General features: G+C 37.7%; 1 protein-coding gene and 1 pseudogene across 8 annotated transcripts; both read right to left on the reverse strand.

Moving 5' to 3' along the window:
• Window positions 1-8,981: 8,981 nt before the first annotated feature.
• LOC101337184 (amine oxidase [flavin-containing] A pseudogene) lies at window positions 8,982-22,125 on the reverse strand (annotated as a pseudogene).
• A 5,137-nt stretch (window positions 22,126-27,262) lies between these two features.
• Window positions 27,263-119,667, reverse strand: IBTK (inhibitor of Bruton tyrosine kinase). 8 transcript variants are annotated; one of them, XM_019929358.3, is made up of 28 exons: window positions 119,379-119,652; window positions 109,723-110,409; window positions 104,848-104,944; window positions 103,601-103,725; window positions 99,975-100,085; window positions 98,453-98,623; window positions 96,575-96,692; window positions 96,305-96,485; window positions 93,976-94,099; window positions 91,421-91,598; window positions 88,477-88,654; window positions 86,669-87,268; window positions 85,638-85,724; window positions 84,724-84,806; window positions 84,607-84,644; window positions 84,080-84,176; window positions 75,829-75,930; window positions 73,534-73,651; window positions 70,315-70,375; window positions 63,097-63,218; window positions 61,019-61,131; window positions 57,150-57,253; window positions 55,586-55,749; window positions 54,418-54,510; window positions 53,727-53,870; window positions 40,599-40,748; window positions 29,324-29,456; window positions 27,263-28,542 (listed from the first exon to the last, which is right to left on the reverse strand). In XM_019929358.3, the coding sequence occupies exons 2-28, from the start codon at window positions 110,041-110,043 to the stop codon at window positions 28,411-28,413; spliced, it is 3,945 nt and encodes a 1,314-aa protein (XP_019784917.1). In that variant the 5' UTR covers window positions 110,044-110,409; window positions 119,379-119,652; the 3' UTR covers window positions 27,263-28,410. The 8 variants fall into 8 exon arrangements, with proteins under 8 accessions (XP_019784917.1, XP_019784916.1, XP_019784915.1 ...); XM_019929357.3 differs by having other exon boundaries at window positions 57,150-57,298; window positions 88,477-88,651; window positions 119,379-119,650; XM_019929356.3 differs by having other exon boundaries at window positions 57,150-57,298; window positions 119,379-119,648.
• Window positions 119,668-144,179: the final 24,512 nt, after the last annotated feature.

The following is a 144,179-nucleotide window of genomic DNA, read 5'->3' on the forward strand; positions in this document are numbered from 1 at the left end:
GAGCACCTGAACCAGACACAAGCCACTTCTGCATCTTCTCGTTGGTGCTTCAGTGGAAGCAGGAATCATTATGAGCTTCTTTAAAATTAAGAGAGACACCCGAATGTTCACAGATCTCCAGAGAATAGGAATATCCCTGTAGGTATACTGGACAAACTCTTATTTTTCTGATTAAACGAGTTAAATTCCAACTGGAAAAACTTTTGTCAGACATTAGAAAGGGCATGCAAGGAGAAATTTTTTAAAAAAAAACCTTTTTAATGGATTCACTTTGCCGTACACCTGAAACTAACACAACATTGTAAATCAACTCTACCCTCCCCCCAAATTTTTTTAATTTAAAAATTTAAAAACTAAAAGATTTTTTCTGCTCTGAAATGTCACATGAAGAAAATAAAACTGGAAGAAGGGAGCAGAAGGGGACCATTAGGAAATGGGAGTGACCGCCACAGAGCCATGTTTGTTTTGAATAGTTCTTGAAACAGATGTTGACTTTGCAGCCTGCATTTGATTCACACATGCCTCCCGATAAAAGCCAAGAGAGCAAAATGACCAGGTCCAACACTGTCACCACCATGAAGGAATATGCAAATTATGGTCTTAAAATAAGGCTGGGAGAGGCCTGGGCAGCTTCACCCACAGGAAGGCCGTTTCTTTGCTCTGTTCTTCTTGTTTGAGTACGCTCAGCGCCCGTGAAGCGAGCCTGGAGTTGCTACCAAGTGCAGTGTAGTGACTCATGACATTTAACAAATGAGGAAGGGCCTCTCCAGAGATGAGCCACTGGGCTGAGACTGGGCAGAAAATAGCCTGAAATGAGTCACACCATGTAAGACGGTACAAAAGATGATTCACCGGGTCCCAAGGAAAATAAAGAGGAGGGGATGCTTGTGTACCCAGGGAAACTCGGTCCCGGCGGGCCGAGTTTATTGGTCTGCATCACACGGAGCCTGTCACCGGTCCTTGGGCTGCTGCTGGGGGCGTGCTGGGCCGCAACAGCCAGTAGCGCCTCCTGGGGTGGTGGCACCGCAGGGGCGGCTGCTCTTCCGTCTGAGATCTTTGAGGCCGGGGCATGCATCTGCACTCAGTGTGCTGAACAGGGTGATGTGAAATGATTTATCCGGAAGGTTGCACCGCTGGCATCAGAGAAAACATTTGGAATCATTTTCGATGTGTGTTACCTAGAGGCAGCATTCTCTCCCCAGTGCTGGGTTTAAACCATTCCTGTCATTTCGGACTCTCTATTGAAACCTGTTTCTCATAGAATGTCTCTGTCTTGGAAATAGCATGCGACCCCCCTATAAAATGGAAGGGAATTTGAAGCATATAAGTCACCCGTTCTTCTGTCTACCTCTCTCTCCACACACACACACACACGCACCCCTCTCTCTTTTAAGGAAAAAACATTTTTCAGGACAGAATAAGGAATGCATGGAAGCAAGAGGGATGTGCTTCCCAGGACGGGGAGGGTCTGGTGGCTGGAGCCTGCCAACAGCTCACAGGCAAGCGGCGCTGCCTGACTCATGCAAAAGCCCCAGGGACATCACCGGTTTCCTCAGTCACCCTTTAGGAGAAGAGAGACAGCAAACATGATATTATAAACGTTCCCACAAAATCATAGCCTTACTGGGTCCAAGGGAACCCAGGCTTACCCTGCTGTTCACCATGCTGGAGCGTAAATCAGCTGACGAGCCCTGCATAGCTAAAGACCTCACAGAAACCGTGACACACACACACACACACACACACACACACACACACACGAGATGCAAGATCCAATGGGAAGGTTTACAGTCTGATAGAGTGTCCTATTCTATGCTCGAATATTACAGCAAGTTTTGAAAGCTCCCAGTATTTTCTGATGCAATTTAAAAGCAAAGTCAATATGTGAATATTAATACCCTTATCTCAGCTGTAGATCCATGACTGTTTCAAGAAATTAGAAACCAAGTTTAAGCAGAACTCGGGAAGAGTTCCAGTGTGGAGTCTCCTTGCTGTTGGTAGATAGGGGCCCTGCTCACATCCCTGACGATGACAGCCCACAGTCACGGGAACACCACATCTTGCCCTCTGCCCACATGTCCTGGTTTCTCATGGTGATGAAGCTACTGTTCACCCTAGCTCTTCACTGCGCCTGGGGGGAGTTAGCTGAGGAACCGGATGCTATCGCAAGGGGGCCGGGAAAGATGCCTAGGATTCTGCGCAGTTTGTAGCAGTGCTCGTAGACGTCCGTAAGCACAGGACAGGCTTAGCGAGCTTTATCTTGTCTGAGTATCCTCCTCCCCCCACCCCACCCCCAGCTCCATGTGGCTCAGAAAGAGCGTGTGACTAAGTGCAGGCGTCTACGCCCATCTCCTAAGGAGCAGCCCAGCAGGGTTCGAGCAGCCCTTATCACACTGGCTCAGTGAGAAGTGGGCAGAGTGGCTGTTCTCTGCTCAAGGCAACAGCCTCTCTGAATACTTCCTTAGAGAGTCCAAACACTCCAGGCTGCTGGGTCTCTTGAGTTTCCAGGGTTTTCTATCAAAGCCTTTTGCAAAACTGCTGTTACCACTGTGCATTGAGATCTCGGTGTTCAGTGAATGTGGCTGGAAGCTTCCACTTGACATTTTAAGGGATGTGACATAAAGCCACTAGGGAAGCAAGTGGTTCTTTGTAGGAAGTTCTAGATCCCTACATCACCTGAAGTGATCTTCAGGTGTCAGTCTCCTTCTTAAGCCACATCATCAATGCTTCCGGCCTTAATTAAGGCAAGGAAACCACCTGCAGTCCTCACGCTGCAGCTAAGAGCTTTAGCCTTCCTGGGGTTCTGCCGTGTTTTTCACCCATATTAAGTGTTGCTGAAACACCTAATCCCCTCACATGTGTCTCAGCGAGGGACTTGCCATCAAGAGGATGTTTTCTGAAAAGTCAAGCCATCATTGACGATCCAGTGTGTATGAGCGTGCACTGGTGAATGCAGATTACGGTTCTGTATCGCTTACCATACCTGCAGTACTTTGTGATGACTGGCCTGCACATTCACCACAAGATCAATTGCAGAGTCATCTGTGGGAATGTCACCGCCTCGAGAGCGACAAAGATGACATCGCTATATTATCCAGCCAAAATGTTCAACATTGGCTCTAGCCTACAGATTGGACTGCTGATTATAAATAACTTCTGGGTGGAGTTAGGCCAAAGCGAAAGTTACTGTGTCGAAGGTTGTGTGAATGAAGGCAGTCCAATCCCTGCTTGGTCACTAAAATCTTTACTCAATGCTCAGAACAAAGTTTGATTCCCTGCTGATGTTCAGAACATACACAAAATCCATATTTTCTCTTCGATTAAAACATGCATTGATTCGCAGAGCCTGGCAATACGTAGTCACGGAAATGTTTTTGTAAAGTATCACAAGATGATTCGTAGGCAAGAGTCGTGAAGCCAAGACTCAAGAGTCAGATATAAAATGAGGCCCAATTCTTTGGCATATATTTTTCCTAATAAAAAATATCTGCCGAGCTCTCCTTTTGCCATAAGAAATAGTTTGGGTTCTTCAGAAAGCTAGTTTACAATACGGGCTATCTCCTGAGGGTTTCCAGTACCCCTGGTCAAGGCTGTGCTTTCTACAGAGGAATCAGGGTAACCTAACAGATGTGTGTGAAGGGGACTCTGAGCTATGCCCTGGGACTTCCCTGGTGGTCCAGTGGTTAAGACTCTGAGCTTCCAGTGCAGGGGGCAGGGATTCGGTCCCTAGTCAGGGAACTAAGATCCCACATGCCATGCAGTGTGCAAGATTAGCTATGCCCTAGGGCCTGGGCCAGGAATAGCCTATTTTAGAATAGAAAATAAAAGCGAATTCCCACTTTGAGAGCTCAAAGAGCTTTGCGATTTTAAAAAACTAACTTTGATGGCAACTCACTGAGCTAGGGGACAAGTGTTAACCAGATTCTTGTTGGAATATTGCAGTTCTAGGCAGGGGAGGGTATGGTAGGCCAGCCAACAGATTGCAGCACAATCAAACAACTGGGCTTAAACCTCTTTGCACTAATTTCTGGTCTGTGTGCCACCAGCCTGGCTTCCTGCTGAAGCGTCACTTCATGCTTTTATGCAATACACTTATCCAATATGTAAAACTAAATTCAGAATCATCTTCCTGTGCGTGTAAAAAACTTCTGCTCATTGAAATCCTGGCCTTCATAGCCACTACTGTCATTGTTAAAATACAGCCAGGGTGATGTTTGGTACCACTTGGAGTTATGTTCTAATGGAAAAGTCTATATAAAATACATGCCAAATTTAAAAGTCATAAGGGCAGCTGAACAAGTGCATTTATCGCTAGAATGATTGTTCACAAATGTTCCGTCTAACTAAGAGCGTGTGTTTCAATAGCATCCTACACTAAACCCAAGATTTGGAAGTACTGCTTATTCAGCAGCCAATGAAAACAGGCCTCTCATCTGTGTGGAAACACTGACTATCAAACTGATTTTTTTAACGTCCTCTATGTAAAAGCCAGACTATCACTAGAGAGCACATTAGGTCCTAAGAAAGCATTTGGACTGTGTACCCAGTAGCTGACATTTCTAACATTCAAGTAGGGGACTGAGTCACGGCTGTGTGTGGGCAGGAGTGTGGAGCTGGGGCAACTGCAGGGCCATGGAGGTGGCCTGTACGAGATGTTCTTCCCGGGGATGTGGTGGAAAGGCAGGGACGCTGAGTAAGAAAACATCCAGCATTCATTCCTGTGACCATTTACAATTGTTTTTTTAAATAAATTTATTTTTTTAATTTATTTATTTTTGGCTGCATTGGGTCTTTGTTGCTGCGCACGGGCTCTCTCCAGTTGCGGCGAGCAGGGGCTGCTCTTCGTTGCGGTGTGCGGGCTTCTCACTGCGGTGGCTTCTCATTGCGGAGCACGGGCTCTAGGCGCGTGGGCTTCAGTAGTTGTGGCACGCGGGCTCAGTAGTTGCAAAGCATGGGCTTAGTTGTTCCACAGCATGTGGGATCTTCCTGGACCAGGACTCGAACCCATGTCCCCTGCATTGGCAGGTGGATTCTCAACCAGTGCGCCACCAGGGAAGCCCCACATGACCATTTACAATTAATGAGAACACACACTCAACCTATTGGCCTAGCCCCATCTCCTGGGGGACAGGGATGGAAGGAAAGAGCAGGTAACACTATGGTTTACTATCTTGGAAAGTGAACAAGAGACCTACTTGGTCAGGGAAATTTTTAAGTCCAGATACTTAAATGTATTGACATAGCTTGCTTGCTTATTTATTTATTTATTTATTTATTTATTTATTTATTTATTTGGCGGTACGCGGGCCTCTCACTGTTGTGGCCCCTCCCATTGCGGAGCACAGGCTCCGGATGCGCAGGCTCAGTGGCCATGGCTCACGGGCCCAGCTGCTCTGCGGCATGTGGGATCTTCCCGGACCGGGGCACGAACCCATGTCCCCTGCATTGGCAGGTGGACTCTCAACCACTGCACCACCAGGGAAGCCCTGACTTAGCTTTTTGGGGGGATTGCGCTGTGATTATTTTAAAAGCTCTTTCTTGTTCAAAGAAGCATTGACAGTGTCCATGAAGCACATCGACACTCAAAACCCTCCCTCTGTCCAAAGAAACAGAATGACTTCAGGTCACCATATGTGGTTTGATTCTGCCTAAGTGTAACCTTAATCTTGATAAAGCAGTATCTCAGTTCTATAAAAAGAAGTACAGTGCTTTGCAGTCATTTCCAGATTGGAAACATGTTTAAGAAAGGCAGTGGTAAAGGAAAGGAGGTGGAGCCTAGGATTCCTTGGAAGAGAAAGTGCCCTAATTCTCTTTGTGCTTTGACCCTCCCTTGATTTCTGTCTTTATTGTCTGGCGCCTCCCCACGAGGGGTCTGTCCGAGATCCAGGGCTCTTTCGACCATCTGTGCACTTTACCTGCCTCTGGACCCCACGCTGCAGGACTTGGTGATGAGTCACACAGACAGCACAGGACCCACTGGCTCAGATTCCCTCTGCCACCAGAGCTCCTGGGGTCTGCCGAATGTCAGGCTACCCATTCCCTTCTCCAATTTGGCCTCATTTTCAGGATGGGATCTCTGTCTACATTTTCCTTTAATTTTTGTCAGTTAATTACCCATTCTAGTAGACTCTTCACCGTCAAAGACAGACACTACATCCTGAGCCCGAGTTAATGGAGTTGGCGCCATGACGGTCTCACCAAACCATGTCTGGGGCCTGCCCCGTCCTCTTGGGCAGATCATCCAGGGTCACAGCTCTTGTTTGTTGGCTCCAAGAGCCCGGGTCCTCAGTCTCTGTGCTACTATTTACTCACTTAGCTGTAGGACTGTGTAACTTGTCTCCAAGATGGTAGCAATAATCGCTCTCATCCCACATGCACTTTTCTTTTAACTTTTGTATTTTGAAATATAGATTCACAAGAAGTTGCAAAAATGACAGAGTCCCATGTAGCCTTCAACCAACTTCCCCAAATTATGATATCAGAAGTATAGCTATAGTATGACGTCACAATTATAGGACAGTATATAGTGATGCAGTGCAATATCAAAACCAGGAAGTCGACACTGGTATATTACCGTTAATTGGACTGTAGACCTTACTCAGTTTCCATCATTTTTTAACCTGTATTGATGTGTGTGTGTGGGTATGTATAGTTCTATACCATTTCATACCACCTATAGATTCACATCATGATCACCACAATCAAGACACAGAACCGTTCCATCACCAGAAAAGAACTCCTTTGCGCTGCCTCTTCGTATCTGTGGCCCTCTCTCCTAACCACCCCCTTCCCCCCGCCAAGTCTCTGTCCTCTGCCAACCACTAATCTGTTCTCCATCTCTATACTTTTATCACTTCGAGAATTTTTTAAAATATTTATTTGTTTCTTTTTGGCTGCATTTGGGTCTTAGTTTTTTATGAAGATTAAATGAGATAACGTATATGAAAATACTCAGTTTAATAAGTAGTGACTCAATTATGGGATCAAATTATGAATCATAAACCAATGCAAAATTTACATTTTAATATAAAACAGTTCCGATTTTTCCTATTGCTTCACAGTTGTCTTTGGTGACATACTACCCAGTTTTCTGGGCTTGTTATTGTACATTCTGCCAAAGAATGAACAGTGGCTGCATTTGTGATCTCTGCTTCTCCAATTAATGCTGTTTTGATAAGTCAGCATTTTTACTGCTTATAATAAGCTATGTTCTTTACATGAATTAGCAATCTCTAATATTCCCATTAGGTAGGAATTATTCTTCTTAATGTATAGGTTAGAACCCAGGGCTCAGAGAGGTAAAATGACTTGCTAGTTTGTCTAATTCCAGAGCTTCTATATCTAACTTTGATGCCAGTGTGATTCAGATATTCTCCATAGAACTCCAGTCCCTAGGGATATTGCTAAAAGAAAAGAAAAGAGTTCATTGATTAAATGAATTTAATATACATTTTAAAATAAAGCATGTTATAAAAGTTCCTTCTTGAGAGTTTTCAATGCATATTAGCAAATTAAAGGTTCTGAGAAGTCCTGTGGTCTTTAACCCAGCATTTCCCAAATTAAATTAGCCACTGGGCTTTTTAGAAATATATAGAACTATCAACAGCCCTCAGAATTAGCATTCCACAGAAAACATTTTAGGGAACTCTGCACTGAGCACACATTTCTGCCCTATTTTTAAATGTTTGATATTTCTGTAAACTGCCTAATCCTGTTGTGATACCAAACTGCTTCAGCCTCACAAGAACTCTACAAATAGTTCATTTACATAGTGTTATAGCATCTTACTGATGAAAGTAATAATCCTATGGCAAACTTAGTGAAATTATATATATATTATATATATATATATATATTATATATATATGTCTTTGGTTTCTACCCTAGAAGAATAGCAAGTTTACACCAACAACTCTGAGGGCAAATGATGTTAAAGAGAAAATAAACCTCTTTTCTAAGAAGTCTGCTTTTCATCTTGAATGGTGTACAGTTCCCAAAAGTTTAAGGTAAGGTCATTTGGAGGGCTCTATTTAACTAATGCAACATAAATGTATAATATACAACCAAAGAGCAAATTTATTTTCTTTCTTTAAATTATTTATTTATTTGGCTGCGTTGGGTCTTAGTTGTGGCACGCAGGATCTTCGTTGTGGCACATGGGCTCTAGAGCGCACAGGCTCTCTAGTTGTGGCACTCGGACTCCAGAGCGTGCGGGCTCAGTAGTTGCGGCACACGGGCTCTCTAGTTGTGGCACGTGGGCTCTAGAGCATGCAGGCTTAGTTGCCCCACGGCCTGTGGGATCTTAGTTCCCTGACCAGGGATCGAACCCGCGTCCCTGTCCCCTGCATTGGAAGGCGGATTCTTAACCACTTGACCACCAGGGAAGTCCCAAATTTACTTTCTTTAAATCTCAGCCACTACCTTTAATTATAGTACTTATTTCCAATATCTCTTCTTATAGGTTCTTAGAACATACTACATTATATTACTTCCTGCCACTCATCACTCAAACATCAGTCCCTAGGCAGGAGGGCTACATACTATTCCCTGTCCTTGAATTCTACTCTCTATTTAAACAAATGCTTGGTAATGGATGTGATGTTGATGGTTTTAGATACGTAGTTATGGGCTTACATCTAATATGAAACCATACTAAATGGCTCTTTGCCTCTAAAAGTTTTCCATTTCTAATGACACAAAATGAGTCAAATACACTATTCTATTTTATGGTAACAGAATCCGAGTAATGAGCAAACCCAGGCTGGTCACTGCTATGTTATTCTTAGAAAGTAAAGGAAAATTCATCTTTTCACTCCAGCTTAATGTTATTTCCATTTCACTGGGATTGAAAATAAAAGGAATACTAGGATTACAAAACTTGAGTGTTTTTCTATTTTTTTTTATGAGCACGTCAGCTTTAATTTCTTGAAGTTAAGAAATTGATCACAAGGTGATTTTCTAGCAATCAACACAAGCTGGTCTACAGACAAGACACAAGACGGAGCTTGATCTTACGGAAATTAAGGAGGTGATACAGAGATTAAACTGAGGGGTTAAATCAGTGCACTTAAAGATGATCCGATGACACAGCCTTCCGATTTGTCAACATTTGGCTTCTGATGATGCTGGGAAAGAGTAAGCAGAAAGCATGAAGCCGAAACTTCAGGATCAGGTCGGCAGCCTGAATTTGTACACCACAAACCACAGGGCAGTTATCGATGTGGAAAATCCGACGATCTTCAGCAGGCCTGTCACGGAAGGCCGGTTCCTCTCCCAGAAGGTGTGCGTGATTTCTACAGCTGGAACATCCTCTGATTCAGGTTCTTGGACCCATATGTCTCTCTTTGCCGCCTTCCCCAAAGCATTCAAGACCTCTCCAGCTGCCCGTTCTCCAGCCTCTACTGCTCCTTGCATGTGACCGCTCCACTGTGTGGCAGTCTTCGTGCCAGCAACGTAAATCCTGCCTACGGGCTGGCGAATCACCCTTCCGTACTGAGTCATATCCCAGGGGGGAGGTGGGCAGTGTGGCAGCCCCCGGAGTACCCCTCCTCACACCAGTTCTTCTCCTCATAGCGCACCGTTGTAAAGCTTCTTGGGATCCTAGCGCTTTGGCATACAGCTCACAGATTCTCCTCTTCCTTAGTTCTTTATGGACCTCAGGAAGGCGGTCAGCTTTTCGAGCAAGGATGAAACCCATGAGGGTGGGCAGCGATCCATCTGGCTTGGTGTCATCCAGCGTTATTGAAATCGGAGCTTCCTCATCTTCGATGATCATACAGCCGCAGTAATCCTTTTTCTTCCAAAAGGCCTCCTTGTAATACGTCATGCACTTAATGATAGCCCCCACTGGAAGACGCTGGATTAACTGGTTTCTCTCTGAAGGAAGCTCTGCTCTGACGTGTATCTTGGCAGTGAAAGTTGGAGGGATGGCACTAATTACGTATCGGCACTCATAAAGTTGATGATCCAGCATCTCCATCATGATGTTGTCACCTGACTGGTCCACATAGGTGACAGGACACCCCAGCTTCACTCTGTCCCCGAGGAGGTGCATTATCCGCTTGCTTGGCTGACCAGATCCACCTGCAGACTTCCGTTCCTGGCCCCGTTGGTAATGGAGGATATCTGAGTGGTGCCTCCACACTGCTTCACATACCACGAGAACCACAGGGCAGACACCTCGTGGGGTTCAGAGGTCACACTGATATTCACAAAGAAAGATGCAAACTGCCCAGCAGTCCCGTCTCCCCTCACAATCACTGTGGTTCATGCCTCATCATACCACCCTTTCACACCATCCACTCTTCCTGTAACATCCATTTTTCTATTTTTACTAATAAGTGTGATACAATTCACAACTTAAAAATTCTAAACTAGTATGCCATCTGTTGCTATGAATATGAAAGATTAGTGCCTCATTTGGAGACTCTTACTACATTAAAGCATGAAATGTGGACTCGCGAACTCCCGGTAACCTGTAAAAATCTCTAATTTTGGAACACCTTTAGGATTCACATGCTCCCTTTTTTTTTAATAGATCTTTATTGGAGTATAATTGCTTCACAATACCGTGTTAGTTTCTGTTGCACAACAAAGCAAATCAGCCATATGCATACACATGTCCCCATGTCCCCTCCCTCTGAGCCTCCCTCCCGTCCTCCCTATCCCACCCCCTAGGTCACCGCAAAGCACCGAGCCAATCTCCCTGTGCTGTGAGGCTGCTTCCCACCAGCCAACTGTTTTACATTCGGTAGTGTATACGTGTTGATGCTACTGTCACTTCACCCAGCTTCCCCCTCCCACCCTGTGTCCTCAAGTCCATTCTTACGTCTACATCTTTATTCCTGCCCTGCAACTAGGTTCATCAGTACCATTTTTTTTTTTTTTTTAGATTCCATATATATGCGTTAGCATACGGAATTTGTTTTCCTCTTTCTGACTTACTTCACTCTGTGTGACAGATTCTAGGTCCATCTACCTCCCACAGATAACTCAATTTCGTTTCTTTTTATGGCTGAGTAACATTCCATTGTATATATGTGCCACATCTTCTTCATCCATTCATCTTTTGATAGACATCTACGTTGGTTCCATGTCCTATCTATTGTAAATAGTGCTGCAGTGAACATTGTGGTGCATGTCTCTTTTTGAATTATGGTTTTCTCAGGGTGTATGCCCAGTAGTGGGATTGCTGGGTCCTATGGTAGTTCTATTTTTAGTTTTTTAAGGAACCTCCATACTGTTTGCCATAGTGGCTGTATCAATTTACATTCCCACCAATAGTATAGGAGGGTTCCTTTTCACCACACCCTTTCCAGCATTTACTTTTTCTAGCTTTTTTGATGATGGCGATTCTGACCGGTGTGAGGTGATACCTCATTGTAGCTTTGATTTGCATTTCTCTAATAATTAGTGATGTTGAGCATCTTTTCATGTGCCTGTTGGCCATGCTGTCTGTATGTCTTCCTTGGTGAAATGTCTCTGTAGGTCTTCTGCCCATTTTTAAAATGGATTGTTTGTTTTTTTGATACTGAGCTCCATGAGCTGTTTGTATATTTTGGAAATTAATCCTTTGTCTGTTGTTTCATTTGTAAATATTTCTCCCATTCTGAGGGTTGTCTTTTTGTCTCGTTTATGGTTTTCTTTGCTGTGCAAAAGCTTTTAATTAAGTCCCATTTGTTTATTTTTGGTTTTATTTCTGTTACTCTAGGAGGTGGGTCAAAAAAGATCGTCCTGTGGTTTATGTCAAAGAGTGTTTTTCCTATGTTTTCCTCTAAAAGTTTTATAGTGTCTGGTCTTACATTTAAGTCTTTAATCCATTTGGAGTTTATTTTTGCATATAGTGTTAGGTAGTGTTCTAATTTCATTCTTTTATAGCTGTCCAGATTGTCCAGATTTCCCAGCATCACTTATTGAAGAGGCTGTCTTTTCTCCATTGTATGTTCTTGCCTCCTTTGTTGTAAATTAGGTGCCCATATGTGCGTGGGTTTATCTCTGGGCATTCTGTCCTGTACCATTGATCTATATTTCTGTTTTTGTGCCAGTACCATACTGTCTTGATTACTGTAGCTTTGTGGTATAGATTGAAACCGGGGAGCCTGATTCCTCCAACTCCGTTTTCCTTTCTCAAGATTGCTTTGGCTATTCGGGGTATTTTGTGTTTCCATATGAATTGTAAGATTTTTTTATTCTAATTCTGTGAAGAATGCCATTGGTAGTTTGATAGGGGTTGCATTGAATCTGTAGATTGCTTTGGGTAGTATAGTTATTTTCAAAATACTGATTCTTCCAATCCAAGAACATGGTACATTTCTCCATCTGTTTATGTCGTCTTTGATTTCTTTCATCAGTGTCTTGTAGTTTTCTGAGTACAAGTCTTTCATCTCCTTAGGCAGGTTTATTCCTAGGTATTTTATTCTTTTTGTTGCAATGGTAAATGGGGGTGTTTGATTTTTCATTGTTGGTGTATAGGAATATTTCTGTGCATTAATTTTGTATCCTGCAACCCTACCAAATTCATCAGTTCTAGTAGTTTTCTGGTAGCATCTTTAGGATTTTCTATGTATAGTATCATTGTCATTGGCAAAAAGTGACAGTTTTACTTCTTCTTTTCCAATTTGTATTCCTTTTAGTTCTTTTTCTTCTCTGATTGCTGTGGCTAAGACTTCCAAAACTGTGTTGAATAAGAGTGGCAAGAGTAGACATCTTGTCTTGTTCCTGATCCTAGTGGAAACTCTTTCAGTTTTTCACCATTGAGTATGATGCTCACTGTGGGTTTGTCATATATGGCCTTTATTATGTTGAGGCAAGTTCCCTCTATGCCCATTTCTGGAGAGTTTTTATCATAAATGGGTGTTGAATTTTGTCAAAAGCTTTTTTTTCATCTATTGAGATGATCATATGGTTTTTCTCCCTTAATTTGTTAATATGGTGTATCACATTGATTGATTTGCATATATTGAAGAATCCTTGCATCCCTGGGATAAATCCCACTTGATCCTGGTGTATGACCCTTTTAATGTGCTGTTGGATTCTGTTTGCTAGTATTTTGTTCAGGATTTTTGCATCTATGTTCATCAGTGATATTGGTCTATAATTTTCTTTTTTTGTGATATCTTTTTCTGGTTTTGGTATCAGGGTGATGGTGCCTTTGTAGAATGAATTTGGGAATGTTTCTCCCTCTGCAATTTTTTGGAAGAGTTTGAGAAGATTCAGTGTTAGCTCTTCTCTAAATGTTTGATAGAATTTGCCTGTGAAGCCATCTGGTCCTGGACTTTTGTTGGAAGATTTTTAATTACAGTTTCAATTTAAATACTTGTGATAGGTCTGTTATTGTCTAATTCTTCCTGGTTCAGTCTTGGAAAATTGTACCTTTCCAAGAGTTTGTCCATTTCTTCGTGGTTGTCCATTTTATTGGCATATAGCTGTTTGTAGTAGTCTCTTATAATCCTTTGCATTTCTACAGTGTCAGTAGTGATTTCTCCTTTTTCATTTCTGATTTTATTGATTTGCATCCTCCCTTTTTTTCTTATGAGTCTGGCTAAGGGTTTATCAATTTTATCTTCTCAAAGAACCAGCTTTTAGTTTTATTGATCTTTGCTATTGTTTTATTCATTTCTATTTCATTTACTTCTACAGTGATCTTTATTATTTCTTTCCTTCTACTAACTTTGGGTTTTCTTTGTTGTTCTTTCTCTAGTTGCTTTAAGTGTAGGGTTAGATTGTTTATTTGAGATTTTTCTTGTTTCTTGAGATGAGATTGAATTGTTGTAAACTTCCCTCTGAGAATTGCTTTTGCTGCATCCCATAGGTTTTGGGTCGTTGTTTTTCATTGTCATTTGTTTGTATGTATTTTTTCTTTGATTTCTTCAGTGATCTCTTGGTTATTTAGTAGTGCACTGTTTAGCCTCCATGTGTTTGTGTTTCTTACAGTTTTCTTTCTGTAATTGATTTCCAATCTCATAGCAATGTGGTCAGAAAAGATGCTTGATATGACTTCAATTTTCTTAAATTTTCCAAGGCTTGATTTGTGACCCAAGATGTGATCTATCCTGGAGAACGTTTCATGTGCACTTGAGAAGAAAGTGTATTCTGCCACTTTTGGGTGGAATGTTCTATAAATATCAATTACATCTATCTGGTCTATTGTGTCATTTAAAGCTTGTGTTTCCTTATTTATTTTCTGTTTTATCTGTTCATTGGTATAAGTGGGGTGTTAAAGTCCCCTACTATTATTGTGTTACTGTCGATTTCTCCTTTCATGGTTGTTAGTATTTGCCTTATGTATTGGGGTGCTCCTATGTTGGGTGCATAAACACTTGTTATTGTTATTATATTCTTCTTGGATTGATCCTTTGATCATTATGTAGTGTCCCTCCTTATCTCTTGTAACAGTCTTTATTTTAAAGTCTATTTTATCTGATATGAGTATTGCTACTCCAGCTTTCTTTTGATTTCCATTTGCATGGAATATCTTTTTCCATCCCTTCCCTTTCAGTCTGTATGTATCCCTACATCTGAAGTGGGTCTCTTGTAGACAGCATATATATGGGTCTTGTTTTTGTATCCATTCAGCCAGTCTGTGTCTTTTGGTTGGGGCATTTAATCCATTTACATTCAAGGTTATTATTGATATGTATGTTCCTATTACCATTTTCTTAATTGTTTGGGGCTTGTTTTTGTGGGTGTTTTTCTTCTCTTGTGTTTCCCACTTAGAGAAGTTTCTTTAGCATTTGTTGTAACGCTGGTTTGGTGGTGCTGAATTCTCTTAGCTTTGTTTGTCTGAAAAGCTTTTGACTTCTCCATTGACTCTGAATGAGATCCTTGCTGGGTAGAGTAATCTTGGTTGTAGGTTTTTCTCTTTCATCACTTTAAGTATATCCTGCCACTCCCTTCTGGCCTGCAGAATTTCCACTGAAAAATCAGCTGATAAAATTATGGGGATTCCTTTGTATGTTATTTTTTGTTTTTCCCTTGCTGCTTTTAATATTTTTTCTTTGAATTTAAGTTTTATTAGTTTGATTAATATGTGTCTTGGTGTGTTTTTCCTAGGGTTTATCCTGTATGGGACTCTCTGTGCTTCCTGGACTTGGGTGACTATTTCCTTTCCTATATTAGGGAAGTTTTCCACTATAATCTCTTCAAGTATTTTCTCAGACCCTTTCTTTTGCTCTTCTTGTTCTGGGACCCCTATAATTCGAATGTTGGTGTGTTTAGTGTTGTTAGAGAGGTCTCTGAGATTGTCTTCAATTCTTTTCATTCTGTTTTCTTTATTCTTCTCCTTGGCAGTTATTTCCACCATTTTGTCTTCCAGCTCACTTATTCGTTCTTCTGCCTCTGTTATTGATTCCTTCTAGTGTATTTTTCATTTCAGTTATTGTGTTGTTCATCTGTTTGTTCTTTAGTTCTTCTAGATCTTTGTTAAGCATTTCTTGTATTTTCTCAATCCATGCTTCCATTCTATTTCCATGATTCTGGATCATCTTTACTATCATGACTGAATTTTTTTTCAGGTAGATTGCTTATTTCCTCTTCATTTATTTGGTCTTGTAGGTTTTAACCTCACTCCTTCACCTGTGACATATTTTTTTGCCGTCTCATTTTTTTTTTTTTTTTATGAGTGGGATTGTGTTCCTGTTTTACTGGTTGTTTGGCGTGAGGCGTCCAACCCTGGAGTTTGTAGGCTATTGGGTAGAGCTGGGTGCTGGTGCTGCTATGGGGACCTCCGTGACACCTCACTCCGATGAATATTCCTTGGGGTCTGAGGTTCTCTGTTAGTCCAGTGGTTTGGACTCGGAGCTCCCACTGTAGGAGCTTCCCCCCAACCCCAGGCTTGCAAATCAAGATCCCGCAAGCCATGTGGGAAGGAAAAAAAAAAAAACAAAAAACAAAGTAAAAAATAAAATTAGACTAGGAACCTAACAGACATGTTATAAAGAATGTAAAAATAAAAATAGAGATGAATCAAAAACTGGAAGGTACATCAGTACCGCAATAGTAAAAAAGAGGAGGGAAAGGAAAAAAGGGGGGGAAGGCCTTGGCTGTGGGGGGCGGGGCCTAAGCAAGGGCGAGGTCTGGGTGGTGGGCGGGGACAATGCTCAGGACCCACAGGGCTGGAAAAGGCCCTGGAGGCTGTGGGGGGGTAGGGCTTAAGCTCAAGGAACAGAAGGGGCCCAGGCATGCCCCCCACCCCAGTCTCAGAGGGCAGGGGACCTCACCTGGGAGCCCAGCAGGCTTCCTGTGCTCGAGTGGATGGGGCAAACGCCCTCCTCTCCTCTCCTGCTCCTCCTGGAGGGCCCCTCCCGCCTGCTTCTCCTGATTTCCCAGGCCTCAGGGGCACCAATCTTGTCTGGCCTCCACTTTTCCTCTCCCCTCGGTCCCCCTACATCCTACCAGTTCACTTTGGGGTTCCTCCCATCTCCTTGAGGGTCAGAGCCCCCCACTAGCGACCAGGGAGGCACCCTAGTTGTGGGGAGACACTAACTCCACGTCTTCCCACACCGCCATCTTGACTCCTCCCCACATGCTTTCTTAAAAGAGCAATTCCAAAGAAGACTCTTAGGCTCAAATCAAACACAAAATTAAAACCAGCTTTGGGTTTCCCTGGTGGCACAGTGGTTGGGAGTCCACCTGCCAATGCAGGGGACACGGGTTCGTGCCCCAGTCCGGGAGGATCCTGCATGCTGTGGAGCGGCTGGGCCTGTGAGCCATGGCCACTGGGCCTGCGCGTCCGGAGCCTGTGCTCCACAGTGGGAGAGGCCACAGTAGTGAGAAGCCCGTGTACTGCAAAAAAAAAAAATTAAAACCAGCTTTAAACGTGCTTAACTTTAGTAGAAATCAATGTGAAGCCTTCAGAAATTTTAACTGACTTTAACTTCCTGCTTTGTATTTATTTTCTTTACTGATAGTCCATATAGGAAGACCCAGCAATTAATATGATTATTAGAAGAGGGTTTATTCAGATCTGCTGTCTGCTGCTGTAACTATATGGCACATATTGGTAACTTATCAGAATCCACAGTTTACCTCTTTTCATATCATTAATACCTCATAATCGGATTCAGAAGTTTAGTATTACTTTAACAAATGTGAAATGTACTCAGGAATGGGAACAAGATTTTATATATGTAAATAATCTACATGTTTGTTACATTCCACCATAGATTTTACCTTAAAATACCTAATGCAGTTACAGTACATCAGAGTGAAGACAGATGCTTTATACTTGTACGTTTTCTGAAACTGGGGCTTACTTTATGAAGGAAACTTGGCTTAATAATTAGAACTTTCATGTTAACCAAGTTTGGGGCACTTATTTTATACAGTCTCAAATTTTAAGATTAAACACAATTTCAATCAATATTTATACTGAGCAAAAATTATGTCTGGTTCTCTCTTCTATAAAACCATCAATCTACTTACTACATTTCTGAGCTTATAGTTAACTTTACAGTCTTTATATTATTATATAAGTAACATACACTTGCAGAGCTTAGAAGTCAAACCCTGCTAAAAAGACTTGTGCCAAAAGTGGCCCCTAACCCCAGCTCAGAGGCATCACTTTCAGCTCTTCTGTTCTTTTTTAAATTGTTTACTTTTAAAACCACTTTACTGAGGTATGATTGATATGTAAAAAGCTGTACGTTTTTAATGTATACAACTCGATGAGTTTGGGAATAAGAACACGCCATGAAAGCATCACCACCGTCAAGGCTGTTGACAAATCCGTCACCTCCCAGTTTCCTCCCACCCCCTTTAACAGTAGTATTTTGCATGTGTGTGGTAACAACACATGATCTGCATGTTTTAAGTATACAGTCATACTGTTAGCTACAGGCACTGTGCTGAATAGATCTCCAGTACTTATTTTTGCAAGGTAAGTTAGTTCTGGCCCCTTACAGTCACACACACACACACACACACACACACATACACACACACACACACACACACACACACACACACACACACACACACACACACACACACACACACACACACACACACACACACACACACACTATCACTGTAGGGAAAGTGAGACCGTGCTTTGTGGGCTGCAACATGGCAGTGATCAGTAGAACAGGTGATGAGCCAGTGAGATGCTGGCCTGGGGTCAGCCTGATAATGAGATGGCTTGGGCCATGAGCAAGCAGCATGCTTAAGTTGATCACAAGCCAGTTTCATCAGTTGACCTACAATACCTGAAACTCCCCAAAGTGGATGACCAAATCTACTCTGAGTTCTGGGGAAATTTTGAGCAGCTCAGGATAGATGTATTGGACCCAGAAGAGCTCAAATCAGAACCAGCTGAAAAAGGAAAATAGTTAAAGAACAAGGGCTTTATGTAGTTATAATAAACTAATAAAAGTGGAGGCCATTCTACTAGAAGTTTCATAGGACCCACACTCATTCTGTCTTCCTACACTGTGGTGCAGTCTTAGAGATACGTCCTGATTTGATCAAAAGTGAACTGTGTGTTTGCTTCTTGCTTTTCTTGTTATTTAGAGGTGATTTTTCAAGAGAAAGTTGAAGATGTCTTTTCTCTATCTTAAAAGTAGAAATCCTAGTGCACGCTAAATTGTGCTCCCAAAGTCTATGTAAGTAAAAAAAAAAACAAAGTTACATCACCTTTTTTTCATCATCTCATGTGCAGATGAAGGGATTGAAGATTCCCTTAATATTTTTAGCCGAATCTTAAAAGGTACAAAATATTTGCCATCTATTTCAAATGCCATCTATTTTAAAAGGAGCATATTTGTAGGATTTTATTTTTTAGGAGCTCCAAATACACACTAAATTAAGCTCCATAGCTAAACAAAAATTTTAAGCATTTGGAAAATTATGTGCATTATAAATTCATATTCACAACCACCTAACAATGTATCTAGTTCGTTTTCTATGCAAATTATTCCAAACTTAGTTATACCAGGTGTGGAATCTAAAAAGACTATATGCACATAATTAAGTGTATAAAAGATAGGTGAAGGGAGACTATAAAACAGAATACCTGATTACTTGAGAAGTCACAGTCTGTCTTCAATATTTGAAATTGAGTTTGGCCCTATAATTTTTCCCACACAGTCTTAACTTGGGCCATTTAATTTTTATTTTCAAACAAAGAATGGTGCTAGAAATTTTTTTATTGAGGTATAACTGACATAAACATTAGTTTCAGGTGTACCACAGAATGGTTCAGTATTCACATATACTGTGAAATGATCACCATAAACCTAGTTAACATCTGTCACTATACACAGTCACAAAAATTCTGTTTAACAGTGCTGTACATAACACCCCATGACTTATAACACTTATAACAGGAAGTTATACTTATTTTATAACAGGAAGCTAGTACCTTTTGAATCCCTTCAGCCATTTTGCTCACCCCTCACCTCCCACCTCTGGCAACCACCAATCTGCTCTCTGTCTCTATGAGCTTGGTTTTTTTCTTGTTGTTTTCTGTTTTTCCTAGATTACACATAGTAAGATCATACAGTACTTGTCTTTCCTGTCTGACTTACTTCACTTAGTATAATGCCCTCAAGTCCATCCATGATGTTGCAAATAGCAAGACTTCCTTCTTTTTATGGAATAATATTCCACTGTGTGTGTATGTGTGTGTGTGTGTATCACATCTTCTTTATCCATTAATCCATCAGTGGACACTTAGGTTGTTTCCATATCTTCACTATTGTAAATAATGCTGCAATGAGCACGGGGCTGCATATATCTTTTTAAAAGAGATAGTATTTTCATTTTCTTCAGATAAATACCCAGAAGTGGAGTTGCTGGATCATACAGTAGTTCTATTTTTAATTTTTTGAGGAACCTCCATACTGTTTTCCATAGTGGCTGCACCAATTTCACTTATACCAACAGTGCACAAGGGTTCCTGTCTCCACATTCTCACCAAAACGTGTTATTTCTTGTTTATTTGATAATAGCCATTCTAACAGGTGTGTGATATCTCATTATGGTCTTGATTTGCATTTCCCTGATGATTAGTGATGTTGAGCATCTTTTCATGGCCATCTCTGTGTAGTCTTTGGAAAAATGTCTCTTCAGGTCCTCTGCCCATTTTTTAATCAATTTTTGTTGTTTTTTTGTTTTTTGCTACTGAGTTGTATGAGTTCTTTTTACGTTTTGGATTATTCCCTTATCAGAAATATAAGTTGGAAATATTTTCTCCAATCTAGTAGGTTGCCTTTCCATTTTGTTGACGGTTTACTTTGCTGTGCAGCTTTTTAGTTTGATGTAGTCCCACTTGTTTTTGCTTTTGTTGCCTTTGCTCTTGGTGACAAATCCAAAAAGCCATCGCCAAAACCGATGTCAAGGAGCTTACCCCCTTTTTTCCCCCCTAGTTTTATGGTTTCAGGTATTTCACTCAAATCTAATCCATTTTAATTTTTTATATGATGTAAGATAGTAGTCGTTTCATTCTTTTCCCTGCAGCTGTCCAGTTTTCCCAACACTGTTTATTGAAGACACTATCCCTTCCCCATTGTATAATCTTGGCTCCTTTGTCATAAATTGGCCATATATTTGTGGGTTTCTGTTCTGTTCCATTGATCTACGTGTCTATTTTTATGCCAATACCATTCTGTTTTAATTACTATAGGCTTAAAATCAGGAAGTGTGATGCCTCCAGCTTTGTTCTTTCTCAGTATTTCTTTGGCTATTTGAGTTCTTTGTGGTTCCATACAAATTTTAGGTCTGTTCTGTTTTTGTGAAAAATGCCATGGGAATTTTGATAGGAATTGCATTGAATCCATAGATTGCTTCGAGTAATGTGAACATTTTAACAATATTAATTCTTCCTATCCATGTGCACAGAATATCTTCCCATTTATTTGTGTCTTCTTCAGTTTCTTTCATCAGTATTTTATAGTTTTAATAGGTCTTTCACCTCCTTGGTTATATTTATCCCAAAGTATTTTATTCCTTTTGATGCAATTATAAAAGGGATTTCCTTAATTCCTCTTTCTCATAGTTCTTTATTAAGGTATAGATTCACAACAGATTTTTACATGTTGATTTGTATACTGCAACTTTACTGAATTCATTTATTCTAAGTTTTTTGGTGGAGTCTTTAGGGTTTTCTGTAAATAATGTGTTACCTGCAAATAGTGAAGTTTTACTTTTTTCCTTTGCAATTTGGATGCCTTTTATATATTTATTTAGCCTAATTGCTCTAGGGCTTCCAATACTATGCTGAATAAAAGTGGTGAGAGTTGGCATTCTTGTTTTGTTCCTGATCTTGGAGGAAAAGCTCTTAGCTTTCAACCACTGAGTATGATGTTGGCTCTGAGCTTGTCATATGTGGCCTTTATTCCCTCTAAACCCACTTTGTTAAGAGTCATCACAAATGAATGTTGGATTTTGTCGAATGCTTTTTCTCCATCTATTGAGATGATATGATTTCTATCCTTCATTTTCATTTGCAGATATTGAATCACCCTTGCATTCCTGAAGTTAAATTCCACTTCATCATGGTGTATTAGCCTTTTAATGTATTGCTGAGTTCACTTTGATAATATTTTGTTGAGGATTTTTTGTTCATCAGGGATATTGGCCTGTAGTTTCTCTTTTTCTCTGGCATCTTTGCCTGGTTTTAGTATCAGAGTAACGTGGCATGCGTCAGAATCACCTGGAGGCCTTGCTAAAACTCTGATTGTGGGGATCCACTCTACACATTTTGGATTCCATAGAACTGGAGTGGAGCCCTGTAATTTGTATTTCTCTCAAGTTCCCAGTGATGTTGGTTGCTAATGTGGAGACCAAACTGAGAACCACTGATCAATGATTATCCTCAGTTTCTTCCCTGCAGTTTAGGAGAAACATGTAGTACTTCTCTCCTTTCCCACAAGTTTCACTTTGCACTCTTGATTCCATCTTCATCCCCATTCTGCAATTATTTACTCTATTCCCAGCACCTCCAATCTCTTTCTCTATGCATCGACTTCTCACCTTCTGCTTTCTTGATGCATAGACTTCCATTTTTAAAACACAAAACAAGTGACCCATCTATCATTTCTGTGTCTCGTGCATCTACCTGTTCACTGCCAAGTTTCTAAATGGAATATCTTTGAATCAAAACCTCTGCATTCTCTTACTTTTCTCCATTACTCGGATGATCTCTAATCAATTAGAGTCCTAGCAGGAAACAGCACTCTCAACTTGGGTAAATTACTGAAGGACTCTTTATAATGTGGGCAGGATATAGGGAAACTACAATGAATACTGCAGTAACCTGAGCTAGAAATAATGGGAGATCTTTTGCCATTCCTAGAACTGAATGGGTGAAGGGAAACAGAATCTGGAGAGAAGAGTGCTGTGTGGAGAGTGAGCTACCTGATAGGAGCCTGTGAGATGTGTGGCCCATAGCAACACCATGGAGGTAAAGGGCAGGAAAAAAAAAAAGCTTTATCTTTCCTCCCGTCAATATGCCAGTATTCTGCTAGTGTTCCAAACCGGCTAATGTAACCAGAAGCCAGAGGTTGCCTGACCCTGGCTGGTAAATAAGCTGACTGGTAAAGTCCTAGAGTTCAACTCCACAAGACATAGTAGAGGGGAGAAGAACAGAGAATGGATCTGAGGTGCAAACAGAATATATCCAGCACAGTCCACTCCTTTGCTTCTTCAGCATCTATTCTTGTCCTTTATTTAGGCAACAAATTTATGTCTGCAACATAGTAAACAGAGTCCCGTAAGCTACCGTTTCATAAGAGGTTGATGTCAATTCAGTCATACTCTTCTCATGAATACAATGGAACTTTCATATGTTAGATGATAAGACATGTCTCAAATTTAAAGGACTGAAACAGTAAAAAATAAGTATTCCAAATTTAACAAAATTAAATTAGAAATCAACAACAAAAGGATATTGGGGGAAATTCACAAATATTTTGAAATTAAACAATATACTTTTTAGATAATCCATGGTTCAAAGAAGAAATCAAGAGGAAATTAGAAAGTATTTTGAACTGAATGAAAATGAAAACACAACATATACAAATTTATGTAATGCAGCTAAAGCAGTGCTTACCAGCAAATGTACAGCTTTAAATGCCTATGTTTTGGAAAGAAGAAAGACCTTAAATCAATAATCTAAGCTTAAACAGCTAGAAAAAGAACAGCAAATTAAAGCTAAAGCAAGCAGGAAAAAAGGAAATAATAGGGCTTCCCTGATGGCGCAGTGGTTGAGAGTCCGCCTGCCGATGCAGGGGACATGGGTTCGTGCCTCAATCCGGGAGGATCCCACATGCCGCGGAGTGGCTGGGCCCGTGAGCCATGGCCGCTGAGCCTGCGTGTCCGGAGCCTGTGCTCCACAACAGGAGAGGCCACAACAGTGAGAGGCCCTCGTACCGCAAAAAAAAAAAAAAAAAAAAAAAAAAAGGAAATAATAAAGATCAGGGTTGAAACAAGGGAGATGCAGGCAAACTAGGGAAAGATCAGAAGGATCCACAACGTTGGTTCTTTGAACAGAATAAAATTGATATGATCAAAGAAAAAAAGAGAAATGGACTACCAAAATCAAGAATGAAAGGGGGGACCTCACCACCAACTCTGCACGAATTAAAAGGATTAGAAGTAAATGCTATGAACAACTTTATGCCAACAAACTAGACAATTTAGAAGAACTGGAAAAATTCCTAGACACACAAATTACTGAAACTGACTCAAGAAGACAGAAAATCTCAATAGACTTACATATAACATGTAAAGAGAAAGAAACTGAATTAATAATTTAAAACCGTTCCACAAAGAAAAGTCCATAACCAGATGGCTTCACTGGTTCATTCTATCAAATATTTAAATAATACCAATCATTTATCAACATCCAGAACACAGAGGAAAAGGGACTACTTCTTAAATCACTCCATAAGGCCATTATTAAACTAATTCTAAAGCTAGAAAAAGAGAGCAAAAGAAAAACCACAGACCAATATCATGAATTATAGAAACAGAAATCCTCCATGAAATACCAGCGAATCAAATCCAGCACCTCTTTCCAAGAGGCTGTTAATGGTCCATAGCTTGACTTACTGGTAAATCACTGAAGTAAACCTTTTTGTCTTGTGTTACGGTTCAAGATTTTGAAGATTTAAACACAAGAAAGAAAAAAGTGCCGAGCCTATGCCTTCAAACTATAAGTAAAAGTAAAAGACAAACAGAAAAACAAAAATAATGGCAGAATTTGACAAGTTCCCTAAAAGATATAAAGTGTTGAGAGGAAATGGGAACATAATTGATCCATGTATACTAATACTTTATTTTGGTTTACTTCTGAGGAGGTATGAGAAGGAAAAAACAAAGTTTATAAGGAAAATAAAATTGGGGCTGCCTTTATCATGGATGGGTAGAATTTCAATAGGTGAAGAGAAAGAAAGATTTAGGTAGAGATCTACATGAGCAAAGCTTGAAGCCTATTTGGGAGACACATCAGGTCAGGTTTGGCTCCACCACTATGTGTATAGATTAAAAAAAAAGAAATCACTGGAAGCCCAAGCTGAGGAAATATGAACTTAAAGTGTAGAGGGAGTAACTTAAGTTTTCAGAGCAGGAAGATATGCTTTGGGGGTATTAGTTTGAGAGTTGAAGAATTTAATGTCTTGGACCAGGAAACAGAGAATGGGGTGGCAGTTAAGGGACTCAGCAATTAAGGGACTTAAGCAGTTAAGTAGACCACTTTCTCGACCTTTCAGGAGTTGGTGAGGTCAAAACTATTTTCATAACATGTTACCTGCCTTTTGCAATCTCAGTCTTTCAAGTTTCCAGACACTATGACATTTGTTTTCACAACAGACTAAATGTGGAAACAGATATGAGAATGTAGGAGTCCTCTATTAAACCAGACAGTAAAGGCCTAAACCTGAAATACTGAGTTACATATTTTCATATATATAAAAATATAAAACAAGCTCACTCTTCTAATTTTGTTTTGTAAAACAGTTACATTTTCATTAAAAATTTTGTTAGTATGTGTTGGCTTATTTTTAAACGAACTAAATTTTAAAGTTTATTCTAATCTGCAGTACATTATATATGATAGATATGTAATGAATATAAACAAAAGCTCTTTGGGGTCCTCAATAATTTTAATCAGTATAAAGGGATCCTGACACCAAAAAGTTTGAGAACTTTCAGAAAAACTTCAGGACCTAAAACAGTAGTAGTAATGTGAATGAAATGAAAAAAATTAGATAAAAGATATTGCAGAGACAGAACTGACAGGAGTTGGACAATAAATGTGGGGACAAAATGGGGAAAGAGACAAAGAAACCAAAAGTTTAACCTTAATGACTTAGGAGAATGACAGACTAAGAGATAAGGAAATAAAAAGATCAGAGAGTTTGGAAAAGGCAAGAATTCAGTTTTGACACAAATAGCCAAGCAGCCAAGTAGAGACATACAAGGAAATGAAATATATATAGGGTCTAAAATATAGTTTGATGGTCATGTGTATAGGAAAGACCAGGTTGTTTTGGCATCTTACACGACTGAACATCACCTCAAGCAAAAAAGATATACATCAACATTACCATGAATATCTTGGATCACTTGTCCCCAGTTCCCTGGTGGGAGGCTGCTGCAGTTTCTTCTGAAAATAGTTCTTAAATTGATAATTCTGGAAGCTTCTGGGTTATATGTATTTTTACTAAGTGCTTTTTAGTATTTTCTTAGTCTTGGCTAAATGCTACAGACAATTAGTAATTTCTAAGAGGCAGTCTGGTGTAGTTGTAGGTGGACCAGACTGAAAAGACAGAAGATTTCAATCTCATTAGTCACTTTCTCTGGAGTTCATGCTCTTCAATTTATATAATAAAGTGAATATACAGGGTTAATCTACAAGGTTTCTTCAGATCTAAAATTTTATGAATCAGGACTTCCCTGCTGGTGCAGTCCTGATTCATAAGAATCTGCCAGCCAATGCAGGGGACATGGGTTCAATCCCTGGTCCGGGAAAATCCCACACTCAGCAGAGCAACTAAGCCTGTGCGCCACAACTACTGAGCCTGCGCTCTAGAGCCCACAAGCCACGACTACTGAGCCCACGTGCCACAACTACTGAAGCCTGTGCTCCATAACAAGAGAAGCCACCTCAATAAGAAGCCCGTGCACCACAATGAACAGTAGCCCCTGCTTGCCACAACTAGAGAAAGCCGGCGCACAGCAATGAAGACCCAACGCAGCCAAAAAAATAAAGTTTTATGAATCAGCTATCAACCCCCTCATCATGAACTAAAAAATACAACCCAGCCTCCAAAAGAGTACAGAACCAACCAAGATATTAACTAGCAATACCTTTTTCAACTGACTATCTGTTGTTGTTCCTCTATAAAGACTGTCTACAATTTATTTTAAAAGCCACCTGTTTAGACTTTACGAGAAGTCCTGAATCCTAGTATTTTGTCAACAAATACGACTTTACCTGACTGGTCTTGATTTTGCAAATGTTACGCATATTCTGCTCTGACACCTCTACCCCCAGTCCCAATTCCCCATCCAATCAATACCTTTCTAGGCTAAGGAGTTCTATGCAATCTTAAAAACCTCTTCATCCCACTGATCCCTTAAATTGCCCATTTCTAGAGTCTTAAGACTTTCTTAAAGTCATGGGATTAAAGATGAGTTAATTATTGTAGGCAGAATAATGTTAAGGAAAAAACCCATCACTTTCCTGGGCTTTTTGGTCACAGTGTATCAGGTTGCTATCTTCACGTAGTTTATAGCAGTGCTTACCACCTTTCATTTTACTAGCAAAAGAACTTTTTTCTCCCAAACGAATACCCCACTATATAAAACAGGTCGTAAAGTGCAATTGCTCTGAATGAGGTTTGTGAAGACCTAAAACCCCAGAGACTGGTCAACCCTGGCCCCTCCTTCACATCCCACTCACCAAAGGCCCTTAGGGTGCTTCCGAGGCAGCATGGAGTACACGAAAATCATCACTTCATGGCATCTTTAAAGATGCCAAGAAGTATGGAAGAATCAAAGGTTCAAATGAAATAAATCAGTTACTTCAGAAAATCTCTTTACAGCAACATCCATAAAACATTATAAAATACATTGCTTCTCAATTTACTCAAACATACAGGTGCACTTTAGGAAAACTGCCCTTTTTTAAGTAGTTAAGGAATGGATACAGCATCAACTTCAACAAATACTGGCTACAATATATGATATTAGGAATCATTATTAATTCCTCCTATAATAGATGTCAATATAGTATAAGATATCAAACACACAGTAACAGTGACATGGATCAAGATTATTTTTTATTGCACATTTGCTTACAAGTTTGCTGCTCTGGGTGGAGCTAAAGCTCAAGTGTTGAGTTAATTTCAGCCATATTTTCATCAACCTAATTATAGCAGTGATTTGCCTGTATGTTCCCCTTGGCTTATTATTTCTCAGAAACATTAACTTTCCCAATTTGTCTAGGTGCTGAAGCACAGATTTAACTTTTTTTTTTTAATTTAACCACTCAAAAACAACCCAAACAGCATACTGTAAAGAAAACAATGTTTATGTCTATTCATATAATCCAGGCTCAGAGAATTTCTGATTATGTAACATTGTAAAGGTAACTGTAAACCAACCTTCTTCCAAACTATTCAATTCTTATATGTATAATTAAGCATTTATTTTAGAAAACTGTAACACTTTCAGAAATGGATTCTGTCACAATAAGGCCGCCTCTCCTCATCCAAAAACAATCCCCACAATGACTCCAAATCTTGTAAGAAACTATTATTTTAGACTAAGCTGCTCAGAATAGTATTCTTATTTCCTTTCCACCATACTCCACAGTTCAATGCAAAATGGAGAATGTGCTGTTGAAACCGAAATAAAATGGCATTCAAGCAGCTCAGGCTTTAAAAATCAGGCCAGAACGTTCAAAGCCTGATGAAAAAGACACAAGAATGGAGGCATAACTACTATAGCAAACGCAAAATTTTGGCCATTAATGGATCAAAAGTAATGGCTGACACTCCTACTTAAAGCTCATCAATGTCACACTAAAAAAAAACATGATATTTGGCAAAAATCTTCTAAATTATTTATCCCAAATTCTCAAATGGAAAGTTATTTTTAATGCATCACTCTTAAATTTTACACTTCAATCACTCATGTTTTCCTTTTAAGACTATTCAGAAAAATAGTTCTATTTAAATAAGTTTTTCCTCTCACACATTTTTACACAAAAGGTTACTAAAATCACAATTCTGAGGGATTTCATTTTAATCATACAAACAGTATATGCTTAAAGTTCAGTAAAGAAATTAAATCCTTTCTTATTCTATCTAGAATGATCTGTTACCAAACTTGTAAGAACTCTTTTCCCATAGCATTTATTTATAACAGTCACAACTTATGAAAATCGTATCTCAACTCCATGGTGAACTAGCATCCATGCTTATTCCACATAGGTACTGCCAGTGGTCCCTGCGGTGTCCTTTCAACAATGACAAACTCATCAGGGTTGCCAAATGCTTCATAGAAAACCAATAAATCTTGTATCGCACGCTCCTCAATCTGAAAGGAGGAAGGAAAAAAGAGAAGTTGCTTTACTCCTTCAATTATAAACTGAGCAGGATCCTATTAGCTTTCCGATTTCCTTTTGTGGAACTACCACTTTCTGTGCATACAAAACAGTGGAATAGGTATCCTGTTATCCCCTTCGAAAGGAGAAGGGTTGAGGCCTGAGTTAGAATAATCAGATACCCACCTTCCCTTGATTTTAATCTAGAGCAAGGAAAAAGAAACTGAAGATGGCTGTTGGAATCCATTCATTCCAATTGCTCATCCTGTGAGATACTTTCTGTTGTTGTATAAGTCTAGTTCTTTAAGCTCTTTAGGACAACTGTGAGTCTTGTCTGTTTCCTAAGCCTGGCTATCTGGTTTTCAGCTAAGTCTGTGGAATCTCAGTGTCTCTCAAGAAAGTTCTCTTCTCCTTAAGTTAGCCTGACTTGGTGTCTGTGGCTTACAACCTAAGAACTCTTACTGATACAGAATCCAGGTGTAGAGCTAGATAATGCCAAGTTCTCTACTGGTCACTTTCAAAAACAGTCCAAAGCATCACCAGTGCTAAAAATATTAGCTTTAGCACAATTTATTAGTTGTAAATTAATTATCCTGAATACCTTCAATTAATACTTGCTGAATGCTTCAGTTTTGTTTTACATTGCACTCACATTTTAATGTGATAAATACATGCACCTCTGCAAAGCAAACAAAGAGAATTTTCTTAAGACCTAAGAATGAAATGTAGTATAGTTCTTACCCTAAATTAAACCCAAATAAGCATGTTATTTACCTGAATCAAAGCCAAGGGTTTTTCTCGACTTCTGATAAGAGCTGCTTCCTGCTGTAGCTCTTCTTCTACAATAGATGCAAAAGTGACTGGCGCTAGCACGGAAGGAGCAGGCAATGAAGAACACAGCCAGGGACTGAAAGAACAGGAATTATGAGTTTTCATTCATCTTGCCAAATTTTGCACACAAAATCTCCTCTGAAATACTCTTTAACAGTGTTACGTTTTTTCCTTGTGACCTATAATATAAGGGGACCTGGAAGCTTTTGCATTCAACTTACAGAATGACAAAGTGACAAACAGAAACAAGGAGAACTAATATTTTCTTTGGATTGGTGCTGTAGAGAAAACTTTGGAAACACCAAAAACTGGAATGGAGCTAAGCTATATAAGTAAACAGAAAGGTAGCTCAAACTGTGGAGCAGAAAGTATTCAGATAAGACATTCTACTATTCCCAATTTCTTAATATTCTCTCTCAGTGCTAAAAAGCAGTCTAGCTTTGAGGTCCCAAAGCTAATCAATTAACCTTACTTGGGACTATCTAGAAGTGGTACCCCTATGGTTACCTATCTAGAAGTGGTACACCTATGGTTGCCCTCTGGTCCTGGGGAACCGTGAGTAGAACATCTGCAAAACAAAAACTGAAGATTAAAGCTTCTAGTACCATTAATAAAATTGCTTATTAATAGAAATACAGAGGAGGAATTGCAAGGCCCTGACTCAGAAGACAAATTAATATATGCAATCAGACTTACCTGTGAAATTGTAAGTAAAGAACAACAAAAAAATCTGTAGGTAGTTATAAAATCTTGTGTATAAAATACCATGGGGAAAGATCTTGCAAGAAATGGTCTGTTTTTCAGAAATAGAGACACAGATGTAGAAAACAGACTTACGGTTACCAAGGGGGAAACGGGGTGGCAGAGGAATAAATTGGGAGACTGGGATTGACATGTACACACTACTATATAGAAAATAGATAATTAATAAGGACCTACTGTATAGCACAGGGAACTCTACTCAGTACTCTGTAATGGCCTATATGGGAAAAGAATCTAAGAAAGAGTAGATATATGTATAACTGATTCACTTTGCTGTACACCTGAAACTAACACAACACTGTAAATCAACTATATTCCCCCCCAAAAAAATATGGTCTATTTTTTCTAATAATATTCATATAGCCAATTTACTGTAATCAAACATATGTTAGGAAATACAGACAACTTTGTGAAGAATGTTTTATATTGGTAACATTTATGAATAAGAGTGACAAATTAGCACTGAGCTTCAAAATATACAGAAACAAGATAATTAGCAGCCAAATTTTGTGACTATAATATATAGTCTAAATTTTGTAAGCAAGAAAAATACAGGGCTTCCCTGGTGGCGCAGTGGTTGAGAGTCCGCCTGCCGATGCAGGGGACACGGGTTCGTGCCCTGGTCCGGGAAGATCCCACATGCTGCGGAGCGGCTGGGCCCGTGAGCCATGGCCACTGAGCCTGCGCGTCCGGAGCCTGTGCTCCACAACGGGAGAGGCCACGGCAGTGAGAGACCCGCGTACCGCAAAAAAAAAAAAAAGAAAGAAAAATACAGTAAATACTCTGACACTCTAAGGATTATAGATAGGACAGAAAATTATTTTATTGAAGTATAGTTGATTTTCCTTTTTTTAAAATATTCTTTTCCATTATGGTTTATCATAGGACATTGAATATAGTTCCCTGGGCTATACTGTAGGAGCTTGTTGTTTATCCATTCCATATTACAATAGCTTACATCTGCTAAACCCAACCTCCCACTCCATCCTTTCCCTAACCCCCTCCCCCTTGGCAACCACCAGTCTGTTCTCTATGTCAGTGTCATAGATTTGTGTCATAATTTAGAGTCCACATATAAGTGATATCATACGGTATTTGTCTTTTGGGCTTACTTCGCTTGGTATGATAATCTCTAGGTCCATCCATGTTGTTGTAAATGGCATTATTTCATTATTTTTTATGGCTAATTGTCCATTGTTTATATATTCCACATCTTTATCCATTCATCTGTCAATGGACATTTAGGTTGCTGGCCATTGTGAACAGTAGTACTGCTATGAAACTAGAGGGTGCATGTATCTTTCTGAATTATAGTTTTGTCTGGATATATGCCCAGGAGTGGGATTGCTGGATCATATGTAATTCTATTTTTAGTTTTCTGAGGAACGTCCATACTGTTTTCCACAGTGGTTGCACCAGTTTACATTCCTACCCACAGTGTAGTAGGGTCCCTTTTTTTCCCCACATCCTCTCCAGCATTTATCTGTAGACCTTTTAATGATGGCCATTCTGACTGGTGTAGGGTGGTACCTCATTGTAGTTTTGATTTGCATATCCCTAATAATTAGTGATGTTGAGCATCTTTTCATGTACCGATTGGCCATCTGTATGTCTTTTTTGGAGAAATGTCTATTTAGGTCTTCTGCCCATTTTTGGATAGGTCGTTTTGTTGTTGAGTTGTATGAGCTGTTTGTATATTTTGGAAATTAAGCCCTGTCAGTCTCATAGTTTGCAAATATTTTTTCCCACTCTGTGGGCTGTCTTTTTTTTTTTTTTAATGGTTTCCTGTGCTATGCAAAAGCTTGTAAGTTTGATTAGGTCCCATTTGTTTATTTTTGTTTTTATTTCTATTGCCTTGGGAGACTGACCTAAGGAAACACTGGTACAATTTATGTCAGAGAATGTTTTGCCTATGTTCTCTTCTAGGAGGTTTTATTGTCATGTCTTATATTTAAGTCTTTAAACCATTTTGAGTTTATTTTTGTATATGGTGAGAGGGTGTGTTCTAACTTCATGAGTTACATGTGGCTGATAGGACAGAAACTTAAGACACAATCTGCCTTCTAAGAACTCACAAACTAGATCAGGAAACAATAAAATGACATAACACAACAGAAAAGAATTTAAGAAAACAAACTTAAAGGTCTTCTGACTGACTATAAGGACTGTAAAAACCATGGAGAAGACAATAAAAGGGCTATAGAATGAGGGGGGGTGGGGGGTAAGAAGCATTCCTGTAAGGAGAAAAATTAACAAAGGAGCTACAGAGCATGACCTAAATGTGGAATTCTATGCTTAGAAAGATACCTAGAAATTACTTAGATTAATCCAATGCCCTCTTTTCAGCAATAAGCAAATTTAGGTCTAGCTGGGTTTTAACAACAGAAAGTCAAACGGCAAGTGAACAAGCAGGGCCTAAAATACTGACTTCCTGATTCATTTATGCACATTTATTGGGTTTGTTTCAGCACTATGGTACTGAAAATCAGGCTGATTGAAACTCAGTCCCCTCCACTAAAAAAACTCCGGTAAAAGCGATTTTAAAAGGTATTTAACAGTAAAAGCGATTTTAAAAGGTATTTAAGAATGACAAAGCAATGTGAGAGTATATAATTAATATTTATACCAACATGTACCAAGTACTATGGATTCACAGGAGAAATTAACAATATGGAGGAGGGTATAAACTGTTGGCTTCACTGAGGAAATGACATTAAAGCTGAGAGGAGTGGCATTGAGATACGGTTTTGGTCATACAAATACATGGAACAGTAAAAGATTTTGTTGGCTTAAGTAAAGGTAGGTTGTTCTCTTCAATAAACGGAATGATTGGATTAAGAGATTAGGAGGGAAATAAGTTAAAATGAAATGATGTGAGTGGGCAAATTCACTGAGTATTTTCATATACATTATCTCATTTAATCTTTCTAATACTCCATGAAGAAAGCATGCATTATTTCCGTTATACTGATTAGGAAACTAATACTCAAAGAATATTCGACAATTTGCCTGACTCGCAAATTGGGGAAATGGTAAGGACAGAACTCAAATCCAGGCCTTTTTCACTCAGAATACAGTGTATTTTCTATACACTGTAGTGTAGAATACAGTCCATTAAAAATGTCTTCTCATTCTTTAAGGACTGGTTCAAATATCACCTTTCCTCTTTTCAAAGCACTTCAATTACTGTTCTAAAACTTCACACACACACGTCTGTCTTAACTGCTAGACTAGTCTCTCAAGGTACAGGACTCTGTTTCTTTCATCTTTGTATCTCAGTGTCCAGCAAAACACCTGGAACATAGGTGTTTGTAAAAAAAAAAAAAAAAAAAGTAATTAGAGAATAAATAACTGAAGCAGAAAGCCAAAGGATTTTAAATATGGGACAGAATAAAAGCAGAGTTTCTCTTAAAAAAATTCTTTATTCTTTCGAATTACTAATAACTTCTTCCTTCCAGATGTGGGTACTGAAATACAAAATGAAATGAAAATGGGTACTTATTAGGTTCTTAGTTTTAATGAAGTTCTATGACTTGAATCCTGCCGGATACCTGACCTATGACATCCAAAAAAAAATAAGAGAATCTCCAGGATGAAGTAAGGGACTCCAGCCAGAAGAAAAATGAAGCCAAGGAGATAACTAGAAAGCTGTTGGGATAAACCTGTTAGGAGATGATGAGAATCTAAACTAAAATGACTATAAAATAAATGGGAAAAGTCTATGTTCTATGCAAATCCCCTTGGTTAAATTCCTTGAAAGGTCCTTCAGTCAGTCAGGGCTGGAGATTAGAGGCCTTCTAGGACAATAAATTATAGCATAACAGATAATGATAAACTGGTGCTCAAAAATCATCCTGGTGTCTAGGGATCAGCTAAAGTGTTTTGACATGTTCAAAGAAATGCAAAAATCATGTAGAACCAGTTATTTTTTAATTGTTAAGTAAGAAGCAGCAACTATAAGCCCTATCTTTGAAAATGATGTCACTGGCAAACAGAACTGAATATAAGGACTAAAGTATCTTGTATAGGCCTTGTTAAATCAAAGCCACACAATCAGAGCTTAAGCGTAACAGCTTTATCTATGTAACATTCTATAATTCGTAAAGTACTTTCACATACGATAGGCATTACTGTTCTCGTTTCAGAAAGGTTCACAGAGGGTTGCTGTAAGCATTAGACTTAAATCTGTTTTCATAAGATGTTAGAATTCTTTCCATTAATGATTTTCCTATGGATAATCTCATTAATTTTAAATTTACTTAAACAGCTATAAGTCTGTCAAAATTTCATCTTACAATGAAGCAAAATTGCTAAATAAAACAGAGCTATGACTAAACAAATATAAAAACAGTATAAGCTTTCCAACAATAACAGCATTATTAAGCCTTAGGTATTTGCAACACAGACATCCCAATAGATAATCCATATAAAATTTAGCCTTCTGAAAATAAAACCATCATAAAAGGGCTGGCTAAAATCTTTCAAAGATTTTTGTTCAAACTGAAGAATATTAATCTTGCCAAATTTAGACTTCAAGAGAAAAACTAAATTACTTTTTGTAATTTAGAAAAACTAAATTACTTTTTGCTCCCATAGTTGAGCAAAAAGTAGTTTTGCTCCATAGTTTGCTCCATAGTTAAAAAGAATTTTGTATTATCCCACTTACAAAGATTTTATATTAAAATTAGAGTGATATAATGATTTGGTCTCACATATAGTTTTTCTTACTAATTAGAAACACAAGATCACATTTTCTGCCTAGAATTACATAAGGAGGTATTTAAGTGAAAGGAAAATGAAAGAAAACACATTAAAATGAAAAAGAATACAGAAGTAACGATAAACAGAAACTGCATTATCCTTCTTTTCACATCAATAAGTAACAACACTGCCATTCTTCTAGTTCCCTAGCCTTGGGGGGAAAAAATATCACATTTCCTATAATTAAAACAAGAATTTATTATTTGTGGAATTTCCTAGGATGAGCCCTCCATCCCTGCCACCCTGATTCCCTAAAGAATCATAAGCATTCTTGTCTTCTTGCTTTAATTCCCACCATTTCCTGTTTATACTGCCCTTTCTCCTCTCTTCTTTTAAAAATCCCATCCTATGTTCAAAAGCTAGTAGCAATGAAATAGTTCGATATTTTTCTAACACTATTCATATGGCCATAAATATAACAATCAAATATTTGCGACTGAATAGGAAAAGTGTTTATGAACGTAATACTCAAGCCTTTCCTCCTCAATGAAGTTTTTCCAGACAACTCTAGCCCACTGTCATTTTTCCTTCTCTGAACCACTCATACAGCAGCACTTAGTCATATATTGCTTTGGGACTTCTCTAACACTGTTATATTATACTGCAATTTTATTCTTGCTCTGTCAGTTAAATTCCGTGTGTGCATAGACTTACCAACTTGATTTCAAACACATTTAAGGATGCGCCTGTGTATTATACTTTTATATATACCCAAGAGGCCAGTAGAATACTGTACGTATATCTAGTGTCCCATAATTTGCTGAGTTAATATTTTACTTTATCTGTTACGTTTTATTATTTCCTTTAAAAAAAGCTCTCCTATGATAACATATTTTCTATGATAAAATTAAAAATGAAACCCAAGCTGTTTTCTTTCTCAGTGATCAGATGATAACAAACAGCTATTTAAAACATTAACTTCCACTTGCCAAACACCCAAGCTATGGAGAGCATGATATATCAGAGAGCATGATACTATCACACACTCCTTTAACTAAAATTTGCAAAGCAGTCTAAAAGCACATACCAGTTTTCACAATTAAGAGCCTGATGTTATAGCACACCCTAGCGATCAACTATGAAACCACATATCCTTAAAATTTTTAAAGTTCCACGACAAATAAAAATATCCAAAGAAAATAAATTTTAAAAAATACATTCAATATTTAAAATGTAAAAATATTACAGAAACAATCGTAACATTCATACCTTAACATTTATACATCTAAGGCATACAACATAACTCATTACATTAGAAGTAAACGGTACTTGAAACAGCTAAAATTTTGTTTCATTTATTCTTCTCATTCACCAGATGCTCACTGAGCACATGCTAGGAAACATTCTAATCGGTGATGAGCAAAGATCAATCTTCCTCGCTCTCACTGAACATACAGCTAAAAATAGAGACATTAAAATACTTGTATTTGAAAACATTAAACAAAGAATCACACCAATAGTAAGTTTACAGTAATTCCGCCCTTATCCACAGGAATACATTCCAAGTCTAGTGGATGCCTGAAACTGCGGATAGTACTGAACCCTATACGTACCATGTTTTTCCTATACATACATACCTATGATAAAGTTTCATTTATAAATTAGGCACAGTAAGAAAGTTACAACAATAATAGAACAATTATAACATATTGTAATAAAAGTTATATGAATGTGGTCTCTCGCTCTTTCAAAATATCTTGTACAAATATGCCTTTTCCATCTTAACTAGGAACTTACGCACTGTGGCCGTAACTTCTGCATTCTGAGGTATGATAGTAAAACTGGCATGAATTTCTTTTTCCTCCTTCATAATGTCATGGATAGAAGATTCACTTGTATCATAGATCTTAGCAACCTAAGGATACAGTTTTTTTCCTCTCCTTATTAGGTGGAGAACTTTCAGTTTTTTCACTTAAAGGAAGCACTTTATGGCTTCTCTTTGGCGTATCCGAATTGTCAACATCACTACTCTTGTGCTTTGGGGCCATTATTAAGTAAAGTAAAGTACAGGTTACCTGAACAAGCACTGTGATACCCTGACAATCGATCTGATAACGCAGATGGCTACTAAGTGACTAACGGGCAGGATGCTGCACAAAGGCATGATTCACGTCCCAGGTAAGATGGAGCAGGACGGCGAGAGATTTCATCACACTACTCAAGACAGCGTACAATTTAAAACTTAAAAATTGTTTATTTCTGGAATTTTCCATTTAATATTTTCAGACTACAGTTGACAACGGGTAACCAGAACCACGGAAAGGAAAACCGCAGATAAGGAGGGACTACTCTAACTGTGCTAAGTGTGATGAGTGAGAAGCGCTACGAAGACATATAACAGGAAACTGACCCAGTAAGAGAATAAGAGAAGTCAGACTTCATCAAATATGACTGAACAGAGATTGGAGGAGAGTCGACTATTCAAAGGGTAAGTAAGTGGGAAGAAGTAACTGGTATTTGAGAAACTAAGAGGAGGCCAAGGTGGCTAAAATACAGAGATCTTATTTAAAAGATAAAGCTAAAGAGGCTGGCAGGGGCTAGACTATGTGGGCCTTGAAGGCCATATAAGACGCTAGCTTTTATCCTACGAGGTTAAGATTTGCATTAAAGAAAAAAAAAAAACACCACACACACTAGCTCAGTATTATTGTAGAGAAGGAAGAAAGGCTATGGCAAGGCCAGTTAGGAGGCTTACTCAGATGGCCCAGGTGAAAGATCACAGTAGTCTGAGGGTGATGGCAGTGGAGATGAGGTTAATACATCGATCTGAGAAATACTTAAGAGATAAAACTGTCATGTCCTGTTGAAAGAATGGAAATTGCTGAAGAAGATGGACATGTCAAAGACTTGCAAATGACATTTACTGAGGAAGAGAAATCGAGAATAGGCTGGTTTTATGTTTTGTCTGTGTTTTTGTTTGATTTTGGTTTTATGATAAGGCTATGAGGAAAACATTAAGTTTGGTTTCGGACATAAAGTTGAAGGTATTTCTGAACATCCAAATAGGATGGCGACATCAAGAAGGCAGATGGAGAATTAAGTGTGAAGCTCGGATAACAGAGGTGGACAGGCAGTTTAACTTTGAGTCTTTAGGGTATAGCTGATAACATAGAAGCTCAGGAATATTAGCATAGAAAGAATATAAGTGAAATGACAAGACGACCTATAAGTGAACTTCAAGTACTACGAGTCATGTAAAAAGTCCATGGTGTTGGCAATATGGAGGTCACTGCTGAACTTATTAGCCTGAACTGTTTCAGTTTAGTAATGGGATTGGAAGCCAGAATGGATTGAGAAGTGAGCGGATGCTGACAGCTCTTTTGAGAAATCTGGCTGTGAAGGAAACAGGAAATTGGTAACAATAGGACAATTGCTAGAAAACGTGTGGGGGATAAGTGGGGGATCGATTACCCCACCCATTCCACGTGTGAGAGACCTGTGCATGTTCAAAACCAGACGGGAAAAAATCTACTTAAATAGTTGAAGCCTTCAGAAGTGGAAAGGGGTTAAGATACAAGGTACAGGTATAAATCCTAGCCTTAGATGGGAAGGATAACTCTTCTACTGTAAAACAAGAAAGGAAGATAAGATGAATACAAATAGAGGCAGATTTGTGTGTCTTGAAGTAGAAAAAATAAAGAAGTTATGTCTTTCTATTTAAAAGCATGGTCTACAGGACAACACTCATCATATAACTTATCATATAACTTAACATTTTTTCTTCTATCAGAAGACTATTCATTTTTTTTTAATATAATAGATGTAGGGTCATTACAGAGGATGATAAATAACCAATTAAAATGTTTTTCTAATTAAAATTTTGAATAGAAAAACCTCATGAGATGTGTATACATATGTAATGCTATATTTAATGAAGTAAATATATATAAAATATATATGGATAAGTGTGTGTATGTATACAAGGAGCACTCGAATGTAGTTTGGACATGGAATGCCAAGGAGCTGATTTGTTCTCATTTATAATGACTTATTAAGAAAATCCTAATTGAAATAAATACTAAACAAAATTAGAAACAGATTGAACATTGAGGCTGATAAACTTGCTCTTCATAATGCCTTGTACTCTTGTAATTAATCATTTCTGTAATAAGGTTGCTCTTCTCTTTTGGACTAAGTTCTACATGAGCAGGGGCTATGTTACAGTTCACCACTGTAACTCTAGTACCTAGTGTGATGTCTGATACAGAGCAGCTAATAAATATTTGTCAACATTAAGACAGCGTCTTACATTGCATCCAATTTGTATTTATGAGCCTATCAAAAGAGCCTTAATATCCTAAGTAAACATTATGTAAAAAGGTTTATCTATCTGTTTTGTATGTTAGGGTTCCATTTAAGATTTTTATTTTAAAATAGCATTACACTGCTAAAAAGCATTACACTGCTCAAAAGTATTTGAAAAGTTAGGAAGATAGACCAGATGACTTCTTCAGGTCCTTTGTAATCTCTCTCTGATTTTCTGTACTGTAAGTATGTGGCTCAAGAACTTTGTCTGTAAATGTACATAGAATAAAACTATGTTTAAACAGTTCATCTAAACCAGCAGTCCAAGGTTCTTGGAAGATTCTGACAGTTCCTCAGGAGCTGCTTACAGGACAGGTAGGTAAGGTGAGGTTAAATTAGTTTGATTCCCAGACCCCTCTCCTCACTTCAATCAGAGAAGTTTATATTACCTGTTTGATAAAATAATTGGACATGAGATTTGATTTTTAAAAAGCGTTTAGGGAGGAAAAAAAGAGGTTTGACAGTGAAAAATTATTATGAAAAACAAAATTATTAATCTGGTCACAACTAACATTTTTAATCATTTTGTAATTAAACAAACACTCCCTGAAACACTCTAGGGAGTATATTATTTGGGAGATGTCATATTAGCAGAAATAGGGAAAAAAACCCTCCATTTAGTTAACCAACTAACTTGAAACATACGCCAATGTTGGAAGAAAAAACTATCTGATGCCCCAAGAATGTTTGGTTCCTTTTTGAATAATAATTAAGAGAATTTACGGATCATGGTGAAACTGTGTTTAGATTTTCATGGTTCATGTAGGCATTTATAATATGAAACATCTTTGTTGAAGTCCAATGTATTTTAAAATTAGTATCAAAAATAGCAAGAGAAAAAGCTGGAAATGCCCAAGTCACTCAACAGATGCAAATAAACAGGTGGGTTCATAGCCAAACAAAGAAATATACTATTCAGCAATAAAATGGAATGAACTACTGATACACATAACAACTTGGATGAATCTCAAAATGTATGCTAAGTAAAAGATTTTTATAAAAGCACATGCTAAATGATTCTATTCATATAAAACTACAGAATATCAGTGCTAGTCTATAATAACAGAAACAGGTTAGTAGCTGCAAGGAGACAGGACAGAGAAGGACTACAGAGGGGCATGAAGAAACTTCTGAGAATGATGGATCTATGCACTGACTTCAATAGCTGGTGATGATGATTGCACGAAGGTATGCGTATGACAGACTTCGTCAAACTGTATACTTTAAATATATACAATTTACTGCAAGCCAATTATACCAAAATTATCTATCTTAAAAAAAATACGTTAATTTTGAATGTAAAAGAATGTATAAAAAAATCTACCTTTAAAGATTATTTAAGGATATAGAACCACCACAGCACATTTTAAGGTAGGAAAATGATTATTACCTTACAACTTTTGCAGCCTGGGAACTTTCAATTCCTTTAAAACAAACTTTTTTGACATTGTCTCCTGAGCTTTGGCCAGTAATAGATTTTTTTTCTTCTAGTAAGAAATCCCGGAATGACTTGGATGAAACTGAATGTAGAGAAGATGCCCTGTGAAAAAACAATAAAGATCATGTAAAAAACACTCATTTTTGCTGGAAGTGACAAGGGGATATGGAGAGAATATATACCAAAAATTTTACAATGATATAATTACAGTTTTCAATGTGATGTTGGATTCTTGCTGTCAATTGTAGACTAATCAAAACTGTGTGATAAGAAAAAACAATGGAGACCAACACTGGTGATAACCCAGATGGTGAAGTAAAAACAGCTATTATAACTATGCCTCAGGTAACAACAAAAAATATGGTCAGAATAATAAGAAAATCTGTATAGACCTATACCTCTTTAAAAAATTTTATTAATCCCACCAGCTTTTTATTGTAGAAATTAACAAAACAAAAACCTAGATTAGCCAACATTGTTGTAAAAAAGAGATACAAAACTGGAAGAAGATAAAACAAGGTACAGTAATCAAGACAGTGGGGTATTAAGGATTAACTGATCAATGGAACAGATTAGAGAACCCAGTACTAGACCCTCATGTAGACAGTCATTTTACTTTCAATAACAGAACTGCCAAAGCAACCCGGTGGGAAGAATGTTTTCTATAATAAACAAATGGTTTATAGAAGGAAAAAAAACCTTGGCCTTTACTTCACACCATACCCCAAAATTATTTCAAGATGAATTATAGAACTAACAAACATAAAAGCTAAATATCCTGGAAGAAAACAGAAGACTATCTTCATAACTCAGTGGTAAGCAAAGGGTTCTTAGGACATAAACAGCAATAACCGTCAAATCAAGAAATGATAAATTAGACTTAATTAAAAACTTCTGTTCATCAGAAGATATCGTTAAGAAAACAGAAAATATTTGTAAAACATACATCTGGCAAAGGACTTCTACCCAGACTCTAAAAAGAAATCCTAAGGACTTCCCTGGTGGTGCAGTGGTTAGGAATCCACCTACCAACACAGGGGACATGGGTTCAAGCCCTGGTCTGGGCAGATCCCACGTGCCTCGGAGCAACTAAGCCCGTGCACCACAACTACTGAGCCTGTGCTCTGGAGCCCGTGAGCCACAACTCTGAGCCTGCTCACCACAACACTGAAGCCCGTGCACACTAGAGCCCACATGCTGCAACTACTGAGCCCACACACCACAACAACTACTGAAGCCCGCATGCTCCAGGGAAGGTGTGCTGCAACTACTGAAGCCCACGCACCTAGAGGCCGTGCTCCACAACAACAGAAGCCACCGCAATGCGAAGCCCACGCACCACAACGAAGAGTAGGCCCTGCTTGCCACAACTAGATGAAGACCGAACGCAGCCAAAAAAAAAAAAAAAAAACAGGAAATCCTAGAACTAAAAAAAAGACAAATACAGAAGACAAGGCAATTTCAAAAGGCATGCAGAAAGGATCTGAATAGACACTTCACAGAGGAAGAGATGTTAATTGGTCAATAAGCACGTGAAAAAATGTGCTCATTACTCATGAGGGAAACACAAAACCGCAAGGAGAAACCACTACACGCCCACCCAAACAGGTAAAATTAATTGACAATACCAAATGTTGGCAAGGATGTGAAACAGCCAACAGTCTCAAAAATTTTGCTGGGAGGATAAAATGATACAAATGCTGTGGAAAAGATCTGGCAGTTTTTATAAAAAAGTAAACATGCATTTTCTGTAAAATCCAGCAATTCTACTCCCTAGTGTTTACCCAATACATGTCTACAAAAAGGACTAAACAAGAATGGTCAGAGCACCTTTATTCTTAAGAGCCAAAAACTGGAAAGAGTCCAGGTGTCCATCAATCAACAGGAGTAAACACAAGTATATTCATACCTTGGAATACTACTGAGTAATAAAAAGGAATAAACTATTGGTATACACAATCCAAATAAATCTGAAAAACATGCTGAGTGAAAGAAGCCAGACACAAAAGTATATTATGTTTCATTCTAATTACATAAACTTCTAGAACAAGCAAACTCAACTATAGTCAAAAAAGAAAAACCACAACAATGGTTGACACTGGGGTGAGAGGGGGGCAAAGATAAAAAAGAATTGTTTTGAAGGAAATTTTCTGGGATAATGGTAATGCTCATCAATTTTACTAAAAATGTAATATAAACAATGACCAAGTGGGCTTTATTTAATGCAAAGTTGTTCTAACAGCGTTCTAACACTCAAAAAAAAATTAACATAATTCATCACATTAACAGGATAAAGGAGAAAAGTTCTATGATCCAGTCAATGGACACATCAAAAAAATTAAATACTTAGGGATACAATTAACAAAACATGGATGGACATGATACATATATTTAAAACTATAAAAGACTGCTGAGAGATTTTAAAGAGAATCTAAAGGATACCATGTTCATTCTTAGGGGACTCAATGACCCAATATTGGTAACCTGTCAATACTCTTCAATTTATCTACAGAGTCAAAGCAACACCCAACAAAATCCCAGTAGGCATTTTTTTTTTTGACAAGCCAAATCTAAGATTTATTTAAACATGGTCAAAACTAAAAATAGAAAAAATAATTTTGAAAAAAACAAAATCAGAGAAATTATACTATCTGATTTCAACACTTATAAAAGCTATCATCAGAAGCACATACATATAGGTCAAACGGAACTGAGTAGAGTCCAGAATTAGACCCCCACACACATCATGGTCAACTGACTTTCAGCAAAAGTGCCAAGTAATAAAATGGAGCAAGAACAATCTTTTCAACAAATTGTGCTGGAACAACTAGATATCTGTATGAGACAAAAACCTTGATCTCTACCTTACCCACGTATAAAAAGAAAAATCACAAAAGCTAAACTTAGGAAACATCTAAATCAAAACAAAAAAATTTTGTAACCTTAGTCAAAGACATAAAAAGCCCTAACTTTCAATGAAAACAAACAAAAAAATGGATGCAATGGGTTTTACCAAAATTAAAAACTTCTGCTCCTACAAAGACAATGTTACTAAGAAATGAAAAACCAAAATACAGACTGGGAGATAATATCCACAAAACTTATCCAAAAACATCCTTATTTTCAGAATACAGACTCTCAGAATTCTAGATTAACAAAATAGCCCCAATAAAAGGCAAAAGATCTGAAAAGACATTTCAGAGATATGAAAATAGCCAATAAGCCCCTGAGAAAGACAAAATAAACCACACCTACTAGAAGACCTAAAATTAAAAAGATTAAATATACAAAGTGTTGGAAAGGATGTGGAATAATGGGAACTCTTACATGCTACTAGTAGGAATGTCCAATGGCATGACCATTTTGGAAAACTGTTTGGTACTTTTCCTAGGAAGTCAAACATTCACTTAACATACAAACCAGCAATTCCAATCCTAAGCATTTACTCAAGAGAAATAATATAAGATTTGTACATAAATAACTTTTTTCATAAAAATAAACTCAGTATTTCTCAACAATAAGAAAGGAAGAAATTTACTGATACATGGAACAACATGGATAAGCTCCTTTATGTTGAATGAAGGAAGCCAGACACAAAAGAGAGCATACTGTACTTAGATGCCATTTATAAGAAGTTCCAGAACAGGCAAAAACTAAGCTACAGTGATAGAAATTTCATCAATGGTAGCCGGGGGCATGGGTAGAGGGTGAGGGTTGGTTGAGAAAAGATAGTGGGATGGTGGAAATATTTTTCTTAATTGGAGTGGTGATTACACAGGTGGTACATTTGTCAAAACTCCCACTTATACACTTGAAATTACTGCATTTTACTTTATGTAAATTATACCTCGGTAAAGTTATTTCAAAAAAACAGAATACACAATGAAATCTGCACTCCTTCTGAATAAAACAATTTTTTATGGAAAGGAAGTGGAAAAAGGTCAACTCACATACCACTAGTGAGAGTGTTTAGTGGTATCTACTAGAAATGAATATATGCATATCCTACAACCCGGTAATTTTATTCCTAGTTATATAAGCAACAAAAATGCAAATATGTTCAACAAAGACGTGAACTAGAATATCTACAGCAGCACTAACCCTAACAACAGTAGAACAACAAAGCTACTAAAATGCCAGCAAGAACTGAATGAGTAAAATAAGTATATTTACACAATGGAATATTAGTACTCATCAAAATATGAATTTCATAAATATAATGTTGAGCAAAAGAAGCTAGAAACAATAATGATTCTGTGTGTGTGTGTGTGTGTGTGTGTGTGTATTAAAAAGGGGAGATTACTCTATGGAAGTAGAAGTCAGGATAGTGGACTGGGGGAGGGGACTTGCTGGTAGTGTTACTTCTTGATTTGAGTGCTGGTTGCACAAGACGTGTTCAGTTTGTGAAAATACAACAACCTACACACTTATGATAACTGCACTCCGAAGTGTATACATTATGTTTCAATAAAAAGTAATTTAAAATTTAAATCTAATTTTACATGGAGAACATAGAGGAAATAAAAATTAAGTTGATCTAAATAATCAAAAATACACAAAACTAATCACACCCAGTATAGGTGTAGTGCTTTGAGAATTAGTTGAGTGGAATGCACTTTAGAATATCTACCAGAAAACAGTATACAAATTAAAAATCACCTTTACAGATTAATTTAGCTTCCAAAGATTTCATGCTCAGATTGCTATGGTATTAGAATCTTTTTATTCAACAATGTTTTACTGCAATCCAAAATGTAAAAAGGATTTGCAGGGTAGTAGTCAGGGTCAGGCACACAGGCTCTGCGGCTGCTACTGTTGTAGGTTCAAATCTTGGCTCTGTCACATACCAGCTTTGACCTTGGGGAGATACTAACCTCTGAGCTTCAGTTTCCTCATCAGTAACATGGAGATACTGATACCATCTCCTTCCTTATAATGGCTGTTGTGAGGATCAAATGTTAACCTATGGTAAAATACTTAAACAGTACCTGATACATAGAAATGCTATGTCAAGTCTGTTACTGTCCACAATTTTCACAGCATTTAACAAAACTAACTTATTTTAAGAGAAAAAGAAGACAATGAGAACACAGAAATTCTGACATGAAGAAATATAGTCAGTTCATAGGCATAATGTCTTTCCTTCCTAAAGTCTAACTTAGAAAAACTGATTCAGAAATGTAACCTTTAGCTATGATTTTGTATACTAGAACTACACTGTAACCTTAGCATCATTTTCAGAAATCCTTAATAAGTCAAAATTATGAGTAACAACATAAGCAATTTCCTATTCTAATATTTCTTCCATTTTATTTACTCAGAAAACAAAGTGAACACAATGCTAACCAGTTAATTCCCCAAAAAGTTAAATTCATACTTTGAAGAAACCATAAAATCCAAACCCAGGTTAAATTCATAAACTATTTGGGGTTCCCCATAAAAAATTCGCAAGGTCTTCTAATAACTTATCTGAATTCACACTGCTACCAGGTTAACAGATTCACAATGTCAAGCTCAGGCAAGGCTCACTCCAGAACCCAGGAGATCACTATATTAAGATCACTATACTCAACTACTGTGTCCACATTTAAAAATCATTTACCCTATGTAAAATCTTAAATCATAGAAAGGAAATTTTCTTTACAGATTTATCAGAAACATGACCTACTAAAGTATTCACATAAAAGATATTTCTTCAAAAGGAGCTTACCTGACTTTACCACAAAATTTTCTCCAAAGCACATACATATGCAGAACACTGAAAAATTAAATACAAAGAACCACTCTCCGTTTCCTTACCAACTCCTTTCTGCTCCTGCCGAAAACACACATACCTGAAGGTTTCTACTGGCAAACAACGTATCTATGGTGGAAAGTACAGTGTCTCATCAGTCATTAGGGAACACTGCTGGCGAATACTCTGCCAAAAAAATCTGCTGAATGTCTTTTGTAAGTAATTCATGTCTCTAAATACAGAAGCTTCACAATGATCTGTGTAAGAACCACACGGTGTCAGATTCATCTTCGTGGTAATTTGGGAACTTCTAGATGTGGTAAATAATATACACACTAAAAATTTTTATTTCTTTAATGGCTACTTAGGATAACATCTCCTTAAGAATAAATATAGGTAACAATGCTTACAAGATATCTTAAACTCACATGTTCATTAACCATGCATAGTGGTTACCTATAAAATGTCTTATGAAGACTTCTTTAAATGAGTTCTGTTATTCTTTCCACTGATCATGCCATACTTTGAAACAGTGTCTGATTTCCAACGATTTTACTTTCCTAACTCAAAGGTTCTGGCTCTTTTCCATTTTAGCAGCCAGAGAAACTTAATGAAGCAGCATCTGTAGCCACATAAAAAATTAATCAAGATTTTGTTCCTCAACTAAAGCAGCCATGAAATTTTTGCTTTAATGAATAAAATTTCTAGCTCTAAAAAGTTAAATAATTGAAATTATAATTTATAGGTTAGCTCTAAATGGAATTTGGAGAATTTACATTCATACATCAAGCCAGGCCACAAAGATTGTGCATTCTTCCACTCAAGATGACTGGTGAGAAATGTATTATTTCTCCAAGTAAAATAAAGGATAATGAAAAGTGACCAACTCCCATGTACACTTGGCGTTTTCACATTAGATTTAAAAGTCAACTGGTTAGAACTTCATTGTAATGCAAAAACCAGTTATTGTGTGAACAAACTAAGTAAAATTCCTTACCACGACCAGGAGCAGACTTAGAGGGCTAATGTGTGATTTGCTAATGAACTGCGGCACATTAACCTCATTACTAAGATAAACACAGTATAAAAACACCTTCTAATAAATAAATAAAATCGCATTAGATGATTCATCAGGATGATGAAGATGTCCCTTTGAGAAGTATTTAAAAAAAGATAAATCACTACAGTAATGAATATATTCCATAAATACAATCTGTAAATCAGATTAAAATGCTAATTTCAGATTAATTTTCTACTTTTTTCAAAGCTGGGCAAAGTTTAAATTCTACCAATTTTCTATAAACCAATATTTACAAGAGATATTCTCAGGAAAACAAATCTATTACTATTTTATTTCTTTAAGCATATACCACACGTATTTACAACCTATGCGTAATGGATTAAAAATGAAGTGATATACTAAACCTGCAGCCTTCTAAGAATTCAAGAAAGAAAATTCAACAACCTAAAAATGACTATTTCCATTTATACTAAATATACATCATAATTCAAGAATACCAAACATCAACCCTTTTACATAAATATGTTCTTAAAAGTTATAACAAGGGACTTCCCTGGTGGTGCAGTGGTTAAGACTCCATGCTGCCAATGCAGGGAGCCCGGGTTCAATCCCTGGTCAGGGAACTAGATCCCACATGCATGCATGCCCACAACTAAGAGTTCGCATGCCACAACTAAGCAGCCCGCGAGCCACAACTAAGACCTGGCACAGCCAAATAAATAAATAAATAGAAATATTTTTTTAAAAAAACTTCTAACACATGTTTTCTGATCCCTGTCATTAATTTATATGCATATATTATATACATATATACTTATAATATATATGTATAATTATGTACATTTATTGACATATATATCTTACATACATATATTCTACTAACTCAGCCCACTATTTATTTAATAACTTAAGCAGTACATAAATTCAGAAGAATTTAGCAGAAATGAACTTTAAAAGATCCTTCAGATACCAAAAATTTGGTCTCATAAAGTCATAAAAGGTATAAATGATTGATTTTATGACAATTCAGATCTCTCTCACTTTCATAAAAATTCAGAATAAATTACCTATAATTGGTCAGTTAGATAAATTTCTTTGGTTCCGTAAAATACATAAGATCCATTATTCATTTGTTTGTATTTAGATTTTCCAGTCGCATTTTCATCAACTAAATATATAATAAACATCACTTATAATTCAGTCACCAAATTACTTTTCAAAGAAAAATACCCTGATTATATTTTTGGCCAAATTTTATGGCATTCTTCCTCCCACATTCCTAGAATTCTCCTTAATATGCCATAATGTATTTCTTTTGAAATTTAGACAGTCTCTTCAACGTAGGAGTCTGAGTTCATATTGCTAATAATGACTAGGGAAAAATTTTTCCGAAACCTGAAAATCAAAGTCTGAAGTTTCAGATAAATGATTACTCTAATCCTTTCCTCTAAAATCCCATGTTAAGTGAACTAGAGAATAATCAGAAAGGCATAAACCCACACAGGCAAAAGAATAAGGCATTAAGACAATGGCAGACTAAAAGTAATAATACTCTATTGGAGGACAGAACAGGGCCAGAATGAACCTTGATATAGTAGAAATAAAGAAAACCTGTCATCAAGTGGAGTGGGGGTAGAGTGTGAAGCTCGGAACCCTGAAAAGTCTCCTACATTGGAGACATCTTAAGTATCAAATCCTGAAGTAGTCATGCAGATGAAAACAGGAATACTGGCTCAAGGTTTACTTGCGGAGTGGCAGAGAATGCCAGATGCCCTCCCCATCTCCACGTGATCAGATGACTGTACTTCCTTCACCTTGGTAGCAGGAGGATTTGATTGAAAATCACCAGTATACAGAGGCAGGTAGGACTAAACTGCTGTGTTTAAAATCTATATACTAAATGATGAGATACGTGAGAATCTAGACCAAATTGTGAGAACCTCAGTCCCAGGCCGAACTGCCTCACCCTGATCAGCTTCCAGAAGGCTGGCAACCAAATACAAAAATTAAAAGGCTTCTCCTTAGAGAAACTGACAGACCAAGGAGAAAAAACAAGGAGACAATGGTGCGGGGGTCCTCTAAGGGTACCGCTGGGTCACCCTACAGTCGCACCCATCAGTCAACCTGTCCCACACAGGCACACAGATTCCAACCAGAACTTAAAACAATCCACCAAATAAAACAAAACGTAACTAAAACATACATGAAAAAAGAGTGAATACACATCAATGTAAATCAATGACTATTTTTTAACTTTTATAAATGGAGTCATATAGGGTCTTTTTTTCCTGATTGGCTTCTTTTGCTCAATATTACATTGATGAGATTCATTCACACAGTTATATTTAGTCATAATTCATTTTCATCATTGTGTAGTACTCTACTATACTAATAAACTATAATTTATCCATTTACTGCTATAGACGTTTAGGTTGTTTACAGTTTTTGGCTTTTACAAATAAGGATGATACAAACATTCTGATACGTGTTGCCTGGTGCACACGTACATATATTTCTGTTGGATATAAAAGAGTGAAAAAGTTTATAGAGTACAGGTATCTTTAACAGTTGAATATTGAACAGGATACTAATAAAAGGGCACTATCGGCAAATAAGAAAGCTCTTGGCAATTAAAGATTTTAATAGTTAAATTAAAACATTCAGTAGAAGGGTTGTAAGATAAAGTCTGGGAAATGTTCCAGAAAGTATTTAGAATAGGAAAATAATTATATGAACATTAGAAGAGCAAAAGTAAGAAAATTAGGGAAATCCAGGAAGAGCCATATCCAACTAATGTGATTTCTAGAGAAAACAGTACAGAAGAAAGTATCAAATAGAGTACAAGATGTTCCTAGAACTTAAAGACATGCTTTTCCCAATTAAAAGAGCCCATCAAGTACCCAGCATAATCTATAAAAAGAGAACCCACGTCAAGGCACATCACTCTGAAATTTTAGAATGCTAGAGATAAAGAAAAAGGGAAGCGGGGGGGACTTCCTTGGTGGTCCAATGGTTTAAGAGTCCTCCTTCCAATGCAGGGGACGCAGGTTGGATCCCTGGTTGGGTAACTAAGATTTCCACATGCCCCGGGGCAACTGAGCCCATGTGCTCTGGAGCCTGTGCCACAGCTAGAGAGCCCACGCGCCTCAAGGAGGAGCCTGCATGCTGCAACTAAGACACAATGCAGCCAAATTAATTTAAAAAAAAAAAAGAAAAGAAGAAGGGAGGAGGGGGAGAGGGAGGAAACTGGTAAACATAGCAAGAGTAAGGAATTGGAATGGCATTAGACTTCACAACAGCAATAAGAAAAAGGAACTCTACAAATGATTTCCAACTCAGAATTCTGTTCCAATCTATCAGTCAAGAATGGTGAGAATAGAAACATTTTCAAAGATATAAGAGCTCCAAAAATGTATGTCCTATACATCTTTTCTCAGAAAACCACTGGTTTTGATGTAGATTGTGCTACATCAAAACAAAGAGTAAACCAAGAAATAGAAAAACAGGATTTAGGAAACTGGGGATCAAACACCGGAGGGAAGAAAAAGAAATTCCCAGGATGACAGTTAAGAGAAGTCTCAAGATCACAGATACTAAGCAGGCCTGGAAAAGGCCTAGTTCAGACCAGAGAAGTCAAGAGTTCTAATGAAGATGCCTCCAGGGCTTCCCTGGTGGCGCAGTGGTTGAGAGTCCGCCTGCCGATGCAAGGGACACGGGTTCGTGCCCCGGTCCGGGAGGATCGCACATGCCGCGGAGAGGCTGGGCCCATGAGCCATGGCCGCTGAGCCTGCGCGTCCGGAGCCTGTGCTCCGCAACAGGAGAGGCCACAACAGTGAGAGGCCCGCATACCGCAAAAAAAAAAAAAAAGAGAGAGAGAGAGAGATGCCTTCAATAAAAAACAAAAGTAATAAATTACCTCGTATGTTTCATCATAATGGAGAGAGAGAGGTATGTTTTAGAGAGTTTTGGGGGGAAAATTAGTGATGAGTACATAGGCAGTACAGGAAAACTGACTGAATTAGTCTAGGGAAAAAATAGAATAAGTGTAAAAAAAGGAAATAAAATCATCTTCACAATATGACTCTGTTGTGAATCTTAATTAACCAGTCATAAAAAAGAAAGTTTGGGGTAGGCCAGGCAACTGCTATCTTTCATGATAAGAAGCCTTGAAGTATTACCATACTATTAAATTTTTTAAACTATGTGTTTTGATTTAAAAAATTATTTTATTGGGGCTGGAAAGAACTCCTATGTTTGAAATAGATGCTAAACCAAGAGTATTTGTCCAGTAGTTGGATTTCCTAACTTGAGTGATCATTGTTTTGTTCCTTCTTTTGTTCATTTACTTTTTGTTTTTAAATAAGGAAACTGGTTGATGGCAGGGCTAAAACTGTATTTACTAATAAGCCCAAAGCTTCCTCATGTGCTTAGCTAATTCTCTCAAATTGAGATATATTTAGTATCTTGAGAGCTAGTCAAAGAACTTTTTTTTTTTGTCTTTTCCATACTTTTGTTTAGGGAAAACATAACTCAGTATTGTAACAGGGGACGTCCCTGGTGGCGCAGTGGTTAAGAATCTGCCTGCCAAGGCAGGGGACACGGGTTCGAGCCCTGGTCCGGGAGGATCCCACATGCCGCGGAACAACTAAGCCCGTGCACCACAACTACTGAGCCTGCGCTCTAGAGCCCAAGAGGCACAACTACTGAGCCCGCACGCCACAACTACTGAAGCCCATGCACCTAGAGCCCGAGCTCCGCAACAAGAGAAGCCACTGCAATGAAAAGCCCACACACCGCAACAAAGAGTAGCCCCTGCTCACCACAACTAGAGAAAGCCCGGGCGCAGCGATGAGGACCCAACACAGCCAAAAAATTTTTTAAAGTAAATAAATAAAATAGATTTATATTAAAAAAAATATATTATAACAGCTACTCCATAAACCCTACAGAGGCAGTGATTAAATCAGTTTTGTATATATTGCCTTATCATCAGAAACTAGAACAGTGCCTTGCATGTAGAAGGTACACAACAAATACCAATGAATTAAAACATTCTACTTGGGCTTCCCTGGTGGCGCTGTGGTTAAGACTCTGCCTGCCAATGCAGGGGACACGGGGTAGAGCCCTGGTCCAGGAAGATCCCACATGCTGCTGAGCAACTAAGCCCGTGAGCCACAACTACTGAGCCTGCGCGTCTGGAGCCTGTGCTCCGCAACGGGAGAGGCCGCGACAGTGAGAGGCCCGCGCACCGCGATGAAGAGTGGCCCCTGCTTGCTGCAACTGGAGGAAGCCCTCGCACAGAAACGAAGACCCAAAACAGCCAAAGATAAATAAATTAATTAATTAAAAAAAAATTCTACTAAACCCAATCCCTCAAGTTTTACTCTCTTTTCTTTTTCACTTGGGTGTTCTCACCTCTTGTTTTCTTTTTCTGTGATCATGTTTTAGATTTACTAGTAGGTCTGATATTTAGTCCTATTGGTGGCAATCAAAATAAAATGAGTTGCCACTCTCTTCAAAACAATTTACATTTTAATGGGAAAAATATTCCCTCTTACAAATAGAAAAAAGTGGCATTAGAGTAATGAAGGGATTCCCCCAAACCAAGAGTAGTCTCTAATACCCTCTTCAATGCTTGTGAGAACAACAGGGTTCTACTGATCTTTCCTGCCCATCATACTATCCATGTGTTTTTCTTCTAAAATTGGTTTCCAATTATTATGATATTAGTTACCAAAAAAAGGGAGGATGGGAGGGGAGCAGAAGTACAACCTATTTTTCATATGTCAAAATTGCTATCTGACCTCTTTGGAGATTATTCCTATTAATGTTGCATTATGGGTAAATTCTAATTGAGAAAAGTTATATAACACAATGTTAAGTAAACAGCCCTGCTTAAAAGTGACAATGACAAGCTATGATTATAAAAATTTTAAGATATTCATGATGCATACAGGGAATATACAAAGAAATTAGGGTGCTAAAACTGTTTGCTTTTATCAAACTTCTCTATGATATACATTATTTTTTATAAAAAATGAAAAAATAAGAATATTCCCTTAAACTGCCTTAGCAATAAACATTAATTAAAATACCAAGAAGAAATTTTATCTACACATATGAAAAAAATTCAAAAATCATGATGTACTTCTCAAAACAAACAAGAAAATAAAGTATTTCCCAAGGTCCAATTTTTAACTTGAAAGCAAAGAGGGGAATGAAATATTTGAAAAGACAGGAAGGAAAAAAAAAAACCCCACCCAAAGCCAAGAAGTACCTTAAAAGCTAATGTACAAAGCTTATTTTAATAAAAATTAGAGCATACCATGCATTCGCTGGTTTGGGGGTTTTTGAAGGAGCACTTAATGCTGTTTCCATGCTATTCATTCCTGAATTATTATCTTTGGTAGTCATTGCAATCATTTTTCGTTGCTTCTGAGACAGTTTAACTCCATGAGAAATCATTTTTCTAGAAATTGTTAAATTAAACCAATCAGTTTCACCGCTTCTGAGAAAGTTTAATTCCATAAGAAATAATTTTGCTATAAATTAAACCAATTAACATTAATTTCTGCTCAACACAGGTTACTGGTAATTATATTGCTCTGTGTTTATTTGATGGGATTTTACTATTACTAGATCAAAATGACCACAAGTTTCAACAGTGGCAATATATATAATTAGTTTATACTATCAAAGATCAAGTAATAGCTACATGGGAGCCCTCCTAATACACTTGCATCACACTTGTAGCAGAAATAGATCATTTTAGAGGCAAATTTCCGGCATGTAATACTGTATTCCACAAGAGCTAGACCTATCAACCCAACTCAGTCTTCAGCATATATTTAAGAAATAATGTTATGGAGGCTAAATTACCTAGAAAAGAGCTTACAACTAACTTTAACATCAAATGCAGAAAAATAATAGGAAAGGTCCAGTAGGTCTTTCCAGTTGTTTAGGGCAGAACTATAACACAACATGGTCTTTCCTTTTCTTATGATTTTGTAACCAACCCCAAATTTGTCTTTGGTGTAGCTCCACATCTTTGTCTGCTTTCTTCTATTTGCATGATGGTTCTGAGATCCATGACAGGAGGGCTTACAGGACTAAAAGACATATAAAAGTTACTTTACAACCCATTCATTTATCCATGAAGTCCAACACCCAAACATTACTGAAACTGTAAATTGTATATAACATCATTAATGAGAGGATAATTTAGGTCTATTTTGTCAGCTGCGGCCAACTTCAAAAAGGATATTTTGAATGAAAGCTACTTTTATATATACATACATAATAATAAAATGCATCAGAAGTCATAATGTTAAGAGATACATGTTTAATAAAATAGTCTAACATTAGTGATTAGAAGATGCTTCCAGGTGTTCCCACAAATATGTTTACTTAGGAAAAAAGGTGTCTACTTTCTGAACTATCTTTAGACCATGAAGCAGCATAAACCGGGACATCATCTTTATTCCAACTGTGCAAAATACAGCACATTTCAAAATAATTACACAAATGGCCCAGATGGCAATATAATTGGTAAGTCAATTAACAGTCTTAGCCTATTATAAACCATACTAGGTAATAAAGATGAAGCATAAGCTCAATTAGCTCTTTGAAAGAATACTGTATGTTAATTATACTTATTCCTTCAGTTTTAAAAACTGACTTTTATAAGTAAAAAAAAAATATGGATAGAATATAGGTTAAGTTAAAACTACAGCATAACATTAAATGAATAGCCTCTGAAAATTAACTGTAACAACACATTTTGTGAGATCTTAAATACACTTTAATGTGCAAAAAAAAAAGATAAAGTAAGCCTACAAATGGCAAAATGGTCGTCCTGAGTGGGAGTTTTTACTAATATACACTATCCATTAAAAAAGAAAAAGAAGCTGATATCAAGTCACTGTGTGTGTGTGTGTGTTATAGAGTATTTTACTAAGTATTCCCTGATGACACTGCAAAGGCAACTAAATTCTGTCTGGGAAAAAAAGCCTATTTTAGCCGGTTAGTAATTTGTATGCACTTTAGCTGCTAATTTGTATGCATTTAGGTAATTTCCTGTATATCAGAAATTTTTTTAAATGTGCTTCATTAAAAAGTTTCACTTGACCAAAAATAAATGATATTTCTCAGACTAACAAGTACAGAACAAAATAAAAATCCTACCTGAAAGAGCCAGAAACCCAACTGGAAGAGCTTGTAATATCAATTCTGTTACTGGGAATGGGCTGTGGAGCAGATATTTTAAGTACTGGTGATTTTTCCCATGGTTTTAAATCTTCCCTAAAATGTGTAGGAGGTGTACCATTAGCATAGGATTTAATTTTCCCCTGGAGGTTAAAAAAAAAAAAAAAAAAAAAATTGAAGAGTGAGTAATAGCAGGTACCCCTAGCACAGTAGCTAACACATAGTTGGTACTCGGTAAATACTGGTTAAACTATATTAAAGAGTAAAACCTTACAAGAATAATTATCTAGTATTTTCAATTCAGTGCTTCTACAGTTTAGTATCTTGATCAATTCTCAAACCATATCAGTGGCTATAACCCAATTATTAAAAGCTTTGGGAATAATTTTTAGGGACATAAGTTTGCATATCAAGTTCTTATTTACCTGAGTATTAAACAAATGTTAATAAATATAAGTTGTTCAAATAAGATATGAAGCAGTAACTTTAAAATTAACATCCATGACTTTAAAATGAAACAAAATGAAAGTCTGGTATAAATTTCATACAATTTACTCTGAATATAATTAAAGGACTCTGAATAAAATTAAAGCCAAATAATACTGACACTTCAAAAGGGACCCTAAAACTATTGCTATTACAATAGGTCAAGGAAGTTATTGAAATGGTATTTCCACTGCCAGGATAGATTCTCTACTATTGCCAAAAATTCAGTATGCCTTCAACCTTCTTTTAAACCTCAACTGTCTTCCAGGCCAACCTAAGTGTAATATGAATTTCCCCCAAACTTCTACCTTACATAAAAAAATTTTTATGATAAAAATTTGTTTTATATCAATCCTTGAGGCCTAGAAGACTCTTAATAAAGGGTAAATTTTCTATTGTCTCACAAATTTCTAGATGTTCTAATATATTTTGTGGATGTATAGAGGTTAGAAAAAAATTACTCTATCTGGTAAGTTTGACATTCTCCTTCCCTGTAGATTAACAACTATGGAATTAAATGTTAACAGATGTCTGAAACATGGCCTCCCCCAGAGCTGACCAGCCTAGGAATTCAGCAGCTTAGTGTCAATTATGCTAGACTAGGAGAAGAACTCCATTCCAGATTGCATTGCTCCAGTTCACACCGTGGCAGAAAGACACTAAACAGATTTTGGTATTAGGCTTACTTTCAAAATCACTTTCCTTTGACAATTTTTAGCTGGTGTTAACTGACATTTCACAAAATATATTTTAAGTAATTTAGCTATGAATATATATTTCAATATGCCTATACAGTATTGCTATACTTTACATCAACATTACTTTTATTGCAGAAATACAACATCATAAAGGGCTCAAAACTGCAATTAAAATCTTTAAAACTAGAAATATTAGGCAAATTTGAGAAAACTAACACTACATATATTATGTCATTAATTGTATTTTCTTATAAACCAGCCAGAAGAATGTTTTAAAGTTAGAGTAAAAATAATGAAAAACTAAACTGTCTATAGATTAAAATGTGAAGAAAATAGTGCATTAATAAACGAAGACAAACCTCAATCTTATCTGAATGAAATCCTGTTGTGAAATCAGGAGACTGTAAATCTCTAGGACTACCCACTCCTGCATAGCTTCCTTCAGAGTCTGATGTCAACAGTTCTGGAAGAGATTCCACAGAATTGGTCTTACCAGACTTTAGTAATCCTAAAAGGTAAAAATTTTTTCATATTTAAACACATATACATAAACATATATGTATTACATTTGATGAACCAAATACAGCTAAAAGCGTCCATTTATCCAGATTTAGTAACATTTAAATTATAGTCACTGTACTAAAGTCTTAATAATTCAAGCTAACTGAAGAAAGAAATCAGTTGAAGTGAAAAACTGAAATGGAAAATTTTAAAACAACAGTTTTATTCATTTTAATTACACACCAATTAAGCAATAAACCTGAGGAAGATAGTTATTTGGTATCTGATTTAAAAAGTGACTCAGAACATTTTTTTCCCCATAAAGATAAGAGAGCAAGACAAAATTAATAAACTCTAGACCCCTCCCCTTTCCCTTTCTCATCTGTCTCTGCACCTATGCAAAGGGGGATTAGTCCTAGTCTGTGTGGGAGAAGCATTATAACCTTTCTGCCACTCATCTAAGCCAGCAGACTGGCCAGGTAGCAGAGGCTTTGCTGAAGCCTACTGTGGCCTGTTTGAGGGTTTTTCCCTTCTGCAAAATATCTGTGAATTGAGAGCTATTTTCAATTAGCTTATCACCTAAAGCATAAGTTTGTTATGAAATGCATATACCATTTGTTCTCTTAGGCAAGCTCAATACCTCAATACCTGTCTCCCTGCTACATCTGGTATCCTGGCTCATTAGCAAATCAGTCATTTCAAGTACAGAGTAAAAAAAAAAAAAAACTTTTGCTTAGGTTCATGTGTTTATTTCCACATATTTAAAATGCAGTACAATCTAAATGAAGTGGCAAAATAAATACATTATAAAACATATCTCATAAATTCAGTAAGTGTTGTTTTCTTTAAAAGTAAATCACCCTGGGCTTCCCTGGTGGCGCGCTGGTTAAGAATCCGCCTGCCAATGCAGGGGACACGAGTTCAATCCCTGGTCTGGGAAGATCCCACATGCCGCGGAGCAACTAAGCCCGTGCGCCACAACTACTGAGCCTGCGCTCTAGAGCCCGCGAGCCACAACTACTGAAGCCCAGGCGCCTAGAACCCGTGCTCCGCAACGAGAAGCCATCGCAGTGAGAAGCCAGCACACTTCAAGGAAGAGTAGCCCCCGCTCACCGCAACTAGAGAAAGCCTGCATGCAGCAATGAAGACCCAACGCAGCCAAAAATAAATAAATTATATTAATTAAAAAAAAAAGTAAATCACTCTGACAAGATACGTGCCTTTTTTGTTGTTATTGCTAAAATACAATTTGGAAGAACATTCAAACTTTTCTCCCCCACAATGTTTTAAATATTTTTAAGAGTAGCAAATTTTTATATAAGAGAGTATATTTAATACTGGGATGCTCCCAAAAGTCAATTGGAAACAAATCTAATAAAGAAGACGATTAAAGTGGCCAACAATTATCTTTGATAAAAAAATATTTTCACAGAATGACTTCTAACTTTAAGGACCAACACAAACAAACGTTAAGCCTTCATATAACTGTCCTTGATGAAATTAGCTTCATACTCAGAATTTCTCCCAGAATAGGTTACTTTGGCCCCCAGTTAAATTTAACCTTTCAATCATTTTTGGCTTTGGCCACAGAAGGGAGTAGTATAGCAGGAAGAATACCGAACAGGAATCAAGAAAATAAATTCTACCTCTGGCTGCTACGACCTGAAATCACTTCAAAGTTTTCTGAGCTTGTTTCCTCAAGTTTAAAGGAAGGGGTGTAAATTAATTCATTATTAAGGTCTCTTCCAGCTCTGAAATGCTAAGATTCTTAACACATGTGCTATCAATAACATCCTTTAAAACAAACCAAATATCTGCTTTTTCCATAAATCTTTTAGGTATTTGGAAAATCACTAGCTCCACGACTGTCTATCCATTTATTCATCCTGCCATCAATCCACCTATGCCTCCTTCTAAGTACTACGGGTAATTCATATAACACAGAGGATGCAAAATCACAGAATTTAAACCTTAGAAAGGTCCTAAAATAGGAATCAGGAGATGCAGCAAATGAGAAAGACCTATAGACCTATACTTCATCAATCAATTTAGGTATATTAGCTTTCTTTTTTAATATCTCGTGTGTTATCTAAAACGACTATTCTTCACGTTATTTATCAAACATGTCAAATACCTCATTTGTACTTTTCAAAGTTGCCTGTACAAGGCTGATTGACTGTGAAAACACTGATAGAAACTGCACCAGTTTGTCTTATGGCTATAGACACACCAACTATTTCTGAAAGCCATGCTGTGCTGCCATTCTTTTTTGGTTACACTTCAAATTTTTATCTAAAGAAACTGTTAAAATTTAGGTCATTTAATCTGGATCTAATCAGATGAATCCAGAATGTGGGGTAGTCTACAATACCACTGGCCTCAACTTCTGAAAACAAAACAAAACAAAACAGAAAGGTGTGGCGGTGCTGTTCTACTTAAGAGACTAAAAAGACATTAATAAGCAAAGACAATGTCAACCCTGATACGACATTAGATTTTTTTTTTTTCCCTTAATGTTAAAACAGAAAAGGCTATAAAAACATGTTTGGACAATTAGGGAAATATGGGCATAGACTACAGCACTACATAATATGAATTAATGTTAACTGTCTTTCAATGTGATAATGGTATTGTGGTTGTATAGGATAAGGGTTGTATCTCCCTTATGCTTAGGAGATTCATATTAACCTTGGGGGGAAAATGTCATGTCTACAGCTTAGTTCCAAGTGGATCAGGTTAAAAAAAAAAGTGTGTGTGTAGAATGTTTGTAGGATGAGGGAACAGAGCATGCAAGACAAAGCCTGCAAGAAAAAGCAAATGTGGTAAGAGGTGAACAATAGATCTGGATAATGGGTATACAGATGTTCATGGTATTTTTCTTTCGCCTTTTTAGTAACTTAAAGATTTTCAAAATTAAAAACTGGGAAAAAAAATTTTAGAAAAACTATATAACCTTACTTTCAAACAGGCTCACATAATGCCTAGGTATAAAACGTGTTGTATTTTACTACTGGATTATAACCTCCTTAACACGCATGAATGGAATCCCACGTGGCATCTCACTTGAAGCACTGATATATATGAACTGAATGCACGTGTTAATAGTATCTCTGTCATGTTTTGCCCACCTCTAACCCTCTATGCCACTAGACAGAGTGGTCTTTCTAAAAACATAAACCTTATCCAGTCACACCCTGCCTTAAAAAATCCATCAACAGCTACCTGCAGCCTTCAGATTAAAGTCCAAATTCCTTAGTTTGGCATATAACACCCTCCAAAATCTGACGCTCTCCAACCTATCTCCTATCTGCAGCTACCGGATATGGCCGAGCTATGCACAACAAACGTGCAGTCTTTCTACTGCCTCTAGGCTTGAAACACACTGCCCCATTCTCTTAGCACGTCAATCTGCCTCCTTTTCTTGGCTAAATTCTCTTCACTCTTCGAGATCCAGCTCAGGTATCACTTTCCTCTAACAGATGTGCCCCGATCTTCTCAGACTAGTTTGGGTGCCCCTTCTGTGATCACAGAGCAAATGTCAATCAGAGTACTTATCACAATACATTACCACTTTCTGTGGCCTCCCTAAGACAAGGACTATTTTCTATTTCTGTAGCCCCAGCAGATGGCATATAATAGTATTTAATACATGTTAAATGAATTAGATAAGGAACAGAGACAAGAAAGATTAGATCAGAAAATATACCGTAAAATATTTTCCACTAACCTGTAGATGGTGGACTCTGAATAATATCTGAAAGGTTATAACCTCCAGAACTATCAGACCGCTTACGTGGCTTCTTTTTTGCTTTTGTTTTTGTCTTCTTGAACACACTTTCCCTAGGAAAAAAGCAAACATAAAAGTCATTTAAAAAAATTAAAGTTACAGGGCTTCCCTTGTGGCACAGTGGTTAAGAATCCGCCTGCCAATGCATGGGACACGGGTTCGATCCCTGGTCCAGGAAGATCCCACATGCCGCAGAGCAACTAAGCGCGTGCGCCACAACTACTGAGCCTGCGCTCTAGAGCCCGCGAGCCACAACTACTGAGCCTGTGCGCCTAGAGCCCATGCTCCGCAACAAGAGAAGCCACTGCAATGAGAAGCCCGAGCACTGCAACGAAGAGTAGCCCCCACTCACTGCAACTAGAGAAAGCCCACATGCAGCAACAAAGACCCAACGCAGCCAAAAATAAATAAATTAAAATATTTTTTTTTAAAATTACAGATGAAACAGGAGAAGAACTATGCATTTTGAGCAACGGAATACAGCATTTTGGTCAAACAGAAAACACAAAAGAATATATATGTTCTAGTCCCATTTATCTAAGTGGCCCAGAGCACATTAGTTAATTCCACCAAACTTCAGTGTGATACTATCACTTGTTCTAACCCTAGCACTTCTGTGAAAATTAGAAACAAGATGGTATATAAGAAAATACTTTGAAAAGTAAAATACTGTACATGTTCACACACAAGCTATTATAATCTATGATCTGGAACTAGAAATATTTGGTGATAATTTTTAAAGTATTTCAGGGGCTGCTTAATTCCTTGAATTATTATTAATCAGGAAAGAGAAAATAACATTATCTATAAGGACTACAACAGTCTTATTTCACCTAAAAATTATAGATCTCATTACATAATTCATCCACAGTAACACAGGTCAGCTGTGAATACTATTATTTTGTGAAGGATAATGTATTTATGTCAATGTTAATCATTTTATTATAATTTTTAATGTAATAACATGTCATACATCCAAGTCAGATATTTATAAACCTCAAGTATTCCAGTGGCTACCACCAAACTCTAGAAAAGAGGTTAAAGAAGATTTCTGGAACCAAGAGCAGCTTTTCAGTGAGCTACAATTATACTCATACGTATATATACACTCACACATGTATGTAGTAAATGACTTGAACGTCCGAAGATTTTATTTTAACAGGTCATTTACCCAGCAGAAGGAAAGTAATTCTATAACCAGCTGATAAATTAGCCTAAAATGCCGACTGGAAATTCTAAGCAGGACTTATTAAATGGTCAACAGGGAGATTGTGTAGAACCTGGGATATTTTATTGAAGGACTCCCAAATGCCAGTCACTGTGGGTCATGTCTCTTGAATGAGTAGGGTTCTCTACAGAGAGGGATCTAGAAGACTGGCTGATGAACTCCCCTTGGTTCACCCTCTCCAGAAGGCAAATCTCTCGTCTTCTGCTAAGATGGAGGAGGGGCAATCAATCACTTGGTTCAGGAATACATCAATGCTCTTTGAAAAATTTTCAAAAAAAAAAAAGCTCTTTTCCAAATCCAACCACTTACACTGGTCTTCATAAACCTAGTACCTGTAATTCTTAAGCCTTTCCAGAATTCTGTTTTAGTTTTTTCTAAGTCATTACTGCTTGGCAACCACTTTCCAACTTCCAAAACTGTTAACACCTCCTGATTGCCATTTACTCCTTTCCTGTTCTCTCTGATCTAGTGCAATATGCCTTTTTTATTTCTTTACTATAATCTCAGCAGGGTTTGGAAAGGCAGTTAAGATAATTGCACTTATTCAACCCAACATATTTAACCAGAAGGCTACATTCCTTTTGTGTTTATAGTTAACTTTGTTATATCTGCAAATATTAATTATGCATTTACTTTGTATTGTATCAGGCTAAAAATGAACATAAATACCTATTTTTTATGTTAGGTTTCTCAATTTTTCTTTCCATATTAATATAAAGGTGTCAACAGTGTCCAAGATTGGGGATGAGGGAAGGAGAAAAGGAAGGGGGAAAAAAAAAACAGAGCTTACGAATAATTTTGTTCCATATTTATTTCTTCTTTCAAAAAGATATCTCCATCTTCTACATCCAAATAGCTAATATCTGGTCCATCTTGATATGGTGTAATGACTCTTCTATCCATTGCTGGAATCTATAGAAAAAAAGATGTCACTTTTTAAATACAAAATTTGTAGAGCAAAGACATCAGCTACCTTTCTGTCTCCCCTTCAGTCTACAACCAGTAAAACATCCAGAGCTCAACAAAGTTGCCTCTGCCCAACACACTAGGTCACCAGAGAATTCCACACATTTGTACATCTAAAGGTGGGGAGGCTGGAACACATACAGGAGAGAGGAAGAACAGATGAAAGAGTGGAGTCTGTGCCTGCAATCCTGGGCCTCTAACCATGGAAGCTGAGCCCACAGCTTCAGGGAACCCAGTACCAGCATGTGAGGTGGTGCACTTACAACTATGGCATCCTGAATGGAGGGGTGCTCACAACCACAGGTAGCTTGGTAGCAACGGAAGTGGGCCCTGGAACCCAGCCGCCATCGCCCACCATCAACAGTGGCGGAAGCCCACGAACCTTATACAGTATCAGATACAGTACAGGCACCTGTGCAACCCTGGCTCCCAATACCCCCATGATCCTCCTCCCCCCATGCAAAGACTGTTACTCAAGGAACTTCACAAACTGGGGAAGAGCCCAACATTCCGATGATGACAGTAGCTCTGGCAGAAGAAAGGCAGTAAGGACCTGGGAGGCACAAGAAGCAATAATGAAGGCACAGAAGCACACCTCTTACAGAGCCGGTGGAGGCTGGAAAGTGTCAACTAGCAAATATAATCAGAGCCAGCTCAGGTAAGAGAAAACAAACCTGTGTTATAGGGCCACCTACTGGAAAGCAAAAGAAAGGACTCTAACTTCTAACCTGTCATTAACTTCAAATGCACCTGCAGAGGAACAATTTAATTCAAGTACCATATACAACCACAATAACACTCGACCACAAAAAGAAAATAACAGTTCTCCAGAAACCAAACTAAGTCACAGAATATTTCAATCTAACTGATAGAGAATTCAAAATAGCTGTCATGAAGGAACTCAATAAGCTGTAAGAAGTCAGAAAGGCGGTTTAATGAGCTCAGGAATAAAATTAATGAACAGACGAAATACTTTACCAAAGAGACTGAAACTCTAAAAAAGAACCAAACAAACGCTGGAGTTGAAGAACTCAATAAATGAGATGAAGAATGAATTAGAAAGAAATGGAAATAGAGCAGATCATATGAAAGAGAGAATTAGCAAGCTCAAAGGTAGAAATCTTGAAATGATACAAGTAGAAGAAGAGAAACAGAATATTAAAAAAGTGAGGAAATTTCACAAGACCTATCCAACTCATTTAGGAAGAAAAATATTAGGGTAATGAGTAACCCAGAAGGAGAAGAGAGGGAGAAGGCAAAAGAGAGTTTATTTAAAGAAATAATATCTGAGAACATCCCAAAGCTGGAAAAGGAACTGGATACACAAGTCCATGAAATTAAAAGAATACCTAATTACCTCAATGCAGAACAACCTTCTCCAAGATGTGTAATAAATATTAAAATTGTCAAAAGTCAATGACAAAGATTTTTAAAGGCAGCCAAGAAAAAGGATGGTAGCTGGGAATTCCCTGGTAGTTCAGCGGTTAGGACTCAGTGCTTTCACTGCCAGGGCCCAGGTTTGATTCCTGGTTGGGGAACTAAGATCCTGCAAGCCACGTGGCATGGCCAAAAAGTTAAAAAAAAAAAAAGGCTGGTGGCCTACAAAGGAACCTCCACTAGGCTAGCAGCAGATGTCTCAGCAGAAACCCAACAGGCCAGGAGAGAGTGAAATGACAATCTCAGAATACTAAAAGATAAAAACCGTCAGACTAGAATACTCTATCCAGCAAAGACATCGTTCAAATATGAAGGAGAGATAAAGACTTTCTCAAACAGAAGCTGAGAGAGTTCATCAACACAAGACCTGCCTAACAAGACATGCTGAAAGCAGCACTTCTACCAGAAACAAAAAAGACAAACGGATACAAAACTTTGAGCAAGATGATAAAACAGAACCAGAAAATTGCAACTCTATGAGAGCATAAAGGTTAAAAGGAGAAAAAAAGAAAGCAGGAAAATAACTATAAGCTATTTCTGTTTGGTAGCAAACTCACATCAAAAGGGATAATGTGAGGGCTTCCCTGGTGGCGCAGTGGTTGAGAGTCTGCCTGCCGATGCAGGGGACACGGGTTCGTACCCCGGTCCAGGAAGATCCCGCATGCTGCGGAGCGGCTGGGCCCGTGAGCCATGGCTGCTGAGCCTGCGCGTCCAGAGCCTGTGCCCCGCAGCGGGAGAGGCCACAGCAGTGAGAGGCCCGCGTACCGAAAAAAAACCCAAAAAAGATTCATTTTATATATGGAATTTAAGGAAAAAAAATGTCATGAAGAACCTAGGGGTAAGACAGGAATAAACACACAGACCTACTAGAGAACGGACTTGAGGATATGGGGAGGGGGAAGGGTGAGCTGTGACAAAGCGAGAGAGAGGCATGGACATATATACACTACCAAACGTAAGGTAGATAGCTAGTGGGAAGCAGCCGCATAGCACAGGGAGATCAGCTTGGTGCTTTGTGACCGCCTGGAGGGGTGGGATAGGGAGGGTGGGAGGGAGGGAGATGCAAGAGGGAAGAGATATGGGAACGTATGTACATGTATAACTGATTCACTTTGTTATAAAGCAGAAACTAACACACCATTGTAAAGCAATTATACCCCAATAAAGATGTTTAAAAAAAAAAGTGGAAAAAAAAAGGAATAATGTGAAAAAACATAAAAGGGGATGAAAAAATTCATACAGGTAAATGAAGATAACATACTATCAGCAGAAAAGAGACTATTTTATCTGTGAGACGTTTTATACAAAGCTCGGGGCAACCGCAAAACTTTGTTACAGAGCAGAGACATGAAACATAATAAAAGAAGAAACTAAGAAACATACCAGAGAAAACCTCCAAACCAAAATAACAGACAGAAACACAGGAAAAAGAAACCACAGAGGTATCAAGCAACCAAAAAACAAAACACAAAATTTCAGGACTACATCCTCATCTGTCACTAATCCCCCTGAATGTAAATGGACTGAATTCATCAATCAAAAGACAGAGTGGCTGGATGCATTAAAACATAAGACTCAACCAAATGCTGCTCCAGGAGACACACCTCAGCTCTGAAGACAAACACAGGCTAAATGTGAAGAGATGGAAGATGATACTCTAAGCAAATGGCTGCCAAAAGAAAGCAAGTGTAGCCATCCTTATACCAGACAAATTAGACTTCAAGCCAAAAGATAACAAGAGACAAAAAATGGTCAGCATATAATTATAAAGAGGACAACTCAGCAAGAACACATAAAAGTGACTAATGTATATGTACCTAACATAAGAGCACCAAAATATATACAACAATTACTAACATTCCCAAAGCGAGAGAACTGACAGCAACAAAATAATTGTAGGGGACATTTAACACCCCACTTACATCAACAGATAGATTACCCAGACAGAAAGTCAACAAGGAAACAGTGGCCTTAACTGAAACGTTAGATCAGATATATTTAACAGATTTAAAAAGAACAATGCAGCAAAACACACATTCTTCTCAAATGCTCATGGAACATTCTCAAGGATAGGCCATAAATCGGGACACAAAAGAAGTCTCAATATAGATTTAAGAAGACTGAAATTCTATCAAACATCTTTTCCGATCACAATGGTATGAGAAACTAGAAATCAAGAACAAGAACACTAGAAAAATGACAGATATGTAAAGATGAACAATATGCTACAGAACAACAATTGGGTCACTGAAGAAATCAAAGGAGAAACAAAAAATTACCTGAAGACAAATGGAAATGAAAATACAATATACCAAAATCTATGGGAAACAGCAAAAGCAGTATTAAGAGTTTGTAGCAATAAAGGCTTACCTCAAGAAACAAGAAAAACTTACACCTAAAGGTACTAGAAAAAGAAGAACAAAGCCCGAAGTCAGTAGAAAGAAGGAAATATAAAGATCAGAGAAGACAGAAGAAAAGATGAATGAAACTAAGAATTGGTTTTTTGAAAAGACAAACTAAACTAAGAGTCAGTTCTTTGAAAAGATAAACAAAACTGACAAACCATTAGCTAGATTCACTAAGAAAAAAAAGAGAAGCCCTGATAAATAAAATAAAAAATGAAAGAGAAAAAAAAAATAGATACTTATAGAAATATAAAGGAGTATAAGAGAATACAAAAACTGGACAATCTAGAAGAAATGGACAAATTCTTAGAATCATACAACCTTCCAGGGCTGAATCATGAATAGAAAATCTGAATAGACCAATCACTAGTACAGAGATTGAAACAGTAATCAAAAAGCTCCCAAAAAACATAGGTCCAGGACCAGATTGCTTCACAGGTGAATTCTACCAATATTCAAAGAAGATTTAATAACTATACTAAAACTATTCCAAAAAACTGAAAAGGAGGGAATGCTTCCTAACTCATTTTACAAGGCCAATATCACCCTGATACCAAAACCAGACAAAGACAACACAAAGAAAGAAAATCACAGGCCAATATCTCTGATGGCTGCCAGTTGCAAAAATCCTCAACAACATATTAGCAAAACAAATTAAAAAATACATCAAAGGGATCATACAACATGATCAAGTGGGATTTATACCAGGGATGTAAGGATGGTTCAACATCCTCAAATTGATCAACATGATACAACACATCCACAAAATGAACAAAAATCATGCGATCATCTCAAAAGATGCAGAAAAAACATTTGACAACATTCAACACCCATTTATGATAAAAACTCTCAAGAGAATGGTGTAGAAGGGATGATATGTGACAAACCCACAGCTAACATACTCAATGGTTAAGTAGTAAAAGCTATCCCTCTAAGATCAGGAATAAGACAAGGATGCTCAATCTCACCACTCTTATTCAACATAGTACTGGAAGTGTTAGCCAGAGCAATTAGTCAAGAAAAAATAAATAAAAGACATCCAAATTGGAAAAGAAGACATAAAACTGTCACTATCTGCAGATGGCATGATTTTTATATACATAGAAAACCCTAAAGATTCTACCAGAAATCTGACACAAATAAATGGAAAGATGTGCCAGGGTCAAGGATTAGAAGAATTAACATTATCAAAATGTCCATATTACCTAAAGCAATCTAATTCAATACAATCCCTATCAAAATCCCAACAACATTTTTCACAGAAATAGAACAAAAAATTCTAAAATTTATATGGAACCACAAATGACCCTGAATAGTCAAAGCGATGCTGAGAAAAAAGAACAAAGCTGGAGGTATCATATTTCCTGATTTCAAACTATATTACAAAGCCACTGTAGTCAAAACGGCATGATATTGGCAGAAAAACAGATGCAAAGATTTCTAAACAGAATTGAAAGCCCAGGAATAAACACTTGCACACACGGACAATTAATTTACAACAAAGGAGCAAAGAATACACAATGGAGAAGGGACAGTCTCTTCAATAAATAGTGCTGGGAAAACTGGACAGCCACATGCCAAATAATTAAATTAGACCATTATTTCACAATATACACAAAAATTAAGTCAAAGTAGATTAAAGGCTTGAGTGTAAGACCTGAAACCATAAAACTCCTGAAAGAAAACACAGGTGGTATACTCTTTGATATCAGTCATAGCAGTATCTTTTAAAATATGCCTCCTCAGTCAATGAAAACAAAAGCAAAAATAAATGGGATTACACCAAACTAAAAAGCTTCTGCACAGCACAGGAAACCATCAATAAAACAAAAAGACAACCTACCAAATGGGAGGAGATATTTGTAAATCATATGCCCTAAAATAACTCATACAACTCAACAACAACAACAAAATTACCTGATTAAAAAACGGACAGAGGAGTTGAATACATATTTTTTCAAAGAAGACATATAGATGGCAAACAGACAGATGAAAAGATGTTCAGCATCACTAATTATCAGGGAAATGCAAATCAAAACCACACTGAGATATCACTGTACACCTGTCAGAATGGCTAGGGTCAAAATGACAAGAAATACCATGTGTTGGCAAGGATGTGGAGAAAAGAGAACCCTCATACACTGTTGGTGAGACTGTGAATTGGTGCAGTCACTACACCAATGACAGTATGGAGATTCCTAAAAAAATTAAGAATAGACTACCATAAGATACCCAGCTATCCCATTTCTGGGTACTCATCCAAAGAATACAAAAACACTTATTTGAAAAGATATATGCTCCCCTATGTTCACTGCAGCATTATTTGCAATGCCAATATATGGAAACCACCTAAGTGCCCATCAAGGGATGAATGGATAAAGAAAATGTAGTATATGTGTATGTATATAAATTCACACACACACACACACACACACACACACACACACACACACACACACACACACACACACACACACACACAATGGAATACTACTCAGCCATGAAAAAAGATGAAATCTTTTTTGCCATTTTCAACAACACAGATGGACCATGAGGATATTATGCTAAGTGAAGTAAGTCAGATGGAGAAAGACAAATACTGTATGATTTCACTCATAGATGGAACATAAAACACTAATAAACAAACAAAAACAAAATAAATTTACTGAACAAACAAAAAAAACCCCAAACACATGGATACAGAGAATAGAGTAGTAGTTACCAGAGGGAGAAGAGGAGTGGGGGAGTGAAATAGATAAAGGGGATCAACTATATGCTGACAGATGGAAGTTAAATTTTTGGTAGGGAGGAAGCTGTAGGGTATACAGAAGTAGAAACGTAACAATGTACACATGAAACTTACGTAGTGTTATAAATCAATGTTACCTCAATAAAAATAATAAAATCATTAAAATCCATATTTTTACACTGTCCTGATCTTTAGTAAATAAATAACGAAAGACCACAAAGCATTCAATAACTTTCATTTATAAAGAAATTTAAATAGATATTAATTTTATCATTAAATATCTTCAATTTTTATTATCGTGTTTCCCTGTAGAGCTTGTAAAGAAATCTTATGTCCTCATTTTTAAAAGATCCTAATGAATCAGAATTCATTAGGAAATTGGTCCATTGAGAAGTCTGACCAAATATACTGCTTTAGTTGATATTGTAATTGACAAAAACATAAACCTTACCATTTTTCGGTAAAACACAGAAAGATCCTTCAAAACACCGTCACTTAAAACATCAAGAGACCTAAATAATAAGATATAAAATTCTATCTTAACACTCAAGTTTAATACCTATTAAGACTTTCAAATATGCAGAGACATTTTATATTGTTGAGTAAGGAATATTTTTTTAAAGAATATGCCAGCTGCAACAAATTCTTTTTGGAAGTACGTATAGTTATATATTTCACATAAATAGCAAACATGTTAGACAAACATACTGAATAAAACTCAAGTAACTCTTACAAATAGGTGATAGAAAAATATTTTCTATCATAATAGCAAGTATTCAACTTTCATTTTCCACAAATATAATCTTTACTACAGAAGGAGTACTATATTGACAGAACAATGGCCTATCAGGTACCTGAATTCTATCTAGGATTATCACTGCTCCCAATTACCTACATGACCTTGAGCAACTCACTTTCCCTCTCTAGTCCTTAATATCTTCATGTGTAAAATGACATTTGGGGACTTCCCTGGTGGCGCAGTGGTAAAGAATCCGCCTGCCAATGCAGGGGACACAGGTTCGATCCCTGATCTGGGAAGACCCCACATGCCACGGAGCAACTAAGCCTGTGCGCCACAACTACTGAGCCTGCGCTCTAGAGCCTGCGAGCCAAAACTACTGAAGCCCACACAGTCTAGGGCCCACGTGCTGCAACTTCTGAGCCCACACGCCACAACTACTGAAGCCCACAAACCTAGAGCCCATGCTCTGCAATGAGAAGCCTGCACACTGCAACGAGGAGTAGCCCCTGCTCGCTGCAACTAGAGAAAGCCTGCACACAGCAACAAAGACCCAACGCAGCCCAAAATAAAAATAAATTTAAAAATTAAAAAAATAAAATGACATTTGGACTAGTTCAATTGCAGTCAAAGGAGATTTTAAGGAACTCTCAGGTTCCAAAGAGGTACTTTGAGGCATCAGTAAAATTTAAATCAAAGTTTACATTCTAAAATGTACTTCAAACTATTTTTAAAACTAATACAAAGCAACCATATTCAAATCTGTACCATACTGGTTTTCTAACATTTTGAAGACAATTAACTTGTGATGCTACATCAATTTTGATGCAGCTGTTTTCTTAACATCTCTGTGCATATTTATTTACACTTCTGGCAAACACATATTTGACTAGGAATGGTTACATTTAAACAAATCTTTGCTTTAATGCAAGTTATAATGTCTACTCATGTAAAATGATTCACCACAGCACATGTGCCTCCCTTAACAGTTCAGCTGACAAACTTGTCACAACATAATAATGGAACAATAGTAATGTGACACATCATCCTCCAATATCGTATTTTAGATAGATTTGGCTTGTTTCACACTGTGGTTGATTCTTTTCTGACAAATTAAACGAGTTAATTTGGCAATGCAAGGGGAAAAAATTACTATGATTTGAATGACTAATGTAATGTCAGCAAAAAAAATAAATGTATTCTGAAACCTCTGCCAGGTTCTGACAATGAAATACCAGAGGCATTTTGAAATGACACTGTCTAATATCCCATAATATTAATTTGCATTTGGAAAGCATTTTCCACAAAATAACAAAGCATTAAATAGCCAAAAGAATTTTCTCTAAATTGAACCCTAAATGGCAACTAAGGAATCTGTTAGTGATTCACCTTTTAAAAATGGTAGAAAACTTTTATTTCAAACATGTTTTGGAATTAGTTTCATTAAGCATCATCCTGACTTTGAAAGGTGAGTTATCAAAAAACTGTTACCATTTATAATTAATTATATGGATCAAGGTTTTCTTGATTATTTGCCAAAAAAAGTTTCACGGGTTTTCTCATCCTCATTTGAGGATATAAACAGAATCTACTTCGTAAGGATTTCATGAAAATTAAGTGAATCTGTACAACACTTTTAGAATGCCACCTGGCACATACCATTAATTATCATTATTACTATGTAACTATTATTGTAGTACTATTTTTAGTTATAACTATTAATTACTATTATTATGGCAGTGTTAGCTATTATTACAGTTAAAACAAAATACAGCATTACACTAGACATCGACTTTAAAAATGCAACTGACACCAAGAAATCTAATCTGAAATTCCCGTGCTGATCAAACCAGGGCAATCAAAAACAAACAAATAGGGCTTCCCTGGTGGCGCAATAAATGTTACAGATTTATTTTTTAGCATAAAGTCACAATTTTACTATAAAGTCAGTGGTTGAGAGTCTGCCTGCCGATGCAGGGGACACGGGTTCGTGCCCCGGTCCGGGAAGATCCCACATGCCGCGAAGCGGCTAGGCCCGTGAGCCACGGCTGCTGAGCCTGCGCGTCTGGAGCCGGTGCTCCGCAACAGGAGAGGCCACAACAGTGAGAGGCCCGCATACCACAAAAAAAAAAAAAAAAAAAAAATTCCACAGCTAAAATAGTTGAAAACAATGGGATTAAATTTCCCAAGATTCCTCTAATTCTAAAATGTCTATGACTCCTAAATCATTAGCATTTATCAAATTCTTTCCATCCAGGTAAACATCAATATAGCATGAAATATTAGCTTATAAAACAGGATACATATACTTAGCTGATTTTTTTCACGTAAAGTGTGTCATTTTTCGTAAGAAAAATTTCATTACCATGAAAGCTTCAACACACAAATCAGCTTGCCATAAACTAGACCAACTAAATTTTTTCAGGCCATCTGCTGCAGCCTAAGTTTGACCAAAGAATCAATATGTAGTATAGGAAATATCTTAAAAGAGAATAAATACAAAAACAGAAATCAACCAATAACAAACTGTTTGCATGATATGTGAAGTAATTAAGTGCTGGCTTAATTAGTATTACAGATACTTTCTAAAAGCCAAGGTAAAAACTACATAGTTACAAATTAGCCTAAACAAGCAAAGAGATATGAAAACATATACAAATATACTTGTGATAATATTGTCCCACAACCTTCCAACCAGCATGTAAGCACCACTGAGGGCAAGGATATTGTCTTTATTTGTTCCCGGTAGTATCTTAGCAATGGCTGGCATATATTAAGCATCCAAATACTGATGGAATGATTAAATCCCCTTACATTTTCACTTTTTCTACAAAGCTGGGATTTATCGTTATTCACTTTTAAATTACTAATATATTTGTTATTATATATAAATAAGTGCTTTTGCAACAGTCTGTATATATTCTAACCTACCTTGCTTCAAGTAAAGCTGCCATATTCAGTCCTATAAATTGTAAACAAGATAGTTTCAACTGTTCAGCATTATACATTGCTGCGAATTCCAGTAGCATAGCAGCATTCTTAAGGGTAACTACAAAGGAAAAGATATGCGAAATGAGATGAAAGGCATGTTACTACAGCAAATGAAATATACTTATTTCTCAAGTTGTCAGGTTTGAACATTTAGAAGAAGGAAAATTGAAAGTAGTGTCTTGCCAAAAATAAGTTATACTAGGGCAAATATACAACTCATTTTCCATCCCAATATGCCAAAGTAATTTTAAATGACTTGTTCAGAGGAACTATAAGCACACGTAAAATTTTAAGCAAAAGAAAATACAGAAGGTGCATTATAGTGTCATCTAAAAAGCAAACATGTAAGAATTGACAATCTTCTACCTAACCTTTTCAGAATATTTTTAACTTTCACTGATAAACAACATTCCTTTAGTTTATATAGCACAGAATAGTCATTCTCCTATAAAACTAACAAAGTATACTTAGGAGTAGGAGAAATTGATGAAATCATTCTACAAAATATATTTATGTTGAGTCGTCTATCAGACTTTACGTGGGTATATTTACATATATAAACACATACAAATACTATATATTTAGAAAATAAGTACATTTAAATCTTACCATATTATAGTTCATGCCAGTGCAGAATCTGGCATACTGTACAAAACATGCTAGATTTTGTTACAATCCTTGTTAACTTTATATATGAAGTGTGTTTTGCTAGAGACTGTCCCAGAATATTCTATTTACCTAGCATGTAACTTTGGCTTCCCAAACCCCTCCATTCTTTTTCTTACTTACTCTGAGTCCCAGCCAACAGAGGAACACAACTATTTTCTACACCTGGCTTCCTCCACTTCTTTGTTCTTTCTCCCTTATAACTCAGTCAAAAGTTATATGCAGACAATATGCAGACAATAATGATCGCTGCCTCACTCTTGACTAACCTAATGTTTCAACTAATGATGAACCCAAATTCTCCCATTTCACAGAAATAAAACTGGATCATACAAAAACTTTAGAGTTGTTCAAGGAGAAGATAATCCACAGAGCTCAAGAAAAGTGAGTAAATAAGACTCTAGAGCTAAGACAAACTATTAGAAGTACAAATTAGAAAAATTTGACAGGAAATCCCTTCACACTTCCTGAAGAGGCAAAGAAAAAGAACAAAGATAAGATTAGAAAGCCAAGAAACTTTTATATCAGGGTGAGGAAATTTAACCTTTATCCCAGAGTAAGCGATTAAAAATATATGAACGAGGGAAGACATTAACTCCTTCCTACAGAAAGATTAAAGAAGAAGTTAGAAAAGAGAAACAGGACTTAAAAGACTACTATGACACTACACAGAAGGGATGGATAACAGTGATCTCAACTAGTATAGTGACAGTGAGAATAAAAAGGTAGTGGAGGGCTTCCCTGGTGGCGCAGTGGTTGAGAGTCCGCCTGCCGATGCAGGGGACACGGGTTCATGCCCCAGTCTGGGAAGATCCCACATGCTGTGGAGCAGCGGGGCCCGTGAGCCATGGCCGCTGAGCATGCATGTCCGGAGCCTGTGCTCCGCAACGGGAGAGGCCACAACAGTGAGAGGCCCGCATACCGCAAAAAAAAAAAAAAAAAGTAGGGGAAATGTGATCAACACAGTTAAGATTAATCAATTTTGACAGCTGCAATTTGGGTATAAAAACAAAATAACAAAAACTAACTTTGGGTTCCAAAGTTGAGTGTTAGGATGACAGCCATGCAATTAACAGAAATAATGAACAGAAAGAGAAAAATAAGAGTTTGAGAGAAAAGAAGTTTTTGATAAATATATTAATGGGATGGTTACATAAAAATTCCAGCAAATAGCAGGGTAGCTAAGTGTAGACTTACAGACCAGGGCAAGGGTAAAAAATTTCTGCTTTCAAACTCTCATCTTTCAGATTCCAAAATAAGTTTCATGCCATCCTTATTATTCAAGCTTTTATGGCATTTCCAAAAAATTAACGTATTTCAATTCTAAGATGTTCATGTTTTCACATATTAACATCTCTAAAATAAGGATGTGTTTAATAGTTTAAATGTTTAAATGTCTTGAATTTTTAATAGTTTAAATAGTTTAAATATTTAAATAGTTTAAATGTCTTGAATTTTTAATGATACAAAAACATGTATTTTATCATAAACTACATCAGAAAGTCAATAAAATACAGTAAATCCTGGATCAACCTGAAAACACACTAAGATTCCAATTCAAAAACTCACGTTTTTCACTTAATGCCACTTCACAAATCTCTTTCAATCGAGATATGAGAAGCTGATCAGCCACCACAAGAACACTACAAACAAAATCCAAATTTTGAGATTCTAAAAAAAAAAGAAAAGAAAAAGAAGCGTCACTCTTTATTATTATTTTGTAAACATTATACCTAAGGGGAAAAAGTTCAAGTAATTAAGACACTACAAACAAGAGAATTATGATGATTATTTTCTAAATGTTGAAATGGTAAGTATGATAAACAGTAGTAACATCAAAATATTTCTGTCTTTTCAGTAGAAAGCTGTAAAATAAAACACACCCAAAATGCCCTGGTTCACACTAGGACCATAAAATGGGCAACTTGAGTAGATCTTTTTTAGTCTAAAGAACCACTAGAATGCCTGACTTGTTTAAAATCTCCCATTGCTGTTGGACAAACATTTCTCAAACTAATAGAGGGGAAAGTCAAATCTCATCCTTAAAGGTAATATACAGGTATATGTTAAATAGATACACATATGTTAAAACATATATATACATACAGGGGGTAGAGGGGGCAGGGAAGGACGAAGGGAGAGGTGAATAATGCTCTTAGGCTTCCTTATTTAAAACAAAATTGGTCACCTAAGAGTACTTTTAAAAAAAATTATAGAAGTTCCTTAATTTAACATAAACTTGATCCAGTGTACTATTAATGACCTTAAGCAACGCTAGAATCACTGCCAGAATAGTAGTATAAATAGGAAAAAAAAAAAAAACAAAACAATCCCACCACCATAGGAAGAAAAAAAATGTTTAAAAAGAAAAAAATGAGGGACTTTCCTGGTGGTCCAGTGGGTAAGACGCTGTGCTCCCAATGCAGGGGGCCCAGGTTCAATCCCCAGTGGGGGAACTAGATCCCACATGCGTGCCACAACTAAGAGTTCACACGCCACAACTAAAAGTCCACACACCGCAACTGAGAAGTCTGCATGCCGCAACTAAGAAGTCCACATGCCAACAACTAAAAGATCCTGCGTGCTGCAGCTAAGACCTGGCACAGCCAAAAATAAATAAATAAATAAATAAAAAGCAAAAAGCCCTCAAAATAGAGATGAAATATATGCATTTAAAAAAAAAAGAAAAAATGAAAGTAGAAAAAACATTCTAAAAGATGAGGGAGAGGTAAAGTCATTGCAAATGGCAGACTAAGAACTACTTCAAAAATTCTTCTCCACAAAAGCAATGAGAATATTACAAAAAATTATCAAAAATCAACTTTTTTAGAGTTCTAGAAATTAGCCAAAGGCTTGCAATAATCTAGGGAGCACTGACTCAAAGAACTTTGTGGAATCTTAAGAACAGTAAGCTTTGGGACACTAGCTGCTCCTGCTTAGATCCTCCTCTCCTCTCCTCGCCTCTCCTCCTCGCCTCTCCTCCTCAGTAGTCTTGAAAACCATCAATCCTGCAATCACAGGCAGGTACGAGAAGCTACATCCACTGGAGGAGACAGAACAGTTGTGGAGCAACATTATCAAGAAACTGTCATTATTTGACCTGTCTGGCAGTTTCCTGGAAACCCAGCTAGCAGGGGTTTATTTGACCTTAAAGCTTGCCCAGTGTGAACAGCCTCAGAAGAGGGCATTTATTCAAAACAATTAGCAACTACTTAACACTGAAGCTGCCCAAGACAATAAATAAGGGATAGCGCAAACAAGAAGCAGGTTAAAAAAACTTAAAAAGAAGAGCTAGGGAAAGAGATATTGTTGTGACTGAATGTTTATGTCCCCTGAAAATTCATATGTTGAAGGTATAATTTCCAGTGTGGTTTTATCTGGAGACAGGGCCTCTAAGGAACTAATTAAGGTTAAATGCAGTCATAAGGTAGGGCCCTGATCTGACAGGATTAGTGTCTTTCTAAGAAGAGACATCACAGATCCATCATCTCCCCCCACTAATCCCCTTCACGCGCCCACGTGCGCGTGTGTGTACTCTCTCACTCTCTCTTTCTCCACTCACACTCACACTCACACACAAGCACTGAGGAAAGGTCAAGTAAGGACATAACAAGAAGGCAGCCATGTACAAGCCAGGAAGAGAATCCTCACCAGAAACCAACCCTGCTGGACCCTGACCTGAGACGTTAGCCTCCAGAACTGTGAATAACAAATTTCAGTCTCTGTTATTCTGTTATGGCAGTATGAGCTGTGTCCATAAGGGGTTTTGAAAAGTTTTAACATATTCCTATGAACCTAGAAGGTCATACATCTGTGGAGGGCTGTGCACATGCCCAGAAAAAATTTAAGAAGGCCCAAAACTCTTACTTCTGGATGACCTTGAGACCACAAAGGCAGGAAATGAATCTAAGGCACAGTTGTAAACTGCCCAGCTAAGAACTGAAGCCAGGCCGCCATACACACAAAGAGCCCCTAGGCACAGGCTGGGAGATTTACTGGCTTAGGCAATTAAGGAAAATTCTGTCTAATTAGTAGCTGACCACTAAGCTGACCAAGCAGAGACCTCAGTGGTCATAGATGACGAAGAATACCAATTTTACAGAATTAGTTCCAATAAGTCACTTAACAAACAGCAAACACAACAATCCCTGGGAAAGGAGGAAAATCTGATTTCAAGAGTTGCTACATGATATTATTTAGATATGTCCAGTTCTCAACAAAAAATTAGAAAAAATGAAAAGAGGGATGTAAATATATGGTCTATATACAGAAAAAAAGTGGCCAAGAGAATCTGTCCCTGAGAATGCTAAGGTGCTGAGCCATTACATATTACAGACTTTAAATCAATTATTTTGAATATGTTCAAAGAACTAAAAAAATCATGCTTAAAAATCTAAAAGAAAGTATAAGAATAATATCTCATGAAATTAAGACTATCAATGAGGACAGAAACTGTACATCAATTGAGATTATCCAATCAGAGGAACAGAAAGAAAAACAAGAATGAATAAAAAATATACTGAGTATAAGAGACCTATGGAACACTATCCAGCCTAGATAGATATTTATGGGAGTCCCAGAAGGAAAAAAGAACAGACATAAAGAATATCTGAAGAAATAATGCAGAGGGGGAGAAAAGTAAAAGTGAAGAGGATTTGTATGGAATCAAAGTTCAGCTGTGAATAAAAACCAAGATAGGGAGCAACCCCAGTACCCATCAATAGACAAATGGATAAAGATGTGGGGTGTGTGTGTGTGTGTATATCTCACATACAGTGGAATATTACTCAGCCACAAAAAATGAATGAAATTCTGCCATGTGCATCAATGGACCTAGAGAGTATTGTGCTTAATGAAATAAGTCAGAGAGAGATAAATACTTCATGTTATTATATGTGGAATACTGGAATCTAAAAAAAAAATAACACAGATGTATATAACAAAAACAGATGCACAGATATAGAGAACAAAAGCAGTTGTTACCAGTGGGGAGAGGGGAGGGGGAGGGGGCAAGATAGGTTTATGGGATTAAGAGTTAGAAACTACTATGTATAAAATAAATAAGCAACAAGGATATATGTAGTGTACAGCACACAGAAATACCGACATTATTTTGTAACAACTTTAAGTGGAGTATAATCAATAAAAATATTCAGCCACTATGCTATACACCTGAAACTAATATTGTAAATCAACCAAACATCAATTTAAAAAAAAAGAAAAAGAAAAAAAGTTGTGGTTAGTTTAAAACAGACTGTTGTAATTATAAAATATTATTACATGTAAGCCTCATGGTAACCAGAAAGCAAAAACCTACAGTAGAAACACAAACCTACAGTAGAAAACCTACAGTAGAAACACAAGCATACCGCTACCAAAAAATCATTAAATTACAAAGGAAGACAGCACACACAAGAGGAAGAAGGGAACAAAGAAACTGCAAAACAGTCAGAAGACAACTGACAAAATTCCAGAAGTACATCCTTACCTACCAATAATTACTTTAAATGTAAATGGATTAAATTCTCCAGTCAAAAGCAAAGTAGTTGAATAGATTAAAAAACAAGGTACAACTATATGCTGCCTACAAAAAAATTACTTTACCTTTAAGGACACACATAGGCTGAAAGTGACAGGATGAAAACATATACTCAATGCAAATGGTAATGGGGGGGATAGGCATACTTGTATCACACAAAATAGGCTTTAAGTCAAAAACAGTCACATGAGACAAAGAGGTCAGTATATAATGACAAAGGGGTCAATACATCAATAAGATATAACAATTGTTACAGGCATACAGTTGAAGCACCTAAATATACAAAGGAAACAGTAAAAGAGCTGAAGGCAGAAATAGACATCAGTAAAACAATAGAGGACTTCAATACTCCATATTCAATAGGAATAGATAATCCACACAGAAAATCAATAAGGAAATAGCAGACCTGCCCAACAATATACGCCAAATGGCCCTAACAGACATATAGAGAACATTCCATCCAACAACAGCAAAATACACATTCTTCTCAAGCGTACGCAAAACATTCTACAAAACAGACGATATGTGAGGCCACAGAACAAGTCTAACAATTTAAGAAGACTGAAATCACACCAAGTATCTTCTCTACCAACCACAATGGTATAAAATCAGAAAAACAGGAGGAAAACTGGAAAATTCACAAATATGTAGAAATTAAACAATACAGTCCTGAACAACCAATATGTCAAAGAAGAAATCAAAGAGAAAGCAAAAAAATATCTTGAGACAAAGGAAAATGGGAAACACAACGTATCAAAACTTATAGGATTAAACAAAAGAAGTTCTAAGAAACACGTTTATACTGATAAATGCCTTAAAAAGAAAGATTGCAAAAGAACAACCTTAAGGTTTTTACACAACAAAGAACTATAAAAAGAAAAACAGAGCCCAAAGTTAGGAGAAGAAAAGAAATAATATAGATAGAGCAGGAATCAATGAACCAGACACTACTAAAACAATAGAAAGGACCAATTAAACTAAGAGTTGGTTATTTGAAAAGATAAACAAAATTAACACACCCTTAAGTAGACTAAGAAAAAAGAAGACTCAAATAAATAATTGTAAACGAAAGAGGAAACATTACCAGTGATATCGCAGAAATACAAACGATCATAAGATACTACTATGAACTATATGCTAATGAACTGGATAATCTAGAAGAAATGGGTCAGTTCCTAGAAACATACCAAAACTGAATCATGAAGAGATAGAAAATGTGAACAGACCAATAACACAGTAAGGAGATTGAATCAATAATTAGAAGTCTCCAAAATAAGTAAAGCCCAAAACTAGAAAGCTTCACAGGTGAATTCTACCAAATATTTAAAGAAACATTCACGTCAATCCTTGTTAAACTCATACCAAAAATTGAATAGGAGGGAAAACTTCCAAACTCATTTTATGAGGCCAGCATTATCCTGATACCAAAGGCAGACAAGTTCACTACAATAAAAATTACAGAATATCCCTGATTAACATACATATAAATATCCTCAATAAAATACCAGTAAACCAAATTAAACAACATATTAAAAGGATCATACACCATGATCGAGTGGGATTTACACCTGTGATGCAAGGATAGTTCAACATGTGCAAATCAATAAACACGATACACGACGTTAACAGAACATAGGCTAAAAATCATACGATCATCTCAATAGCTGCAAAAAACGAATATGACAAAATTCAACATGCATTCATAATAAAAACTCTTAAGAAATTAGGTATATAAGGAATGTACCTCAACACAATAAAGGCCATATATGACAAGCCTAAAGCTAACATCATATTCAACAGTAAAAACCTGAAAGCTTTCACCTAAGATCAGGAACAAGACAAGGATGCACACCCTCGCCATGTTTATTCAACACAGTACTGGAAGTCCTAGCCACAGCAATGAGACAAGAAACAGAAGGAATCCAAATTGAATAAGAAGAAGTAAACTGCCATTGTTTGCAGATGACATGACAGTATACATAGAAAACCCTGAAGACGCCACCAAAATACTCTTAAAAATAAAGAAAGAATAAAGTTGCAGGGTACAAAATCAATACACAAAAACCTGTTGCATTTCTATATGCTAACAATGAGCTAACAGAAAGAGAAATTAAGGAAACAATGCCATGCACAATCGCATCACAAAGAATAAAAGACTCAGGAATAAACTGAACCAAGGAGGTGAAAGATCTGCACACCAAAAGCTATGAAACACTGAGACAAGAAATTAAAGAAGGTACAAATAAATGGAAAGATATCCCATGTTCATGGACTGGAATAATTGATATTGTTAAAATGCCCATTCTACCCAAAGCAATCTACATATTCAATGAAATCCCATAAAAATTCCAATGGCATCTTTCACAGAAGTAGAAAAAGTAATCCTAAAATTCATACGGAACCATAAAGACCGTAAATAGCCAAAGCACTACTGAAAAAGTACAACAAAGCTGGAGGCATCACATTTCCTGATTTCCAAATTCTATTACAAAGCTACAGTAATCAACACTATAACGTACTGCCATTAAAACAGACATGTAGACCAATGAGACATAATACAGAGCCCAGAAATAAACCCTCATATATACAGCCAATTAATCTTTGACAAGGGTGTCAAGAATATAAAATGGGGAAAGGACAGTCACTTCACTAAAGGGTATTAGAAAAACTTAATATCCACGTGCAAAACAATGAAACTGGACCCACATCTTACACCATAACATAAAAATCAACTCAAAGTGGATTAAAGACTTGAATCTAAGACCTGAAACTATAAAACTCCTAGAAGAAAAAAGGGGAAAAGCTCCCAAACATTGGTCTTGGCAATGATTTTTTAGATGTGACACCAAACCACATGAAACAAAAAGCAAAAATAAACAAGTGGTATTACATGAAACCAAAAGCACAGCAAAGCAGTCAACAAAATAAAAAGGCAACTTTGGAATGGTAGAAAATATTTGCAAACCATAACTGATAAGAGATTAACATCCAGAATATATAAGGAACTCCTAAAAATACAATAGCAAAAAAAAAAAAAAAAAAAATTACAGACTTAGAAAACAAACTTATGGTTACCAAAGGGGAAAGGTGTGTGGAGGGATAAATTGGGAGTTTAGGATTAACATATACACACTACTATGTTTAACATAGATAACAAACAAGGACCTACATATAGCACAGGGAACTCTGCTCAATATTCTGTAATAACCTAAATGGGAAAAGAATTTGAAAAAGAATAGATACATGTATATGTATAACTGATTCACTTTGCTGTACACCTGAAACTATAGTCCAATACAAAACAAAAATTTTTTAAAAACATAAAAAAAATTTTTTTAATGGGCAAAAGACCTTAATAGACATTTGTCCAAATAAAACATACAAATGGCCAACAGGTAAATGAGAAGGTGCTCAATGTCATTATTTATCAAGGAAATGAAAATCAAAACCACAGTGAGATGTCACCTTATACCTGTTAGGAAGGCTATTATCAAAAAAAACCAAGATAACAGGTGTTGATGAAGATGGGGAGAAAAGGGAACCCTTGTGCAGTGTTGGTGGGAGTGTAAATTGGTGTAGCCACTATGGAGAACAGTATGGAGGCTCCTCAAAAAATTAAAAATAGGACTACCATATGATACAGCAATCCCACTTCTGAGTATTTAGCCAAAGGAACTGAAATCAGGATTTTGAAGATATACATGCATTTCCAAGTTCACTGCAGCATTATTCACAATAGTTAAAATATAGAAACAGCCTAAATGTCCATCGACAAATGGATAAAGAAAATGTGGTATCGACATACACAGAACACAAAAGCATACCACTCTATGACTAAAGACACCTGGTAAATAAAACATGGGTGTGTTGCCTGACAAAGTATACAAATGAACTGTCTTTATAAATTTCGGTTCAATTATTAGTCTATTTATTTTACTTCAGGTATGTTCACACAGGGGAAAAACAGGCAAGAAAGAACTTTTGTAGACTATCAAAACTCTACTCCCTGCTGTCAAGTCCTCATCTTAATCATATAAGTAGCTGGGTATGGAAATGTTAAATCTAATCTCAACCAATATTAATAAGTCTTATATATTCACATAGGTAATGAAAATTTTCTTTTCCATTCCTTTACTATTAGTAATCATCCCTATTTGCTTATTTTAAATTTAAGCCTCTGTTGATGGCTTATTTCAATTAGAGTAGAAATTAAGATTCACGTGACTTTATCATTTTTAACTATATCTTAAATATCTGAAATGTCTTAACTCTTATTAATACCTTTTATCACCACAGCTTCATCAGTATAGAGGTAGTCCAAAATAACTTTCAGTATGTCAGAATGTATTGGCATTTCCAGAGCTGCACAACTGGAAGCCTAAATAAAATAAAATAAAATAATTAAACTACAAAATACTACTACAATCTGACTGAGGTTACTGGTATGAAAAACTTTTAACAGGAATCACATCAAATGCAAAACAACATAACATTTATAAAACGCAAAGCTAAAATGAGATACATTTAATTTTTAAATGCCTTGTAACATGAAAAAGAATCAAGAAAAATTGAGAAAAAAAGGAACAAACTGGTATTCCAAATACAAGTCCAAATAATAGTGGAGAATTTAACTTAAGTAACTTTTTTGCAACAATTTTCATTTTGGAATGTTGCTATTTTCCAGCAGACTTATGCATAAATAAAGTCGAATACAAAGCAAAAACTGAGTTAAAATATTTTTTACTTTCTTTAGCATATAATTTCCCAAAAGTATAACTACCAGTCTATGTGTTCTATTTAAATCTTACCTCAATCCATGAGCTACTCAGCATACTATGAAAATATTCTGAAAGAAAAACAATTGAGTAAGAATAGTGAAACAATACCAAAACAAATAAATTAGCAACTAACAAAAGTGTACCTACCAAGTCTAGCACAAAGAACGCATTTATGACAAGGAAATTCCTTTCCATCCACTGATTTCATGGTCACATCACATAAATAAGAACTGGAAAAAAAAAAAAAGTTTAATTGAAGAGCAATTTCTTTACATATTCAGCAAATAAGAAAATCCATTATAGGATTTAACATTTGATTTTCTCCTAATTAAAGGTGGCAGAGAATATACAACTTGAGGGTATACATATAAAGTACTTCATCTCCTTCCACTTTAGGGAAGATAATAAGGCCTTACAATAAAGATAATATTTGTAAAGGGAACTCAATACAGATAAATATTCAAAGAAGTCTTGCTTTTTATTTTCCTTTTTCAATACAGGCCCGGTGTAATAAGTAACATCATAGTCAAAGGTCTTTAATTCACTTATTTGTACAACCTATTCTGTGCTAAGCACAGTCTAGATACCGCCACAGTTTTTTTTTCTCCAAGACTTTTCACCTACCAAGTACACATACCTAAAAACAAAAACTTTTAATAATAAACATATTTAGAATAGCATATCTATTACGGAAAAAGATTATACTAAAGGAAATAATCTTCATAATGCTGACGAGTCATAATTATACTGGTTTTTGGGTTAACATCATTACCTACTTATAAAAAACTACAAAATTCAGGCCAAAAAATTTTTTTAATTCCTTTCTTTATTAGAAAGTAATCAGAAAAAAATGAACTGTATCAGTGTCTTATTGAGCAGTTAATGCTTTCATCCATTTGCCTCAACAGCTCTCTAACATTTCCAGAAATAAAGAAGACTAATAAAGGTAAGAGGGTATTCACATACACATTTTGCTTCACATATGAGTAAAAAGAGCTCTATTTCCACACTTAGGTCTCAAAATCTAGGGATGAAAAGTTTATCTTCATTTCCTAACTTACCATTTTCTCTGACTTAGCTTTGGTTTATTACCAGTTTTCTTGGCAATGACATTAATTTCTTCATTCTCAAATCGGACTCCATCTAACCTATCAAGGATAAAAATTAACAACTGGTGAATATATTCCCCTACCAAAATGAACAACAAAAATCCAACAAATTGGCCCACACCTGAACATAATTATATAATCTGTATCACCTGGAAGAGTATCTCAACTAACCCCCATTCTGTGATAAAGAAATATCATACTTAATATTAAAAATATATTAAACATCAGTATGCATAAAGCCCTTCACTGTTTGCAATTAGAAAACATGATATACTACCCTCCCTTGCTCCTGCCCCACAACTAAGGTTATACTGCCCCCGGCAATATAAATACCTTAAAAACAGAGAATTCCAAAAAATCTGGTATATAATATAAGACGACAAATACTGTATTAGGCACTTCATACATGCTATATGACCAAACTACACCAACAATATTAGGTCAATATTATCCATCCCCTTTTATATACTGAGAAACTGAGGTTCAAGGAAATAAGAAATTTGCCCTACCTAGTCACAGTAGAGCTAAGAGTCATGTATAGTTCCTTATAACTCCAAAGACAGTACTCTTTCCAGAATACCACTCTGTCTGCCACTCCAGATCCCTGTTATACAAACACCATTGAGAGTTCAAACCGACTAACAGCCTTCCTATCCTTTAATGTTTTAATCCAGGGAATCCCAGAGATAGCTTTCACAGAAAATGGAGAAAGGGGTCCATGAAAAGAAAGATACAAATCCAAAAAATAAAGGGGAGGTGGAGAGAAAAGGAGATGGAGACGGAGACTGAGGGAAAGAGAAATAAGAGAAGGAAGATGAGGAGGGAATGGGGGGAAGGGAGGGGAGGAGGAGAAGCAGGTCCAAGAACAGAAGCAAGAGCAGTAGCAGCAGTAAATCAAAGCAAAAAAAACAAAAAAAACAACAAAGAATTTCTAAAAGGAGGACATATGAGGTACATGAACAGATATTAAGGAGGAGTCATACCTACTACTCAAACTATTGAAACCAAGTTTCTTTGCAACATTTTGCAACATTTTTACAGGATCATCTTCCCCAACACTTTTTACTTTTTTGAAAGATTTGTTTTTGCTTTTCTGCTTTTCACTAATTGTATGAGCTTGATTACTTTTGTAAACTTCAAATGCTGACTTCTGATTATCTTCATGGGAATTCATTTTATTCAAATGACAATTCGGAGTGCTCTGATATTCTTCTGGTTTTTTGTTTGAATTTATTCTTGGTTTGAAGCCATGAGTTAAAAAGTCACAAGTATCTGTGTATATAAATTGTAAAAGGTATTCAAACAAGTCAGGATGAACCTTCTCTACCACAAAGAGATGGCACCCTGCAGAATCTTCATCTTTCCGGTAAACATCTATAAAGTCTAAAGTAGTACCGTCTGAAAGAAACAATTTCTGGAAAAAGTCAGAACGCACTGCCAAAATATATTTATGTGCAGGGAAGATTCTATTGCCAACTTGAAATGTCACATCATGGATGTTGTCCATTTCATCCGTTTCCCTCAACAGTTTGCCAAACTCTTCGAAAAAGGATGATGAGGACACAGATGGAATTTCATAAAGGCTAGAAATGAAACAAAAAATATTTTTACTTTCCAGAAAATGAAAAAAGAAAGCATCCCTAGCCAACTCTCCTTTTAAAGTGTAATTTTTTATTTATTAAACTTAGAAAATTTTAAATTTAGCACTTCCAATAACATAAGAATATTGCTCACAGTCTTTGATACTGTATCACCCTTTAAGTATTTTCTATTCCTTTACGTATTTTTTCCCCTAAACTAAAATGACAAGAATTAAGTGTTCCTTTGAAAGCATTGTTTTCTTTCTACAAGGAAACACTAGAATATAAATTTGAACGACTGTTTCACAGAAATTTTTTAAATGATTAAAAGTATCACTAAAAACATTAAAAAAGAGTACAGTTTTCAACTTTTTCCTCTTTTATATCCTTTTATTTCACAAGTGGAGAAAACATATACAGAAACGAGTAAATACTTCAGGTCCCAGATCCCAGAATAGGTTAGAAACTTAAGGAAGTAAAGATAAATACACACACAGACATACATCAGTCCACAACCCTGGTTCTTTAGTACTGTAAACATGCAATCATACCTTCCCAATCTACATTTTGCCCTTCTAGGTAGGGTGACCAACCCCCCTGGTCAGCCTGGGACTGAGGGTGTTTCCCAGGAGAACAGACTTTCAGTGCTAAATATGGGACTGACCTGGGCAAAGCAAGAGGAATGTTAACCCTGTCTCTAGGACTTTTTCCCTCTTCAATAAGACCCTTGATATTTATCTTAACCTGTCATCTCTGTCCTAATGTGACAGAAGATTTGCACTGAGATTCACAATGCCCTCCAGATGACTCTATACTACCTCTTCCTTTGTCATTTCTCATTGTATTCAAGGGTCAGAAATTTTTATGAACTACATAACAAATATTTATAATCTGTTTCTCAGAATCTGAGAACCTACAGTACATCACAAAGTACTAAAGATATGAATAAATTTTGTGTGTATATGTACATATTATCTTCAATATTTTCAATAAATATCAGTTTACAAACTAAAAGGAACATTCAACATTTCCAACGTAACAAATTCCACCCCTGAGTTAACCTGGTAACATGACTGTATCAATATGTCTGAAGTCTCTACAAGACTTGACAACAGCTCTTCAATTAAATTTGTTCCAAGAGCTATTGAAAACAGAAAGCCCAGTGATTGTTCCTTCTAAAAAAGAAAGTTAGTACATACAAGAGTACCTACCTTGTTTTAGGATCTGATTGCAAGATTGCAAAGTTGCATCCACTTGGATCTGTGCTGACACTAACAGCTCTATGGGCAAAAGTAAGTTTCTCAAGTCGAATTCTTTCATATGCACTATTTATATCAGAGACACAAGACACATCTGGTGAGGAATTATGAAGGTTTGATAAAATCTCTGCTAAAAAGAAAAAAATAAACTTCCATTAATCAAGGCTCTGTTGAAACTTAAAATGATTTAGGAGTAAATAATAGAAAAACAATTAGGAGACTATGGAAATATCTTTTGTCTGTGTTAAGTCCTTCTGAAGAACTACATCTTCTCTCTCTTCAACATAATTTACACCCTATATATTGGTTGGCTTATATAAAGGAAATTTTGGTGGGTCAATTCTCAATTATTCATGATATTATCCTCCACATTGCAACCAAAGCTATCTAAAAGGCAAATACAATGTTATACTACCTTTTAAAATTCCTTAGCTTCCATTAAAAATTTTATTTGCTCCCTCCCTTCTTCTCCCCCTTCCTTCCATTTATTCAGCAAATATCTGAGTGACCACACTGTGCTACTGTGATAAAGTGCTTTTCAGTGTATCCCTAGTAATACAGTAGTGAACCTATAAGATAGGCATGTCCCTACCATCTTGAAGTACACAATGTAGCAGAGAAGGCAGACATTAAACAAATGATTTTTTCATTAAAAGTCAGATCAAGCCTATTTAAAAAAAATATGAAATGTGCATGCAAAGAAATGATTCTGACTGTAGTATGAAAAATGTTTAAAGTAAACAAAAATAACGAAAGAGAGATCATTTAGGAAACTAAGAGTCCAGAAAAAGAATGAACACTATAGACTGAAGTTGTAGCAATGAAACTAGAGAACGTGAAGATTTCAAAAATATTTAAAATGGAAGTGACAAAACTTGGTGACCAATGGGATGTAGAGGGTGAGTGAACATGGGGTGTGAAAGATACCCATTTACTTAGAAACACTGAAAAGCAGATGCATGAGCATGAGATCAGAATTCAGTTTTAGACCACTAAATATGACTAAGACACAATTCTGAGGACTTCCAACACTTACAAGTCAAATGTGCATTCTAGTTACTCTCTCAAAAATTCACTTTTTCAGCCTCACAGGGCTTTCCTAATCTTCCCCTGACACTCAGTTACTCTAATTTCTATGCTCTCAAAAAACTTATTATGTGCACATTAGTATTTGTCTCCATGAACTGCAAATATTTATATACATGTCTATTGCCCCTACAAACTCGTAAGTGTCTGAGAACAGGGGCCTGTCATATATTTTTGTATTATTAAAACCTAGCCCTATATCCGGCACATAGTAAATATATCTTAAATGTTTACAGACTTGTGTAATCTATAAAGAAATAAAATATGACAACTCAATAAACTATCCAAAAATCATTCCTTTGTAGCTTTATAGTTTTGAAGAATATGTTTATAACTTCCTGAGTAATTATAAATGTTCTTTATATATCTTTTAGCATATAATAATTTGATTTATTTATTCAACAGATGACTTAATGAGGGACTATTATGTGTCAGGAAATATGCTGAATGCTAAGTAATATAGAGGAACCTTTGATTCCTCTATAAGGATACACAGACCTTATATCATGGTCCTTGCCATCTTATGATCTGATAGGAGACCAGCATTAAAAAAATTAATCACAAAGATAAATACATAAAAACAAGTAAAATAAGTTGCATGATGAAAATACAAAGAGAGTATTAAAAGTAAAACAGGGTTACTAAGTTTAGATTAAGGAATCAGTGAAAACATCTCTGATGAAGTAAAAATTAAGCTGAGATGTGAAAAATTAGGAAAGGCCCTGGGACTAATCATAGCTGGACAAGACTGAATACCTGAAGGTCAGTGTGTCTGAAGAGTGGTAAGTGAGAGGGAGAGAATTCAAGAGGAGTTCAGAGATGCAGACAAGAGCCAGAGCAGGAGGCTTGTAGGCCATGTACAGGAAGTGAGGAAACCATCAGAGTTTTTAAACACAGGAATATTAGGATCAGAGCTTAAAAGCTCACTCTGGTAAGAGAATAAAAAGAAGTAAGAGTGGAAATAAGAAAACTTATTTTTTGCAGTCAGTCATGTGATGACTTGGGCTAGGGTGGGAGCAATGAGATGTAAAGAGATAAATGAATTCAAATTTTTCTGGAAGGAAAAAAAAAAATCAACAGATTACTAGTTACGGATGAAAGAAAAAAGCTGCTAACCTAAGTTAAAAACCAATGTTAAATAACCCACAAGTTTGTAAATTTATAATCAGATAATTAAGAATGAACTATATAATGTAATGAATGACTTCTATTTTCAATGGTAGCATTTAATTAAAGCTCTCCTTTATATTCATCAAGGAATGAATAAAACTTATCTCCAATTATTCAGCAACTGTTTAATAAAACCACCTGTACTTTTTAAAATTCTCAATGAACATAAAAACCTTATTCTTCCTGTAATTTTCCTCTAAGTCCTAAGATACTTTATAAAAGTTTAATTTTATATATTCAAACATGTAAAAAAACAAAAACAAAAAAACCCATAGCATAAGCCACTCAATTCTCAGTTTGGGGAGAGAAAAAAAAAAGGAGCTTGGAAGATGGTTCAAATCCATCTGGGAAGTTTTTTTTTTTTAAACTTTATATATCCCTGCCCCGAGAGCCAAGGCTAGAGACTAATGTGCCCCTGTTACTGATGGGAATGTACCATGACCTCAGGGCATACTAAAAGGTTGAAAACTCTGGATTTAAGTGAATTGAATTCCCTTTGTTTACCTGCAAACACACAACCAAAATCAAAAGAAGCGATATAGGGATAAAACCTAATAACACTTGTCAGTTAAACCTAATGATAAATACTTACAAAATTAAACGTTAGCTAAAGGTATGCCATTCACATATATGAACAAACCTTTCTTTTCAGAACTCTTTCTTTTTTCTTCAAACCATTTCCCTCTAAATCCCTCTCCATCTCTTGTGACAAAAAGAATTTCATTTCTACTTAAAGCAATATCAGAAATGAAGACTTGGCGTGGGTAGGCCCATCGACACTGCTTCAGAGAACTGTTGACTGATCTCCAGCAAAATACCTAAGATAAAACCAAATTTCAGTGGAATAGAAAGCAATATAGCATCTGAACAACCAAAAAATGAAATCAAGAGATATTATCTCTAAAAATAAAAGCTCTGATTAGTATTTTCAGTGTTCATTCTTTCAAAGTAAAAGATAAACACTACAAAAGTCAAGATGGTGTGTCTTTCAGAAAATACATCAAGCTAACATGAAGCATTAAAAATGCTTTAAAGACACTCCTCTTATGAAGTAATTTTCACTGTTACTTGTTTGGGGCAAACAGATACAATGGAAAGAAAAACAAAAATCTTAATGCTAAAACTCGGAATATTAGACTTGGTGTAGTATTTACAAGAATGTAAACCACCCTATGAAAATCCAAACTTTACTCTCAAGGGGGAGAAAAAAGAGATGTCTGCATAACTCAGGTAAAACAAAGTCTTAGAGACAAAATGAATCATAGAATTCAATGGCTTCCACGTGGTTCTGCAAACCTTAGTGTTCCTGAGAAATGGCTCAGGTTCTGCAAACCTTAGTGTTCCTGAGAAATAGCTCAGGGATGGAGAGCGATGAGGGCTTCCCAATCCAGCTCTATCCAGAGCAGTAACCCTTTTATCTGCTTCACAGATTGGTATTCCAAGTATGATTTCATTTGAGCAATTAATACTGCTGATCTTTAAAAGCTCAATCCCCTCATAATTAAGAAACCTGAAGCACAGAATGGTATCTGCCAAGGTCACTCAAAAGTTACGTACACAAAAAGTAGACTGTATTGATTAACTGATTCCGTCAGAGCTTGGTTGTCATTTTTACAGCAAAGTAATTAATTTTACAGGAAGTAAATATCCACGTGTATAAACAAGCTAGATCCTTATTAATGTAAATGAAATAAATCCCAAAGTCAAATTTTGTTTGTTTGTTTTTTTTGCAGTACACGGGCCTCTCACTGTTGTGGCCCCTCCCGTTGCGGAGCACAGGCTCCGACGCGCAGGCTCAGCGGCCATGGCTCACAGGCCCAGCCGCTCCGCGGCATGTGGGATCTTCCTGGACCGGGGCACGAACCTGTGTCCCCTGCATTGGCAGGCGGACTCTCAACCACTACGCCACCAGGGAAGCCCCCAAAGTCAAGTGTTTACATATTCAACCTTTTAAATGCAATTCCATGCCTCTGCTTCCTGCTTTTAGTACAAATTAGATCTCTAATTCTTAAATATAGTTCCCTCAAATAAAATCATCAACCACAGTAGATTTATGCTTGTAATATACCAGCAGGTGGAGCTTTATGATTAATTCTTCAATTTCTAAAATGCCAATTTGTATAGCACTTTATAAAACCTCAGAAAACACTTGCATGTTATTATTTTATAAACAAAAAGCAGAAAGCAATCTGTGTTTTTCCAGTCACAGTGTAAAATTTTTTCAGTGTTTCTAATGTATAATACATATTTTTAATTGACAATTTTATCAGAGGAATAAAAATTAGAACTCTATTTACTTAAAGGAAAAGAGGTAAGAGAGTCTTTTTTTTTTTTTTTTTTTTTTTGGCTGCACCATGCAGCATGCGGAATCTTAGTTTCCTGACCAGGGATTGAACCCGTGCCCCCTGCACTGGGAGTGTGGAGTCTTAACCCCTGGACCGCCAGGGAAGTCCCAGAGATTCTTTATATAGTGATCTAGAAATACATTACATTTTCTATATGATAGTTATGATCTCTGCATATATATTATGTGTACATTTGTTTAAAACCAAATTTGAGAGAAAATTTCCAATTATGTATTTTTAATATTGCCAGCTTAGCTTTTTATTTTTTAAGAATAGTTACATATCTCATATGTATGCAATTCAAAACCATTTTTCAGTACTCAGTGTATATATCAAATAAGCTATCAAAACCTCTTACTTCCATTTTAAGCACAATAAATGAAAATTTAAACTACAGTTTAACAAGGCAGTACTATGCAACATCAGTTAAATGTCATCATACTTTCTTTGAAATACCAGCTCCCAACTCTCAATAATTAGTACTGGACATCAAAAACAAGTAGGGAAGGCTTCCCTGGTGGTGCAGTGGTTGAGAGTCCGCCTGCCGATGCAGGGGACACGGGTTCGTGCCCCGGTCCGGGAAGATCCCACATGCTGCAGAGCGGCTAGGCCCGTGAGCCATGGCCGCTAGGCCTGCGCGTCTGGAGCCTGTGCTCTGCAAAGGGAGAGGCCACAAAGGTGAGAGGCCCGCATACCGCAAAACAAACAAACAAACAAAAAAAAACAAGTAGGGAAACAAAAGTCAACAGGAATCATCACTATCATAGCAATACAGTTTTACATTATCAGGTCTCCTACAGCTATCAACTAAGAACAAGATTACTATGCTTTTTTATAAATATATACTCACCCTTCCAGCTCCATCCATTGCAAGAATGCAGATTTTTTCACCCCCATTTTCTTTCAAATGTTCAGGATCAACTTTGTATTCCATATGCCCCCCAGATACAAGAACCTTTTTCACATTTAGTTGTCTGGGTGAAAAAAAAAATTCTAGATTAACATGTTCTCTAAAACATACAATCAATTTTAAAGAAATTACTGTTCAAACACTAATTTAGGGTGATTATTGTGAAAGGTGGAGTAAGATGATTTGACCTTTGTTATCCTTAGTTCCTCCTTTTATGAGTTTCCCCTACACAATGACCATTTCTTTCTATGGCAAGTCCTTCCCTCCCCAAAGGTCTCTACCTACCCAGATACACACATTAAATATCTAAAACCTCACTTGCTCATGTACACACATTCTCTCTAGATTAAATAACTGATAAGGCTAAAAGCTCCTAAATATATCTGCATTTTAACAGAAAAAATTTAAACCTCAAATCAAAACAAAAATCCTTAATTTCAAATATGGACAACTTTAGATATACCTACCAAAAAAATCATTAGTATTGCTAATTTAATAACTCATCCACTAGCCAATTCATTATACATTTCATTACATCTACACACGTGATGTGCCTATAGCATTGTGTGAAACCTGCCTGCTATTACTCCAATGATTATCCTCCCTTTCAGATATTTTACCCACGTTTTAAAATGTTTTTCTTTTTTTGTTTGTTTAATGTTTTTCTTCTCAAAATTACTACATTGTAACCAGCTGTAACAGAAGAATTTTCTTAGTGAAAACTTGGATGTAACTTATATTTATGTAATTTAATGTTATCAGGGCAGATTTTATAAATGTAAAGTAAAAACAAAACCTAACATTTCACAAATCATCTCATGCTCAGAAAGAAACCTACACAGTCAGTTCTAAGAAACATGTATGTTCACATTTTCATGTTTTTGTAACTGAAATATGACCTACAATTGATAACCTTCCAGTTGTTACACACAAAAGATAAGTTGTATGTATTGATGGTTGACATCTGCTCATGAGCTAACCTCATAGTTGGTATCTGTTCATGAAGTTACCATCTCATTGACATTAGCAAAAGCACATTCTGTTGAATTTCAATTCAAATCCCTGATTACTTTAAAAGTTGGATAGCTACTCTCTAGAATTCCTACACACTCCTGCTTCTACTAACTGAGCTATTGTACCTGCTCAAAGATCTATTTCTCTACTTGTATTTATTACTACAGTTATAATATAATGAAACATCATGTAAACCAATGAAATATTAGTCTGAAAAGAACACTTTCTATAAAAGCTGAATACTTTAAAAAGACACAATAAATATGACAAGCAAAAAACGGCTGTCGGGCTTCCCTGGTGGCGCAGTGGTTGAGAGTCCGCCTGCCGATGCAGGGGACACGGGTTCGTGCCCCGGTCCGGGAAGATCCCACATGCCGTGGAGCGACTGGGCCCGTGAGCCATGGCCACTGAGCCTGCGTGTCCGGAGCCTGTGCTCCGCAACGGGAGAAGCCACAACAGTGAGAGGCCCGCGTACCGCAAGAAAAAAAAACAACAAAAAACAACGGCTGTCAAATCAGATATGGATTAACCAACTATATAAAATACTGAAAATGTATAAAAAATATAGGATTTTGCCTTTAACTTACTTCACACTTGTTTTTAAGCACTTGCTCCTTAAATCATTCAAAATGAAGTAACCGGTAACACATTATAAGTATTATAAGTATGGTTTATGCACAAAAGACAGAGAACTCCAGTTGGTAGACCCATCTAAGTTTTATAATTCCCTGCTTAAACTGACTTTTTGATTAGACAGCCAATGGCTTGTTTACTGCATGTTACTAAAACAGGTAACAACTGCCTATACAGATACAAAGATAAGAAAATATACCACTTAGGTATAAATACAAGGACTGAGTAGAGGGTCCACAGAATATGATTTTTTTTTAAATAAATAAGTGTATAATATATAAAAGGCTACACGTGAACCAATGATAGTGTCACAAACCAAGAATTATGATTCATCTAGTTCTGTGCACCTGAAGCATAAAAAAAGGGAAACTTATAGGTCATATTTAACCATATGTTATCGTAATTCAGAAATACTATTTTACAACCTACAAAGAACTTTTATATATATTTACTGGATGTTGGCCAAAAGACTAAGATTATCAAAGGCAAAAACTCCTGACTTTCCCACCATTCAATTTTCTCCATTTGACATTTCAGAGAATGCATAAAGCTGATACTCAGATATTTGCTGGAAGAGCTGAATTATTATTAAAGTATGTTTCTTTCACAAAAATACACATACTTAGAAGCCATCTTCTTGCACTGATAGTCTGCAAGTAAGTAAATATCTCCCTTTGTGGTAACACAGACAGTTGCCCCATCACTAGCAGCAACCAAAGACACAGTGATATCCTTATGGTGAAGGGCAGAGACTTGACGAGGGGCAGTTACACACTTTTCTCCATTGGGATCTAGTAAATAACCTAAAAAATTACACAAATAAACAAATCACAAAATATCCGTTTTAAGAATACAATTTGTTTTTCAGATATTGTCATCATGGATTTCTTACCCAGCTGTCCACCATTTAGTCCCATGGTGTAAACAGCTTCTCTAGTCCATAGCACTGTATGAAACCTGCCTGCTGCTACTCCGGTGACTGTCCTCCCTTTAAGATATTTTGCTTGCATCTATTCAAAAGACAAACAAGACTTCAGTTTATTATGTACCTATGAACTAACAGAATTTTGCACAAGATCCAGTAGACCAGGGTAGCAAATATATGGCATATTTGCTGCCAGTACCCCCCTCAAGTGCTAATGGCATTCATCACTAATAGATCTCAGCACTAATACTGACACCCCAACTCTTCTCAGAATACAAGACATCTTGATGCAGCCACCTTAAGTCAGGAGTTTAAACATGTAAAAAAAAAAAAACTGACACAGTATAAAAACCAAATCATTAAACTTCTGTTAACAAGCAATATGCAAAACAGGCATTCTCATTCTTATTGAAAACTATGATACTTTTAAATTTGACATATCCAGAGTATCTCAACAGTGACACTACTGACAGTTTGAACCAGATCATTCTTCGTTGTGGGGATTCTGTTGTGCATCGTAGGAGGTTTAGCAGCATCCCTGGACTCTGCCCACTAGATGTCGGTAGCACTACTCCCACCCCTACACCCAGCTGTGACAACTAAAAATGTTTCTAGACATTGCCAAATGGCTCCTGGGGTACAAAACTGTCCGCACTTAATACTGGCTATGTCCATATCAACCCAGAGTTCCACGGTAGCCACACAATGAGAATAAAAATGGGAGTAAAATCTACCATTTCTAAAGTCTGCAAAATGATTAAATATCTACAAATTCCACAGTTGGTTGGGGAAAATGGGCCTAAGAAGTACCACAGATTGCAAACTACCTCTAATTATTTTGGAGAAATTCCTGTTGATTCATTAGCCATCCAGGATGGAAAAGCACTGGATTTTAAAGCTTATTACTAAAAATGTATATCTAATAATCATTTTAAATCCAGAGGATTAAACCAATGAAGAAGTCTAACACCCAAAATGCAAAATCTTATGAGTTGAAAACACATTTGCTATATGTGATGATTCTAGTAACATATTAATTTAAAGCACCAGTCCTGTCCTGCGTACTAGGTCCCTGAAGTTGAGGAAAGGCCACCCTCTGGTGGTGGTTGTACAAATGCGAAAGGGAAAACAGAACAAAAACAGTTGCTTTTAGACCTATGTTCCCTCACGTAAACTTGCCAGGTATGATTTCTGCGCAGAGACAGATCTACCATGAAGCCAATAAGCTTAAGTTTCTGGATGCCTCATTTACATGGCCCACTTTTTACTTATAAAATTTCTATTTTTTTCTTAAGAAGGGCCTCAAAATTATTTAAATTTCAAACCCAAAATATCTGGATTCCCTGATGCTTATGAACACTTACAAGTTGAATCTAAGGCAGTTTGCTGCCTAATGTCCCAAGTGCTCTTTCTCACTCCAAACAAATGTTAATCTGTACATTACTACGCTTAATTTCTCCTGTGAAAAATAAAAAATATACCACTGAAGAAACACACTGCTGAATACAAGTTAAATAAGTTGCTCTGTCAATGCCTTCCATTTTTTTGTCCATATAGGTTTTACACCAATGGTCACCTTATTATTTAAAAAAGAGAAGTTTGGGCTTCCCTGGTGGCGCAGTGGTTGAGAGTCCACCTGCCGATGCAGGGGACACGGGTTTGTGCCCCGGTCCAGGAAGACCCCACATGCCGCGGAGCGGCTGGGCCCGTGAGCCATGGCTGCTGAGCCTGCGTATCCGGAGCCTGTGCTCCACAACGGGAGAGGCCACAACAGTGAGAGGCCCGCGTACTGCAAAAAAATAAAAAATAAAATAAATAAAATAAAAATAAAAAAGAGAAGTTTACCTGTCTAGGTACATTACAACTGGAAGGTGGAGGAATGATCCCTAATTGATGAAAAATATTTAGACCAAACGTATAAACACATCCATCTTCAGTTAATACAACAGTATGATCCTTAGCAGCTGCCACTTGAGAACAATTATGACCACTCAGTCCTTCCACAAGCCTAGGGACCTACAAAATAAAATTAACTTCAGTATATCACATTAACCGTTTATATAAAGTACAAAATACAAATAGAATCTTATGATACCACATCCCAAATGATACGACTGCTATACGGCTGTACCTATCATAGGCAAACTGTACAATTCAGCAAGGGGGAGATAAGTTTAATGGACATTGCTTTATAAGTAAAATACAAAATCCCAGTGAGACATTTCAGTAAAACAATTTGATTCAATAAATGATTTTTGAGCCCTTATCATTTATCATACACCAAGTGCAAATGTGTCTGGTTTGAATAAAGGGAGCTCTTCAGCCAAAGTATTCATTGGTGTAGTGAAGAAATAAATAAGAATACAGGAATCAATGCAGCCCTTCAATGTATAACCAAACATACGATACCATATTCCTTTAAAGTCATTTGTTCTGGGTTCAAATCTTAATTCTGTCATTTACCAGCTATTTGATCTCAAACAAACCTCATCTTTTCTCATTTTCTTCATCTGAACACAAAATAATAATAGTATTTTGGATGATAAAAAATCAGCATATGGAGTAAATGAGTTAGTAAGTACAAAACACAATACTCTCTGGCTCAGAGTAAACAATTGATAAATGAGTGCTATTATTATTGTCATTGTGTATAAAATGAGGATAATAAGGCCTATAACCTCACAGTGCTGTTGTCAGGCTTAAATCAAGGCAATGATATTGCATGGAAAGCATGAACAATGCCTAGAACATAATATACCCTTGAAAAAAATGGAAGAGACTACCATAGCTCTCTCTCATTTTTAAAGACCTCTTAACTGATGAACATGCCAGCAGTCCCCTCAAAAAAAACTTACCTTAAAAGTAACCTAGTGAGGAAATAACTTTCCTGAATGTAATGATTATTAGGTTTCTTCCAATTAGCACTAAGTTTCAGTAGCATTAAGAGTCAATTTTGTGATTATACAATGAAAATATTGGCCCAATTTTCAGACCACAAATACCTTAATGAGAAGTTAAAAATGAATAAAAACTTAGACCCTGGACTACAGGAAAAGAGTTTTACAATTAGTCTGATTTTTTAAATTTCAACTATGGAAATATTTTAAAGCTTATTTATGTACTCTCCTGACTCGATGTTTGCTATACAATATAATTTTTCTTTGATGCTTTAGAATTTTGCATCATATCTAAATCCTTATTTTGAACACAATACGCTAGAAAAGTAACTGATCTTGTAAACTCTATTATCAGTCGGTATATTATTTTCTCCTAATAGTTGGTTAAAAAAATTTTTTAGTTAACTGAGGTTTCCAGTTTATACAATTTTACCAAAGTTACCTAAACTGTATAATGACATTTCAATTACCAAGCATGTCTGTTCATCTCCATGGCCTAATCGTCCTCCAGGACCATGACCACAGGTATAAACTTGCCCTTTCTGAGACAGAAACACTGAGTGAAATTTACAAAGCACCACCTACAGGAAAACAAGAGAATATTATTAAACTTCTGTGAATAAAACATCCTTTATTTTATAAAAAAGAAATAAGAGAATATTACTAATTGTTTAAGCTAGATAATGGGTACATTAGGATTCATTATACTGTTCTCTCTACTTTGTACATGTTTAAAGTTTCCTGTAATAAAAATTTATAATATATGGTGGTCTATTTTAAAACTACGTCTAAAAACACTGACATTGGGGGAAGAAAAATTTAGAAGGAATTAAGCAAGTGTTACCCACAAGAGACTAAACAAAGGAAAATGCAAATCTTAAGTATTCAACTACAAAAAGTAGTAGTCAGTTGTTTTCCAATTTCATAAAATCTCAAACAGCAAGAATTGAACAGAGTAAAATATGAAGCATAAAGATTACCAAATAGTGACTATTACTAAAGAAAATAATAGAAGTGCCTTAAGAGTATTTCTTCCAACATCACCTTATAAACAGGGAGTGGGGGGGGGGTGGTAAACAGTACATGCTTTTCATACCTCTGATTTTGTCTAATATACCTTTAATAATATTACATGGCTTTAAATAATTTTACACTAATTTTCAAGCTCTTCTCTTTTCCCCACTTCCTTCCCAGAACCCTCCTTGCCCTCTGACAAACAGTTCCATTTTCATACATTCTTACCAGAAAACAAGGTTACTATAAAAGGGTTGAACTGCATCAGCAGAAGGCAATAATAGGAAACCAAGAGCAGTTTTAAATATGCATGCACTTACATACGTAACCTGCAGGCCACACTTTGCTACTTTTCAATGCATCAGTATACTTATTTTACCTTAATACTATCTAAAAATCCTTTTTTACTTTTAAAAATAATCTGCATTTACATCTCTTATGCCACCCATAAATATTTCTAACTTAGGATATTAAAAAAAGGATTAAGAAATAAAAAATCCTAGAATTATTTTCCAGAAAGTCAGGGTCCTTTGGAAAAATAAGAAAATCATGGACTTCCCTGGTGGCGCAGGTTAAGAATCTGCCTGCCAATGCAAGGGACACGGGTTCAAGCTCTGGTCCAGGAAGATCCCACATGCCACAGAGCAACTAAGCCCGTGCACCACAACTACTGAGCCTGCACACCACAACTACTGAAGCCCGCACGCCTAGAGCCTGTGCTCCGCAACAAGAGAAGCCACCGCAATGAGAAGCCCGAGCACCGCAGTGAAGAGTAGCCCCTGTTCACAGTAACTAGAGAAAGCCCGTGCGCAGCAACGAAGACCCAAAGCAGCCAAAAAAAAAAGTTACAAGCTGAATTGCAAGCTCTGTTTACACATATCCCTAAACCACTTGGCGAGTTCTGTAAATACATGTGCCTATGATAATGCAAAAATCACTATCTTATTTATTAGCTGTACCACAAATGCCTAAAAAGTCTAAAAATAAAACCCAAAATTGTATTCAAATGTGTAATACAAAGTTACAATCTGTAAGGGAAAAATTATTTCATGAAACCACAAGTAATACATTTTGTTCAATTCTATATTCAATATTAGGATGCCATTCTATAATCTCTGACTTCTACAAAACAACCAATACCAGAGTGTAAGACCTCCAACTTTAAAACCTCTGAATTTTTTAAGGAGGTAACTGACATGCATTTTCATCTTAATTCTGAGGAATATATTATGCTAATAATAATCATCTCTGTTCCATGGCAGTTAATTCATCTGGTACTATACTACAGAATCAGCCCTTTTTCAGTGAGTAACAGGGCTCTCAATGGTGCTCAGTAAATATTCCCATTAACTTGCTTCCATTTTTCTTACTGAAATTTACACTGCTTTCCTTCCTCTCAAACCTATCCACTGTGCTTGTGTTTCAATCCTCCTTTTCGTAGTTAAAAAAAAAAAAAAAAATCCCTTACATCCTTAATTTCTTCACAAAATACTCTCATATCCTTGCCGTAACTGAAATGTAGTTTTCTCTTTGGGTATACTGTTTCATCCTTAACCCTACCAAGTGGAATATGCTCAGTTCTTCTACAGCACATATATCTTAGGATCAGAAGGTACAATCAGCCCGTTTCCTAATGTCACTATATCATGTACTAAGTCAGAAAAGGAAAACAGGTACCTTTCTAAGTGCCTCAACTCTGATCAATCATTAGTGGCTGTTGATGGGTGAATTCTGAGGACCTGTTCAAGTTCAGTTTAAAACAGAGAGGGAAGAGAAGACGGAGGGAGGGAGGGAGGGACGAAGGGAGAACAAGAGTATGCTGTGACTGATTAGCGACGTCTACCTAAGGCTCTGAACTAGGTGAGGAAGAGCAGCCAGCCCTGCTCTAACAGCTTTCCTCACCCTCACTAGAAACTCTGACCCCAGGCTTATGACTCTGGTCCATCCCAAGTCCTTTCAATATCCTAAGTTCCCTCGAGGTCTATGTAGATGGCCAGTCAGAATCCTAGCTTTCAGGACACCACTCTACTCTCTACTTCTCTAGTCACTCTTCATTCCCATGTGGGCTCCTGTTCTTGGCCTCTCAAGTTTTAATATTCTCTTGAGTTTAACTCTTCTATTTCATTTTTTTTAAACTGCTAATTGTGATACATTAATTAATGACTTTTGGTGTGAAAACCAGTGTTCTACAGAACCCTAAATATGGTGGCCATATAATATATAATCCAAATATTTGGGGGAATAAAAGGGGAATGACATTAACTATTACATCAGGAAAAAAAATCACGCAGAGATGAACTCAAAAGACATATTCTGAGGTGTAATTTTCAGGATTCAGAAACTGAGATTTATAGCTTTAAAAATTAAGTAGAGAAAGTTTAGGAATGGCAAAATCAGCACTTCAGACAGTTAAATTTAAAAACTTTGAAAGAATGTCTGGAGTACAACTGAAATGAAACTCAAGAGGAAGAAAAGCTGAGGCTACAGATAAATTACACACATACACATACACACACACACACACACACACACACACACAAAGAGAGTTACAGAGAAAGATGAGTATGCCAACAGTAGCAAAATCCACTGAAGTGGAATCATCCAGAATAATGATATAAGGCCAAAGACCAAACCTTTAGAATTATCAATTAAAATTTTACAATTACTTATATTTAAGAACTCAGGTTCACTTACCTAAAACTAATAACAAACTTCATTTGAGTATCAACAACAAATTCACTTGAGAAACAATCTGAAGAACTCTAATTAATTAAGTAGAAAGAAAAACTAGAAAATCAACAGAAGCTCTACCTTTTAAAAATTAATATCTGTATAATGCCTTCTAACTTTAAACATGCCTTACACAAACATCTCATAGTTTTATGATATTTTACATAGTCTAAATATGATTAAGACTAACAAAATCTAAAAAGAATTAGTAAAGTTCTGTTGATCAATTTCTTCATTCAAATATGTTACTGCACCTTCACCAAAGTTAACATAATCCAAATGAAAAGATAAGCTATCAAATACAAAAGTTCTTTTTAATCTCTAAAAGTGCTCAGATTGTATTTCAACATACCTGCTTGATATAAACCCCACTCCTAGAGAACAGATCCACCAACTCGGGATGATGTTTGCTATTCTGGCTTCCATGACCCAGGGTGAAATTTGTATTATCTCCCCAAGTGTAGACATCTGTAGGATCTAAAATGAAAATTAGTTTTTATACTCTTTTACATTTTAAACAAGTATCAGTGTAGTTTAATTATAGATATACTCCACTAATCAGTTTACCTCAAACATGATTCTTCACAAAAACTAATTTTATTACCATATTTAGAAAGATACTACCAACCCTCTCTTTTAAATTATGAATCTAATAATTTACTATATAACTCTAAGAATAGAAATCAGAAAATCCAATTCAGCACAGGCCTGTCCCAATGTAAGCAATCTAACACTTTACCCTTGTTTCTTTAGAAGTTTAACTGCCAAATGATTAAAATACCACCCGCCATATCCACCTAGTTTCCATGAAAATAATACATGTAATTATTTAAATGTAAAATGTTATTAAAACATTTAATATATAAATGTTCTAAATGAAGCAAACATGATATTAGTTCCTATTTCTAGAGAAACATCATCTTCCAATAGTTTGCTCTTGATAGATGCAAAATCACACTAGAGGTTGGGCCAATATCCATTAAACTGGGATAAAACCTAATCACAGCTAATTATGATATAACTCTTCATTTTTATTTTGGAAGGCTTATAAAGTTCTTGAATGGAATTATAACTGTAACTTGCAATATAGTGTCCAAGACAGAAATAAAAATGAAGAACATGTCCTTACTTAGCTTGCTCACTAGTTAAAATGCAAATTAACTAGTACCCCCATTTAGACCTCTCCTCCTTTTCAGTCAATTTCCATTACCAAAGCTCACAGGGCAAAAAAATTGGAGATAAGTGCAATGAGAAGAAGGAACATGTGGGTAGAAGAATCACTTCCTTTCCCCCTCTAGCTCAAATGCTATTACTTTCTGAATGCACATCAATGGCTTTACAGTAGTTACAATTCTAGCTGCCTTCCCTTTTTAGGCTGTATTTTTACTCTTATACACAGAAATGAACATTGAATCTGAAAAATGTAAAATAAACCAAAGTGCTCTGAAAGAAAACCAAGGTTATCAACCAACATATACCAGAGTAAAAGTTCTTTGCAGATATCCACACAAATCTCCTCAGGTATTTCTATAACAATAAAATTTCAATACAATTTTCTAAGCTGTACCTTAATGGAATATATCTGTGGAATTTTCTTACCGGTATTTCTGAATACTACGTGAGCTGGTCTATCCTTCATTACAAGATCCAAAGCTGACAAGCCTTCTTTATCTTGAATATACAGACTAACACCACGCTAAAAAAAAAAGGAAAAAATATGTGTGTGTATATACAGATATATATGTATGTATTTTTAATCATTTACCTATAATCAGTCATTTATTTATCAAAAAGTCAGATGATCAAACCCATAAATACATTAAAAATAAACATTTAATAACAATTATCTCCTATGCTCATACACATTTATTTCTCACATAAAAGAAAACTAAGAGAAATCGAATATCCAATTCTTGGGTAAATAAAGAAGAACCAGAAAACGTGACAAATAAAATAACATTTAAAATCAAAATGAAAAACAAATCAAAATGAAATAGATATGAAAGTTTTCCGTGGTAAGTCAGGTCAGTTACTGAGAAGGCCCTAACTTTTGGTCTGGGTCTATGTGTGTATGTACACACACGTGCTTTTTTTTCCGTATTTAAAGAGCCAAACTCCACATCCAGCTAAGGGCTGTAAAGATTTCTACACAATGGCAAAGAATACTTCTTACTTTTTATATATATGTTTTTTAGGATTTACTGTATATAATGTGATCACCTATGCTCCACCTTTTTGCCTTGAATTCCATTTACGTCTATTACTGACATGAAGACAATTATATTCTTTTGTTTCTACTTGTGTGATATATATTTTTATATTTTTCCACTTAAAATTTTCTACTTAAATTTTCAGAGCATTGTCTCTTACCACGTATAGTTAGATTGTATCGGAAAAAAACCCCTGAGAATGCACGTGTGTGTGTGTTTTAAAAATGAATTTAAAGTAATCTGTAGTTTTATATCTCCAGAATTCAAACATGAAACAGAACATTTTCTGTCCCATTTATTTAAGGCAGTTAGCACATCCTATCCCTAGCACCATTATTTACTGTTTTTAAAATATAACTGGAGGAGGGGAGAAATAGAGCAATGTTCAATTCATATTATTACTACATACAGTTTTTTAAACACAAAATGTACTCCTTCTCATAAATAACTTCTAATATTTGCTGATAGTTTAATATGGCATTCAACAATAATTTTAACTCGTGTGAGTGATCACTGCCTATCCATCTACACCCAGAGTTTACCTGGGCAGTTACAGGTTGAGATGAACCATGAAGTTTTTAAACTCTAACCACAACATGCTGGAATACTCTTTTTGGGTTACTTAAGAAAGAGCATCTCCTCTTACCTTGTAACAACGGATTTTAATAAATTAAAATCAAGATGGTTCCAGATGGTTATAACACTTGATTTCACAAGGGTTGTCAATGAACAAAAATACTCGTTAGTGAGCTAACAAATAAAACAAAATCCAGAAGTGATCTAAGATCTTAACAAATTTAAAAGTGTATGTTGCCTGCTACTTTCAAAGTTAGATATAATAAATCCATGTGGGAAGACCTGAGCTTGGCCTTCGTAAGGGTAAGAAGGGTACATTCCAGGGCAGAGTGCTCCAAGCTACGAATCTGACAAATAGGATCCCTGGACAGTTTACTTTATCAGTTTTATAAATCTGTCCTAAACTTTATTATATATATACCAACTGGACCCTAATAAGACTACATACAGTTACATCATCCTAAGCAGCCCCAACTGCATAAAGGACTAGCCACACTTTTTTGCCTTTACAGCTCCCTACATATGGTGGTCTCTGACACTTTCTAATATGCTCACCTTAAACTCTAAAGGTAGGAGCATCCGTGTGTAGTCTAGTCTATCCCATTTATTAAAAGATCAACTCTTTACATATCCCCAAAATAGTAGGTAAATTCATTACCTTATTAAATAGCTCCTAAGTATAACCAAAAAACAAACCAACAAACAAGCAAAGGATTCTGTCTTTTTTTTTCCCATTACAATATTCCTAGCACTTAGATCGTTGCCTAATACACATTAGGCACTAAAAAAAAAAAAAAATGTATTCCAAATACTTTACAAACAGTATTATCACTTAATCCACACAATCTCATGATTCAGTGAGTTTTTCCATTTACAAATGGGAAAAATTAAAGCAAGTTCTTCCAGGTTAGTAATATAAATAAACCACCAAAATTAAAGAAAACCGGTATAGAGGTAACAGACACAGCAGGACCCTACAAACATAAACATGCCTCCTGTCACGGAATCAAGAAGGTAATGAAAAGCTGCATAAGGTATGCTGTTTCTACTCTGGCTTTTGGCAGACAAGAAGTTTCTGCTGAGGTTTTTCATCTTTGGCAATCAGGAACTGATAGCATGGGTGTTTATTTATTGTACAATTTTAGCACCTAATTTTAAAATTTCATACCTATAAAGTTTTTATCAATTGTAATTCATTTAAAATGTGTTTTTCTGTATAGTCTCTTCTTGCTAGTCTGTAACACCTTAAATGCTATAGAGCTATCACCAGAAGTGGAACTGACATGAACACCCCATCATTGCAGCCCTTCCAATTAAAGGAGTGTTAAAAGGGGAAAGAAGTCTGTGCTAAAAAAATGCAGATGGCTTACAGCAACATGCGAATACTAAATGGATGCAAGAGGTTTCTGTGGCAATATTTTTTTCAGCGGGAAGCATTCCCGTTAAGTGTCTATCACGGATCAGAAGGACTCTGATGATGATGACAGTCAAGCCAAGAGCAAGGTGGCCCAAGGCACCATTTCCTGGCTTCTCCTAGCCAAGGTGGCGAGGATGATTGAGGATTTCTAAAGGGAAATGAAACCCAAAGGGAGGGAAGGTCCAAAATTCAGACCAGAACCTATTTCAAACGGAAGCCCCCAATCCTAACACCAGAATGGCAACCCCTAGGATGGCAGAAAATCCAAGGACACTCTCAGGCTTGAAAGGATTGGCAGTCATCCAATTTTCCAGCAGAAACTGGTGGGAAAGGGTAGAAGTAGAGCTGATAGATGCTTTAACTCTTACTAACCTAGCTCTTCCTGTAAAAGAGATTACAATAGGCAAATTAAACTGATACCCAAAGGTTTTACATATAAGAGGAATTAACAGTACTATTAATAAACTTAAGAAAAGATTTTCTTCACTGAAACTCCCTGGGGGGGAAAAAAATAAGGAAGGTACCACTATTATCCTCTTTTTATAGATGAAACTGAGGTTCAAGATTTAGTAACTCATCCAAGAGGACTCAGTAAGTAGTAAACCTAGATAGTTTAGCTCCAAAAAAGGATATTTTGCTATTAACACATACTGAAAATTATTTTGATCAGTAAATGTTACCACCTAAAGACCACTATGTAAACAATTTTTCTGAAGTCAAAAACAGACACCAGGACTTCCCTGGTGGCACAGTGGTTAAGAATCTGCCTGCCAATGCACGGGGCACGGGTTCGAGCCCTGGCCCGGGAAGATCCCACATGCCACGGGAGTAACTAGGCCCGTGCGCCACAGTTACTGAGCCTGCGCTCCTGGTCCGGGAAGATCCCACACGCCACGGAGGAACTAGGCCCGTGCGCCACAGCTACTGAGCCTGCACTCTAGAGCCTGTGAGCCACAACTACTGAGCCCACGTGCCACAACTACTGAAGCCCACACACCTAGAGCCTGTGATCCACAACGAGAAGCCACCGCAATGAGAAGCCCGTGCACCGCAATGAAGAGTAGCCCCCGCTCACCGCAACTAGAGAAAGCCCGTGCACCCAACGCAGCCAATCAATCAATCAATCAACCAATAAATAAAATTTAAAACAAAAAACAGACACCAAAGATAAAGACACTGAAGATAAGCACCCTAATGCCCTAATGTGACCACAAGTGCCTTGAGGACAGGAACTGCTTTGTTCTTCTCTGGTCCTCCACAAACATGACTAAATGCCTATACACAAGCTAATTGTTCAATTTAAAACTCATGACTTCTAACAGTTTTTAATTTGCATTCATTAGTGAAATGACATCCATCAGGGTATATACCAAAACACTTCATATTATTTGGCTAAACAGTACAACAAACCTAGATTTAATCTTAATCTACTTGATGGGAAATTTAAAATAAACTGATTCGAATTATTTTTTTTAGAGGTAGTTTTTTTTTAATAAATTTATTTTATTTATTTTATTTTTGGCTGCGCTGGGTCTTCATTGCTGCGCGCGGGCATTCTCTAGTTGCGGCGAGCGAGGGCTACTCTTCGTTGCGGTGCGCTGGCTCTAGGTGTGTGGGCTTCAGTAGTTGTGGCATGTGGGCTCTAGGCGCGCGGGCTTCAGTAGTTGTGGCGCATGGGCCTAGATGCTCCGCGGCATGTGGGATCTTCCCAGACCAGGGATTGAACTTGTGTCCCCTGCATTGGCAGGCAGATTCTTAACCACTGTGCCACCAGGGAAGCCCTGATTCTAATTATTTTTTTAAAGAACTATAAAAACTTTATCCTAGCCAAACAAGAAATAAACACACGACTCAAAATATAGTCCCTAAGTGATTTAAATAACCAGTGCCCTTTTAAAGTAGATAATAACATAGTTATACAAAAGGAAACTGTATTTCTTAAAAATACTAAAAGATATATAGTACTGAGTAAATGACAAAGTGGGATTCACTTCAAAATAACAAGTCAGTGGAGACATACATAACACAAAATTGGCCAACAGTTCATGATACATTGTAAACTTTGGTATATGTTTAAAATTTTACATCATAAAAGGTTTAAATTAAAAGGATATATGAGATTTGAATTCTAAAGATGAGTTATAATAGTAAAAGATATCAAACAACTGATAAGAACTCAAATCTCTTTTGGAAAGTAAGTGGAATATATGAAAAAGATTAAGAAAAATACATGCCAGACCAAATAGTTTTAAATAAACAAATGACACTTACCTTCAATAGAGACCAAACACAATCAATATGTCCATAAAAAACGCTTCTATGCAAAGCTGTCCATCCTGACTCCTTGTCTTTCACCAATGGATCCACTCCTTTCTCAATAAGCCAATCTAACACTCCTTTCTTTCCACAGGAGGAAACAAGGTGGAGGGCATTTCTGCCAAAGGCATCCTTGATAGTTGCAGCATTGTAACAATGACTGGAGAGAAAGGCCTTAATCTGGTTTTCACTCCCCTTTGTTACCACAGAAAGGACATCCAAAGCATGCTTCAGGGATCGACATTTTGATGTGCAGTCAGGGATGGAAGAATTCATCCTAATTGTTTTAATGCAGCTTACTTCTTCTGAACAGTCAGATGATTTTAAAAAATGAAAAAGCCAGGACACAAAGGTGCTATTCAGAAAGATTTATAGAGAATAAATGGCCTGTTTAGGATTATAATTTAAATCCTCATGGCAACAGTATAAAACTATATAGATCTGTACAATGTATTTTGGCACTTAAATCCAAAAATTATAAATAGCCCTATCAAGTTTATATCAAACACAAGTTCTTTATTTAAAAAAAAGCTTTCCACAGTTTATAAATTATTCCTGGAGTCAAGCACCATGGGGAGGAGGAGGGGAGCTCCCCCTCCACACTGTCCACTCCTTTCAAATATCCATGATTGCAAGTGGGACCTAGAAGAGAAGGAGAAAGACAGAGTAAAAACTACACAATCTATCTCTTGCTCAAGTATTTTACAGTACAATTACCTCCATATTTAAGTGCCCCTAATTCCTATTTCAAAAACAAACAAGCAAACAAATGAGCCTACCAACTTCTCACGGATAGGACAGTCACTCCTCCTTCCTGTGATATTTTCTCCCTATGGAATGTGTGGCAAGGTTAGAGCTTCACTGACAAAAGCTCGACCTCCTCTCCCAGTTCTGATAAGGGAGGTTAGTTCTGCTCGGCCACAGCCTGACTGAAAGGTGGCTCCATCCACCTCCACCCAAGTAAGTTGAGGAAGAAAGGGAAGTGGATCCACTTGGCAGCAACCCTCGGCCTGTCTGCCCGGATTCTACAAATGTTACCATACAGGTAACTGGAAGGGTCAAAGGACTCTCACATCCGTGGTATGTCTAAGTTATTTGACTTCACTCATACTTTATTTCAGAATCCAGACATTACAAGTAGACATGTTCATGTGGAGTGATTAAGTTAATGCATTTAATCAGGACCCCCAAAATGGAGGCCACCCCAGTGGCCTCACCCACAGCACAAATCTAAACCTTTCAGTCTGCACCTACAGGACACACCTGTCAAGGAAACCTAACAACAATTAATCCTCCAACTCCGCTTTAGCGAGTTCACCTCACTCTAGAAAACAGGACCTGCACGCCTTATTAGGAAATCCCCAACCTCCTAGCCAAGCGCACCCTGCTTCAGAGTTGCCTCTTCTAACATTCTGTAAGTCTCTCTTGCCCAAAATCCCTTGGAAGATTGCTTCACCGCCAGTGAGCACTGACTCCCCCCCCACCCCCCCCCCCTGCAATCCAGGCGTTGTTTTCCCTTGAACAAAGGACATCCAAGTCGTTACTAAATTGTTTTAATTTTGTCATTTGACAGGAGAGAGAGAGGGAGGAGTGGGGGAAGGGAGGAAAGGAGAGAGAGATTACTTTGTTCCTGTGTTTGAAGTGCTTTTCAAGCCCTGGAATTGTAGTCGCCTGTCCATTTCAAAGGTAACTTTTAAAAGAAATGCACTTCAAAGCCACCTTGATATTGTTTTTCAGATGGCCGCAGTTTTGCATTATCTGCTCTGTTATTGTTGCTAGTATCAATAAATTTAACTAACCATGTTAAAAAACAAACTTTCCACCGACAGAAAAAATTTTCACATACTGAGATATGGGGAAGTCATTCTGGCTTATACATGATTTGGCTTGAACTTTATGCTAACTAAAACAGCCTGTCTTATGGCCTGTCAAACACACATTGTACATCTGCTTTAACCATTAAAGAAGAGTGTAGCTCATCATCCAGTAACACAAAAGGCTAAGTTGCAACCCACTGCAGACGCCCACTGACAGTACATCCTGAGGGAAATTCAGGATGGGAAAAGCAGGATGAAGCATTCTATGCTTTGGATCTACCGGCTCCTAGGTAGGTAAGAAGACCAGATTCTTGCACCTTCCCATACACAGGAAAACACTAAAATCATTAACATGAGATATCTGTTCTTTGTGATTAGCAGTAATCTTTTACCAAGATGTATGCTTGACTACATGTATTCAAACACTACAAGTATTTAAAACATACATAAAAAATTTTAAAGACAAAAAAGGAGAAAATTTTTCCTTAATATATCACCTCTACAAATCATTAAGAGACCAACAGAATAAAAGTCAAAGAATATGACATTTCTCAAAAAAAAAGGGGTGGTGGTGGATTTAAATGGATTTTTAAAAAGAGACTCACATCATTCAAAAGAAATGTAAATTAAAACTATAATGAGACACCATTTTTATCTATCAGAATGACAAAGATCAAAAAGGTTGATATTACTATGTATTGACAAGGTTGTGAAGAAATAGAAACTCTACTCCATTGCTGGTGAGTATAAATCAGTACAGTGTTAATGGACAGCAATTCAGTAATATTTACTAAAATGTAAAATGCACATTCCTTCTGACTCAGTTTTACTCCTAAGAATCTATCCTGTAAAACTATATCCATGTGTGAAGTGGCATAAGTACAAGAACATTCATTGCATCACTGCATGGAAAAAACCTAAATAGTTAAAAGATAGTTGTGGCAGGTCCATTCAACAGAAGATTATTCATGTATCAAAAAGAATAAAGTAGCTATATATTTTCTAACATGAAATAATCTGCAAGATATATTGTGAAATGTCTCTTAAAACTAGATGTATCTGTAATGCCACGTATGAGAAAATGTACATATAAATATATGTTTATGCTTGAATATGCATGAAAGATGTTTAGAAGAATACACAAGAAAATGGTTAACAGTGGTTGCTCTAGGGAAGACCACCAATGGTTGGAGACAGATATGGAAGGCAGACTTATTTTTTACTACTACTAACCTCTTCTGAATGCTTTACCATGTATATGTATACCTATTTTAAAATAAACATCTTAAAAATATAAATAAATGCTAATATATTGATTAGGGAGGCCACAGCAAAGTCTAGAAAACTCAACCATCATACATGAGCCTCTAGCTTTCTTCCAATATGCTAACGTGTCTGCTATGCCCATTCAGATCTGGAGAAATGAAATATCATTGTCAACTACCTGAAAAGCTACTAGCCTTCAGTTTCTTCACTTCCTGTTAGAAAACTAACCACCAATATAAAATATTAGAAATTTTATATCTAGAGTGGACTACTTTACTCTAAGCATTTCTCCATCATCTTTTTATTTATAATCTCCTAATTATCTTCTTCTTTCAATATTTTTGTGCTCTGGATTTTAAATTAGTAGTCAACCCATCTATAATGCCTAGATTTTAAAGCTTTTATAGTAGAAATTCTACATAAATTCTCTTCTCCAAGGTATCAAATTAAGTTCCACAAAATACTTCTTTTCATTTTAATTTATTAAAAAAACACAGTCGGTCCTCCATATCTGCACGTTCCACAACCATGAACTGAACCAAGCTTCAACTGAAAATATTTTAAAATTCCAGAAAGTTCCAAAAAGAAAAGCTTGAATTTGCCTCATGCTGGCCAACTATTTACACAGCATTTTCAACTATAGCTGACCCTTGAACAACACAATGACCCTCTTACAGCTGGCTTTCCCTATACTAGGTTCCTGGTATTCGCGGTTCAACGTGGGCAACTTCAACCAAAGGCAGATCCTGTAGTACTGCAGTACACATTTACTGATGAAAATCCCAGTATAAGTGGACCCATGCTGTTCAAGGTTCAACCATATTTACATAGCACTGACACTGTATTTAGATAGTCTAAGTAATCTAGAGATGATTTAAAGTATACTGGAGGATATATGTAGGTTATATACAAATACTATGCCATTTTATATAAGGGACTTGAGTATCTGTAGATTTTGGTATCCGTTGGGGTCCTAGAGCCAATGCCCTGGTGATACCAAGAGACTACTGTATTTATCTGAATGACAGAGGAAAAACGGTTATAAAACTATTTAGAGCGACACAAGTGAGTTTACATATATGTATAGGAAAAATTTCTGTGCACCAGCCATAAACATTCCAAATCTGTATTTTCCACTCCCATTTCAAACCACACTAAGTCAGAAATCCTAAACCTAACTAGTTCTTAACTATTCTGATTTCCCCATCTGGAAATGATAGCACAGACGCAGATAACTCCTAGCCCTTTCTAGCTCCAGTTCTGTTTCTACTAGACTATATATAAATAAGCAAAGTGTTTGGTAGTTAGTTGACATGAAGAAAAAAGTACCAAAGCCTCAAGTAGTTTAAAATGTTTAAACTGGAAAACATGACAGATGGCAAAATAGTCACGTGTAGTTAATTTCATCCCTTTGAGGCTCTAAACTTTTGCCATCTTTGTGTTTTCAGTGTCTTCCTAATACCTGAAGGGAACTACTTATGTGAATAACTCGAACCCTACAGGATATAATTAAGATACAAGAGAAAAGAATTCCCCAATTTGTTACTATACATAATTTAAACACTTAAAAGGGAAAAAAGAATATTAAATATAAACAAAAGTGATACTATACTATAATATATAATGAGAGAGGCACAGAGTACTATGAACATAAATTAGGAAGGGACTAAGTGACTAAGAGCTAACATTTCTTAGAATCCTACATACTTGGATTCAAATATAGCAATGCCAGCTGTTACCAATTACATAACTCTACAAATTACATAATGTCTCCAAGGCTTCATTTCTTCTTCTGAAAATGGAGACAATGCCACCAACCTCAAAGGGTTACCGTAATGATAAATAAAGCTGCTTATCATGGTACCTGCTACCAAATGTACATTCAACAAATAGCAGTTCTGGGGCTTCCCTGGTGGCGCAGTGGTTGAGAGTCCGCCTGCCGATGCAGGGGACACGGGTTTGTGCCCCAGTCCAGGAAGATCCCACATGCCGCGGAGCAGCTGGGCCCGTGAGCCATGGCCACTGAGACTGTGTGTCCGGAGCCTATGCTCCGCAACGGGAAAGGCCACAACAGTGAGAGGCCCGCGTACCGCAAAAAAAAAAAAAAAAAAAAAAAAAAAAACAAATAGCAGCTTTTATTACTATCATTTCTTCAGTAACAAAAAGATAAGAAATTTTTATTCCGAAGTTCATGTTTGGGCTTCAATGTCTCTGCTACTAGTTTCCAAGCATTCTTCTCCTATGAAACCACACATACTAAGGTTACCAATGACCTCCAAACTGCCAAATACTTTTGGTAATGTTACTTGACTTCTCTGCTTTCGAGTCATGACCATGACATTCTCGTAAGGAATCTAGAAAGGAGTACTGAAAGCATAGGGAACCACTGAAGCATTTATGCATGGGATCTCTCTCCTACCACTTCTTCCAAGGGCATTTTCCCTTCCCCTGACCTTCAAATATTAGGCTTCTCTCAATGTTCCACCTTCAGTCTTCTTTTCCTCTCTAATTCATACGCACCCTGCGTAATTTCAATCTCTTCATGTTAACTTTAACCTGTGCTCATAATCCTCAAATCTGTCTCCTGCCCTCACATCTTTCCTAAATTCCTGGCCCAATTCCTAGCGTTAATCTTATTCATGCTTTCAACAAATGCTTATTGAAGGCAAAGAAAGCAAATACTTATTAAGCATGGGATATTTTACATGATGTGATATTTTACATCAAAGAGGTTAAGTAAGCCACCCAAATCACATTATCAGTAAAAGAGGAGTTAGAATTCAAACACAGATCTATCTCACAGTAAAGTCCAAGCTATTTCTACAACACTATGCTGCCTCTTCAGTGCATCTGCAGGTCACAAGGTACTGCGAAAACAAAAATATGTAGGACTTAAATATTCTAGATATTCTCGTACAGACTCATGGACAATATTTAAGTGAAAATATAGCTCATTTAACAACTGTATTGACTGAACGAGATTTATTATCTATTACGCAGTCTCCACCATCAGTGGGGCACAGTTTGGTAGAGGAGAATGATTTTTATTTAAGCAAGTACTAAAAATATATCATGATTAAAACCTATGGTAAAGATATAACAAGTGACTCATAGGAATGGGGAGTCAACAAGAGGGATAAAGGGAAGATTCCTCAAAGGAGATGAGATGAGTATGTGTTTGCCTGATAAATTCAGGGCCAGTGGGCATTTGAGGCAGAAGTAACAGTAAATATAAAAGCACTAAAATCACCTTGGTCCATTCTGAAAATTCTAAGTAATTCAGAAGACAGAAATGCATATGGCCTAATATATACAGGGATGAACTAGATTATAGACAGCCTTATGTGCCTTTCTTCAGGGATAATGAAAGTGAGCAATTCAGAAACATATTTAGGGCCTTGAGTTGACAAGATGTGGTCAACTCCTAGGCTTCTGGCTTGACTACAGGTAGAGCAGCCAAGAAGAAGAGTAAAGGGTAAATACTTCGTAAATTAGAAAAATAAAACAAACCGAAAACAAAAGGAACAAATAGAAATTAAAGGAGAAAATTTTTGCTTTATATGTGATGAATACAAAGTGTTGATGAGAAATTGAGGTGGAAGAGTGTAGCTAGCTACACAGGTGACTGTTAACCTTGCAGGCTGGTCCACCACAAAGGTGCCAGCCAGTAGAGGTTGAGCCCTCAACAATGGCTCACAATCCTATTTAACCTTGGTGAAGAGTTCAGTTATCTTCCGAAAACACAAATCTGATCATGCTATTCGCTCACATATCCAAGACCAAAATGGACCAATATCTATATTTCATGTGTTAATAGCCTTGTGATCTCAGGAAGAGGATGCCAGTTAGACTTGGCAACCACGTAGCACACACAGTTCAGACTGTGAATTCAAAACACTGAGCTAGTAACCACTAACTAAATGACCCTGGGCACATAACAGCTGCCTAAGCTTCAATTCTCTCACCTGTAAAAAGGGAATAAAAACTATTTATCTCCTGAGTTGTTCTGAAAAATAAATGAGACAATTCATGCACATGTAAGCACCCAAGAAATGTTACGAAGGAAAGGAACATAGTGATATAATATATTGATCAAAAAAACAGAATAACTATATCAAAGCCCTTTCTGCTTGGAATGTTTTTACCCAAACCTTTACAGGGCTGCCAACTTATCCATGGCTTACAAACATTACATCTACCATCTTTTGAACTTTCACATGGACAAGCGTAGTGCTGTACATAAATGAACTAATTTAATCCTCTTTCCACCCTGTATTGCCCTGTATGTATTAACTAGGAATTGGGTTCCTATTATCTAAAACCTTGGTCAAGTAGCTTAATCTTCCTAATCCTCAATTTCTTCATCTGCAAAGTGATGACAACATGCCTTGTAAAAGTGTGGACCTTGACTACACATAAAGCTCCTTAAGGCAGAGAAGAGAATGCCATACTTACTCACATTTGTCACTAAATATAATATGTATTCAACAAGTAGGCTTAAATTTTTAAAGAGCTCTCTAAAATCAAAATACCTTCCTTAAAAACTTGTATCTATATGAACTGTCACAAAGCTACAAATTATAGCGACTCATAATTGATGAATTAAAAAAATTTTTAATTCCTTCTGTAAGCCCTGAAAAGAGTTCACATAATTTTAAAACATCAAGACTTACTACTTTAGGAAATTAATAATTTAGCTTTATCAATACTGTATTTTATTTTATTCTGTTTTCTCAATTATTCTCTGGGTACAAAGGATAGAAACTTCAATATTTTATTAGTGCAAAACCCAGCTTCACAATTGAACAATTCCCCAAATTCTAGGGGGCAAGCACATCTCTGGAGGTGGCAAAGAATTACTGCCCTATTAATGATAATAAAGGGACTTCCCTGGCAGTCCAGTGGTTAAGACTCTGCACTTCCACGGCAGGGGGTGCGGGTTCGATCCCTGGTAAGGGAACTAAGATACCGCATGCCACATGGCACGGCCAAAAGACGATAAAAAAAAAGAAAGAAAGAAAATAATAAACTAACTTTGACATCATTTATAATAATTAACCAAGTAACACTGAGCTCCTTATGCAATATGGTCTATTGAACTTTATGGTTCCAAAGCATAATGTAGAATTTAGCATACTGAAAGCCCTGGACAAAAGTTGTGTTTTTTTAACATCTTTATTGGACTATAATTGCGTTACAATGCTGTGTTAGTTTCTGCTGTATAACAAAGTGAATCAGCTATATGCACACGTATGTGCATACGTATATCCCCATATGCCCTCCCTCTTGCATCTCCCTCCCACCCTCCTTATCCCATCCCTCTAGGTGGTCGCAAAGTACCGTGCTATGTGACTGCTTCCCACTAGCTATCTATTTTACATTTGGTAGTGTATATATGTCCATGTCACTCTCTCACTTCGTCCCAGCTTACCTTTCCCCCTCCCCGTGTCCTCAAGTCCATTCTCTACGTCTGCCTGGACACAGGTTTTTTAAAAATTTTTAAATGGAAAACCATTCTTTAAATTCCTTGAAGTAAACCACTTTGACTAAATATCTGTACTTTCAGCAAATATCTATACTCTAATTCTTTTTAGAAAACATCTCTTTCTGCCCTTCTCTACCCTATATCAGTTTCTAAAACCTATAAAAAAATTCAAGGAACTTAAAATAAAATGGGCAGTGAAAAGATCAAGGAGCTATGGAAGGACGTGAATTCGCACAACATGGGCATAGAAACACTACCACTCATAAAAGTCACATTCTTTTAGTACTTCTGATAAATCTCGACTTTCAAACGCCCTACTTCCAGGCATGAGAAAAAAAAAAAAAAGATGCTACATCAATCTCTGCTTCCTGAAAAATATCCTGTCCGGCTAACACCTTTTAAGTTTTACTACCTACGTTGGAAATCCAGAGTCACGGATACCCTGGGTTACTTGTTTCGCTGATGAACTAAAACTTTTTAGAAATCGGCAACATGATACAAGAACAAAAGGCCTCTATCCTGTGTCCCCCCATCCCCCCAAGAAAGAACGGGTCCCTTTTCACATAACAGGTAGATTCACACTGAACTTCATCGTTAGCCTCCCCAGACTGAACTAAAACTTCTGTGACGCCACGAATGGGGTAAGAGGCGTGGGCGCCTCGAGGAATGGCTTCAAATTCAAGGCTCCAGGGGAAGTGACACGAAACAACTATCAGAAACTGGCAGCGCAACGTCGCTTGAGGGCTTGGCAGGCTGGACCGCAAGGTAGCGCGCCGCCCGCACAGACCATTCATTAGCTCCGGGCGGCAGCGGGGAGGCGGCCGCCGGAACCCGGGCCCCGCGGCCGGCCCCGCGCCGCCTCTCGCTGAGCCCGGCAGCCTCGGCGCCGCTGAGTCCCCTCCCCGCGGCCCACCCGGGACACCGGGGCCCGCGGTCACCCGCACCCTCCGGAAGGATAACACTGTCCCGTCGCCCCACGACTCAAGGGACGCCGTTGCCTCTGCCCGTTCCGCACGGTCGGGCCGCGCCGAGCCCTCCCTCACCAGTCGCTAGATGAAAATGCTCCGGTGGTCTCCGCGGGGTGGGCACATGGTCGCGCAGGGACTCATCCTCAGTGAAGGCAGCAGAAGAAAACGAAGGGCGCCAGTAGAGGCCGGTCCCCAGGCCCGGGTCAGCTCCAGAAGCGGCTGCAGCAACAGCCGCCGCGTCTACAGACGTCTAGAGAAGGGGCAGGGAGGAAGGGCCGGCACAGGCGGGACCCAGGAATAAGGCGGGCGCTGATTGGCTGCGGCTCGTGTATGCCTGTGGAGGATTGGCTGGTGTCTGCCCAAAAGGCCTCGCGTGGCAGCGCCTAAATTATGGTCTTTCCTTGGCACCCTAAAGGAACTTGACTCCTCCGGCCTTGGGGCAGCCAGCAGTAGCCGGGGGCAGGGAAAGGCCGCGGCCGAGGACTCTAGGCCAACGGGGCGGGGGTGGGGTGGGGTCGGGGGGTGGTGGAAATGTCCCTCCACCACGGGGTCAGCAGTCGCCCAAGGAGAAACCTCCCTCTCCCCGCAACTAGAGACTTGGAATCCTGGATAAACCCGGTGGAGAGACTGAGTTCTGGGGACCTGGACGGATACCTTGGTCACCACGCAGCAGAAACCACAGGCGTAGGCATCTTGCACCTAAAGAGAGTTTCCTCCCGTCGCCCTACCAGTGGGGTCAAAGGAAAGCCCAGGGCGTCGTCTCAAAGAGACTCAGCCTCGCCTCTCCCCGGCCGCTCCCACCCCCGGTTTTTCCGGGGTCATTCCCTGGGTCAGAAGGCGTCACTGCCTTCTTAGATCACTGTGCGGGGCCAGCCGCCGACCCGGGCCAAGCCACTCACCAGGTCACGCTACTCAGTGCCTGATGCCAGGCTCGTACTACGCTTTTTACCCCTTAACTCTGCCTCCAAGGACCGTTTTAAAAATGGTCGAGTGAAAAAAATTAGGGAGGACAGCAAGTAGCCAATAATCGATACTAGGATAGCGAAAAGGAAACATCCTGCCTGGTAATGCCTGAAACAGTAGGCTCCCAGTAAATGTTTGTTCAGGGAGGGTTACTGTAACTCAGAACAAACAACACTAGGAGTCAGGAGGTGTCTGTGCAGCTCTGCCACGTGGTCAATTATGCAAGTCACTTAGTCTCCACCTATAGAACGACGGAGTTGGCAATAAGACGTCGTCTTAAGGGCTGCCCATTCAGCTTCACTCTTTCTGGAGCCTGCCTTGCGGAAGCCCAAAGCCACACAGCTCGTTAGTGAAGGGGAAAGGAGAATAGCTCTGCTGCTGCCCCTCCCAGTACAGTGTTCTGTCTCTTTGGCCCTTATTCTAAGTGCCCTACTTCCTTCTTTGACGTGTAACAAAAACTATTTTGTAATGTTAAAATTGAGTGATTTTGAAAATAAGCTGTGTACGATGACTTTTATATTCGTGCACAAAGAAGCTAGCAATGGCAAAGTCAATAATGTAAATGAATGCATTGACCTAAGGTCAAATCTTTCTATCAGTGTCTGGACAAGTTAATTTGCTTTTTTGAAGCCTCAAGTTTCCTCATTTGTAAAACAGGAGCAATAATGCATTTTATGGTTGTGAAAATGTAATTATATAGAGATATATCACACTTAGAGTGCCTAGCACATAGTAACACTTCCTAAATGGTAGATGTTACTTTTTATAAATAAATATTTCCTTAGCAGCAGAATTATTCCAATTCCATTCCAATTATTCCATTCATTTTAACAATAGCCAGTGTCAGGCACTTGTGGTAAGCCATAGGGATCCAATAGTGAACAAAACACTTATACACCCAGATAATCCCCCACATAATAATTTTCGGGACTTCCCTGGTGGCGCAGTGGTTAAGAATCCGCCTGCCAATGCAGGGAACAAGGGTTCGAGCCCTAGTCTGGGAGGATCCCGCATGCCGCGGAGCAACTAAGTCCAGGCGCCACAACTACTAAAGCCCACGCGCCTAGAGACCGCGAGCCATAACCACTGAGCCCGCGTACCACAACTACTGAAGCCCGCGCACCTAGAGCCCGTGCTCCGCAACAAGAGAAGCCACCGCAATGAAAAGCCCCCGCACCACAACGAAGAGTAGCCCCTGCTTGCCGCAACTAGAGAAAGCCTGCATGCAGCAACGAAGACCCAACGCAGCCAAAGATAAATAAAAATAAATAAATCTATAAAAAAGAAAAGAATTTGCAACTTTTACAAGAACTGCAAATAATACTATGATAAATTTAATCTAACTTCCCAAAGAAGTTGAACTAAGACTGGAAGAATGAGTAGGAGATAACCAGATGAAGTGGGAAAGAAAGAACGTTGTAAGCCAAGGGATGTGGAATTGCTCCCCATTTTCCTGGAAAATCAGGTGCCTTCAAAGACACTGGTAATTTGCAGGACAGAATATTGAAATAATTAGGAAATAGTACAAATGAAGTACAATTCAATTTCATTTGACGTATTGTAGATGTGTTTGGTGAAGGAAGAGATCAAAATTAGCCATTTATTTTTTTTATTTTTATTTTTTTTTTGTGGTACGCGGGCCTCTCACTGTTGTAGCCTCTCCCGTTGCGGAGCACAGGCTCCGGACGCGCAGGCTCAGTGGCCATGGCTCACGGGCCCAGCCGCTCCGCAGCATGTGGGATCCTCCCGGACCAGGGCACAAACCCGTGTCCCCCTGCATCGGCAGGCAGACTCTCAACCACTGCACCACCAGGGAAGCCCCCAAATTAGCCATTTAAAAAATAATTCTGTTTGTGTTTACACATAGAAGAAAGAAGAGATAGAAATATACCAATAACAATGATTATCTCTGTGTGGTGGGTTATTTTTAATTTCTATAATTTTGAATTTGTCATTTTTATTTGCACTTTTCTTGATTAATTAAAAAAAATCAAAGTTAAGATAAAATAACTGACTGGAGTTTCTAAAGTAGGCTTAAAGCAAGAAATAAATCTAAGGACGGTTTTAGAAGACTGCAGTGATTTAGAGAAGAAGTAGGGGAATAGGCCAGGCATCAGGAATGGAGTTTGAGATAAGGCCAAGATAGAGCACTGCAGAAGTGTTTAAGCCACACCATTTCCAATACACTCCCCAAATGCCATTTTTTCCAAATAAATTAATCGTTCTGTCCTTCATAATGAAAATGTATTGTGCTACCACTGAAGTTGTTTAGAGATAAGGAATGCCAGTGCTGTGCCTGCTTCAGCTGGTGACAGAAGAAAGAATATCAGAACTTGTATGTTTGCAATGGCCCAAAGCCCAGACCTGTTCAGGTTCTGCAGGAATGGTTACCAATACAGGAAGATCAGCAGTGCGGCTGGCCTACAGATGACTAGAACCTTATTGTTTGGCCTAATTATCTTTTACTTCAAACTGTCTTCCATGTGAGAACACTTGGCTGGAAGCAGCTTTCTGACACACACCTCAGTGTGACCATTAGGGAAGATAGCACTGAGCCCTCTGCCTCAAGCGCAAAATTCCCAGGTGCCCCGATGTACCCTGATATTGGCTCAGATTAGGTGAGGACTCAAGGGTATCATGATTGACAACGCTCATTAGAGTCCTGTGGTTGAAGCACAGTGACAAGTAGTTTCCCAAAAGAAGACAGGGTACACAGCAGATGAAAAGTAGACAGCTAAAGGGTGTTTCCATGCTATTAGCTCCAGGGGCTATGGTCCCAGCTGCGTTCTTCCTATGTAATGATTATCCTTCCAATTCTCACTTAGAGGAGGCCACCTCCTCACAAATCTGTGACGCCTTCCTGGATGCCCTTTCCCAACAGTTATCCCGTCTTCTCTACTAGTTCTATAGCTTATTCATATTACTGTGTCTCACTGTGTTGTTTTTAGATTTATTCATTTCACATGTGGGTGCAGTAAAAGCAAAGGTTCTGAAGGCAAACTGCCTGAGTATAAAAGTTTACTCCCATTCTTACTAGCTGTGAGACCTAAGGCACGTTATATAACCCATCTAGGCCTCACCTCTAACATGGGATTAACGGTACTTCCTTCACAAAGGCCTTGTGAAGTTTAATGATTTGATATATGTAGAGCTCTTAGTGCAGCTGTTAGCACCTAATAAAAGTTTACATCCCTGAACTCTTCTGGATGAATATATTTGCATGAGAGAGTTTTGAGGGGTGGGATTGGGAGACCCAAGGAATGACCCACAAGATGGCAGTGTTTGAATATAACTTTAGAACTATATAAGCTTGAAAGCAGAATCCACCAATAAATCTAAAAATTCTAGGCAAATACTGGAGAAATTCAAGACAAGTTCAAAGTCTACATGAGACAAGCAAAAATTGTGAGAAATCAAACCAAGAAATCTGGCAAGCTTAGCACTCTTTTTATAATCAGAACAAACTCTATCTCCCCTTTACTATGAGAATTCGTAGGGCTCTTTTCCCAGCCCATCTTACTTAGAATTGATCGTGTTCCTTCTTTATCTAACTACATGATTAAATCAGGTCGTTGTCACCACTGCTTCCTTAAGAAGAAGAAGAGGGAGTTTGATTTAAAGATTTAAGGAGAAAAGCAAGTTTGATTTAAAATGGCAGACTGGACACATACTACAACGACATACTACAGGCCACATACTACATACCACAAATCCCTAGACCTGGCGGGAAAGACATCTTTACAAATGGATTTGTGTGTGTGTGTGTGTGTGTGTGTGTGTGTGTGTGTGTGTGTGTGTGTGTTATGCGGGCATCTCACTGCTGTGGCCTCTCCCGTCACGGAGCACAGGCTCTAGACGCGCAGGCCCAGCGGCCATGGCTCATGGGCCCAGCCGCTCTGCGGCACATGGAATCCCCCAGGACCGGGGCACGAACCCATGTCCCCTGCATCAGCAGGCGGACTCTCAACCACTGCGCCACCAGGGAAGCCCTACAACTGAATTTTAAAATTCATAAATAAGAGCACTGGAAAACAAAAGTTTAGCTATTGATGGTCCAGAACTTAGGAAGATTCCCTGAAACATGGATAGGAGGCTGGATTGGACAGTAGAAAGTAGTAACCCATAAGACACCATAAGCGCACAACCTGCCAAGACTGAATCAGGAAGAAATAGAAAGTATGAACAGACCAATCACAAGCACTGAAATTGAAACTGTGATTAAAAATCTTCCAACAAACAAAAGCCCAGGACCAGATGGCTTCACAGGCGAATTCTATCAAACATTTAGAGAAGAGCTAACACCTATCCTTCTCAAACTCTTCCAAAATATAGCAGAGGGAGGAACACTCCCAAATTCATTCTACGAGGCCACCATCACCTTGATACCGAAACCAGACAAGGCTGTCACAAAGAAAGAAAACTACAGGCCAATATCACTGATGAACATAGATGCAAAAATCCTCAACAAAATACTAGCAAACAGAATCCAGCAGCACATTAAAAGGATCATACACCATAATCAAGTGGGGTTTATTCCAGTAATGCAAGGATTCTTTAATATATGCAAATCAATCAATGTGATAAACCACATTAACAAATTGAAGGAGAAAAACCATATGATCATCTCAATAGATGCAGAGAAAGCTTTTGACAAAATTCAACACCCATTTATGATAAAAACCCTCCAGAAAGTAGGCATAGAGGGAACTTTCCTCAACATAATAAAGGCCATATATGACAAGCCCACAGCCAACATCATCCTCAATGGTGAAAAACTGAAAGCATTTCCACTAAGATCAGGAACAAGACAAGGTTGCCCACTCTCACCACTCTTATTCAACATAGTTTTGGAAGTTTTAGCCACAGCAATCAGAGCAGAAAAGGAAATAAAAGGAATCCAAATCGGAAAAGAAGAAGTAAAGCTGTCACTGTTTGCAGATAACATGATACTATACATAGAGAATCCTAAAGATGCTACCAGAAAACTACTAGAGCTAATCAATGAATTTGGTAAAGTAGCAGGATACAAAATTAATGCACAGAAATCTCTGGCATTCCTATATACTAATGATGAAAAATCTGAAAGTGAAATCAAGAAAACACTCCCATTTACCATTGCAACAAAAAGAATAAAATATCTAGGAATAAACCTACCTAAGGAGACAAAAGACCTGTATGCAGAAAATTATAAGACACTGATGAAAGAAATTAAAGATGATACAAATAGATGGAGAGATATACCATGTTTTTGGATTGGAAGAATCAACATTGTGAAAATGACTCTACTACCCAAAGCAATCTACAGATTCAATGCAATCCCTATCAAACTACCAATGGCATTTTTCACAGAACTAGAACAAAAAATTTCACAATTTGTATGGAAACACAAAAGACCCCGAAAAGCCAAAGCAAGCTTGAGAACGAAAAACGGAGCTGGAGGAATCAGGCTCCCTGACTTCAGACTATACTACAAAGCTACAGTAATCAAGACAATATGGTACTGGCACAAAAACAGAAATATAGATCAATGGAACAGTATAGAAAGCCCAGAGATAAATCCACACACATATGGACACCTTATCTTTGATAAAGGTGGCAGGAATGTACAGTGGAGAAAGCACAGCCTCTTCAATAAGTGGTGCTGGGAAAACTGGACAGGTACATGTAAAAGTATGAGATTAGATCACTCCCTAACACCATACACAAAAATAAGCTCAAAATGGATTAAAAACCTAAATGTAAGGACAGAAACTATCAAACTTTTAGAGGAAAACATAGGCAGAACACTCTATGACATAAATCACAGCAAGATCCTTTCTGACCCACCTCCTAGAGAAATGGAAATAAAAACAAAAATAAACAAATGGGACCTAATGAAACCTCAAAGCTTTTGCACAGCAAAGGAAACCATAAACAAGACCAAAAGACAACCCTCAGAATGGTAGAGAATATTTGCAAATGAAGCAACTGACAAAGGATTAATCTCCAAAATTTACAAGCAGCTCATGCAGCTCAATAACAAAAAAAACAAACAACCCAATCCAAAAATGGGCAGAAGACCTAAATAGACATTTCTCCAAAGAAGATATACAGACTGCCAACAAACACATGAAAGAATGCTCAACATCATTAATCATTAGAGAAATGCAAATCAAAACTACAATGAGATATCATCTCACACCAGTCCGAATGGCCGTCATCAAAATATCTAGAAGCAATAAATGCTGGAGAGGGTGTGGAGAAAAGGGAACACTCTTGCACTGTGGTGGGAATGTGAATTGGTTCAGCCACTATGGAGAACAGTATGGAGGTTCCTTAAAAAACTACAAATAGAACTACCATATGACCCAGCAATCCCACTACTGGGCATATACCCTGAGAAAACCAAAATTCAAAAAGAGTCATGTACCAAAATGTTCATTGCAGCTCTATTTACAATAGCCCAGAGATGGAAACAACCTAAGTGCCCATCATCGGATGAATGGATAAAGAAGATGTGGCACATATATACAATGGAATATTACTCAGCCATAAAAAGAAACGAAATTGAGCTATTTGTAATGAGGTGGATAGACCTAGAGTCTGTCATACAGAGTGAAGTAAGTCAGAAAGAAAAAGACAAATACCGTATGCTAACACATATATATGGATTTTAAGGGAAAAAAATTTCATGAAGAACCTACGGGTAAGACAAGAATAAAGACACAGACCTACTGGAGAACGGACTTGAGGATATGGGGAGGGGGAAGGGTGAGCTGTGACAGGGCCAGAGAGAGTCATGGACATATATACACTAACAAACATAAGGTAGATAGGTAGTGGGAAGCAGCCGCATGGCACAGGGAGATCGGCTTGGTGCTCTGTGACCGCCTGGAGGGGTGGGATAGGGAGGGTGGGAGGGAGGGAGACACAAGAGGGAAGAGATATGGGAACATATGTATATGTATAACTGATTCACTTTGTTATAAAGCAGAAACTAACACACCATTGTAAAGCAATTATACCCCAATAAAGATGTTAAAAAAAAAAAGATACCATAAGCATATCTTATGGATGGCTATTATAATAGCAGAAAAATAGACTTTGAGACAAAAAGTATTACCAGAGCTAAAGAGGGATATTTAATAATGATCAGAGGATCAATTTCTCTGGAAGAAATATGTGTGTGTACCTAACCATGAATGTGGATGTGCCTGATAACAGAACTTCAAAATATATGAAGCAAAAACTGACAGAACTAAAAGAATAGCTCCATAATTATAATCTCAGCGATAAAGACAACAATTGAACAAAAAAATCAGGAGATCCATAGATAATTTGAACAAGATTGTCAACCTCTGTAATGGTTGTGACCGCTACGATGGTTAACTTTATGTGTCAGCTTGACTGGGCCATGAGGTGCCAAGATATTTGGTCAAGTATTATTGTAGCTGTGTCTGTGAAGGTGTTTCTGGATGAGAATAACATCTGAAGTGGTAAACTGAGTAAAGCCGGTTGCCCTCCCTAATGTGGGTGGGCCTCGTCCAAACCTTTCATGGCCTGAACAGAAGAAAAAGGGTGAAGAAAGATGGAGCTCCTCCTTCCTGGCTGCCTTAGAGCCGGGATATCCATTTTTCCCTTCCTTCGGATTTGAACTGAAACATCAGCTCTTCCTGTATCTCTGGCCTTCAGACTGGGACTGGAACTACACCATTGGCTCTCCTCGGTCTCCAGCTTGCCTGCCAATTGCAGATGTTGTGACTTGTCAGCCTCAGTGATCACTTGACCCAATTCCATATACATAATCTGTTCTGTTGGTTCTGTTTCTCTAGAGAACACTGACTAATACAGCTTCCTTGATGTTTAGCTGTTCTCACATTCAATGACTGCAGAATACATATTCTTTTCAAGTGAACATGGTCCATTCAGCAAAATAGACCATATACTAGATCTTCAAAGAAGCCTTAATAGAGTTAAAACACTTGGAATCTAAAGAAAGTTGAATAGTATTTCATACTGAATAAAAAAAAAATACAACATAACATTTGTATGATGCAGCTAAAGTAGTGCGCACATACAGAAATTTATAGCTTTCAATATTATGTTAGTAAAGAAGAGCGATCAAAAATCAGTCACCTAAGGTTCCACATTAAGAAGCTAGAAAAAGAAAAGTGAATTCAAAGTGTGCAGAAGGAAGACAATAACGATAAGAGCAGAATTCAATTAAACCGAAGAGAAAAAAAATAGAGAAAATTAGCAAAACTGGAAGTTGTTCTTTGAAAAGATCAACAAAATTGATAAGCTCCTTGTCAGTTGTTAAGAAGAAATAAAAATTGAGAACTGTCAAGAATTTCAAGGGTTTGAGATCGTACCCTACTTGGAAAGCTAACCAGGTTAGCCTGCCACAGTTTCATGGCTGCTGGCGGACTAAATGAGATTCCTGGGCCAGAGATAGGACTTTATTGCTCATGGCACAGCAAGCAGAATGAGCTTTATGTTTGCATCACTTCCTTTAGGCCCCCAAATCCCTCAGGAATAATATAGATGTTGCCCAAGTAGACGTTGCAAATGTAGTGAGTTGGCATCCCAGCTAAGGAATTCCAAGCTTAGGGAAACTTAATATTTTAAAATATACTGCAAGCAAACCTGCCTGTTTTTTGCCCCTGAAGTAGAAATTATCTTTATTATACTGGACAGTAAATAAACCCGTCCTCTAGTCTGGAGGAAGCCACTATCACTATTTACCAAGGCTATTTGCTATACCAACAATATCCTTGAGAAGGTAAGTGCTCTCCTCACAAGATGTGCAGAAACATGAAGACATGTAAGCAGATAGGGTTGGGGGTGGGGGGGTTCCCTGGAGAAAGAGAACCGGGCATGGCTTTCTTGACACAGAGAAGCCATTCTGGACCTAAGCCATTTTGTGATCTAAGCCTGCACAATGCTTATCCCTAACAGATCTCAGTAATTGAGATTTTAAGGGAACAAAAGAATGCAGGAACAAACAACTGTTATCAGGCAAGACAAGTGAAAATAACGAAGATAATAAATCAGCTGTAAAGACTCCCAGTTTTGTTACAGTGATAAAGGTTAGCCTGAGGCACATTCTTGAGCTCTTTTGCAGAATTCAAACTCCCCCCACCCCCACCCCCACCCCCACGCTCAACCACCAGGTCAACTGGAACTAAAGGAATGAAGAGGTTGATGTTGACATTTTCTGATCCTTGTGACTTCAATCAACTAAAGCTTGGACTCTGTTAATATTTGCCCCAATTCTATGTTGAATTCTCCTCTGCTCAAGCCCCTTCATGAATATGAATACACTGCCCCACCCCCTTCATTGAATATGCATGTACCCTTAGCAATTTTGCTGTTTAGGGAGACAGTGCTTTGGGAAAGATCCCTGGTATTCTCCTTACTTGCTGCAAGCAATAAATCCTTCTTTCTCCCGTTCTTTGGCTTGGTTGTGTCTTTTGACTCAATAGCCACCAAGAGGCAAACCTAGTTTTCAGGTACCAGAAACCCATGGGTAATAGTCTCTCAATAAGAATCCCAATTACCAGTTCAGGAATGAAAGAGCAGTCGTCACTACAGATCCTACAGATGTTAGAAGGAAAAAATAAGAGACATCAGAAACAACATTACGTTAAAAAATCAGAAGAGTGGTTTGCCTTTGAGGAGTTGGGGATAGGGTATGAGAAAACTTTCTGAGGTGGTAGAAACGCTTTGTATCTTGACAGGGGTGTGGGTTACAAAGGTGCACGCATTGTCAAAACTCAACAAATATACACTTAAAATTTGTGAATTTCATTGTTTAAATTTTACTTCAAAAGAAAAAAAACACAGTAAACAATATGAACTTTAGCAATGATTTTTATGCTGAAACATTGAGGTGTAAATTGACACCTGCAATTTCCTATGTAATGCATCAAGAAATACAATTTGTATAAAAAGATGAATAGATGGTAGATATGTGATAAAACAAGTATATTAAAAATGTTTACTGTATAATCTTGGTGGATATATAGTTGTTCACAATGAAATTCTTCCAAATTTGTGGTATGTTTAAAATTTTCAAAATAAAAAGTTGGAGGAAAACAGACTTAAAAATTATATAAATCAATTACAATGTATGGACTTTATTTGGATCATAATTTGGACACATAAGCTGTTAAAAAGAATGATGAGACACTAGGGGAAATGTGAATGCTGGCTGGTTACTTGTTAATTGTTTTCATGCCTGTGTAGGAGATGCTGTCAGTTCCCAGGTCCCATGGTCACACACCATGCTACCCAGAATTCAGCTGTCAGCATCTGCATCTCTTTGCTGAGGGCTTTCTCTGCCTGCTGAAACCTTTGCCTGCCCTTGGGTGTCTGCAAATGCTGAGGAGTTAATGCCTGCCAGAGCAGCTTTCTGCCAATGTCTAACTTACAACCTTCCCTTTGTCTCACTTCCCCCTCTTCCCTCTTGGGTCCCCCTCTCAAATAGACTATTTGCATTCAAGTCTTTGTTTTGTTATTAGTTTCTGGAGGCACCCAAAGTATGACATTGGGATAATGGCATTTTAGTTATATTTTTTTTAATTCTTCATTTTTGGAGATATATATTGAAATATTCACAGATAAAATTATATTTTGGGGATCTGTTTCAAAATCAAGTGTTTGTAGGGAGAGCAGGTGGAGTTATGGATGAAAGAAATGGCAGAATCATGATACTGCTGAAGCTCAGTGATGGACGTGGGTGTTCATTATACACTTCTGTCTACCTTGTATATGTTAGAAATTGTACTAAATGACCAGTAGGGGCTAATGATGATAAAGGGAGGTCTGTTAAGAACCTTGGGCACAAACTCTGGCCTGGGCTCTATCAAGCAGACCCACCTGAGAAAGACATTGGTTTAAAAGTTGATCAGAGAACCTGCACATGAATATTCAGAGCAAATTTATTTGTAATACTTCCAAACTAGAAACAACCAGAATGCCTTTCAGTGGGTGAACACTTAAACAAGCTATGGGATATCTGTACCTTGGAACACTACTTGACAATGAAAAGTAACTAACTTTTCATTGTCAACTAACACAATAGTTACATCTGAAGATCTGAATAGTTAGATCTGAAGAGTTAGGATCTGAAGGGTAACATGCTAAGTGAAAAAAAGCCAATCTTAAAAGATCATTTATGACCGCATTTACATGACATTCTTGAAATGATAAAAGCATAGAGACAGAGACAGATGAATGGTTGCAGGGGTTAAGGACAATACACAGTAGGTACAGTAGCACAAACGAGATTTTTACAGTGATGGGCCAGTTTTGTATCTTGTTTTTGGTAGTGGGAATCTACATATCTGCGTAGATTTGTACACTCAAACTCACTCACACACATACACATAAATGAATTCATGTAAAAGGGACAAAATCCGAATAAGGTCTGTGGATGGTACCAATGTCAATCTCCTTGTTTTGCTTGTGTTGTAGTTATATAAAATGTAACTATTGGGGGAAACTGGGTGAAGTGTATAAGGGACCTCTCTGAACTACTTTTGCAGCTTCCTGGAAATCTATAATTATTGCAAGATAAAAAAGGTTTTCTAAAAAGTAAAGAAATGGAAATGAAGTTTTAAAAAAAGGGCATCCAGATTTCAAAGGTAGTTAGGGTGAAGGCCCTAGGACTTAAGTTCCATATCCAGTGTTGACAGTGCAAAAGAACAAGCTTCCATTCCTCTATCCAGAAGCAGAAGGGATACAGTCTTCACTGGAAAACCCAGTAGCCTAGTTAGTACAGGCGCCGTAGCGTGTAAACCTGATTATAAGGCCCTCTCAGAAACTGTAAGGTGCCCAACATCTTAATACATTCCTTTTCTGCTTAACTAGACAATGCAGGCTCTGTTTTTTGCAGCTTTGAATGCTGGCTGGTTTTTATTCTGATGGTTTCAACTGCATATCTTAATTTTCTGAGGGATTTGAAGGGGTGATAAAGCTAAAGTGTATCTCTACACACTGAAGCCACTGAGAAATTGATATCATGCTAGAAAGTAATAAGGATATGCAATATTCCTCAAGAATTTCTTTGTTTTGACCCTGATTAGAGCTGCTTGGTTACCTCTAGAAGCAGAGAGAACTGGAGCTTAGGCTGCCCTGCAACGATTGGTGGCCCTCCCTTTCTGAGGTTTTTTGTTATTCTGAAATCCCTAAGAAGCCAGAATTCTTGCCTGTACTTCTGTGTCCAGAAAATAGATTTTTCTTCTGTAGCTTACTCATGATACGCAGCACCGCCCTCCCTAAACCCCCTGAGTGGCTCATCCTGGTTTCCAGATGAAAGGAAGACTATGCCTGGGAAACCTTCCTGCTTTTCAGTAGAGCTTAAGTGAGGGCTCTGAAAGGGGGATGCTGAACACAGCTGTACCATTGCCCTATACGGTAAGCAGATCGGGAGTGGAAAAGAGGACAGGCAAAGGCCCACGGAAGCAAGAGAACAGACTGAAACATGTAGTTCAGAAAAAAGGAATAAGACTTAGAGAAATTAGCTTGGCCTACGTCAAAGAAGGAAGAAGAGAGCCAGCATCTTTAAGGACCTCATTATTTCCCCTGTTACCTTTATGACTGCTTTGCATTCGATGTGTATGTGGTTTTGGATCCTTGCTGGTGTTGGTCGTTTCACCTAATTTACAAATTAGGTACAGATTTTTTTTTTGCTGTATGCGGGCCTCTCACTGTTGTGGCCTCTCCCGTCGCGGAGCACAGGCTCCGGACGCGCAGGCTCAGCGGCCATGGCTCATGGGCCCAGCCACTCCGCGGCATGTGGGATCTTCCCGGACCGGGGCACGAACCCACGTCCCCTGCATCGGCAGGCGAACTCTCAACCATTGCGCCACCAGGGAAGCCCAGGTACAGCTTTTAATGTGAAGAGATTCATTTACAAAGTTTACAAGAGCAGAACCAATGGACAACTGCATTTGAATGGAAGTTTTCTTTGGTCCCAAAACAGAAAAGGCCATTTTTATTATACATTTGTTTCTTGATCCCAGTTTTAGGTTTGGGGGTAAAATGTAGCTGAATAAGCACTTCCTAAAAATTTACTTAATTGCCCAATAGACCTGCCCCCAAATGGAGGTGACAAGAGAGGATCAACAGAGGTACGCGTTGTGATGTGTATAGCAGTTTCTTCTTCACAGTTTTGTTCCTTCTATATCTTCTAAAACTTCCACCATTAGATATTTAGATTTTTGACAAAAACCAAAACCAAAACAAAACAAAAAACAGGGAAGTTGGGGGTAGCTTTGGGTCAGCCAAGGTCCACCATTAATTATCAGTATCATTGCCTACTTTTCGTCGGTGCTTTCCAGTTTGGAAGTTACTTTAACACCCTTTGTTTCCGATTATGATTTTGCTTCTTAGCAACAATGTTGAGAAAGAAGTAGGGGCTTACATGATAATCAAAAGGTTTAAAATTTTAAAAAGGTGATGCCCAAAGGGGTTAAGTAGATTTCTCAAGGTCACAGAGCTAGTAAAAGGATCCCTCATCACTCAGATCAGAAGCAGAGTAAGCCTGCTGCCCTCTCTCATGCTAACAGATTAAATGAGAGAAAAGAGCCCTGGGGAATTTCCTCTAATCACCCCACATTAGCTGAATAGCACAGATTACCTTCTACTTCTTCTCAAATCCCACTGCATTTACCATCTGTAAAATTCACCTGAGCTCTTCCTCATACTTTGCCTTGTCTTTCTTTTACGAGTTGAATCAGTGAATGGGTGAATGGTGTACGCGGATGCTTTAACCCCTTCGTTATATAGTACAAGTATTAGAAACAGGAACCTAGACTTCTGTATTCTCACAAAATTTAGCACAGTGCAATGCTTATAAATAATTTTTATTTGAATTTAACTAAATTAGATAATAGCATGGAAAATACGGACTTTGGCCCTGAGAAGATAAAATAGAGAAAAGGAAAATTTTAATAAAGGTATACCAGGTACTTTTGTGCCTATGGAGTCTATTACCACCATTTAAATCATTCTTTGGCTAAGATACTTAATTCCCTGACCTTCTTAGTGCACACGCCCACCTCAATTCAATCATAACACTGGATCAACCTACACGTACCCCGTCAGTCTTCTTCACCCCTTACCTTGGCTAGCCTAGAAACAAGATAACAAGCAACAGAAAGAGGAACACACACTTGCTTAAAGAATGAAAGGTATTTGGACTGAAAAGCTCGAAGGTAAAACTGCCTTCAAATGCGGCTTGATCTTACAGCTCAAATGATGGGAGCAACACCAAGCTTCTCTTTGTCTTTTCACTCTGCTCTCCTCAGGGTTGGCTCTATTCTCGGGCCAGGCATTGCTCCATGGCCTTCTAGTGTACAGCCGTGCTACTGAGAATTCTGAGGCCATTCTTCTTCCTGGTCCTTGGTATGTGACCTATTTTTCCCCGTTGGAAGCCTTAGGGTTCTAAAATTTCGAAATAATCTTTCTTCCTCATATCCAGCAGGGAAAAACAAATATGTGTCCCAGTATTCACAGCAAAAGTCCTAGGTCGAGTGCCCACCACTGAACCAGTCACTCTGGGCAGGTAATTCAGATAAACTGATCATTTTAAGCTCTCTTCTGTGTTTCCATATTGAAGCTAGAAACGGAATCAATTTCCCTAGAATCCCATGGGTCCCAAAAAGAAATCAGTAGCTACTGGAAAGGGAGAAATAGATACTAAAGAAATAACTAACACGCTCTCCACTTTCCTTTATCTTAACTGATGGGTGTTACTAGAAGAAATCCAACAGCTGTGTAATTCACAAATGAAAATTTGTGATCTCTAATGTCTGCAGGATTCTCGTGACATTAATCGTTCCCCCTCCTTCAGAGTTGGCTCTCTACTAAGTGCTCTTCCTGGGCTTAGTGATCAAGTATCTCTCTTCACAAAAACAAACAAAGCTTAACTGGAACCAGTGCCACTTAACTATTCCCTTGTTTATCTCCCCTCGCAGCCAAGCACTTGAAGTCTTCACACAGTGGAAATCATAATAAAGTGAGACAAAAGCAAGATCCCTGCTACCCATAAGATATCAATCATCCCACTTTCCCAGCTACCACGAGTGATTACTACTTCTTTACCAATCTTCCGTCTAGTCTGCCCTCCCTGCAGATAAGATTTATTGAGGTATCCAATCATAGAATTGCTCTCCCTTTTTGGTAGTCAGTAAACCCCTATTTCCTTATACTCTCTCCCAAGTTACCCAACTAATCCAGTAAAGCTCAAATCCAACAAATCGATTCTTTCTAAGGCCCCCTTAGAGAAACACCCCTTGGTTCCTCATGGTGAGTGTTCATTCCTCTTGCAGTGAGTAATAAAACCAGCTTGTTTAAATAAAGGTATGTACCTGGTGGTCTTTGGCTGGAGGGTGTTGGCAGCCCTTACCGTATCCATTGATGTAGTCACTGAAACCCATTAAGTACCCTTCAGTTCTCTTCTGAATTACTCCAACATCCTCAAAAAATGGTTTTCCCTGTTCTCAGTCGTATTTTCTCTAATCTATTCGGAAACTCAGATCTAATCATGTCACCTCCATGAAGGATGAAGTCTAAATATTTTAGCTTAGCCTGTGACACCCTCCTTACAATCACAGCTCCTGTCGTATTAGTCACCACCTGCCCAACTCCAATTCCACGCACCAGCCATGACGAATTTGCTCACAGCTCTTCCAAAGCATTTTTCTGAACTCTGGCATGGCCTTTGGACCTCTTCTGATGCCTAGAGAATCTAGCTAGTTTTCACTTAATTTTTACTTCTTAAAGACGTGGCTCAAGGACTTCCCTGGTGGCGCAGTGGTTAAGAATCCGCCTGCCGATGCATGGGACACGGGTTTGAGCCCTGGTCTGGGAAGATGCCACATGCTGCGGCGTAACTAAGCCCGTGCGCCACAACTACTGAAGCCCACACGCCTAGAGCCCATGGTCTGTAACAAGTGAAGTCACCGCAATGAGAAGCCCGCGCACCGCAACGAAGAGCAGCCCCTGCTCACCACAACTAGAGAAAGCCCGAGCACAGCAACGAAGACCCAACACAGCCATAAATAAATAAATAAATAAATAATATAGTAAATTTATTTTAAATAAAAGGACGTGGCTCAAGCATTTTGTCCTGAGAAGCCTTCTTGGATACCTCTGGGAGTCATTGGTTTGTGTGTATTTCTCTCATAGAATGTACTGTAATTACTCATCTCTTTTCCCTATGAGGCTGCCAACTTCCCAAGGCCCATCCCTTGTCTTATTCCTCCTGATACTCTCCCACAGGGGATCATACCCAGGGTTCTTCCGCAATGTTTGAAAATGAAAGTGGGGAATGGGGGTAGGGTGCTCAGGGATTGAGAACAGCTTTGTGGATGGGGCTCAGAGATGATAAACGTTTTGCAGCTTACGGGACAATCTGGCACAAAGAATTATCTCCCCCAAAATGCCAATAGCATCTCCATTATAGCACAGGGAACTCTACTCAATGCTCTGCGGTGACCTAAATGGGAAGGAAATCCAAAAAAGAGGGGATATATGTATACATACAGCTGATTCACTCTGCTGTACAGCAGAAACTAATACAAGATTGTAAGGCAACTATACTCCAATAAAATGTTTTTTAAAAAAGGAAGCAACACCCTAGGTTCTCAACAGGTATTTGTTTGTTGAAGGAATGACTAAATAAACATGAATGAATAAGTAAAGTAATGTAAAAATGAAAGAATAAATTAATGAATAAATGAAGAGGGAGAAAAGTAGGGGGCACTGTATTTGGAGATGCAAGTGTACCCCAAGGGGAGGTATCGATTGGCAAATTCATGCTTTGACAAATTAAGTTTTCCCCTGGTCATATTTGCTGTCTCTTTCCCCCTGGGATTGTGAGGGCAAGATGCAAAATTAATTGAAAGAACTAATTAAAGTGAATAGATTCATACGAAGATATCTGTTGGGGGAGATAAAACCAGGCTATCTTGGTGGGGGAGGGATCATTTATTTCGCCTCTGACATTTACCTCACCTTTTTCAAGACAAGACATCTTAATTCTGATTTAAACTTTATACCCAACCATTTAACCTAAGACCCATTACTTGCAGCTTATTGTTGCTACAAACGAAAATCCCCAGGGAGCAGACACACGTTATGGTTTTATTACCAACGTAAGTACTGTGTGACTCGCATCCTCCCTTGAGGGGAATCTCAGCTAGGTAAAACTTTTTCTGGAAAAACTTTGTCATTAAAGACATAGGCACTGAATCAAAAGCTAACTGAATCAAAACTGTGGATAGTTTATTCTGGGATTCTAGACCCATTTAGTGCATAAATAATTGGTACCAAGAGTCTTTTATGCAAGGATGCCAACTGGTTCTGGGTCCCAGGGCAATTATTTCTAGTTTTGAAGGCAGTATTTTAAAGTCCCTCGATTTACTCGCATACTCAATGCCAAAAAAGATTTCAACGTAATACCAATCCATAAAACATTACCTGATGTTCATGATCTGACCTGTACCTCAAAAAATAAAAGGCATCCTTAAAAATCTTTTTTTGTTTTAAATCTTAAAAAAAATTTTGTATTCACACTTTTCATGGGAATACTTTTCTAAACTTCTTATTTCACTGGAGAAAATCACAGCAAAGTCTTCTCATAAGCATGACCAGGAAGGACTTCTGTTCATTTAAATAAGTGTAGACCCCGCACTTTAAATGTTCAATTTCTTCATTTACTGGTGGTAAAATGAAATACTGCCATAGAAGAGAGACAAGGGAATTGTGGGGCTATAAGCAAGAGATCACAATCAGTTGAGAGGATCAGAGTAAACTTCTAAACTGAGTGATTTGTAAAGGAATGTAGGGATGAATAGGATTTGGGGGAGCATCTGAAAGCAATCTCTTATTTCCATGATTGCCAACATTGTGGAAAATTGTGAAAGACTTTGAAATGTACCCAAAAGATCCGGCTGACTTCAATGGAAAAACTAGGTGAACTGGCTCATAATATGGGGTTACTGGGCCTTTCATTGTCTGTGAGCTAGTTTACAAGTCTATTATTTGTACATAGGTGATAGCAATGCAGATAACTCCTGTTCATAGAAAGACAATCTGTCTGCGGGCAGCCTAGTGCCTCTCTACCACATACATTCGGTGCACGCACTTCAAGTAGACTCCTGGTGCCCGAGTCCTAGTGCCCAGGTTGTCAGAAGCACTTCTACTGCCTCTCACTGAGGTCTCTTGTTGCAGAACTTGATGTCCGAGCAGGCTTGGATGGCTTTTCCTGTGGAACACACAATATCTGTCCTTCCAAGTTCCTGCCCACACACCAACCTCTCACTCCTGTGTCCCTAACACACAGGAATCACCCTGTCCCTTTTCTGAATATACAAGTTAAACTGTCTCTTTAAGAAGATATAACCAGAGACACTGGATTCTAGACCACGAAGATACAAATATCTCTTTATGTTCATCCCTATCCATCACCTTCTTTTAGTACCTGAAGCATAAAATTCCCTCTGAGGATGAGAACTCTTACACAGGGGTCATTGGTACCTTCAAGTTCTCGGAGTAGGAAGTTGTCTCACAAGATGAAATGTTCTTTTGCTTCCTAATTATGTCCATAAAACCCAGGAAATTTTAATAAGAAACCTAGATAATTTAGAAATATTTTTTGGAATCACAGACATGCTTTAAAAAATAATTAACCATTACTACACTGTTTCCAGTTCTATGAAAATGAAACAGCCTTATAGTTGCTGCCAGTCCTGAGTTCATTGTGATAAAAATGGCCCTAGTTCCTGGTTAAAGTCAGCAACCTGTCAGTCCACTCTCTTCAGTAGATGTCTTCTACTGCTGCAGGCAAGAATTTGTTTTAGGTGCTATTTTGTTCATTAATAAAATCATATACCAGAAACTGACCAGTGTCCCATAACTGTGTTGCAAACAGCTTTCCATCAGCAGTGGGATCTGAAAAAGTTATTTCATAGTGAGGGCACAAAGCCCACGGCCCAGCATCTATGCCTCCTCTATTCACACATCATTGACAAGGGTGGAGCAGAAAGAGAGAGATTGTGAGAGGAGGGTCTTAACTATTGAGTCTCATGATTCTACTCTTAAGAGCAGCATAAAATAGTGTCTAATAGGTTACCAGAAAGTTCAAGCACTAAGAGAAACCAGAATGACATAGAAGGCAGGCTTTTTCGTACCGTATGCCCAGGAAAACTCTGAGTTAATGCCCACCCAGAGAGAAGAGAAAGAGATGCCAGCACAGGCTATGTATTACTTTAATTGAATCTCTGTATGTGACTTGATTAAGAATTTTGAAGCAGGGGTGGGGGGCTGGGGGATGGCGAGGCATATTTAGGGTTGCAATACAGTGCATTCATCACAACCTTGCATCATGCCATGTTCCGGTTATGTAATTATGAAATAATTGAACTGCCCTCATAAAATTATATAAACATTAAATGATTGCATTTGAGAAATGAACCGCTTGACCCTGCTCAGTTCCTAACCCATAATAAACTTGGCACCCCTGGAGAGGGTTGGAAGTGAGACAAAAAGTGAGCATGGCTTGGCATCCTTCCACTAAAATTCCTGCTGTGGAAGGGTGGCCCTTTCAAAGAACACCAGAGGGCTTCCCTGGTGGCGCAGTGGTTGAGAGTCCACCTGCTGATGCAGGGGACACGGGTTCGTGCCCCGGTTCGGGAAGATCCCACATGCCGCGGAGCGGCTGGGCCCGTGAGCCATGGCTGCTGCGCCTGCGCGTCCGGAGCCTGTGCTCCGCAGCGGGAGAGGCCGCGGCAGTGAGAGGCCCGCGTACCGCAAAAAGAAAAAGACCAAACTGGTATTGAATTTAAAGATCTTAAAAACAACTACTTCAACTTCACCGCATGTCAATTCTTTTATATTTTTCATGAAGATTGTTGACATTATTTTTATTTTCATAATGAAGAATTTAAGCCAAAGTTGTAACCATTTTCAAGCATTAAGAAAGGATAGAGAATAATACAACAATCATCAATATCATTCACCGGCCTGTTTCACCGCATGTCAATTCTAACTACCAATTATGACATTGCTGCTAATGCCATCAGCCAACCGGGAGGCTTTGAATTGGGGGAGTAGGGGGATTCAAAAACCACAGAGATCAAGAGACCACTATCCTGTTTCTGAAAAGGAAAATTCTATAGTTTAGCCGAAATTAAGCACAGAGGTTTCGAGCCCTTTTTAATTGAAACTGCTTTAGACAGGTGTACCTCATTCAGTTACTCATTGTAATTAACACAGTAAAAGGATAGTACTGGGCCCCAAAATCCGCTCTCCTGAAACGTTCATTTTCATCATATTCATTTTCACAGTTATGAATATCTTAAGAAGAAAAGATTAAGACCAAAGAAATCCTTTTGTAAGCACCAGGGAACCATGAGAGGAAGACCAAATTTATTTACGGACACATTTCCAGATGATGGGGTTGTATTGGGAAATTTGGGATTTCACCCTCTGACTCCACAGATACGTATCTCAGCTGACACTCTATGAGGTCTGAGAGTCATCTATTCAAGTAGCTCCTATTATTTGAAGCATTTTAGACTTGCCCAGCATGTTTTATATTTCAATTCACTTTCGTGTCTATCAGTTTATCCACAAGATCATGACAGAATGAAAGAACGCACAACTGGAAGAGGTCCTGAGAAATGCATTCGAGGTCTCTGAGGTAATAAGCATGGTTAAGGACTCACCTCTGTCACCAGTCAGGAAGCAGGTAATGACTGACACATGCAGATTTGATCAGCTTCTCAGTGCTGCTACCAGAGAAGAACCCGGCTATGAAAGGCAGAAGTACTTGCGAAACAGCAGCTTATACCTACAGATTGAGATGGATTCCTGGTCCTGGAAGTATCTCACAAAGCCAAGCCAGCCTCAGTTCCAAGTGAGAGATCAGTCTTTGAAAGGGCGCGCTGATCCTGGGAAATAACAAATAGATTAGACCACAGTTTCTGATTTGACTATCATTTTTCTCATTGTTGCTTTCTTTCTATATGTGTGTGGGGGGCAGCTGTTTACTGATTTTGAACTTTGCTAGCATGGGGCCAACTTCTAAAACTCTGGTGTTGTCCACATAGAAGTATATCTCTTTAATAAATATAACGGATGGAACTTTGTACATATTCATATATTAACATTTAAAACAGTAGATTTCAGTGAGAAGAGTTGGAAGAGGAGAGCGCCTTTGTACTTTAAGTGGCATGATTACTGCAGTTTTCTCAGATGATTAACATCTTTCTCTTCTGAGCAGAATCAGTGTTTTATTTTAGGGAGACAGAAGAGGAGTGGCAAGAAAGCCTGAAGTTAAAATAGCAAAAATGAAGCATCCATTACTCTGGATTTTCAGTTATGTTTTTTGGCTCTCCACAAAGCAGATTAAAACTTAAAATTCTCAGTGACACCAAAAAGGGCCCCCAGGATTGGATATCCTCATAGGAGGTACAACAAAAATAGAATTAAGCCTGGAGATTCCAAACCAGACCCTAAGAGTAGCAGTTGTTTTCCAGGTTCATTTAAACAATCCCTAGATTGAAACAGAGCTTTTAAACGTCTGTGCCACTAGATGGCACTATATAAGCACTTTTATTTTCACTTTTCCCATCTTCCCAAAGAAATAGGAAGGCGGCAAAACATTAGGTAAGGGAATCCATTCAGTCCTTGAAATTGCTATCGTTTATTAATTTAACTAAATCTTTAAATTACAAGCCTAAACACCTTGTAACCGATTTGCCAATACCTTAATTCTCTATCAGCAGGTACAGTTCCATTGATGAGAGACTGGCTCAAAGGCCACTTTAGATTTGTTATTTGGCAGGCAGGAAAGTGAATAATAAGGCAAGAAAATTGATAATATGCGAGAGGGCAGACAGGAAAAAGAAATACATTTATAAGAAAATGTCTGATGTTGAATTTTCTTTGGTTTCCATTAAAACTTCCAGTGCCTCAGAAGATTGTCAGTGTAATGTTCTATCAGTAGTACCATAATTTATTCTTTTGTTACACCATGGGGATTGGAGACGAAAAGGCCCGTGCTAGCAGGAGGCACAGGAGGAGATTATATATGCAAATCATCCCGCAGCTCTTTTACCAGGAGAGGGTTTGTCTTGTAATATTTCTTTTAAGTCACACAGAGAAATCTTTGGTTGGTTGCCAAAAAGCAAAATTGGGAGGTAAAAAGGGGACGAAAGGAAGAGACGATTTGAAAGGAGTATGCAAAGCTGTGATGAACAGTCAGAAGATGTGTGATAACTGCAGTGTCTGTGATTTTTTTTTTTTTTAAGAACCGAGAATGGAGGGGATGCAGGGGTGGGTAAGGAATGCAAAGCAGTTTGGAGAAGCAAGGTTAAATGTATTCAGGCCTGGGGAATCGAGGACATCTGGTTATATCCAGACCAAATGTAATCTACGTGACTGGCGGTGGGTGGGCATAACCCAGGTCACCTGCCCTCCTAACCCAGGTTGGCTGTTTCTTGATTCTCCTTCCCAGGAGCAGTCAGCCACGTTCCACAGAGCGGAGGTGCCAGATGCTGCTTCCTTCCCTGAAAAAGTCAAGTGGACGCTGAGGGAGAATTTTAAAGACATCAAAGAGCCTGAATGGACAAACGCATCCCTGTAGCTGTCAGTTCTACTGGTCCAGTAAGGTCGGGGAGGATGGAGATGAAGGAGCTGGAAGACTCGGGTGGGGATGGGAGTGAGGGTGGTGGAGGGCTGCTTTGATGAGTTTTCTTCCTCTAGCACAGAGCCCGTAAACTTGGTTTTCTTCCTTTGTATACTTCAGCTTACAAACACTGGCTCCTCTCTGAAAAGGTCACCCTGCTATTCAGGCAGAATTTGTGACTCTCAGCAGCTGGGAAAACCTTGGAACCAAAGAGAACCTATTAGGAGAGAAAAAACCCCAAACTCATCGCTAAGCCAAGATACGGGGAAAAGATTAATCTCTAAAAAAAAAGTTTTATGACAACGAGAACACACAAAATTTCTCTTTGATTCATAACCTTAATAAATTCTGCTTATCGTTTGCAATAATTCTAAGGTATTCTAAAAACACTTTTATATTAGAAAAGAGTTTCATATTAGTTTAAATTATTTTAGGAAAGAGATGTCCTATTCCACCACTAAAAAGTTATGGAAAAATCAATAAGAAAACATTCTTTACTCTCACTAATGAAGAAAGAACCTAATAAGGATTGCTGAATTTTGGAGACTGGGGAGTTGTGTTTATACCCACAATAAAACATTAGGCTACTACATCAGAAAAGCCTTGGTTCATTTATTGTGACACAAGTATTCAAAATAATTTAGTTTCCTTGGTAAATGGTCTGTAGACTCTTCGAAGTGTTGCTAGCTAAAATATTATTAATGTGAATTCACTCAACACATCTCATAATTTTGCTGAGAAATGAGATGTGAACACTGCTTTTTATGGGAGCAAAAACTGGAGGAGGGGCGCAGAGAGAGGAACAAGGATAAACAAACAGTGGGTTTGAATTTAAGGAGTTCAGAGCACCAGCAACTGGGAAAAAGAAATTAGGAAACTTGGATTTTGCTATCAATTACTCAGATTCAGCTTAAAAAATAACCTCTGTGGTTAATGAACAGGCTGGGGATAGTTCCACATGAACTGTGGGCACATTGCTGGGATTTTCCTAAGCATTCAATGTCATCTAGTTCCCACGTGCTAAATTCATTCACTTCACAAATGTTCCCGATGTCTTCATCCATCAAGTATTTCATTAAGTTTATGCCGGACATCAATTCTAACATGACTATGATCCCAGCCCTACCTCAGGCTGCATTAGGGGGCCTATTCCGTGGCCAGGAGCTTGACCAGTTGTCCCAGTTCATGCAGGACTGAGTGGTTTCTTAGGATGTAGGACTTTCATTGTCAAT

The sequence above is a fragment of the Tursiops truncatus genome, chromosome 12 (genome assembly GCF_011762595.2).
Source record: "Tursiops truncatus isolate mTurTru1 chromosome 12, mTurTru1.mat.Y, whole genome shotgun sequence".
Lineage (NCBI taxonomy): Eukaryota > Metazoa > Chordata > Mammalia > Artiodactyla > Delphinidae > Tursiops > Tursiops truncatus.

What these genes read in the sequence shown, in the direction of transcription:
- IBTK (XM_019929356.3), bottom strand. Translation starts at nt 110,043, where the DNA reads ATGAATTCTTCCATCCCTGACTGCACATCAAAATGTCGATCCCTGAAG. An exon ending in TGCAAGAAGATGGCTTCTAA is followed by an intron (nt 94,100 to 96,304) that starts GTATGTGTATTT and finishes TTTTTCACCCAG; the next exon opens with ACAACTAAATGTGAAAAAGG. An exon ending in TCAGAGTCCACCATCTACAG is followed by an intron (nt 57,299 to 61,018) that starts GTTAGTGGAAAA and finishes TTTACCTTTTAG; the next exon opens with GATTACTAAAGTCTGGTAAG.